At 36.0% G+C, this 144,179-nt stretch overlaps 1 protein-coding gene across 1 annotated transcript; it reads left to right on the top strand.

The window, feature by feature from the left end:
* The first annotated feature begins 86,288 nt into the window (after positions 1 to 86,288).
* Positions 86,289 to 129,567, top strand: LOC133525804 (B-cell lymphoma/leukemia 11A). The gene is made up of 5 exons (XM_061862192.1): positions 86,289 to 87,398; positions 111,647 to 111,820; positions 112,185 to 112,388; positions 112,572 to 112,757; positions 125,846 to 129,567. The coding sequence occupies exons 1-5, from the start codon at positions 87,362 to 87,364 to the stop codon at positions 127,840 to 127,842; spliced, it is 2,598 nt and encodes an 865-aa protein (XP_061718176.1). The 5' UTR covers positions 86,289 to 87,361; the 3' UTR covers positions 127,843 to 129,567.
* Positions 129,568 to 144,179: the final 14,612 nt, after the last annotated feature.

Raw genomic sequence — 144,179 nt, 5'->3', positions numbered from 1 at the left:
TCCAGTCTGGTTCAGCCAGTGTTCTGTGTGTAGTTTCCCTGTACGTGCCAGCAGCATTGAGCGTACCTTGCTAAATGGTATCGGAAGAATCGGTTCCGGACCAATCGCCCCCGCATTCGATCCTTGCCTGGCAAGCTCGTCCGCAGCATCGTTACCTCGGGATCCACTGTGTCCCTTGATCCATTGTAGGGTGATCTTGTTATTATGACATACCTCCATTAGTCGTTCGTGGCATTCGTGTATAAGTTTGGATGTAACTATATGGCTATTTAGAGCCATTAAGACTGCTCTACTGTCGGAGAGTATGCGGATGGAGGATCCTACTACCTTCCTTGCAGTGATGGCAGCCGCCGCGTTTATGATGCCCATGCACTCAGCTTGGAATACCGAGTTATGGGCTCCTAGCGGAGTGGTGATCGACATGTTCAGGTCTTCTGAGAAGGTTCCAGAGCCCGATCCGCTGTTTGTTTTGGACCCATCAGTGAAGATTCTCAGCTCCCGGGGATTGAGTCCTTCATGATTGTCGTCCTCATATAACTGTATTTACACAGGGTCTTCCGGGGCTGAAGAGGAACGTGCGTGTCTTGCCAAGGTGTGTGAGCCCCATCGCTGTATATGTGGAATGATGGTGGAAGCGAATGGACACCATGGCCTGAGCTGCTCCCGGTCTGCGGGGCGGTTCCCGAGACACCATGCGATCAATGATTTAATACGTCGTACCATGGTCTCGGCGAACGTGCCTTGCATTCTGGAGCCTCAAGGCTTAAGCCGTACAGACGGCAAGCGCCCCGATGGCCTAACGCTGGTTCCATGGGCCAAAGGCCGCTGCTTGCTGTGGGATGCAACTTGCGTGAGTACATTTGCGCCTACTCATCTTGCTCCCACTAGTAGGTTGGCAGGCGCAGCCGCGGAAAATGCCGCGAGGCTCAAGCGATTAAAATATGCCAACCTGGAACCAGCGTACGATTTTGTTCCGGTTGCGGTCGAAACGGCTGGGCCGTGGTGTTCGGAGGCGAAAAAATTGGTTAGAGATTTGGGGCGGCGTCTACGTGACAGAGGGTGCGATCCCCGTTCAGGCTCCTACTTAGTCCAACAAATATCGCTTGCCATCCAGCGCGGCAATTCCGCGAGCATTTTTGGTACTTTTGGACTGGGGAGTCGGAATGGGGTGGATATTTTAAGTAGGGCAGTATATTAATTAATTGTGTTTTTTTTTTGTTTTTTTTTTTTTTTTTTTAGTTTTAGTGTTTTTGTTTGCTTTTTTTTTGTCTTTTATGTACATGCGTTTGGTTTTAAGATTTTAAGTTTAGACATAGTGATTTTTGTGTATGTAATGTTATTTGTATTATCATTAGATTGTATATGGACTGTATTTTGTACCTTTTATCGAAGATAGCTTGTTTGTGAATCCGGTCCGTGCCTGACCTAAGCACTGGAAATTCGTCATACACCTTTTCCAGGCATTTTGTGTGAAGAGCTCCTGTGATGTTAGACCATATCTTGAGGGTTCGCAACCTTACCGCTGAGAGACTGGCCTCTTGCTGTATGTGTAGGTGCAGCGGTGGAAGGTTTAGCATGACCTCCATGGCTGCAGTCGGGGTAGACCTCGTGCAGCCAGTGGTGGCCGCGCATGCGAGCCTTTGAAGTCTTTGTAGTTTGTCTCGTACGTTGCCTAGGTTTGTTCTTGGCCACCAAACCAGAGCACCGTAACAGAGTAAGGGGCGGATTATCGTCTTATAGAGCCAGAGGGTAATTTTCGGGTTGAGTCCCCACCTCTTACCAATCATCCTTCTGCACTGCCAGAAGACAACTCCCGCCTTGTCTATCCGTTTGTTGATGTGGTTGTTCCAATTGAGTTTATTGTCGTGAGTTAGTCCTAAGTACTTAACTTCATCGGACAGCTGTAGCTCAGTTTGGAAAAGTGTTGGTCTGGTAAAGTTGGTCGCACCTTTATAGGTATGGGACAGTCAAAATTTTTTTCGCGATTTCGGAATTGGTCCCATAGTAAAAGTTGTTAAGTATGACCTATAAAGTCGCTGCGCAGAGTATGACTGGTGGTTAAAAGTTCACCCTGTATAAATTTTTTAAGTAAAAAGAAATATGTACCTACCTATGATTAAGACGAAAAAAGAGACTAAACGTCGAAGTAAGGTAACATTATTGTGTCTGGTTTTTATAATTTTCATTATAATTTCAGTAATTAAAACCGATACTCTATAAATTCCATTCAATACGTATCGTAACAGTCACCACAGTTTCGACCGGTAAAAGCCAGTTATCGTTACCCATGCGCAAATAAATGAGTGTAGCTTCATTGTTTATTACTCGATCTGTATGTTTTAAGGCTCATTATATTCCTTGATAATGAAGCAATATGTTTTATATTAAACAAAATTTGGGAAATGCTAATATTTACGGAGATTTTAACAAAATAAAAAATAATAATTTTATAAAAAAACTGTTTTTTGTGATTATTTTTTTTCCTATAGGTTTCACGTAAATGTTTGTAGAAAAGGAAATAATCTCCATAATATAAGCTATTATTTGACACCTCGATGATTAAAATCGGTTAAGTGGTTTTCGAGATACACCGCCAAAAAGAATAGGTCCGGCCGCCATCTTTGTGACGTCATTACTATCCCCTTCACCATTTTTCCGCTTTACTACCGCATGTACGGTGATCAGGAGAACTGTCCGAACACATTGATACCGGTTGTGGGTAAGGCCGAGCTGAGTCAATTAAATCTGGCCTCTGAGCGGCTTGGCGACCGTACTATAGTGTGACTACACATACATTTAATAAAAAATATTTGATTTGTTTCCTACCTAGTTGGATAAAAGCGACACATTTTAAAGAAACCTGATAAAGACAGATTCTGTGTCTTGAATAATGACCACGTGCCGAATACTGCAGGACGGGAGAGTCCAACAAGGTCACCTAAAAATCTGGTCAAAATGACAGGAACGTATTGGATACCTAAGAGCAACCCACGATCGATGGGTAAATCCTTACTAGAGACGTGTCCACGATTGGTGTTCCGGCAGGTATGACTGATGTATACCTACGTAATTAGGTGTGTATTTGCAAAAAAATCTTGAAGTAGGAACAATTTATTAATAACAAATATCCTGAAAAAGAGGAAGAATATTTTCCAAGCGACATCTTCAAGGTAGTCGACGATAACAGTAAGTATCAAACCGCATATAATGTCTTGAGACGCCACAAACAAATAATTTAATCTGATATAGCTCCAAGGTATTAAAGAAACGGTGACGCTTATCTTTGCGGTTGGACGTACAATTGTTAAGATACTGTTAGAAACGCCCTTAACATATAATAATCTACTTGAGTAAAGTGCTTAGATAATTAGTGAATACTAGCTTTTGCCTGTGACTTCGTTTGCGTGGAATGGTGATGATGATTGATAAAAACTATATTATACAATTATCCTTCCCCGAGCGTCAGACTAACTCAATGAAGTGCGGAGTCATCTAAATAAAAGCGGTTTATGTGTAACAGATAATTAATAAATAAAAAAGCCTCTTATTTCATGCAAGTAAGAAAAGTTACACAATATTAAAAGAAAATAAGAAAAAATAAAATTACTATTATATTATTAAGAGGAATTCCTAGTTGTGATTTTTCCATACAAACGCTCTCGACTGTTTCCTCCCTGGATTTTTAACCTAGAGCAATGATTTTTTCAAATAAGATCAATATCATCAATATCTGTGCCGCTATGTTTTGCTTTTTTGGATTATTTTATTTTGAAGAAAATTACAGCGCCTCGAAAATCGCAAAAACGGCTTAATTGAATTGGCTGTAAAAAAAGGCACAGTATACAAATATGACAACAAATATCCAAAAAATCAAAACATAGCGGCATAGATTATTTCTTCCTCTTGCAATTTCCAAAATTTCATAATGATTGGTTGTGATTTGGAGGAGGAAACAGTCGAGAGCGAAACCACGATTTTTGAGTTTTTTGCGTGTGAATTTCGGTCCGAGCTGCAGTTGTCCTCATCGCACGAATTGGAGGCGGAGACAGTTTCTAAATATACGTACACAGAAGGAATAGTGATGGGCATAACATCCTTATTAGGGATTGCAGAACCGGTACTGTTTTAAAGAACCGGGATTTCCCGGTACTTTCGGAGCTGGTCTAATTATTTCATTATTTTAAATAAAACGACAGCATTTTGCGATTTGACCACCTTTCGTATTATAATTTAATAATCACATTTTCTTTTACTACGTATAATCACAATAAACAAGTCAATTTTTTTTAGAAATATGGTATTTTACATTGCTCATACTTGTGCGTCACAAGTAAAAGATAACTACATTGATGTTTGCCACTAGATAGCAAATTCAATGAAATTACATTGACAAGGGGATTTATATACATATAAGTATCGCAGTCGTATTGTATAATCCGCCGTATTACATTACGGCTAGCCGATATCAAAATAAGGGCCATTTTGAAATGCGGCGGTTCAACGATTAAGGTATGTTGGGTAAATACCGGATGCGGGTGAAGAACGTAGGACATTCATTTCTCCCTAATTTGGCTTTATTTTTTAATATTGGCAACATTGTGTAAGACGCCATTTCATTGCGCCTCGACTGCCAGTGTTCCCGCGTCGCTCAGGGAGTCGGGCTTGTGCTATGCGCAATCACAGAGAGCAAGGTAAATTTCGCGAATTCTTTCTTCTATCCGATCTTCGACCTGTAATTTATTTTGCGTATTGTGATGAAACTGTGTTTGTTTTTGTAATTGTGTTAACAGACTTAGCACTGCTGTAGACCGCTATCTGATCTTGACCCTTCCAGGTAAAGATCGGAAAGAAACAATCCGATCTTTACCTATTTCAAAAACAGCAGTGATTGTCAAACTTTAAATTTTCTTCAATTTACCTACTGACCTACTTAATTATCACATTTATTGTTTTCTTGATCACACTTTCGTACCATTATTTTTATCCAGTACCACTACCAGCGCGACGGTAAATCAAAAGGAAGAGATTTTGGCAGTGTATTTTGTATGTTTGTATATTGTATGTGTATGTACACCTACGTACTGACAATGTAATTTTTTTAATTTCCGCAACCCAAAGGTTGCCTGGAAGAGATCGCTTTTTAGCGATAAGACCGCATGTTGTTTACCTGTGCTTATGTTTCTGTTTTCTTTTATTGAGGTGTGCAATAAAGAGTATTTATATTGTATAGGGAAGATGATACATGTTGAATTGTATAACAAAATCGAGTAAAATAGATAGCAAGTGAGCAATTTTTCGCAATAAAGTACCTACACATACGGATGCATATGTAGATGTGCACGCATACATACATAGCTAGTTTAGGATACAAAATAGAGATAGGGCTTCGAAATTAGTTTCCTTAAAATGCTTCAAGAGGGCTCTCTTTTCCTATATATTTACTTTACTCTTTACATACGATCCTTACATTTTATAAAAAAAATGATTGTATATCAACTATATATATATACATAATTGAAAAATTATACCAATAAAATCGCAATTTTAGTTATTTTCCATACTTCAAGATGGGCTCTCAGTGAGCTCAACGTGGGGTGGGAGGGCGTTAGGGTCGGGAACGCGCATGTAACTCCTCTGGAGTCGCAGGCGTACATAAGCTACGGATACTGCTTACCATCAGGCGGGCCGTATGCTTGTTTGCCACCGACGTAGTATAAAAAAAACCTTGACCTTTTTAAAGAACTACTTAGTCTTTTTGATTTCTAAGTTTGATTCTTATTTTTTTGGCGACCTTCATTAAAAATGAATGGGCACGATTATTTTTTATTTTGATTTTTGTCCCTCCTACTTAAGTACTTAATATCTTCCAGTACATTCCTTTCAATAAACAATACATTTACACTTTCACTAAACCTGTACAGTTCACGAGATCTTAAATTGTCAAAACTTCGAAACCTATCTATTATTTTAGTGGTTTTTCTTACTTTATTACTTCGGGTAAATCTTACAATAAGAGGTTTGTTAGCACATTGTTTACTTATCAAATTGCCTTATGACATAGGTATCAAAGTTTGAGAGCCACAATTTTACCAATTGTTGTATCAGGGTTAAGATCGGATACAATAATACGAAAAAAAAACTTTCGTTTTAAGTTTGTAATTACTGGTGGTGGGGTAGACACCGGACCTATTTCTTTGTGATACCTTATTCTCTTTCCATTAGATGCAACTTTTTTTCACCATCCGATGTTCTCCCTTGAAGGCAAAACACTCGTTACACTAAAAAAACGTATGTCTTATCTTTACACACTACACAGGTACAAAACTGAACACGTTCTATATTGAAGATGACCAAAATTCCGGCCGAATCTACGGTTATTCGCTCCGTACTTCAAGAATCTGTCACGTGCTGAGATCTCGAAAAAACATTTTCTCACGAGTTCTCTCAATTGGTCCCAAAATTGTCCGGCATTACCCCAACATACTTTATCCAGATTGTCATTGCGATACGTCATCAATAAGGTGGCCCAAGTTTAGCCCCATCGTACTACAAGTTAAATAGATTGTAGTTTAATCATATATTTATACCTACTTACAAAAACGGATAGGTACAGTCAAGTGTAAAAATATGGGTGTACACATCTTACTCAAAAATATGTCCCATAGCATCTTATTCCAGTGTAGTAAGAGCGTAGTACCATATTTATGAGACGATTCTTTCGATAGATATTTTTGCACTTGACTGTACGACGACGACCGAAGCAGGGACATCATTCTTTTTTGCAGTTTTTACCTATATGGTAATTAATAGATACAGTATAATATAAAAATGAAAAACAATATTATTTGATAACAACAAAAACAACTTGCATCGGGCAGCGCAGGATAAATTCCGTTCGGCTCGCGGGCGATGTCTACGGAACGGCGCGCAATGAGCGAGCGGTCGCGTCTCGCATCTGTGTGCGCGCACTCACACTTAGATAGCTCCCGCTCCCGCCCACCGCAGCGCGACAGAAACATAGCTTCAAAAATTCGAGATTTGAAAAGTTGCTCAGCTAGGAATTGCTCTTAATTATGCTGTGTGAATATTTTTGTATATCTTCATATTAACTTAAACAGAGTAAAATGTACAAACACAATACAAACTTAAACTAAATATCTATATGTAATATATAATATATCTTATGTTTTCTTAGTTTTATTCCTCCTCAGGTGAAGTAATATTTATAATATAAGTAGGGAAAATATAGTTAAACACACTCTAAGATAAATTTAACTGTCTAATTATGATTTAAATGACACGACATGACGAAAGGACGGACCGCCTAAGCTGGTATATACAGTATGTATGTATGTACAGTATGAGGTTCTTCAAAAAAGTAGTGTACAGATTTTTAAAGGGTCGGCAACGCGCATGTAACAACTGGGGAGTTGCAGGCGTCTATAGGCTACGGTGACTGCTTACCATCAGGCCGGCCGTATGCTTGTTTGCCACCGTCGTGGTATTAAAAAAAAAGTCCGATTATCATAAACCCTATAAAGCAAGTGCACTTCTATAGCAGCTCTCGGTAATTTATTAGCAGAACTACATACCTACTTAACATTCCATATCTTTAAGCGCTCTCGTATGCCGAGATCATAACGCGAGAGGTTAAACTGCCACCACCTATGAAATGATTTTGCCTATAAACCAGGTAAGCGTGTAAGCGTCAACTTTACTAAAAAAAATTAGTTCAGGCAAACCTGACCCACTTAGCTACTTCTGCAGCTGACTGTACCATAGAATCCGTTACTACAATAGTTTCCCCATTTACACGGACTTCATCACGGCCCACCACAACACTTGACATCAATTACAGAACCAAGGCATCGCTCTAAAACAAAACGACGTAAGTGTAACGTTTTTTATACACTGTTATAGCGTTTCGTTGTTAGAAGGCACACGAAGGTGTTCTCACGAAGGGAAACCGACCGCAGTATGCGAGTACGTTTCGTTTCAGATTTGGTATTGCACGTCTGGACATGATAGCTGATAGTTGACCGCAAGTCGCCACATAACAGCGAATGCTTTCAATTGTTTGGCTTTCGTTGCTTGGCAAAGTATTTCTCGGTTACCAAACGGGTATTATGTTGGATTATAAGAACAATTCTTCAAGTATTATTGACACTATCGTCAATAGGTCATCCACATCAATTAAGTTCTACCCAAAGTTCAGGAACATAAAGTATTTTTTTTTTACTTTTATCAACATTAAGAGTTCTCCCCTTTTCTATAATTAATGCTTCTATGTAGGTATACAAATAATTAACTCATTGTCCACAGGAGTGTCATTTTTTTGTTTAAAATCTATGAGCGCGTAATTTATAGAATGGGACAGTCAAGTAATAGATATTTACATTCAGGCAGTTTTCAATTTCTAAAGATTTTTAATTCATGAAATAGTTACTAATTCAAATAGGTATATTCATTACAAGACAACCCCAAAGAAAGAATTAATATTTCTACTACAGTCAGATAGTAGATCTGTCAATAAATCTAAAGATTAAAAAAATATAGGAATAATTAAAGGGATAATAAAAAATATATAACACTCTCAGATAGCTTTTTTTGCAGAGTCTGTTGAAAGATTATTATTTAGTTAGTTTTTGGTAATTAAATACTACACATGTATGTCTAAATACTTTAAATATACCAACACGGTGTAATCATGTAAAATTGTGTCGTAATGTTACTAGAATAAAACTCTTGCGTGTGGTCCAAAGGTGACGGCGTGAAACAATATTTGATCAGGTATTTGATGAGACTGGAAACTGCCAGTCGAAGGAAAGAGAGAGGAAAAGAAATAGCGATAAAGGAAAAGTGATACTATAATGAATACTAAGTGTGATGTTTTTATATTGAAGCCGGTTGTTAAGCACTGTGGTTCGATTCGTCACGTCATCTTTACATAGATCTTAAGTTTTTTTCCTTGCTAAAACAAATTATGTTGAGTTGAGGAAAATTTACACAATAGTTATTTCAGCTTCAGTGACTTTCTGGCTCGGAATCCCGCCAGTTCTGATAGAAGAGCTGAAGGTCAAAGACGAGTGTCAGTTTATTTTGCGCCAGACGCTCGAATAGTTTCTACTTGTGGATAAGTTTCAGACGGTATGAGGATGGGATGCTTCAACAAGCGACTGTATTAATTATTAAACTTCCGCCTTGCTTATTATGTCTATAGTTACATTGGTTAGCTTTACCTTGCAATAAGCTGGAAATCTGTGGTCGAGTTTGACCTAAATTATCCTGGATGCATAGATTATGGCATCACGTCTCCTGGTAGGTTTTCGGAAGAAGTATAGCACTTTGTCTTATATGGATTCCTCTATAGAGACAATGATCAAGACATAATACATACATAGTACAGAAAACGAGCCAGTGGAAATAAAGTTCGTAGGACTCAGACTGAGGAAGAGATGACGGGACGACTTGGATACGTTTCAGCGGGATTGGCGGGAACTTGCTCAGCACAGGGAGGATTCGAAAGCGAGAGGGGAGGCCTTTGCCCAGCAGTGGGACACACAAATAGGCTAATAAAAAAAGGGACTCTTCACCACAAACCACACCCGCTACCCGCTACCTCCTAAACCTCTGCCTAGCCAAGACGGAGATGTATTTACGAGCGGGCTTTCCAGTCGTCGCGGTCACCGAATCCTTAAGCAAATACTCACTGATAACACTCTGATTACAGAGTCCGATGATATCACGGCGGAGATTGTTTTCTCAGACTGTCATTTGTTTAACACGCGTCACTCTTGCGTCGTGTGAAATGACCGCTAATGGGGAAGGACAAATGTTGCACAGGTATATAGTTTGCAAAATAAATTCCTAAGGGTCACTTGCACCATCCAGGGTTAGCCACTAAGTTGGAGTTAACCGTTAACACAGGGATAAATTGAATTGGTAACTGCGGGTTTAACCGGTTAACCCTGACTTAGTGGCTAACCCTGAATAGCGCAAGTGGCCCTAAAGCGTTCACCTAATTTCAAAATCAAAAAGTGTACGAGCTGTAAATTTTCTAGAAAACATTATATGAAAACGTTGATCAGATCTATTTATCGTTAAATGCTGTTAATAAATTTATAATGTTTACAGATATAACCAATGGCCATTCCTTAACCTATGCAGACTTTACTTCGATTCGACACTTATATTATTGTAGTACAAATTAAATATTCAAAAAACTTCCACAAACCTCTCAGACAAACTGTCAAACATACTTTGTAACATCTACCCAACGTTACGAAGTCTCGCTCCAATGACCAGTCCGACAGAGTCATAAAACTGAATAACGCATGTGACAGAACGACCATTGTTCAATGAAAAATAGGTCAATTCTTCAAGATTATACCATTCAACTACTCACTGAGTACACACAAAAGCACCTAAAAGTGCAAAAATCCACGAACGCATCATTACATTCGCGTTAAATTTTGCAAAAAATTAAACGTTGGTGGTCTCGATTTTACGACGCGAAATAATGAAAGCACCTATGTGTTCTATTTTATTATAATAATAGAGTAGATTCTTATTTACAAGTTAAAACGGCTTATGTCCTGCGCACGTTTTAAGGCATTCTCATATAAACGCCTGATGCGTTGCTTGCTTTGAAGTAAAAGGGTCATATGTCCTGGGTTATTATTCCATCCAAGCGCATGATTTCCTCATCGGATCAATATAATGTGAGACATCGAAATGCTTTAAACCTGGGCCTTAGCATAGGTCACATTGAGGCTTTGCTCCAAAAACCCTTGCTCGAGGCATTTTTCATAGATTCGATTCAGGGTAGTTCGACGGCGGAGGCGAGTGTTCGTTAAGAGGAAATATTACTCGGTTTATGTCAATACAAGAACTTCGATCTTGAAACCGATTTGTTTTCTAAAACTGATCCTATCTATCACATTTTCATTTGTAAAATTATGACCAGTAGGTATTTCTATGTTAGTTTGTTAGGTTGAAACGCATACTTCTTCGTGATGGGAACAACACTACATCCAAGTAAGATGCATTTGAGTTGCGTCCTTTAGATCCGCACCAGGATAATAATGGTGGCCGCCTGTTCGCCGGTGGTCGGATTATGGAGCAAAGCCACGGATTAGACCACATCGACACGTGTTGCCTTTTGCTTTGGAGTGGCTTTAGGGCCTTTAGGCAGTTGTTTGCATCATTGTACTTGCGTAGATAACGCAATAGATTTTTTTACATGTTCAAAAAAATACCACGAATTTCTGTGGTAGCTTCAGTCACGTTTGAAAATATCGATACGAACAAAGTCCCAAAAATATGCATACACGACCTTATTGCCCATATATTAAAGTGTAGATATACATATTTTTGGCACTTTGTCGTCCGTATTTCGTTATAGGTACATACCTAATTTTCACACCTACATTTATTAGAGAAAATCTAATTTTTGTTTTACATGGTTTAGCTTTTAAAAGACGACGTGCTGTATACAATCTGTAACCACACATATTTGGGCCGTTGTTTTTGTTTAATGTCAGATTTCCTATTCTGTACAATATAAGCGCAATTTTACGTATTTCCTAAAAACCTTCCGCTGAGTTACGAAAATTTTCATAACTCAGCGAATACACACATTTTTTGCCATTTTTTTTACATATATTTTTCGGCCTCAAATTAGAATTTCGTGTTCTTTTCCCCCCAGAATAAGGAGCTTATCAAACTTATGAAATCTTATCAAAATCTGACGAAAAAAATTATGTACAACAAAACAATTTAACAAGTAGCGTAAAATAAAATTCCTACATCTACACTTGCCTAAAAAAGAGTGGGCCCATTTATATATGATTGATATGATCAAAAGTTTCGATTCCAAAAGACAACCACCCTAAGGTTCCGTAAGTACCTACTAACTTGTCTTAATTTGTTTCTACACTTAAATGCAGTCTACTTAAATAAATATTAAATAAGTTGACTTCTTATTAAACCTTTGGGAGGCAGGAGTTGAAATTGGTAGATATTTTTTTTAATTTTCTACCCTAAAGAACCTATTACTGTCGAAGGTATCTGGACATGTATAGAAAAAAAAAACAAATTTTGAAACAATAACAGATGTCTCAACTGAGAAGTTATCATGTGGTTCCAGATCGGGCACTTTTTGCGGTAAAGTTTTGAAGTAAGTAGCAATTAAAGACCCTGATAAAATAATTGCACGATTACTTTTGTGGAGTTCTTTTTAATGCTAAAAACTTAATCTTACTAACGGTTCAAGAATAAAATAAATAAAGACGTTAAATCGTCAAAATTCAAGACAGTCTTGTGACAAGAAAGTAGTTCTTGACTAAAGATCTATGTATACGAAACATTTTATTTCTTGGATGAAGACATTTTCCATTTTCCTTATATCGAATTTCGAAAAGTTTTGAAAACAAATAATATTCCTTGGTTCTTATCACTTACAAAGACACGACTAGCAGGTAATTCTTTATTAATTTGTCTAATCAGTAAAGTGCGCAATGACAGGGGGCGTGCCTTCGAGTGATATAGCCATACCTATCGAATGCAGTTAATAAGCAGTTAAATGTATTTGAGGCCTGTCACGAGCCGCTCGCCGTGTGCCAGATACATGCGTAATGCGCCGCTAATGTAGATCCTTGTGAAAACTGTACCTACTGAAAATACTTTAGTGATATCGCCTCACTTCCTATGGCATTTTTACATTAATTCACCGTCTAACATAGTTATTCAAATACGTACGTAATATAATAAAATAAAAAAAAAAACAAATTTACTTTCAGCCTTTAACACACCAATTTATGAGTACAGTCACGTATAAAATATCGATACGAACAATGTGCCAAAAATATGTATACACGACCTTATTGCCCATGTATAAAGCTAGGTAGTTTATTTAAGTATCTGTATTTAATTTTTAAATATGTCTCTGTCAAAAAAGTGCGATCAATGACAATGACTAGGCATAATTTCAAACCGTTATCTTTATTATAGTGACGTGTTTCATTTATTATGTTTCTTTTTTGACTTTAGATAGTAACTTGATGAACAATACTCGTAAATAGTGAATCCATTTGCTACTTTATGTTAATCCCAGTTTAATAAGTATTAAGTTAACTACTGTAATTTTATCTACCGATTTTCTATTGTTGAAACACGTACTTAATTTCGGAAGTGAAGTGTTCTCCCACGCTGAGCTTACTTTTAGGGTACTCTTGATCAGCTATTTTCAAGGCATAATTTAATAAGCAAATATTTCTAACAAAGTTATTATAAAGCAAAACATCGTCAACCATCCCTCTCTCTTGTGTTTCGGCATCCGTTGTGATGTTAATGCAAGTGTTGCACTCACCGCAGCCTAATTGCGTCCATCCTAACTGGCGACAGCATAAGGCAAGTTGCACAAATGACGATGTCTATAATTCTACCATTAGATGCAAGAAATATAAGTGTGAAGTGCGTTACCACATTCACCACTATTGGAAAGGGGTCATTGAAAGGGACCCTACGAAGCAGGAGGTCCCGGATTCAAATCCTGGTCATGGCATCTATTTGTATGGTCATCACAAATATTTGTTTCTGACTTATTGGTGTTTTGTATGTAGTAAGTGTTTATCTATATCTATCTATTTATTATATATATCATCATCTAGTACCCACAACACAAGCCTTACTGAGCTTACTATAGAGCGATTTAAAAAAAAGTGTAAGATTGTCACATAATATTTATTTATTTTGTAAATATATTGCAAATGTATATCTTCTTATGCAATTCTATGTCGTCATAATACCACAAATGTAACATAATATTTCAGTACCCATTCAACTGTGTAGATCCAACTTTAGCTGGTGTTCGTGCCTGGACACAGAAATGAAATTAAAACCTAAACTGCGGAGACAGGCGAGGCAATCTGCGGGAGATTGCGCTTGTGAAACTGCTTAATGACCCGGCTTCACAGATCACATGTCTAGATGGACCATATACCTAAGACTCCCGGTCACAACGCATTGGTGCTTCTAAACTGATGAAGTGATGAAGCATACTCACTATCATAGACACTTAGCGCAAGTCTTTTTAGCGGCGATCACGATTTATGACCTGTGAGAACTTAAATTATAATATCGACAGAAATGGACTATGCCAAATACAAGGTAAGATGGGAGGCCGAAGACAATATTGATGGATGGGATAGGTCTTGGACAAAGGACCTTATAAATAAAATAAAAATAAAATAGCCTTTATTTGCGACCCCTTTTTTCTGTGTTGCATGCTAAACACTTACAAGGAATTTTCAGTTATAAAAACAGTTAATAAAATATTATTGTGCATGAGATTTTTTTTTTTTATTTCGGGATCCCCCTGTGGGTATAGGCCTCCTCCAGTTTTTGCCATGCCTCTCGATCTTGGGCTAGATAATGCCACCCCATGCCGGCAGTTTTCTTTATATCATCAGCCCAACGCTTGAGTGGGCGTCCTGAATGTCTGTCACCACTCCCTGGTCCTCTCCATTCCGTCACTCTTTTCGCCCATCTTGAGCTATCGTAACGTGCAATATGTCCTGCCCATCTCCACTTCATTTTCTTGACATATTGTAATGCATCAATTACTTTGGTTGTTTCCCGAATGTCTTTGTTTCTAATCTTGTCTTTTATCTTGACATTGAGTAGGCTCCTCTCCATTGCTCTCTGACAAACCGAAATCTTTTGGGCATTTTTTTCTGTTAAGCTCCACGTCTGGCAGGCGTATGTCAGTGTTGGTAGGATGCAGGAGTCCATAAGTTTCTTTTTAAGTGGTACGGGCATTTTTGATTTAAACAAATGTTTAAGTGACCAGTAGCGTTTCCAGCTTGATGTTATGCGTCTCTCTATTTCTGCTGTGTCTGTATCTAAGAATGATATTAGTTTGCCTAAGTATATGTATTCATTTACATATTCAATGCTCCTTCCTTTTATTTCAATATTCTTTTTCTTGTAGTTAGTCATAAGCTTGGTTTTATCATAGTTAATTTCCAATCCCACTGATTTGCTATTCTGATTAAGGCACTGAAGCATGTTTGCAAGTTCCTCTGCATTATTGGAAAATAATACGATATCATCAGCGAATCTTAAGTGATTTAAATATTTAGACCCTATTCTAATGCCTTTATTTTTCCACCCAATGTTGTGTAGTATAAGTTCTAAAACTGCAATAAATATTTTTGGTGATAATGGATCTCCTTGGCGGACGCCTCTCCCTATTTGAAAGTATGGCCCTAATTTATCCAGCTTTACTCGGCTTTTACACTTTTTATATATATTAGTTACTAGTTTTATGTATTTTTCCTCTATATTATGATATTCTAAAGCCTTTCTAATTGAATCATGAGAGATAGAGTCAAATGCCTTCTGGTAGTCAACAAATGCCAGGTACAGCGGGGAGTTAAATTCTTTGTACTTCTCAATTAGCTGGCTCAGTACTTGTATGTGGTCCATTGTGGAGTAACCAGGTCTAAATCCTGCTTGCTCAACTGGTTGTTTTTTATCTATTTTTGGGCCTATTCTTGTCAGTAAGCATTGGGAAAACAGTTTGTACAGGCTTGACATGAGACTTATCGGTCTATAGTTAGATACGTCGCATGGATCTCCTTTCTTGTATAATAGAGTTATTTCTGACTCAATCCACTGTGAAGGCACGATCTCTTCTCTTAGTATGTCATTAAATAGTTGTGTTAGGTGCCTGATTAGTATGTCTTTGCCCACCTGTAAAGCTTCGTTTATGATGGAATCTGGTCCTGGGCTTTTGTTTTTACTGAGATTTTTTATTGCAGTGTCCACTTCTCTTGTTGTAAATAGCTCTGGAAAGTTCTCCGTCCTATCTATTATGTGCGGCTGTACGTGATGGCTTTCATTTGGCTCTCTTTTAGCATATAATTTTTTATAGAAGTCAGTAGCGACTAGAACCAGATCCTGCCTATTTTCAGTGACTCTTTGACTGGAGCTTATGAGTTTTGGTATCCACTTTTTGTTGTCTGACGGGACTCTTTTTATTCCTCCGGTTGCTTCAATGCAGTTTTCAAATTTTCTTAGCTTATAAGTTGTATATTCTTGTTTAATTTGTGTTTTGACTGTTTTGTATAGTAAATTTAAGTCCCTTTTTTCTTGGCTTGTTTTGTTTACTTTTACCTTGAGTATATGTCTTTTTGCTATTAAAGCCATGGTACTTGGAGATAGTATAAACTTTTCTTTTTTGTATAGTATTTTTGTTTCTATTAAACTCTCTGTGATGGCTTTCTCTAAGGCATTGTAAGCATACTGCGTTACCATGTTGTTCTTAGTGTATTTTTTTAATTTACTTTCCAATAATCTGCAGTATTCTGTTTGCTCTTTACCTGAAATTAAGTTTGATTTAGAGGCTGTATATTTTTTTCTACATTTTGGTTTTATTTTCATTTCTATTGTTCCACGTAGCAGCCTATGGTCTGAAGGAAAGTGTAGTTTATGAAGTATTTCAATGTTTGTAAAAAGATCCTTTTTTGTGGATAAGATGTAGTCTATCTCATTTCGAGTCTTTCCATCAGGTGCCACCCACGTCCATCTCTGGCTTACTTTCTTTTTGTAAAATGTATTCATGATAGAGATATCTTCCTCTAGTGCAAAAAGTTTTAAACGATCTCCGCGTTCATTGCAAACACCAGAGCCGTATGGGCCTAGAATCGAGCCAATTTTCTCAGTTATGCCAATCTTTGCATTGAAATCACCAATAATAATTAGGAAGTCTTTTGATTTTTCTTTTGCTTTATATATATCTGCGTAGAACCTTTCTAATTCCTCATTGGTTGCCTTTTCGGTTGGGGCATAAACTTGAATTATAGAGCATTCCTTTCCTTCAATATTAATATTTAAAAGTGCAACTCTATCCGAGATGCCCATAAATTGTATTATTTCTGATTTATGTTCTTTTTTTACTAAAAATCCAACGCCTCTTTGGCCTTTGGTTTGGCCATAGTAGTAATGGATGCACCAGTCTAGTTCTTCAATTTCATAACCCACTTTTTTTACTTCCGATAAACCAATGACATCCCATTTAACATTTTTTAGTGCGGTTTCTAGTTCTATCATGCGATGGTTATCTTTTAATGATCTTACATTATAGGTACACACATGGAATTTTCTAGTTGTTTTTGATTTGTACTGTTTGTCTTTGGTAACTTGGATATGTTGGATATGCTGTATTTTATTCACTGGAGGGTTTTGGTCGCAATCCCCACGATGACCAGTCGTCTTGGGGAGTAGAATATTTTCTGTTGTGGTGTATGTGTGTTGTTTATTTATTTGTGTTGGTTTCCGTTTCATTTTAGTTGTCAAGATAGGTGTTTTTTTCAGACATGGAGTATGCCCGCTCCCGCATAAGCTGGAATGCATCCACTTTTGGGATTTTTTTCGTGGAAGTACTTGGCTGGTCTCTCGGGCTTGGGGTTTCCGAGTTTCTTTTTCTTTTCTCATTTTCTCGAAAATTGTCAGCTTTTGCCTTACGTTTTTCCATTTCTTCCTTTGAGTAATCTTGCGTAATGTAGGTTTTTTCTTTCATTTTCTTTTTGTTTCTTAGTATTTGAACTTTCTTTTGCAAAGTTGTTGTTGACAGAAGAATGGGTCTTATTTTTTCGTTGTCAATCTTTTTGCCGATGCGTTGTACTTTATTTATATCACTGTTTTCTAGTTCCACATCCAATTCTTTAATAATTCTTATAGCCACGCTGTGCAGGTTGTCTATATTTTCATCCTCAGCTTCTGGGATTCCGTGCAAAACTAGGTTGTTTTTTCTGGCGTTCACTTCCAGGAATTGAATTTTCTTGTTTAAGGTTTCCACTTCCGACCTCAGCTTTTCATTTTCCGCTATTACTGGTTTTAACTTCTCGTCCACTGTATGCAGTATTGTAGCTGTAATAGATTCTGTTATTTCCGTAGTTTGTTTATGAAGTTCAACTTTCATATATTCCAGGAGCAATGACATCTCTTGTGACAGTTGAGTTACTGTTGCCATGTTTAATAATGAATGATTATTGCGGTGAACGAAACTTGAATTGGAACGCGCCTCGGGTAAACACGCAATGTACAGCGAAACTCAGCCCGCGATGTATTTCGAAGTTGGGTTGGCACTGTTGGCAGCTTTGTTTCTCTTCTTCACTTTTTGACACCCGATTATAACCTCTTAATTGAGTTGATGAATATTCAAGTTGATTTTTCACTTTCGGGAATAGTTTTTTCGGAGACACTGTTATTAATTGTTAACTACCGGCACTTCAACTTTACTGTTCACTGTATTTATCACTGATTCAATAGGTTTTTGCGCACAATAAGAATTAAAACGGTGGAACGACTAAAGAAACGTCCATATTTGTTAGCACCGGAAACGGACAAAGGACCTTAACAAAGCAAAATTATCACCCGGACCAACCCAGGACAGACGCATCTGTAAGCGCCGTATTTTGATAGCCTACTCCACGTAAATGGGACAACGATAAGAAGAAGGAGAGAAATCGACAGAAATAGAGTCAGGCTTGTTTTATAGTGTTACACATTATTTTGTAAGTAAGAGATTTCCTACTAATGATGCTCTTTGTAATTGGTTCATGATGCTAAGTCTGTGGGAGATAGTCTTTGGACCTTCTCATTTCGCGTTGGGTCACCAATGTGGTCAAACTTAGCTGATGATACTCTTTGCTGTATCATCGGGTAACTGATGATTGCGAAATAAATGTAAATTTGTAGCCCGATGTTCTCACCCATTTTTTTTAATAGCTGTATAAAAGTCTCGTAGGTGAACTTCAATGGAAGTAATAATTGAATTTATATTAGGTTTCTTTTATGAAAGTTTCCCTCGGTAAAATTATGTATAAATAAGTTACTCAATATTTTTTCTCAATTTATGTTTACCGTCCAATATAAATGTATTCATATTACTATTTAAATTATATTAACTGTAAACGAAGTGTTTAACTTAATAATTGAAGTAATAGTTAATAGTAAATTATTTACAAAATTTTGCACAAGGCATGTTTTCGGAGGGAATCATGTTCTGATACTTCTGTTTGTTCTCGGGGAAGCTTGTGCCATCCTAGACTGCATCGGCACTTACCATCAGATGAGATTGTGGTTAAATGCTTGCATTTTTTCATTAAAATATACTCTTACTAATTAAATAAAAATAAAAAAAACAAAAACATTTATTTTCAGGCAACTAAGGCCCATATATACAAAAACCTTACAAAATAACATACATATATACAATTATAAAAATCTAAAAATCTTTTTGACGACGCAGTTTTCGGTTGCGCTACCTGTTCCGGTCCAGGGTAATATTTTTTTAGCAGTACCCATAATGTTAATGAGCATGTTAGCCAGAAATCAATAAACATATCAAACTCATACGAAAATACAACTATGATTTCTATTAGGCATTTCCTCATTACAGCCGTGATACATGGCAGTGGGACAATGGCGCAGCGGCCCGTGAACCAACGCGTATTGATGATCGTCCGACGATTAGTTTCCATCTGTTGTCGTCCCTCAGGAAATTTAATCAAATCTGACTTTGCTAACTTAATATTTTGTGCCATTGGTTGGATATTTGATATAAGTTTCTTTATTTTGAATAGGACTAGGACCAAATGGCGGGAAAAGAAAGGCCTTTGCACAACAATAGTGGTGGCAGTAGCTCTGTAGGCTTCGCCTCAAATTGTTACTCACGCCACTCGCCTTTTTTGACCTCTCTTAAACAACGGTTGTATACAATACTATTTTCATACGTATCTAAAGATCATCACACTACAATTACCCTTATAAAACAGCCATGCAGCAATTATATATATACTACCTAGTTAAAGCTATAAATTGTTAAAGCCGGACGCAAGTAGACTGCAAAGTAAACAAACTGCAGAATTATCGTACTTTTTATTAATATTGGTTTTTATGTTTTTTGTCCAACCTCGCCCGCATCACATAGTTTCGGGTCAGAATCAAAAGAAAGGTAAACCGCCCACAAATAATTCGGCTACCGTACAGCGTTTAACGTGATTAATATTTTTTATCTACTTTAATTTATTATTCCTCTTATTCAAAATAACTTCCTAATCTTTAAGGATATGATAATAAAGTCGAAAATAGAACGACAGCGATTGTTTCATCCGCAAAGTAGAATTTGTTTAGATTTCAAAAGTCCTTTCAATGCGGTAAACGAACCGCGAAGAATTCCTAGTTCTTGTAGCAACAAAGTCGTATGTGCCGTTACTCTTAGAAACTACATGCGACTTTATACTCCTCAAATTCTAAAGGTCCAAAGCTAGCACCCGTGTTTGTCTAGCGGACACAGCCGCGAAATAAAATTCTTTAGCGAATCTCGGGCAAATAATGGCATTAAATTTTGGCTACCTCTGAATAACAGTGTTAAATTTCGTGCAACCATCTCGAAAATGATGGATCTGCTGGCGGTTTCTTTGTATTTTTTTTCGCTGTCAAAGAAATTATCCAGTAGCTCTTGTAATATTTGGTTATATCAAATTTATGCAAATATTTGTTATATTCAACTTCAAAAATTAAGCTAAGCATTGGTTCAAAGCACGTTTTTGGTGGTACACAAACGATACCGCACGCTGATGCGTGGCATGATTGCCACGAAAGATGTCCATAATGAATAATTATGGAAAAAAACTTTAATTTTTCGCGAATGCTTATTGTTATTTTAGTCTATTTTACTGTGCAGATGAGACGGTGTTTTAAGTTTTCTACCTGCTGGAAGTGTTACATTTTTCTGCTACCTATCACATTATAGAACCAGCCTAGTTTGCTATTCTTCAAAAACATCCGGTGTAGTTTTTATTAAAAGAGATTGAATCTTATTTTGAATAATTCATTTGCAAGCATTGTTATCACTTCATCAATTGGGTTTTCCTGTGACCGAATTTCCAACATTTGTGTAACGCTAAGATAATTATATACCATAACAATTAAAACCGTTCGACCCATTTGCTCGAAAAGCGACTGTTATTCAAAATAAAATCTTTTTATTCATATTTTAAACCCTTTAATACTCTCATCTCCTAGGTATATTGCTTTTTTAATTAACGTATTAATGAACAACTGTGGGATCATAACACCAGATTGTTGCTTAAATTATCTACGCCTTTGATTTTTCCGAGAATACTATGAAGTCCAATTTTAAATACTCGTAGCTTGTCACTGCCAAATTTTCAAGCCGTAACCATCAATTAATTGACTTCATAACATTTCAGAAAGTATTAAATATGTAGTGGCGCTCGTAATTGAAACTGTGGTGGAATGCTTTCGTAGGTAAGTACTTTAGCCTGTAATATCCAGCTCGCTACAGCTGTAAGCATTCGGCCCACTCCCCGCTAAAAAGCGACTGTTATTCAAATCGTCAGGGTCAGTGGGGTCCCGGGTAATGACGCTCGTGCACACGACGTTGGCCGTTCGATATATTATGACACATTAGCGGCCTGCGTTGTCAGCGCAATTTACAATTAGCCACGGGACCAGGTAGGGGTGGGAGTGTCGATACTTGTGAGTCGATCTAAATAGAACGATATAGTATTTTATATACAATCGTGATATAACAAAGAGCTTTTCAGTAAAGTACCGTGTGTAGGCAACGAAACTTGCTGAGTTGCCTAAGTAGGGTACGAGATTGAAAAGATTGATTATTATCACTATTATATACAATACTTTTTCTACGAATTATCTAATATATCTGTTTTTACTATAAAACGTAAATAATTAATGAGAATTGGTAAGTATCTCAGTAGACAAAAGACATAAACGCGCAAAGTCCTCCTCCCGGTCATCCCCCGTTTAGTTTTTTTTATGGAAGCGTGGCGGCACTACAGCGTATCGAAAAGAATATTATAGTTGAATTGGGAGCCGATACATGCAAAGTACGCAATCATAGTTTGGTAATACGAAATCTTAATACCATTGCAGTCGATGAGTAGAAAAATAAAACTGCGATGAAAACTGTAATTCAATTGAGCACAATAATGACAACATAGAACATGCTTAAAAATCAGGTAAACGAGAAAAACTTTGCACATTAAAACGAAGCAGAGTGGTCCCAACAATAGGACAAAATAGAACTAGTGGCTCTGTGAGCTGTGGACCTCGCGAGCATAGCTTAAAACAAAATAAATGTATGGCTCCGGCATTTAGAAACAATTCCAAAAATTTAATCGACAGAAAAAAAAATCAATCAACAACGAACCTACTCACAAAATTTCAAGAGAATCGGTTGAGAGGTTACGAGAGGAGAAACGTTTTTACCCAAGCTGAAAGGGAGTCCTTCGCTAACGCTCTGTACAATGAAACACAATACAATGAAAAAGTTGAGCATAATTCTTTCATCAAATGTTCAACCCATGGTGAAAAACCTTAGAAAGGTGAAAAATCAATATTGTAGGTAAGTGTTCGCACTGTTAGCAGTGGTTTTGATAATGCAGCTAATGGAAACTGTTAAAGCGGTGAGCAATAACTGAACACGTTGCAGCTGATTTCTGTGTCAGCCCTTATAATAAGTACATTCAAAACAGAGCTGTGATATCGATGGAACCTAAGCCATATTACTGACTAATTTTCATACATAGCCCCATAACACCGCGTCTCTATACTGCGTGTGGCATCCAAAGGGATCATTATGTAATCTCAAGTCTCAAGTCCGCGACCATTCTGGCCGTTCTGGGAACCGCTGTATAGCGCAGATCGTGGTCTTTTTACGGAATTAACTAGGTAAATGTAGGAAATCGATATGGGATCACCATAGGAAGGTGAGGTGTACGCAAGATGGGAACAGAAGGTGATAACATCGAAACACTAAAAATGTACTAGTATGTCCCTACACAATTATAAAAAAAATTTAGGTCTTTTTAATATAAACAAAAAAAGTTTGTTATTTTATTAGAATAAATATATTATAAATAAAATATATATGATTATTATTTTGCCCTAGACCGAGACTCAAAGCGTCGTCTTGCTTAATAAGCAACATTGTGCTTTATTAGAAGACCTTATCAGGTGAAGATTCCGATAGCCACTGCAGCTGCATTATTGCTGCTGTGGCGTTGACGCAGGCGCAGTCACTGTCAATCTTCGTGATAAAAAGATTGACGTTTGTGATTGCATTACTGCCGCAATTAAAACGTTCAATCTTAGTTGATCTAGTCACTAGCCGAGCTGTACGTTTGTTTGCCGCCATCGTGCAAATCCATATTTCGGTTGACTGAACTGTAGCAGGACCGGTATTTTTATCAGTAAATTAATTACCGGTCGCACATCGGTTACCGGTTGCGGTATCGTATCATTAGCTCACATTGGTGTCGCCTTTTCATTCCGCTGGCCTTTATCTTATCTAAAGAGGACGTGCGGGCGGTATATAGGGTGCTTTATTGTTAGCAACTGTGACAACAAAGCTTCAAGCTAATTTCAACATTATTGCAAGCTGTTAAAATTCATTTAGTTAAATTTGGAGCGATAACTTTTTCAACTGTTTTCTTTAGTTATGCGTTAGATTTTCAAACGTACAGAGAAGACATAAAGGTTGCTTTTAGGTTGTCAGCTGTAGGTTTTCCGGTAGTTTTTCTACGTGAACGGTGTTAAACGACAATGGGACACTTGTTCGTTGATAGGTATGTAAATAAGTAGATGGATGACTGGTCACCGAACATTTTGCTGCTAGTCAAAGATAACGACAATGTAGCGTTTTTAAACTTTTCGCCGCCATTTACTTGATATAAAGTCAGCACATTTCGTACCCCACACGCCACGACTTGATATGTTATACGGCGGGATGGGTTGTCTACGTGAAATTTTTGACACTTTATTACTTCATTGACGTCCTCAATACTTCTCAGACTTTCTTATTGCGTATTGTTTACAGTAGTAGACATTTTTTATTGCCTTTAACTTAATTGTACTCAATCTGAAAAGCCCTCTGGCGGGCGAACACTCCGATGCTCGCTGCTCACTTTGGCGGAGGTATATGTTTCGGAGTCGGAGCATTTACCATCCGACCACAAAGAACCATGGCCCATCTGGAAGGCGACGAACGGGCTCAGGTCTCAGGTTGGCCGTTGTAAACAGAGCATGGTCGAATGGGGACTGCTTCGTGGCCACTCTATCCAATATGCTTGCAACACAGCACCACAAACCATGGCGCACCTGCTGGATTGCCCCGCGTGCCCGCACTCGTGCTCTGAATCTGACCTGAGAGATGCCATGGGCCGGGCTGTCAGCACCGCTGCTTTCTGGGCATCCACTATTTACGGGAACCTCGACACGAGAGGAGAAGATTTTACTCAATTAGTGGTTACATTTTATTTTGTATCAGTGACTGAAGTTTAGCTTATGAAATGAAGTATCAAATTTTATTCTTATTAACAAAAACATCATTGGTCATATATTTTACCATTTGTACACAATATGTAAGTAGAACCGTTACGTTTGGCACAAATTATAATTATGATGATCAAAATTTCATCAAACTGAAAGCAGGCCAAGTAAATAAAATAATTTTGAAATTTCAGGTCAATCTGAAGTGTCAAAATGAATTGAGTGATTACATTAAGAGTTAACCAAATCCAAAATAAATTGATTCACGGCCGAAGTTAAAACTTGCGAAGTGTGATGGACAGTCCTTGTTTAACGCAGAAAATGTCGGTGTTTGGTGCCACTACGGCTTTATATTACAATTGTTCACATTTAGAATATGAATTTAAAATATATGAAAATAAAACACATTTTACTAATGGCTAATTGAACCATCCGACCTTTTACCACTGAACCGCAGAATTATGCGTATTCTGATTCAATTGAATAAGTTGGTGTATTTGTCGAAGAGAATCGACTTTCCGATATGTCGTAGGGATTTTGTCATTTTATAATATGTTATAGAAAAATCTCTAAACTCTAAATCGTCCAAAAACAATAATTTATAAATAGCTAATTATTCTGCAAATACAATTTTTTACATTTACCCAAAAATTAACAATGTATATTAATGAATGTACGTAAGTAATGTAGGTAGCTAGCCTATTTCAAGCTTAGATCAGTGTTCCTTAAATAACTGACATTTTGTATCATTATTTTACTTCGAACAAGCATCACTGCCAAAATAAAATGATGATCGAATAGCCGCTACGCGTTCGTCGCTAAGCGTTGTAGCCGATCACAAATAAACAGTCAGGGTGGATACCGTGGGTCCCGTCGGTACCATGCGCTGACCGTCGTGTGCCCTAGCGACCTTTCACCCTGTGGGGCCTAGGCTGCCGTGGAGTCGACTTGCTTCTGTTATACTGCTATTATTTCATGTATAATCGTATCACTTACTGTCAAAACAGCGGGGCGTCTAGACTACGAAGTATGTCTTATTTTACTCCTTTAACTTCTTTTGCTATGCCTAATTAAAGTCACATCAAGCTAAGTTGGCAACGATTTTGATACGAGTAGCTCAGCCTGTGCAAGTGTTACGTAATAGTCATAATTTCATAAAAATTTGACATTTAAAATAACACATGCACTGTCTAGGCTGTAAAAATCGCTACCATCTTGGTCTGGCTCTACTCACCCATCTGTGTACTTAACGACTAAAAAAAATATTGTACGACCATCATTTATGTATCAAAGATTAAGTATGAAGTAAAGAAAATAGATTGCATTTGTTCTAGCCTCCAGTTTTATTTTTGCATTTTGTATCCTTTAGTTAAACAATAAAAGTTCAAAATAGATCGTGGAACATGTACTAATGTTTGTAAATATATATTACCTGTTAGGGAAAATGATTACAGGATTGAAAATGTCAACAAAAACATATTTAAAAAATACAGTTTTAATTATATTGGCACCACAGTATACAAGGAAACAGATTTCTAACATCAAACAAACCTAAATTACGAATAAACAATAATAATCAAAAAGACAAAAAGATCCACTCCACAGCTTTTCCGACGACAATCGCCGTTCAATATGAACTGTCGCAGATTACCATTGATAGATGGTTCCAGAAGCAAAAAATCATGAATAATAATTACTCAGTTTTATGGCAAAATCACGGTTGACTGCTAATGGTCCACCTCTGCCTTCTTTATATAGAAGAGCGTATCTGCCTAGCCTCGCTTAGTAAAAAGGGGCCTTTTGTGCAATACGGGCGGTACTGACCGTGGGGGTTTTATTGCATTTTTTCGATAAACGATTAACGTTCTGGCCTACGATTTCCGACAGACAAAGAGACACATAAATTACGTTTGATAAATACAATTTTTCCGCTGCCCGTGCCGAATTAATGTTGATATTGTTTTTGGAATGTTTTTCTGTTGTACGAGTATGGCGCAATATCAAGCATAGCTAATCATTGAGCAGTGTGGTGATACTACAAGTATCGTGATAAAATTGATTTTTTTTTAATACTACGTCGGTGGCAAACAAGCATACGGCCCGCCTGATGATAAGCAGTCTCCGTAGCCTATGTACGCATGCAACTCCAGAGGAGTTACATGCACGTTGCCGACCCTAACACCCCCCCCCCCCCCCCCCCCCCCCTCATTGATCTCTCCATACAAATCTAGTGGCAGATAGCTAAAATATACATTTTGACCCTCAAATTATTTTTTATTCAGTATGTTAATGTATAGGTAAGAATGTTCTTATTTTAGCGCCGAATTACATCATAATTTAACCAGACTTCAGCAAACACGTTAAGATCATTTCAATGAGAAACGTTAAATCGTACACACATTGCGCAATCAAAGTTTATTACTACAAAAGACTTTGCAATCGCAACAATTCAATACAAAACAGTCGTAAGTACTTTTTTTATAATTATCATTTCTCAAATCTAAATAAGACTAAGTTTGTACATACGAGTATTAAAAAAAAAACTAACTTTGTTCCTTATGGTCGCTTAAGATGTTTTAGTTTCTAAATGTGGAAATAAACATAAAAGCAGTATAAATGCCGTGATATGGTGACAAACACGAGAATGGCTCAAGATAAATACGTTATCTGTGCTGTAATCAGAACGGACACAGGTCTTCGGGTTTATACTGTATTTGAATAAACATAATTAATGTTTCTCGACGAAATGGGGTAAGTCGGAATTTTGGATTTAAATGAAGATGGGGTTTATCATGTTTGCATAATCAATATCGTGATCACCAATATTATATGCTCCGGTTTCAAGAACAGTCCTTCTTAAGTGGTGATACAACAGATTTTCTTAAAATTTGTACGTGGGTATAAAGTAAATTTAGGTATACTTTGGGCGTTGAGTTTATCCACTAAATCCTCATATTAAAGGGTCGAAAGTGCGTAGTGGAGAGTCAAACAATCTAAGGCTTTACTTAAAGGACCAGCAATGCATAGGTATTTCCAGATGAGACGTTTGCTTGATTGTCACCTTCGAGGTATGTAAGTATATAAGGTGCTAACAAATTAGCTACCGATATTTATACAGCTGATAATACTCGGCTCCTAGAGTATATTTAAGTATGAAACATTATAGGTTTTAACATATTTTTTTAGAAAAAAATGGACAACAAATTTGGTACGTAAAAACATCCTGTTAATGAGATACTTAAATGAGACCTCATTGAACAGATTCGAAAACCACTTTTACCTAAAACTTAACTGGTCACTTCAAGTTGATAAATCAAATGACATGTTGAGAATAACTTTTAAGACAGACACGTGTGGCGTTTTCAACCAAACGGGTACTTATTGTCGATTGTCAATAAGACGCTATTTCCATTAAGCTTCAAAATTAAATCAACCTAATCGACAACCGACAATGTGGTACCTTTTAATTGAAAACGTCACAATTGTTGACATGACAGAAAGTGTTTTAACACCATGAGCATTTAACTGACAAGATGTTTACATCTTGTCAGTTAAATGCTCATGATGATTATTTTTTGATAGAATTATATTTTATTTATTTTGTTCGGTAAATGAAAACGAAAAATTATATCAAAAGTATCTTAATTTCTATTTAAAGTTAATTATTTTAGTGTAAAGTACCATCTATTTTCAATATCAGTAGCTAATTTGTAATCAGCAACTGCGTGCTATGATACAATATAGATATTTTCAAACCGAACTTCTCTCATCAGAACATTTAGAAAATCTCACAATTCATACTTACCACCTTTCCCCCTAAGTTTCTAATGCCCAAGCAAACTGTGGCGTTTACCTGCTTGATAACAGTGACAATCGTCGACTGTCTCATCTCGCGAGATAACGAATAAGGCTCCATTAACATGGTCAAAGGAAACGCCGGTGTTGACTCTTGTGTGTTTGATTTATCCCGTTTCCTGTGTTTTGTATTTAATTAATATGTTTTTGCATGTTTATTAGGGAGTTAGAAAAACCTAGCTAAGCCGTTATTATGAATGGATGAAAAATTTAATATTAATGAAATAACATCTTGTCAATTATTTTTAAAATGATGAGGGCGAGACTAAAGTGACATTTTAATTATTTGTTTTTCTTTTTAACAAATTTATGGCAATTAAAATAAGCGACAGTTGTCTGTTCGCATAATAGACTGACGACCCGGACCCGGATCCGAACCCGGATCCGGGTAATGGACCCGGGTACGTCCTAAAACTACGTCCACAAGAGAGGTATGGGCATTGTGTATGTCATCTCGCTTTGTGTAGTAGGGCACAGCACAGCGGATGTCATTCCAGATCTAGAGCAGAGCCCAACTGGGGAAGTACCTCCACCTTACAAAAAATCGCAGTCAAATAACACTAGACCCTACTCATAGTGTTGTGTTCCTGCCGTTGAGTAAGGTTGCCAGAGCTCAACAAGGGGTGGGAGGGGGTTAGGGTCGGCAACGCGCATGTAACTTCTCTGGAGTTGCAGGCGTACATAGGCTACGGATACTGCTTACCATCAGGCGGGCCGTATGCTTGTTTGCCACCGACGTAATACCAAAAAGTTGGCTTTGGATTCTCATGATTGAGATGAGTGCCATAATCGGGTAATTCTCAAATTATATGTCTGCGATCGGACTCAACTCCGTCAAACTTTTCATACATTTAGATAGTTTGACGGAGTTTAGACGCAGGCACAAATCTGAAGAATGACCCCATCAAAAAGTAGCCTTTGCTCAGCTGTAGGTGATTAAACTTAAAATGATGATGATAGCCACTGGGACCCAGTAGATAATGTGAATACAAACTCTTTTATGAAGGAGTCCAGCTCATCCTTCTCTTTCCAATCAGTCTGTGGTCATAATACCTTTTAAATAATAACAGGTCATCCATTAATTACGTCACATGAATTTTTAGGTTTTTTGACCCCTCCGAATTCGAATCGCTGATTTCGTTGAAAACGGTATCATTGGTATCATTATTTAAATAAATAAAAAAATCATGATTCTTGACCTAGTGGCTGAACCTAACATCATGGGAGAAAGTAAAGCCCACAGACTCCGATGGTTAGGCCACCTTGAGAGAATGGACGAAGATCGGAACTAGGGATTGCAATCCGGTCCGGCGGATCCGGTAATCCGGCCGGATCCGGCACTTTTCAGGCACTACCGGATCCGGTAAAAATCACCGGATCCGGACCGGATCCGGTATATTAAAAAAACGCCTAAGTACAGCACGCGCTGTGCGTTTCAGATGAGGAAAAGGCAACGGATACGAGGTATGAAGTTGAACAGAACAAAAAACGAATGAAAAGGTTTAAATTTAGTAAGATAAAAATATATTTATTATGACGATGACTGGGAACAGAAGAGGATTTCTTCTTCTTTCATGTTGGTGGCACGATATGACGATTACATAAATACTGTAATAGAAGGAAAAATGAAAGGATGGAGAAGCCATGGAAGGCATTTGTAATTTATGCTAAAGAGAAGGTTCATGTCGTGTCATGATGTTGTGATAGGAGATTAACCGACTACAGTTGGGCTCATCAATATGTGTGAATGAAGAATATATGATAATATTGATAATCTTTAGTTTTCTCCGATATATATGATAAAATATAGATTCTTTTCTATTCAAATTTAAGAGAGAATCTTGTGTCTTTACAATTTCATCCAATCTTATGCAATTTCCTTCATCTCCTGGTACATGCTACTCTACGAGTACGTCTAGGCAATTCTTTATTTGATCTATGCAACTTTCCTTTTCCGCGATGGTTTTCAATCCTACATTCTATTATTTTTCGCATGAGATCGTCGTGTCGTGTGTTGTTCCTTATAATTTGACCAATATACTTTTCCATAAATTAAAAAAAGTACAATTTTTTTAAGTCATACAGTCTACTACTTTTTCGGACAAATAAATTAGAGCAAGATAATACTAGGGCGCATTTAATATCATAATTGGTTAAAAGTAAAATATCTTCGTTAAAAGTAATAAATAATAGTAAGCGTAGGATTTGAAAATAGAGTTCCGGTTACTTTGGTTATAATATTAGCGGAAAATCGTTGAGCATTAGACTTTTTGTTTGCCGCGATATCTATTGTCGAGTAGCAGTACTGAGAGTTTCGCTACTCTATACCAGATGCCGACTACGAAAATAATAAGCGTTTTGGTACCAAAACTGATGTATGGAGTGAGCAATCTATGTACTTCTTATTTCTCTATGCTAGAATGGATGTCAACGTTAGAGTTTGCGAGGAAAGAGAAGAGTCGTGGAATGTATGGGGCCCAATACATTCCACGACTCTTCTCTTTCCGAACAGACTCTACAAAGAATTCAATCAAAGAACAGTTACGAAAACTTGTTATTTTAAGGAGCTCCAATTCCCACCCCACATCCCATCATCAGGCTTTGGAAATTAAGCAAATTTATAATTGTAAATGAAAATTTGAGCACTTTTGAATGGTTAAATATAATAAATTACCGATTTAAAATTTTTGTTTTTAAAGTGATATTGACATTGTGACACCTTTTACTACAAAGTTCTATTTTATTGTTAAGAAGTTATTTATTAACTTCAAATTATCGATTTAGGAATACGTATTACGCAAAAAACTAGAAAAATATGTCATTTAATTAACTTTTATATCCCTATACCAAACCGGATCCGGTCCGGCCGGATCCGGCCGGACTACGGCCAAAATCCGGCCGGATCCGGCCGGATTGAAAACCAATCCGGTTTGCAATCCCTAATCGGAACGTAAAAAGAGCGTACCTGGGTCGCCTAGCAGGAGGACGTCCTATCGGACGCCCTAGACATCGCTGGAGCGACATGGTGGAGGCGGATCTGCGCGAGCTTCGAGTCGACAATTGGCGAGAGGTCGCACAGGACCGAGAAAAGTGGCGCTGTCTTGTGTCGGCGGCCAAGTCTCATTTTGGGTCGCTGAGCCAACGGAGTAAGTAAGTAAGTAAGTATGATTCTTGAAATCGATCAAAAAAAAAACACGAATAACATAAAACACGGTTATCATTCAAACCACACGTTATTTAACTGTGTATAGCGAATGAAAAAAATATAAATCAATTTTTGGTTACTGATGAAGTAAAAGTGAAGGGAGAAGGGGGAGTCACAAAGTTTGTGACTCCTCCCTTCCCCATGTCACAACATGTCACATTTTCTTGACCCGCTTTCTTCCCCTTAAACTTGTGACGCAATTAATGGACAAAGCTCGGAAAAACGCCCGTCATTTTGAAAACATAACCATAATTTATGACCCATTTATGAGTCGAAAATGTTCGTTCACAGTCTACGGACGTCATAGGGGCATATTTAATCGTTGACATTGGCATAGGAAAGTCTCTGTTTTAAGGAACAGGGTTATAATTTCAAAAAAACGGTCATTTTTCCGAGCTTTGTTAATGGATGACCCCTAAATTGATTTTCCTTCCATAAGCCAGTTTGTTTGCAAAATGCCTTTTCTTTTCCATCACCCTATGCCATGAGCAAGCTCAACATTGAAATAAAACTGAGATCTTTAGCTATTAACTACCGTAACAATAAGAAAATTACGCGGAAGTGTTGGACATAGTGCACCGTAAGCCTGTCATGTGCCACGGAGCACCGGGGCATTGGTCTTGTAATTTGAGGGGCACCAAAGCGTTAAGATCATTACGCATGATGATTGTCATTTGGACGTGTGTCAACTTTATCGGTCATCTTGGGATAATGTTGCAGAACATGGTGTCGGTGATGTTGGGATTGTAAAACTTCATTTTCTTTATACCGGTTCAAATAACCGTTTAGTTTCTTATAAGTTAGGTAATAGTGATTATTTAACATTTTCACTCCGAGGTTAGGTACCAGATTTTGTTGTATTCGTGTACCTACCACTGGTGGTACGCCCGAGCTTGAATGTGTTTGAGATTGTTTTTTGTTTGAAGGTGGTTGGTTTCGGTGGAGATGACATGATTAGATGACTTCACATTCTTTGTATCTTAATTACCTAATTATATGATGTCAGTCTAAATAAGTATTCGTTTACCTACTAGGTTACCTTACAAGTAACCAGTTTGCCTACAAGTAACCCGTTTGTGTTCATGTAACCCTATCACGCCAAGGGTTGCTTATTTTGAATCTACTGATCTCAAACCGTGCGTGGCGCATCGTCATGAATCTTATCAGAATACACGAACCTTGATATTGAGTTGTAGTCGCTCGCTTCAGTTGACATCGTTGGTGGTCAAAGTGTTAAAATCGGATCACATTTCTGAATTGCATTGAATTAATTTGTTCTTCATTTTTACCAGTTTTTTTCATTAATTGAGCTTTCAGGTCTCCGTTGCAGCTTTGGCTAAAATCTTCGGATGTTATCCTCTGCAAGTCGCATTTTTCAACCGACTATCGTATTTTTTTGAGCAGATTCGGTAGTTAGATATAATTTTTCTGTCGTTTGGTTTTTTACAATATGTTCAATATGCTGGAAATTGGCATCAAGGACTTAAGTGCCAGTCTATGGCACTTATTACAATTATGAGTTAGCTGTGATAAAAGACTCAACAACGTAGGTTGTTTTTTAGGAAACATAATTTTGACATGATGCAAATTTATTATATAGTTTTCATCATGAAATTAAGAAATCTAAACCAAATCTAAATCTATTTCTAATATAGGTACATATGCCCACGAGAGAAGTAATCGCTTATTCACTATGATATAATTCTACGGCACTGCATAAATCAATGCAATGTATTGCAGTCACGACAGCCATTTGATGACGTCACATATGTGAGCAGACATGTGACGAACACTCGTGCTTATACAGTCACGTCTGAAAATATCGATACGGAAAAAAAATTATGTATACCCGACCTTATTGCCCATATATTAAGGTAGTCTAAAGAAAATTTTGACACTTTTTCCGTACCAATAATTTCAGACGTGATCGTACAAGGAGTAACTGAGCAGGCCCGCCGTGTATCTTTTATAATTATGTATTAGACCATGTTCGGACTAAAATATCCCACCCATAACATTTTCATGTAAAATGTTGCCAAGACGATTCCATATTATGGTTCGTACTGTCAAAAAGTTATCAGATCTCATGTAGAGCCAAGCTTCTAACTCTACACGTCCTAACTCTACAAGCCCTTACTTCACAAACTTTACACCTTAATCAAATGGGGTTTGACCGTTTCGTTACTACAAGAACTATAATTACTTATAACAGAAAAGTAATGAACAATGAATACATTTTTCACGTTACCCTTACCCTTACAAATGGTGCTACTTTCCCGCACGCGTGCGGGAATGAGCACTTTCCGTGCATATCTCGAAACTTTAAAGACCCATATGTACTGTAAAATATTGTACGATACACGTGCGAATAGGTAATTCGCAACTCGTGTAGATTTAAAACACTCCCTTCGGTCGTGTTTTAATTTATCAGCACTCGTTGCGAATTTCCTATTTTCTGCACTTGTATCGTAAATAACTATTTTATAACCTTTGTTAAACAAGGCCTTATATTCACTGATATGAGAAAAAATAATATCATCTGTTATTTCTAACGGTCAGATCACCATGCGCTATCCTACCACCGTACTCAGAGCACGGAACATAGACGTAACAAATTGGTCTTGAACATCACATGAACCGCGGTACGGTACCGCAGATTATGAGAGGAAGGTGCTTGCATGGCATTCAGCTGTCACCTCTGGCTCGTTTTCTTGTCAGTTTGAGGACCAAAAAGTTTAGTAGTGCGAAAACTGATAGGACAGACATGTATATACTAATAGGTATAATATACTACAGGTTATGAGACGGTAAGTATGTACTGTCGCGAAGCTTTTGTAGACTGCGTGTGTTTGTTTAAACTTCGATTTGTATATTATTAGGGTAAATATTAGGTATTACATACCTCTGGGTATTCGGAGCATGCTAATGTATCCATATCAGCTCAGATTGGAAAAGGAACCTAGACTATCCACCATCTGTCTTCAACGAGTACTTAGATACTTCGGTCACAAGGCTCGCAGAGACTCTGGCAACTTGGAGAGACTTATGGTGATGGGAAAGGAGGACCAAAGACCTAGATGACCAAGTCCAACAAGATGGTGTGACCAAATATGCGCCCAGATGGACATTACACTAAGTAACGCTTTCCATAAAGCAACCGACAGGGACAAGTGGAGAGCTGACATAAGGAAAATTAGCAAGCGGAGTCCGTCCGTCAGTGAGGGACGGACTTGGAAGAGAGGTACGAATGCATGTACCTGAGTAAATATATCACGTTAAATATGTCAACTAATCAAAGTTAAAGTATTGGAGGTAAAGATCAATAAAAAAATCTTGGAGCTACTATTGTATACTTGCATCAACACTTCAACTGGTACTAAAACATGTTTTATTTAGATATAAAATAGATAAAAATCTACATTAACATCACGCTTTCTCTTCCTTGTCAGGTGGGCTTAATCTTAACAAAAACAGCCTGAAAAACACTTCGTAGGCGGCACGTGGTTATTTTTTACTGTTTACGAAGTACAAGGGTTAATTTATAGACCGGAAGTACGGTTTACGAAAATCGGTCAATGAGTCAAAATAGGGTTAGAATCCATATATAATATGCTTTAGTTTAAAAAAACGAAGAAGTATTTTTTTGTGAGAATGTACAGTTGGTTACCATTAATCTTTAACCACTTAAAGGTTAGGTGTAGGAAGTGGTGAGCCATATTTTAAATGAACTACAATGTTCGCGCTTCTATCGTCCGCCATCGTTGTCACCATAGACGCTTGATACGATAGACGATAAAATATAAAGTGGTTACCACCAGTATCGTCGAATGCACTGACAGCGCGCCATTCGTAATCGTTTGCTAATGACTGACTGAATGCAACGAGAACATTCGTCAGATCTGAACGTACCTCTTCACCATATAAGAAGGTAGGTATACGTATTAAAACTATACATACTCATATAGCTACAGTAGTGGCGCTTATCATATTTACCTTCACCTCTGGGCGAAGGGCGGCCACGGGCCAAGCCGCGCCGTCTCCGCCCTGCGCGGACAGGGGGGGCGATGGGAAAAATGGAACTCAACCGCAAATGTAACACGGTAGGTATTGTTTTTAGGGTTCCATGGTGGGGTAGTTTTTGGTTGGTCAATTTTGGTGTTTAGCAACTAGCAGCATAAATAAGTATTTAAAAACTGTCGGTACAACATGCACTGTAATAATTATATTGCAACTTGTTTCTGAAAAACAGTAACATATTATACTGTTACGAAATTAGTGAAATATAAAAGAGTTTTAAGAAACAAGTGGAAAATAAATATTCAATAAAAATGTAAGTGTAGCTATAGGATATATATACTTATTACAGCTTAAAAATCGGCGAGCTGAATAAAATAAAATAACAAGCGAAATGCATAAGTGTTTTGGGAATTACCTGAAGGCCAATCAAGTATTTGTCACAAAACAACGGCTCTGCGTTAAGATTACTTGTAACGGCATATTTTGTGGTTCCAAAAATTCTACAGTATATATAGGTCTTCATCTGTAGTAGGTATAGTAGGTTATTGCGTGATCAATAAAGCAAGAATGACTCAGTACCTGCCCTCATTTACATCAAACGGTCTTCAAAAAACACAACAAAGAAGAAACTTAAAAGTCATAAGTCAGCATCGAACTGCGGTAGCCACCGGACCAGGGCGGGGCGGCGATGGCCGTACCATGACGCGTGGCCCGTGGTCCCCTGCCCACGGTAAAACTCATACCCGTGGAAAGAGTGCGACGAATGTTCCATCTGGTAGAACGTTTGTCAGTATAGGGCAGCATCGAATTGACTTAGGTACTTACATATCGTACCAGAGCGGGGCGGCAACGGCTGTACCAAAACTCGTAGCCTGTGGTCCCCTGTCCACGATAAAACTCATTTTAGTGGCAAGAGTGTGACTATGGCAGTCAGAACATCAGTCAGGATCGGGCTAAGTTGGTTGACGTTAAATCTCATTCCTGTACCCATAGTGGACTGTCTGTGATTTAAATAAAACTCCTATAATCCGACCATGTTGATTGGGTTATGATGCATGCATGGGTTATTGATTATTTAGTGAATAGCGCTCCTTTACTTAGCTGTCCTTACATAACATTCTCCTTGACATTGAAGTTGTAGAGGTATCCAACTTTTCAGGATCGGGAAGGAGTTTATCCATAGGTACCTACGTAAAACTAATTTCCAACCCTGAAATGTGACGAATAAATAATGTAACGAATGTTTTGTCCAAAATGGTTACGACAGTTGATCCCATCTTCGGCCAATAGAAAGCTAAATCAGCCAAGCCAGTCAGTGATCATAAAGAAAACAGGCTATATGCTGAAAGTGTTCCAGTTGCGTCGGTAAGTATTTAGCACCGCACAAAATCAGAACATACCGCGCGCTGGCTTTTAATGTTTCAGCGATTCGAACACATGCTCGAATAATAAAACTTGATCGCTCATATTTTTGCCGCACGTTGTTTAACGGCGATCGCAGCGTGTCGCACGGCACGTCCCGATAAATACAGCGGTGAAATGGCCCAGTCAGTCACGAAGGCCGGCCCGGCATGCAACCACACTCTAGCCTTTGCTACTTTTCCTTAGGCCTAGTTCAGCTGTGGGCAAAAGTTTGGTATGGGTAAATTGGCAATTGAAGTCTGATTGCGAAGCAATATCGACCGCAGTAGGTCTGTTTCGATTATGTTTAAATTTGAAGCCTCAAAAATTAAGGATGATGATTATCACAATATTTTTCATATACTTATGTTGTTTGTCATTATCACTAACAATTTATTTGTTAACCTGAGAAATTATCATTACTACCTACTACTCACTAAAAAGGATTATCATTACTACAATACTACAATTTGTTTACTTACGTCTTGTATTGTGGGCAAATGTTAATATTAAAAATACCTACTTTAACATATTTTTAAGTCCCAGAAAGCAAGCATCAGAATGCCTTAACAACATGAAAAAAACGCTACCCCAGTTTTTATTTGTAGTACCTACTTACATTTTAGTACAGTGCAATTTATCATGCGAAAAATAATATGTAAACGAAATTAGATCACATTTTTTATCCAAATCTCACATACTTTTGCAAAAACCCGTAATTTGACTCTGTGTCATTATAAAACTCAATATGCAACGCATAAAATTCCATTTTTAAATTTCATTGAACTGCATTCGTCTGCATTCCATTACACAACCCCCACACTGCATTCAACACCCATTGTGAATGCATTTAATAAAATAAACACAGAGATCCGCGTCGCGATAATTCATTCATTCATTCCGACATTCATTTTTTTAATTCACAAGGACTTCGATTGGCCCTACGTCGGCGTGCTTTTGAAAATCGAACGACAAATTCGACTAAACTTTAAAAATCTCTGATCTAAATTGATTGTTCTTTTGAAATGTCAGTCTTATTTCTTATACAAATAGGTCGTGTTTGCAATATTTTGATTTCGTAAGATATACGGGGTGGTAAACTGTGCAGCCAAAATTCCGTACTCGATGAGGACAGATTGCATACTCTTGAAAGAAGTATGATGCATTATAAACTAATCTTTTGATGAAAAAATGCGTAAGTTTATCAAAACGCAGGTGCATATAATTGCTTGACATAATCAAAAATTGTTGAAAAAAATCAATAATTGTCGAATTGCGGCAGACAAAAAAGCTTTGTATACAAAACCGTTAAGACGCAATCCGTTAGTCGGTTCAATCAAAAATTTCATCAGGCCTTTTGAGTCGACTAATACGCTAATTCGACATATTGTGGGGGTCTGCTTGGGGTTGAAAAAACCGGGGCCAGCACAAAGGCAAGAAAGGGTCAGGCGTCTGTGTTTTGTACAAAAAATCGTAACCAGATGGCCGTAGCGCTTAGAAAAAACGGGTGCGTGCCCAAGTTTTGTGCAAGTAGCGTTAGCAGGGTTAAATTGCGCAGTTAGGGCCATTACAAAACGAACGTAAAATTCATATACATTTATACCTTAATATCAGTAAATATTTTGACAACCGGTCTGGCCTAGTGGGTAGTGAGTGTAGTGACCCTGCCTATGAAGCTGATGGTCCCAGGTTTGAATCCCGGTACAGATATTTGTTCCCGAGTCATGGGTGTTCTCTATGTATATAAGTATGTATTTATCTATATATGTATGTATATATTCGCCTAGTACCCATCGAACAAGCTTTGTTTTGTTTGGGGCTAGGTCGATTTGTGTAAGAATATTTTTAATTTTTTTTTTATAATATTTATTTTTATTATAATTATTTATTTATTTTATATATTTTGATATATAACCTATTACAGTTTCTGGATACAAATGTCTTGAATTTAATTAGGTACCATTGAATTAACCGCATTTAATACAAAACCAGTCCAATAATATTACGAAGTAGGTACCTATTCGTTTTGTGTATACGTATATTTAGGTGTTAATATGGATAATCTTTATACTTGTAGTGTAGTACATTTTTTTTTCTATTATAGGACATTATTACACAAATTGACTAAGTCATTAAGGAAGTAAGCTCAATAAGGCTTGTGTTGAGGGTACTTAGGCAACGATATATATAATATATAAATATTTATAAATACTTAAATACATAGAAAACACCCATGACTCAGGAACAAATATCCATGCTCATCACACGAATAAATGCCCTTAAGGATTTGAACCCGGGACCATCGTCTTCATAGGCAGGGTCACTTCCCAGTAGGCCAGACCGGTCGTCAAAACATATGATTATTCTGAAACTAAAAATATATTTTCCCTTTTCTTATTATTTTTTTTCTTTTGTAATTTGTATTTTTCTGCCAACCCTCCTCGATCCACGACGATTTGTCCATACACGTCTATAAATTTATCTTTAATTAATGGCCCAAACGCGATATTCTGATATAACAGGATAAGCAACAGGTGGCCGTTTTGCCGCATCACGGTCGCTTATGGACACAATGTCCATCAAACATTTGGCATGTTTTGATACCAGATGAATCATTATACGCATTAAACCTCAAAATAGAGATTTATATATGAACATTGTCGTTGATTATTTTGATCTCCTATTTGTACGGGATAATTGTATTAAAATCTTCCTTTCTACTGCCCCGTTGTTAAACTTTGGATGTTTGTAATCGAATATTTTATCGCTGACTGTACTTTTCATTCAACCGGCAACTAATACTCGTACTCATCGAGACATAAACCTAATAAACCTAAACACAATTAGGTTGCGTTTTTATCATAGAGTTCATATGGCCACCTTTTGTGTCTATCATCAGATCAGCTCAATGGTACAATATTGCATTGTCATCCAACTTACATAAGTTTATATGTGAAGTTTCAGCTCAATCGAATAATGAGATACTTAAGTCTGATTTAGCCTGCAAGATTTTACTTAAACATACATATAGCAAGTTAAATAAAAGCTCGTAAAATAAAATAATTCTATACAACCATCGCACCAGACATTTTCCCCCAAACCTCAGAGACACTGATGCTTTCTACGCCACAACCCTGCGCTGGCGCACGCAATAAATACACCACACTTTACGAGCCGCCGGGACGTGCGCTACGTGATGCTGTACCAATGCAGTCTAGAGGACAGGCGGTTTGCTCTGTCTCTGTTTCTTCCTTGAGGCCAATTCAAACTTACATTGTAACAGCTAAATTGTGTAAGTCGCGCGTGAATTTTGCTCGTACATGTCTGTACATGTATTGTCGCGAGCGAGACATACGGGCGATTTATATCATTTAGATATCATTTTCATTTCACAATATAAGTTTAAATTGGCCTCTTTTAAATTTTTTGGTGTAAAGAAGTATGTCTCTCGATATCCAACGGATTGTATTTTTAAGATGATTTTGCACCATTATGATGCATACCACTGCAGTCAAGAGGAAAGGCCGTTACTGTGTTTAAACCTAGCCCTGTTTCTTCCTTGATTTATTTTGCGGTATGTCGATATAACTTTTTTATACTACGTCGGTGGCAAACAAACATACGGCCCGCTTGGCTCTCTTACCTCTCAATATAATTTGCATTTTTGAGATAATATATGTATAAAAAATAAAACAAGTAAAAATTAAGTAGAAATAAGTTTCGTAAAACCTATGTACGAAATACATAACATTTTGATAATCTCATCTCTAATCTCAATTTTAATGTATTATAATTGTGATTCTAATTTTATATTATTTTTATTTTTTTTGACCTATAAATTGGCTTTGTTTTTAATTTTACCTATTGATTATCCTGATACTAATTGATTTTAATTTTGATCTCATTGCATTGTTAATTTTATTTTTATATATATTTTGATACTGATTCTAATTTCTGATCTTAATTTTAAATGAAAATAGGCTTTGTTTTAATTTTTATTGTAATTTTAATCTAGTAGTAATTCTATTTTGACATGTAAATTGACTTTATGTCAGTGTATTTTATAGCATTGAACCCTAAAACTACAGATCCACTGATTGTCACGTAATCAGGTCCAGGCGGTTCCTGTCTTAAGGCGTGTTTGCAATGACGCGATCAATCTCCATCAGACGTTATCAGTCAGTATCCGCACGAGGAAGTTAGGTAGTGTCAGAGGTGGCTCGAAACAGTTTTTTTTTTTAAGTTATATACCTATAAGGTTTTTGACAATAATTTCATTGCGATACAAGTTTTAATCCAATAAACTAAATTTTCTTTTTTCGTTTGGCGAATGTCGATGTACTTACGATCATCATCTTAACAAGGCCCCTTGGTCCAGGACAGGATACCTATACATACAATGTTATGCAACCTGTATGTGTACGATACGTGAAGTGTAAGTGTTGCCACTTCTTGTCGCTCTCTCTTCAACCGTGAGAACGTCTGCCCAATCGTTTATCATGCGTTATCACGCTTATCTGACGAAAGCCGAGAATTATTGTTTTCGGTAGCGAGACGTGATGGAAATTATTGCACTTTACAATTTGAGAAAAAATGGAAAGCTGCACTTGCAAGTACCGTATGTGAAACGTGATGAGATTATTAAATATTGATGATATCAAATATAAAAAAGGTAAACGGTTAAACTCTTCTCCTTCTGCCTGGGCAGCTAGTGTTGTTCCGGCATATTGCATCGGCAAACTTAGGAAAGAATTGGCCCAAGCACTAGTTTTGCTGCCATCTGATTTTCAAACCCATTGGGGGCAAGCCACAACTAAAACATACGTAGTAATAGTAAATATAAATAACTGAATAAATTAATTCAGCATTTTTTTTTTTACTAAGCTTGTTGCGGAATTTATAAGTTGTTTTAGTGTTAAGGTACAATAAGTTTGTGACGATGCTTGTGCGGATTACATTTGTGTTTTGACGAAGCATGTGGCGGATTGTATAATGTTGATAACATGATAACTATATTTATAGTTTAGAATTGTTATGTGTAAGTTTGTTTTTTGTACCTCTTTTTATCTGTACATTTTTGCCACGAATAACTTATTATTTTTTTTATTCAGCAAATTTAATAGTTACTTGAACGACAATAAGTTTAATAACTTAAAAAGCATTTATAATACCCAAAACCTAAAGAAATGAAAGACATATCTAATCTAAGGAAAATTTGCAACAAACAACTTAATGTCAGTGAAATCGAATTAATCGAAAAGATAAGAAACAAGCTAACCTAACTAATCAAATTAAAAGAAAATCTAAAGTCATTTTGCAACAAACAAGCTAATGCTAGTGTAACTACTCGGTCGCGTCAAGGTTCTAAGAGAAAAGTTTTTGAAATATTTTAGTGTAATACGATGCATACTTATAAATAAGGTTATTAAAATTATTTCTATAATAATATCTAAGCATGAATGTATTGCAAAAAGTTGCTTTACTTTATTTCACTTCGACAATAATATTTTAACTGGTTGAAGTAAAACCTTTAAATATTAAGTCCAAGACTGATGTATCTAGTAGTAGAAAATGCATTGATAGTTACAGGATGTGTTCAAAAGGAATCTTAAGCGGTTTTAAGGCCAACTGGGTACATAAATATATTTTATTTGCTGCTTACATTATTTATCTACAGAGCATTGAGCTAGAGAAAGTTCAAATGGTTATGATTTGGTGTGTATACCACAACGTTGACCCATAATAATTTCGTGAACGTATGCTGCTAGATGTGACAAATGTAGTTTAGATAATTAAGGTATTCTTCCGTAAATTAGTTTTTGATAACGAATGATAAGATTCTAAAGTTAAATATGAACACAGGAACTAAGATCGTGCCATTCATGACGACGTGGGCTTTGACTTGTATTGTCATACTATTAAAGGTTAGATTTGACAAATCTGCGCGTCATCGTGGATGACACGAACTATATCTATAATCATATTTTAGTAGGTATCTAGTGTATTTGTTTTATCTTGGATGAGACCTAGATCAACAGAGAGGCTACCTACTGTACTGGCTGAGTATGAAGGCTAATTTCGAAGTCGACTTTTTTTGCTCTTACTTTATTCGAGTGACATGTCACAATAGCTACAAGGCGACGAGACTAAATTACACTTTTTGGCAGTTTGTGTATCGAAAGGAAAGGCTCATCGTTTCGTGCAGTTAAACAGTATCTACACAACGCATGCACCCCAATCGTTTACGCTCCGTAGCAAACGAAACGCAACTGTCACTGTCGCACTAATACGGAAGAGTGATAGAGAGACACAAAGCGTTTCCTTGTCGTAGCGTAAGCAATTGTCAACCTGGCTAGGTACCCTGAAAAGCCCCTTCAAAATATGTGTAAAAAATTCTTAATCCCTATGGCCACAAGTTCCGTTAAAATTTAATATTTTCTGTAAAACAAGTGGAAGTCCTTTTATAGTAAAATTATTATTAAAATCATAATAATTCAGCCTATATACGTCCCACTGCTGGGCACAGGCCTCCTTTCATGCGCGAGAGGGCTTGATGGGCTATAGTCCCCACACTGGCCCAATGCGGGTTGAGGACTTCACATACACCTTTGATGTATGCAGGTTTCCTCAAGATGTTTTCCTTCACCGAAAAGCTAGTGGTGAATATCCAATGATATTCCGTAAGTACATAAGAAAAACTCATTAATACGAGCCAGTATATTAATTTAACCCACGGCCTCCGGATTGAAAGTACACTAGCCAACACCGCTAATAAGATTTTTTATAATATTTTTATTAATCATATGTAATATCTAGTATAAATTTCATTTTGACACTTGGAGAGACTTTACAGCCCCAAATCCTTTTAGTATTTGTACCTTTTACATTCCTAGATTTAATGTATTTTTAACCATAGAGACTATATATACATATCTCTTGTATTGTAGTAATTCTTTTTTTTAAGATTATTATAATGTAATGTTTACCCAGGTATCGGCTGTTGTATTTATAAATGTTTTTATGTATTTTTCATGTCACAATATGATGTTACTATAAATGTTGTATTGAGTTGTAAAAGAGCCCTTGAGGCCTACTTCCAGAATATATTTTTGAATTTTTATACAGTTCTCATCCAGCACCAATATATCCTAGTATCTTAAAGCTCTCATATGAATCTCCGTATTTGCCATTCAACGCGCTGTCAACTATATATAGTAATAACTCTTTTTAATGCCCTATTTGATCGGCGACGTGTTCTCGACGCCTCACAAAAGGCTAACAGTACCACGAAGGCTATTCACAAGGCTATTTAGCTATGATTTATCCTTTGTTTAATTTAAATTTCGTGCTTAGAAGACTTGTCTTATGGTTCTGAGCGTTCTTGTTTATAATTGCGTAATTTTTTAATACAAATCTGTGAAAACGCTTAAGCGTATTTTTAATTTGAACGTGGTATAAACTTACCTAAAAGGTCTGAATTTAAATATGTACATCAGTCGTCTTTTTTAATGTTGAATATTTTACAAACTATCGATAGTCTCGATTTAATGCACTTATAATTTTAGTTTATTTATCTGTCAAGTCGAAAGAAGAATATTTAATAAATTTCTTCAAACAATGCTTAGGTAGGTACCTTGTTGTGAAAAATCTTGACATGTCTAAGAAAAAATATGCTTAGATTTAACATTTAGGCTCAATATTGACTTAATTTACGTCAAATTTATGACCGCAACCTTCACACAGGCCCGTAAACACGCAGCTTTCAAAAACAAAAGCTCCCTTTATCACCGATCCGTTATGTCAAATAACGTTCCGTTTATTTTGGCACCAAGTGTTCCGTTACTGTGCACCTTGCGTCAACTAACCTGCGACCTACTATCCGGGGATGAAAAAACCTAGTTTAAAAAACCACCTCATCTCTGCTGTTGGCAAATCAAATAACGATACAAATTTGAACTTTATGCGACAGGTATACAGGAGTTAAAGTTTTTGGTGGTAGGTAAATTTAGTGGTAACATAGTTTGCGGTGTAAACCATATGTGGGAAAGATTGTGGTGGCTTTTTGTGGCCGATTGGATCCTGAGGTTGCGGCGGATGTTTGAACGCTTTTTGCTATTAATTAAGATTATTTTTGTAATTCTCAAGTGGCTGACGAAGTTCTGAGTGAGAATATGGTGACTTTAAAAAAATTGCCAATATCCCAAGTTTTACTGTCAGGGGCACGGCAAAACTCGCATTGAGTGAGCTGGTTCCGAATGTATGAACTTTTTTTTACTGACAACGGCCTTCTAGCTCCTAGCCTCGTTGGTAGTGGCCCTGCCTACGAAGCAGGAGGTCCCGGGTTTGAATCCTGGTAGGGGCATTTATTTGTGTATTCATCACGAATATTTATTTGTTTCTAATTTATGGATGTTAGTACCTACCCATAGAACAAGCTTGCTTTGTTTAGTTTGTTTGGTTCGATATGTGTAAGATTGCTCCCAAATATTTTGTTTATTTCGCGTCAATTTACTTATTAGAGCCAGATTTAAAAAGTGTTATTGATCGCGTTTTAGAGAAATAGGTATTTTTTCGTCGTTTAGTATTACAAATGTACTAGCCTAATTTTAAGGCACACAATTTATTAACTGGTCTTATTTATTTATTATTAGAAGAATAATATTATCGAAGTAAAAAAACTAGCCTACGACCAAATATTATTTTACAAATAAATAACTATAATCTTTTATTAAAATCAGCCCCATATTTACGATTCTCACCAAAGCCCACTGGTGCGACAGCGTCTCCCAGTGGACAAAAAAAAATCCGTGGACCGCCCCAACGACAAAAGGCAGTAAAACTGTATGAGTATGGGTCGTAGATACTTCGTTCTTTCTAGCAGGGCAGAATACCGCTAGCCGCATCTGGTTGTCGTTGCGCTCTCACCGTTACCCGTGACCTGGCGCAAAAAAACCTACGCGTAGGCGTGCTCCAGCTTTGTGTCTTCAATTAATATGCGATACTAGCTATTACGATCGCGTGTGCAAATGCTACGATTGCGGTAAACTACGGAGAACGTGAGAATTGTATGTTTTTTTTGATGGAAAGATATGTGTCGGATAAGATCTCTTACTGTAGAAATATGTATCACGTACATATAAAAACAAGACATATAGAACTTTACGTAGGCACATAAATTCGCTTGTTCAAATTAAAACGTGTATTGTTTTCAAAAATATGTCCGCGGCCGATCCTATAATCAGACAGATTGTGAAATTCCTAGGCATATCGTGAATCGTAAAAATCATTGTCTCGTTCCCTGAGTCGACGGAGCACTGCTGTGCTTCTCCTATTCCTGGACAGTTTACCCTTCGGGTATCTGAAGCAACCTAACGAACCTATCCTACCTACCTATCTATTGGTTTAATGTGACTACCGTCAAAACATTAGATACCTACACAGGAATTTGACTTTGTACTAATGATGAGTGTTTTATTTCCTGTTTTGTTTTCATTTCTGTACAATAAAGAGTTTTACTACTACTACTACTACTACTACTTAAAGATTGGCCTGATTTTCGATCGGCTGCCGAAAAATATAATTTTTCGGAATAAACAAGTCTAAATTAATCGATTTTATAACCTTACATACGTCTATACATAATTGTAATTTTCATTGTATCTACTACTACTACTACAGGCCACCACTTTTTTTTAATTCAAATTAAAAATGTATAAATCTAAAAGAATATTGTTAAGTAGTATAAAATTCTACGCACAGTTATACTTTTAAACACATCCTGTAGAACGCACATTCGATAAAACAAATATCCGTTGGTTACAAGGGTCAAAACCCATATTGCGCAAAGTCGTCCATGTGAGCGTCACAAGCTATATTTTTTGTCCACCTTCGTAGTTATTTTTAACCACTGTTTGGTCTGCGCAGGATGGAGCGTCGCAGTAGGTCAAATGTTAGTAAACAGATTTCAACTGAAATATTTCTCATATTTATAATGTAAAAACAGGAATGTTTCCTTCAGGTTTCACTAATGCTTTGAAAAGAGATTCGGTATACAATTCAGTATAAATGGGATGTTTTTTTTTCTTCTTAGCCCTCCTCTTTGGAACTGCATTACTGCACAGGAGCATCTATCGATGCTATTAACAGTTTTACAATTACAAGTGTAATGTAACATTGTAAATTTTAATTCACGAAACGGAAACACGAACAGAAAAGTTTTAATTCACGAATGCCGCCGCTATACCTTCCAGAATGTAAAAAAAATACAGTACATATGGTGCTACTTTACCGCCCTAGTGCGGTAACTAGCACTATTACGTGCGTATGTTGAAAATGTAAAGGGCCATATGTACGGTAAAACGTTCTACATTCAACCTTGTACAAAAGATAGTTCGAATTTCCTACTTTTCGCACTTGTATCGTAAATGTACTTATATTATACATCTTTCGGATAGGTATTCTGCATATACGAGTATTACAACTTGGTGGATTCTGCGTCTAACTTATTCATTTAGTTTTAATTTCTCATGCTCTGAAAGTGGGTCGTTGTTGTTGTAAAAAGTGTGCAGAAAATGATACGTTTCTGCACTAGAGCATTTTACTATCCTAGTAGTTTTCTTCTTTTATATTACGAGAAGCAATTAAATTTGCCATTAAAAGTATTCGTTGTACAATTTCCATTCTAACTCCCCCTTCATCACGACATTTTTATCCAAAATATTTAATTGAAAATACCCTCAAGAAATACTTTAAAATTGTTAGTTTCCTCGTATTCGAAATGAAAAGTATAGTGTCTCACTGCTTTCGAGCGTCAAACTCCCTTGACAGAAATGAGTGCCTTTCATCCCTTGGTTAACAATCGACTATTGCAACTAAACTTGACAAAAGAAACATTCTTGCTTATGAAATTTCAAACTAGGTATTTTAAACAGTAAGTTTAATAATCAAGATATCGGGCCCCTAAACGTTGTACAAATACAAACCTACACGCAACATATGTAGATACAAGTGAAACATAAATAACTGAAGATGCCCATCGGACAGCGTTCTGGCGACCACGTGTGGTTCGTTGGTTAATTCTTATTCTTACTAATGAACCAAGAGACGCGTATATATTAATATTAAGATTTTAGTCATTAGTCATTACTGAATCATTAAGTCCCTATAATTTAAAAAAAAGTATGTGGAATTTTTATTTACCTTGGACATTTTTTTTCCTTATATTTGTATTGGTCCGTCGGGTATGATCTTAAGATTTATTTTTCTGTTACTATTTAACTTCATAAATTGTTGACTATAGCTGTTTTAATTTTTAGGTTGACGAATGACGATATATTAGTGAAAATATTTTATTTTACCCTTTTGTGTAAACTAATGTCTTTTTCTTAAGGAAATAAAATGAATCTATGTATCTGGGTTGGTTATACCAACCCATGTTGGCCATGTTTCTGATTATTTTTATAGTTAATGTTCTAGCACGTACCTATACGGTTCCTACCAAGTATTTCTCAAAATTATACTATAAAAAAATTGTCTTGTATGTACCACATCTGAATACCACTGCGATTATGAACGTGCGTTTTATAATGCAGTTTTTTCTCATCATCATCATCTCGATTAAAAACTCCTTTAATACAGGACTAAAAAAACGAATGCCTGTCCATTTGACTAAGGCGGGCGTGATGTCACGTCTCATACAAAACTCTCAGAACAAACAGGTTGCAACATAAATCTCCAATATTACACGTGAGAATGACATTTTTTGTCAAAAACTGACCTACGTTTGGGACAGTGGCAAAAACTAAAGACACGATAAGAATCTGTTTAGACCCTTGACGGTGCTCGAAAGATTTGTAAAATAACACAGACCTGTTGATTAGAACTCTTGAAACGTTTTGTATTTTTAAAGTCTACTTAATAAACATTTACCTATGTTGTTAGTTGAATAACGTTTTCCTGTTAGAATCGAAGTTCGTCAATTGCGGGCATTTTTATCTGTCACTCTGATTACGTCTCAGTGAGAGTAAAAGAGAAAGATCCCCGCAATTTGCAAATTTCGGGATTCGCGGTAGGCCCCCTGGTCATATTACGCTTTGATGGTTTGTTAGTGTAACCACTGTGCGGTGTGCACGTACTTTACTATACACTTTTTACTTTTCTGTAAAACTACATACCTATATATACTACGTATTTAAAGTGTCTTGGGGTAATTACAGCAATTGGAACTAATCCTATACTACCTTAAGCCGAAAGTGGAGGACCCGCGCGAAATCACCTTTTATACTATATATAATCTCATTTTCCTGTCTTTATTAACATTATTGAAAGTATTTTGACACAATTTGTTGTACATTAACCATAGCTATGTCCCTACGTTTGAATTTCGAATCGAATTTTTAATTATTATAGGAGTTAGACGCATTTAAAATTTTGTATGAAATCTGTTTTTCGCACCTAACTTTTATAATAATACAAAAATCGAAAAAACTCAAACGTAGGGTCATTGCTATGGTTAATATACAAAAAAATATGTAAAACTATTTTCCAATATGTCAATATCCAGAGAAAATGGAGACTTCGTTTGTATGGAGAATCGGCCGTCCTCTTTCCTCTTAAAGAAAAACATTCGGGTGTCGTTATTTTAGAGATAATAGATAAACACAATCATATTATAAGTTTTTTTTAATCCAGTGATATTTTAAAACATTATTTGCATGAAGTGTGGCCAATATAAGAACACACGCGGAAATACAGAAAAAAAAACATAACTTGTAACTTTCGAGTCAACTCACGAAAATTAATAAAATTAATATATCGCGTCCCGACATACTTCAACCCTCTCTTCTCCCGACGACTCTATTACTCGCCTATAAACCTTTGGGATTGTAATTAGCTCAATGCAGCTAACTACTTGGATTAAAGCTATACCAAAGTCCGATAGAAAAAGCAAATAATCTAAACAAATATGACAGCTTTTGTTGGCATTTGACATTTAACCAAAAAAAATTATGGATGTTCATTTTACTGAAATATAATTAAGAGGAAAGTGGACGGCCGTTTCTCCATGTAAACGTAGTCTCCATTTTCCTCCCTTAATATTAATATTCTTGGAAATATTTTAACACAATTTGTTGTATATCTACTACAGCTATGCCCTTGGTGATTTTGTGCATGACCTCCACTTTAGTCTTAAAATATATTATAACAAACAATTGATACGAATAAAATATTTAAGCATAAACATTGTTGATACGATCATGATTGTCGTCAAACAGTGCGTGATTACGAAGTACCTATCGAAGGTAAATTGGTTTGTTTACATTATTTGCTTTTTCTATTAGACTTCGGTTTACATTTCTAAATACTATAAGAGAATGAGTTCCTAAATATCACGTTTTACTGTTCATGCTTATAATTATAATTTAGATAACACTGTCGCAGCTAACTACCGTACATAATAAACAAATAAAAAAATAAACTATGATACAGCCGTTGCAGAATCAAAGCAGAAACCAATTTGTAATATTTCATACAAGAATCAAGATAACCGGAGACAAACACCAATTTACGGCGGTCAGCGTCACGGGGATTTTTTTGCGATGGTCTATAAACTTTGTTTTTAATATCGTATGCTCTATGGTCGATGGTATCGCGACACATGTTGGGCACACTAATGATTTTTAAGGTTTTGGAGTGACAAAAAGTTTCTGCTATTTGTCTTTGGTATATTTAGATGTGTTCTTGTATTTCGATAATAATCACACCAGTCAAAAGGTAATATAAAATTGCCTTAATTTGTATCTTATCTGATAATTTGGATTTGCATTGTCATTTCCACATTGCATCATAAGATTGCTAATTATTGTGATTAAGTAAATGTATTAATGATTACTCTCAAGGTTACATTATACTTGTTGAGATAAGTTAACAAACAATTCAGTTTTGCTTCTGACAAGGAAAGGTACCCAACTGTCCGGTTCCGATTTGATTTATATTTATATATGTTATAGAGTAGTCTAAAATAACAGACACGTATTTTTTTTTAGCTGCCCAAACTCAACCTATTGGGAGAAATTGTCCTCCAAAGTACTAAAAAATGACTAAATCTTCTAACTCCTATAGAAAGTGATGCTCAAGTAGGCTTGCCAGATGGTATCCAAAAGGAGGACATGTCCTCCTTTTTCATGTTTTGTCCTCCCGTCCTCCCACACCTACTGTAAGTCCTCCTTTTTGCAGCATGTCATTGAAAATGTTGTGTCATGCGGCTTGCATGCTGAAGCGTGGTCAAAAGTCAAACGAGCCGCTCGGGCAGTGGACAATCTACTTCAAAAGTGCCAAAAACATTGAATGTTTCTCAGAACTGCTCAAGATCTGCGAGTTTTATTTCTGTATAAGTGCACATAACGCAAACGTGGAAAGAGTTTTTTCACTGATTAATACTCAGTGGAGCAAAGAGAGAAACAGACTAAGTGTGCAGTCAGTTAAATCTGTAATTCTTACTCAATACAACTTCAAAAACATGACATGTGAAGATTTTCATAATTATTTGTTAAAAAACCAAGAACTTTAAAAATTGGCAGCTCAGCTAAATATAATTAAAATAAAGTAAAATAATACAAAAAAATCGTTTAATTGTGAAAGTCCTCCTTTTTTATAGAAAATCCTCCTTTTTAGACCCATCTGCCCTCCTTTATCAAATTATGATCTGGCAACCCTATGCTCAAGCAACTTGTTAGTTAATGGCTGGTTTGAGTATATGTTTGAAAGCAGCAAAAAATAATGAGCACGTGTTTTGTTATATCGGCTACAACTCATTTTTTCCTAAAAAATCGACATTCGAAGTTTTATAATATCTTATCACTAAAGTTACACATAAAGACGGGTGTTTTTTTAGGAAAACTTGAGTTTAAGCAGATATAACAAAACACGTGTACATTATTTTTTCCTGTTCTCAAACATATACTCAAACAAGCCATTAACTAGCAAGTTGCTTGAGCATCACTTTCTATAGGAGTTAGAAGATTTAGTAACTTTTTAGTACTTTGGAGGACAATTTCTCCCAATAGGTTGAGTTTGGGCAGCTAAAAAAAAATACGTGTCCGTTATTTTAGACTACTCTATAACATATATAAATATAAATCAAATCAGGAACCGGACAGTTGGGTACCTTTCCTTGTGAGATACGTCTGTGTCACACACACATACTCTATTACTTTTTATAGGACATTATTTCACAAATTGACTAAGTCCCACAGTAAGCTCAATAAGGCTTGTGTTGAGGATACTTAGACAACGATATATATAATATTTAAATATTTATAAATACTTAAATACATAGAAAACACCCATGACTCAGAAACAAATATCCATGCTTATCACACGAATAAATGCCCTTACCAGGATTTGAACCTGGGACCATCGGCTTCATAGGCAGGGTCGGGTAGTGACTAGGCCAGACCGGTCGTCGAAATTTTACTAGTTGGATTCTTCATAACGTGATGTTAGTTGTGTTGGTTCCACATAAACGGTAGCTATAAGAAATTTTATATAATCTAAAAAGGAAAAAAAAAAATTTCACCACTGCCTGGCTTAAAATTAACCACTTAAATACCTCCGTGATACAAAACTTTGTCTTAAAAAACCGTTTCCGAAAAGAGACCAATAAGTCAGAGCATGGAGATGATTTATGCAAAACGCGTTGGTGTCCTAACGGTAAAGGTTTTTTCTTAAAACTGTGGTTTTGTGACAAACTTAAGATATGTAATCGCATAAACCTGCAACGCAATACATCTCTATAGTCTTTAAGTGTGAGGGACGGTGTTTAAAACTGCATGTTTACATTGGTAGAAAGTTTTCAGTTTCGTATGCGTGACACTTATCGGGTCGTAAGGGTAGAGTTGTGTTGTTTTTTTGGATGCGATTCCGAAGAAATCGTTTTGCAGGTATCTCTAGTAAAATTTTGGTTGCAAGTTTTTTTAATGACAGAAATATTACAAGGTTTGACAGACATGCATATATCGTGAAAATAGTCTTTGTTTAGTATGACGAATCATTTCAGTTTGAATCATCTGTTATTTGACGACCGGTTTGGCCTAGTGGGTAGTGACCCTGCCTATGAAGCCGACGGTTCCGGGTTCGAATCCCGGTGATGATGGTGATGATGGGTGATGAACACAGATAATCGTTCCTAAGTCACGGGTGTTTTCTTTGCATATTAAGTATGTATTTATCTATATACGTATGTATATCGTAGTCCGCCCACCCCATAGTACATGCTTTGCTTAGTCTGGAACTAGGTCGATATGTTTAAGATTGTGCCCAAAGTATTTATTTATTCAGATATTTCATTTTTATCTTTCTAGTTTGTTGTTTATTTTGAATCAGTAATATTGATAAAACCTTGTTATTAACCCTTTAAGCGTTTTATATCATAAACACAAACATCACTCAAACGCCAAGCTTCCGGACGCAAGAGAGCTAATGTAAACCTTATTAAATTATTACTCGAAAGTGTGAAGGTTACTTTGACAGCGTCCGCCATGACACCTATAGTTGTCCTTGGCGCTGTGAGCACGACTAGTAACGACGCCTTTAGGTGTTCTTGACGTTCAAAACTTTAAAGATCTTGACAAAATCAAGACGTTGCTAAAATTGCGTAAAAGGTAACCATAAATTACCAATCGCATCCAAAATCCATCCATCAACTCTTTCCCAGTCTTAAATTTAATGTTCCTAACGTACCTCAAAAACTAGTGGACAATAGGGGTCCATCGAGCTAAGGAGGTCTATCAAAAGGAGATTAGATCGATAGAGGCCAACAATGCCGGAGGCGTAGGAATAGACCGTAAAAAAAACTCAAAGAAACATGAAACGTGGAATCATTCGCATCGTTTCCTTTGAGATCTTATAAAACCGTTTTTTCCTTGCAAAAAAGCATAAAAGGTGAAAAAAGTTTGGACAAAGGCCGCACAATGAGGTTTTTTAATGAGTTTTTATGGACGGACCTACACACATGGCCGCTACCTGTGCAATCCCGCGACTTGTGAGATTTAAACTCCATCAATTTTATATTTTCGTACGTCTACTTATTACAAAAACAAGGACAAACGAAAACACATACCTACTTACGTATAATCAGTTAGTTGAACTTACCCTGAAAGCAGGAAGTTTTATACTGGAGGTAAATTGTTTTGATTGGTAGATTTATGTATAACATAAACTGTATATTGACACTTCATACAAAAGCAAGTGCTGCCCTCTAAAGTTCACGTACGTTTTCTTGTGCATTGTAGATTCTGTCATTTTGTGTGCTACATTGGAAGCTCTAACTTGACATTTACACTTAGATTACTGTAAATAGACGTGGAAAAACGATTAGACATTTGATTTATGTAATACGAACGGAAAAAAATTCTAAACAAATCCTTAAAGAAAGTCAAAGAAGAAAGAAGAAAGGATAAGAGGAAAACGCAGTATCTATTAAATAGTATGGATTTTTTGTCGTCACGTCGTGGATTGTTGCCATCCATCACAGTAGTGTGGTGGCTTATAGCGGGGCGGGATGGCGATGGGATGGCCACAGTATCGATTTTTCGCCACCCATCGAAGGTAGCGGGCTAGCAATGGTGCGTACGCAACTACACGTGGCCCATTCCATAGTGCGTGCTCTCAATCATCGCATGGCCATCTCGCTGGTCCAGCACTGGGTCATCGTGTAGAGTGTAGAGGAACCATAACCATCGCATGGCCATCTCCCTGGTCCAGCGCTGGGCCATTATGTAGAGGAGCTATAAGATGTTTGACAGAAAGTTTGATACAAAGGTAGACCCAGTTAAAAAAGTGCAATTACATTCATATTGTGTTCATATAATTTTGCAGGGCGCTGTACCTAGTGCACTGATAAAATTGTAAATAACAATGAACCTAATAGGAAAGGCATGCCCCAATGGATAATCATGATCAGTAATTTTATTTTATTGAATTTTATTATATCCTTAGTATAATTGTACGACGTACTTATAACTTTAGTATAATTGTACGAAGAGATGAGTTTATTCAAAAAAGAAAAATAAAAATAAGAAAAATAAATATAAGTGAAAGGATGATCACGATCAGTGAATTTTTTTATTGAACTTTATTATGTCTAAATGACGGACTAAATGTTAAATGGCAATCTGTTCCAGTCAACCATAGAGCCCAACAAAACTACGTACAATGTACGAAGAGTTTAATCAAAAAAGAAAAAAAAAATAAGTGAAATGTGCAATACCTATTAACAGTACAGTGGAGAACGGCGCGCGACCGTTTCTAGTCCCCATTTTCCCCTTTGAATATTTACGTTATAGAAAATATTTTTAAACCATTTGATATTAACTACGGCTATGTCCCTTCGTGAAAAAATCAAACAAATTAATTATGAATTCAAGAAATTTAATATGTTATGTAGAGACCCTGGAGCAGCTGGTGGCAGCTGGAGAATCCGCAAAAACGCCGAACTCGAGCAGATAGGTAATTGTTGAACTAAACATCATTGGTGTCACAAAGGCGCAAAGACTTCGGAGCTCGGTCATCTGGAGCGAATGGTAGGCGATCGGGCGGTGAAAAGAGCGTTTGAGGGAAAATCGACAGTACGCCGCCCGAACGCTCGACCTTAGTATCGATGGGCGGGTGTAATGGACACGGATCTGCATGAGCTCCAGGTTGAAGACTGGCGAGAAATTACACAGGAACGGGGTCAGTGGCGAGCAGTCGTGTTGAAGGCTAAGACACACTTTAGTAGCGCCAGAGGAGTAAGTAAGTAAGAAGTCATGGTTAAAATATTTTCAAAATCCAAAGACGAAAATGAGAGGACCACGTTTGTATAGGCAAGCGGTCGTCCTCCGTATAAGTACAATACAGTATTTGAATAAGAAAAATAGAGACCTAATGCACGATCCTCATCTAGTAGGTAGGTACCATATCTTCATTGAAATCACAAATAACGCTCAAACTAAAATCCAAATAATACACAATGACCGTCTGCTCTCCGGATGTACAACAAAACTAAATCAAAATCAAATCTTGTCTATGACTTAAACATGAATAAGGTCCATGAATGACCCATTGAATATTTGGGGGCAGGGTGTGGCCGCAGAACTGTACAGTCATCAACGCTATGTTATGACATGTCCCTATTAGCATACTGGCCAGGACGGACCTTATGCTAATGCTTTCTGTATGCAACCTTTCACTGCATGTGTTTTGTTTTATAATGACGATGCGATTCGCGTTGTGATGATTGGGAAATTCGCGACGGGTTTTGGGGTTTGATTGAATTTAAGGTCGGATAAAGACCTATTCAGTAGATCTTGATATTTGATTGATCGTCAATAATTTGGTGTGCAAAGATACAATTATATTGTCAACAATAATAATCCAAAAACTATACAAATTATGAAAACTAAAAAAATACATGTTAATTTAAAAATCTAGTAGGTATCCCGTAATGATCGTCGTATTAACTAAGAACTGTAATAATAATAATTCAAAACAAATGTCAATTAAAAACAATTTTACATAAACTATAATGTCAAACAGTTACTAACATCAATTTTAATTCCATGTATTCGTCTACTGAATATACTTAATGGTTTTTTTAATAAACAGTTCCTCAATTGACGTTCAAATGTTTCGTTAGATATTTCAGTACCCCTAGTGTAAATTTGATCGACATCATAACGTGACGAACACGTTTGCGTTAAGTCTCATTTTGTATAGGATTATGAGTTTCCAAAACGTCCCGCTTGACGCGCTCTTTCTAAATCCAATACAAAATGAGGCTAAACGCAAACACGTACGTCACGTTTCGAAATCGAATTTATTTACACTAGGGGTACAGATCGGCGGGTAGTCGTTCGTAATAAGTTGGGCCTATCACTCGTTAATTCTTACATGAAACTGTCATGCGACGCGGTACTGTTCGCAGTCTTCCGGTCGATCAGTACCCCTAGTGTAAATATTTTCGACAGCGAAACGTGACGTACGCGTTTGCGTTAAGTGTCATTTTGTATGAGATTTTTGACTTTCCAAAACGTCCCGCTTGGCGCGCTGTTCAAAAACCCATACAAAATGAGACTTAACGCAAACGCGTACGTCACGTTTCGCTATCGACTAAAATTACACTAGGGGTACTGATTTGTTTGCCCATGACTTCGACACGTTTGAACATTGACAAGTTTTTTCTTATAGCGAATAAAGCGTCGTTATACTTAGGTACCATTCTTTTTTAAAGTACCTTACAATAGTACATAGGTTAAACTCCAGTCAATAAACGGATCATACGTTTTTTATTAATATAAGTATACCAAAAGCTTATAGACATAAATCATTTAAAATTTGTCTATAAGATAATAAGTAGTGTTTGTATAAATACCTAGTCTGATATGAAAGTAAGCATCGCAACCGGCTCGATGAAACAAACCTGCCCACTCACAAACGATAACGGGCAGTCGGGCACTGGTCAAGCGTAAGCGGGGAATAAAACAGCGATCGTCCGGTCTTACTTACTTACCTCCTCAGTATAAGAAAGCTTATAGCTTACTCATAGAATAACGGTTAACTGAAAAAACATGTTATGTACCTAAACATTAATAAAACGATTGCATTGAGTTGAAATGAATAATTTTACAGTACCTAGGTAATTTAATTTAACATTCATCAATAAGTAGAGATTAAGTAACCTCTGCAATCCGTGCATTGTCCTTAACCAATTTATTTTTGCGAGGTTCTAGTAGGCTTCTTTAGCTCAATTAGAGATTAAGATCCTAATATTTAAATGTATTATTTAACTACATATATGTAATGTTTACTAAAGCGGTTGGGAGATATGCCTAAATATAAAATGTTGTTATTATCATGTTTGATTGTTATAAATTGTCTTTATTTGTTTATTTTTACTTGTGTTGTGTATTTCTAAAATATAATTTTTTATATATTTATTGATATGGTTTTTTCATGTCCTGGCGTATGGCCTCCGCTGTGAGCCAGATGTGTTTGTAAATAAATAATAAATAAATTTAGTAGTTTTAACCTTCGAAGTTCTCTGCATTGTATTTTTCCGTCTCAATATCTACTATTTCACTTTAATAAGTAATAACTAAACTTTGGACCTTTGTTTTGATGTCATTTTTAACGCATTATGACTCATAATGCGTTAAAATTACATCAAATCAAATGTATTTTCGATCATTTAACTCATAATAATTGGCCTGTAATTGGCTATGTAATTCTATTGGAAGTTCTAGATATATATAGCGCTGTTGGTTTTCCATATACTAAAATAAAATAATAAATAAAAATAATTTATGAGTTAAATGATCGAAAATATATTTGATTGCATACGGTCTTCAGTTATAGCTATTTAAATAACATAACTGCATGGATTGTCCTATTGTACCTAAATATGGTTCCTGGAAAATTGCGACGGAACCCTAAAGCCTGTATGAATGGCGCGATAGGTGTGATCTGAGCGCGTGCGTGGGCCGGCCTGTCATCAGTGACCGCGCAGAGCTGCGCACTGACAGAGGCGGAGGTTAAATGTAGCCGTAAGGGTCACGAGTTAACTTCTGTGTTCAATAACAATTTGTTTATTGTTTAAGCTTTTTGACCTTATCTGATACTTTAACATTGTTTATATTTAAAGAAAAGACGTCTCGCATCCAACGGATTGTTATTTTATGTATCGTGTTTTTTTTTTGTTTTTTAATAGTCTGATACTAGTTGATATATCGCAACAATTCAAAATGCATTTAACAGATTCGAGTACTTACTCCGTGAACAAAGTTTTGTACGGAGCACTAAGAAAAATTAGATAGTACCTTTATCGGTAAACTTCCAAGATCCTATTACCAGCCGCAACATTGCATGACTACTCCATTCAAAATGTGTCCATCCAAATTTGCAGCTCGCTTGTACCTGTCGAATTGATCTCACTAGGTCAGATTTTCGGACTAATAAATCTCGTAATTTCTAAGTTTTATACTTTCAGATGAATTTATACAAATTTTATATTATTCGGAATTATGGAAATAATATGTTTTATTTTAAGGGTACATTTATTTATTTGGTTTAAGTGCCTTATGATACCGCAGTAGACTAAGTTCGGTTAACAGTAATTACGAAATAACTTGCATCATATTAGTTCTCAAATGCCGTGTCTGCGTCCTCTGTACACCCGGCCGTATTTGCATTGAATGGTCGCGAGTGGACAAGCGGCCCGCGGCCTGTCATTACCGGACGCACAATCTGTCGCCCCTCCCCCGACACAAATTATTGTGTTCCACGCGCCGTATGAATCTTGAACATGTTCGGTGATGCGTGAGTGTTGGCTTTTGTTTTTTACTCGATTCACTCGTAAATTGACAGTCGTAAGACAGTAAAGAGAGTACCATTTGAATGTATTATATTAGTAATTAGTACCTTGAATGTAATGTATGAAAACGTTTATTGCAGACAAGCAGTCCATATACACAACAAATTGCAAATAGAATTCAAAAATAAAAAAAAAATTAAAGAAAGTATAACAAAGTAAAATTAATATAAATAAAAAAGATTTAAAAAAAGGGTCCTTAATTGAAAAAAAAGAAATTGTGTCACGCACCGTACGAATCTTTAATATGTTCGGTAACGAGTAAGAGTGTTTGGCTTTTATGTTAAGTTTTAATTTGGCTATCAAACAGTCAAAACAAATTTGTAGAATTTTTTAGTGCCCCTCCCCCGACACAAATTATTATGTTCCACGCGGCGTATAAATGTTGAACATGTTTGGTGATGCACGAGTGTGTTGCTTTTGTTTTTTTGTCGGTATGATCGTAAATTGACATACGTAACCTGAGTACCTTTTGATTTGACACGTAACTTCAAATCCTCTTCTTATAGATAAAAATGATTGTGTCCGTGAATTTTTGACTTTTGGTTTTAGTCGGTTAGCTGGTAAGTCAATAAATTAGTAATCAAAAATGTTTACTATTTAATATTAATTTGTAATATTTGATGTCATTACCATTCATGTACAATGGTCGCCCCACCTTCGACATACATTATTACGTTCGACGCGCCATATGAATCTTAAACATGTTCAAGTGATGCATGAGCTTTTGTTTTTAGGTAAATTCACTTAACTGTTATGTTTGTAAATTGGGAATCGAGTATACAAAGAACAGTTTTTTTCCCTAATCTATATTTTTCCATTACTGTTACTATGACGACGTGTTTCCTTAAGGGGGACTTGCTATACCATTTGTGACACTAGATCTTAAATTCTTCTGACCCGATACAATTGACTGTTTTCTAATGCGCGTTACAAATCTTAAGCGGTATGTTAGGAACCTATACATATACCTATTAAATTTGGTGACTTTATTAGCCGGCACCTTTAGATGGGTCATCAAAAATTTTGACAGGATGTCGCTATAATACGCGCATAGCGTTCTTTCGCTCAAACATCGGAGCGACGTGCGAATCGGAACCAGTGTGCTAAGCGCCTTTGGGTTTGGGAAAAGCCTGCGTGTTTTCTGTGGACATTACAAAAGTTACCGATTTAGATACATTTTTCTAAGACTTTCATCACACAACTTATAAGTAGACGGTTTAAGAGGAAAGTGAACGGCCGATTCTCCTGACAAACGAAGTCCCAATTATCCTCTCTGGATATAGACATTTTGAAAAATATTTTTACATAATTTGATGTATATTAAGCATAGCTGTGCCCCTACGTTTGACTTTTTTAGATTTTTAATAATTAAAATTAGGAGCGAAAACAAATTTCATACAAAATGTTTAATGCTTCTAACTCCTATAATAATTCATAAAATCTAAAAAAATCTATAGCTGTGGGTGATATTACAACAAATTGGGTCAAAATATTTTCAATAATGTTAATATCCAGAGAGGAAAACGAGGACTAAGTTTGTATGAAAAGGCGATTTCGCGCCGATCCTCCACTTTCCTCTTAACATGCCTATAAAGGTACATAAAGGTAAATTAGGCTTTAAAGTCCGTTTATTTTATTATGTACACAGAAAAAGGTCTATAAACTTATTAACTTATACTTAACATAGGATAAAATAAATAAATTTTATGGGAAAATCTTACACAAATCGACCTAGCCCCTCAGTAAGCTCAATAAGGGTTGGTGTGTAGTGCAGAACACCATCAAAAGCGGGGACTTCTTCACAATACATCTCGAAAGTGCTATAATGTGATTGTCATATTTTATACAATAATACAAGACTTTATAGTATTACATACAATGAGAGCTGTATACAGTTAAGTTATCTTGCCCACTAATTATCCTGAAAGAACATTAATACGTACCAGATAACTTTATAAATGTACAAATTCAATTGAATGTCTCTATTTTGGTGTACAAAGGAAAGTGGTCACGATAAATTATTTCAACAGCATAATAAAAATCAATAATGACATGATTACGTGTGGTGGTTTGTATGTCAAACAATGCCGACCACTTTCGCGGTTCCACCAAATGTTGCCAGCTCTGAGGCTAAGCCCGGTGGAGAAGATTGCAGGTCTTCTTATGAACAGATGTTTTTCAATAAAATGTTGGTAACTGCGCACTGTAAACCTACTGTACTTAAAAGTTGTACTTGAGTTGATGTACAGAGAGTTGGAAAATTGCACGGACACATTATGAATAGAAATCTTTCATAAGTTTCCGTGCAATTTTGCAGCTAAAGCAATAGGTACATTATGCGATAAAGATTAAATACATCAATAAATAAAGAGTTACAAATATAAATTAATTGTATAAAAATAATAATTTGTTACTAATTAAATAAATAAAAAGCACAAATAAAAAAGAAAATTAAAAGACAGACAACACTGCTAATATTAATTAAACGTAAGATATTTCAGTACATGACACTGCATATGTACAATAGTAAAATCTTGTCATAATTTGATAAGTGACTTCATACCCACAATTTTTTTACTACTCCATAGAATTTCTCGTCTTATATGCAAATTATGGCTGTGTCGGACAAGTTTACGTTTCGTATTGTAGATACACAGTGATTACGTATGTTCTTGTATTGGCAGCCGGCCAACGTCTGCCAGCTTGTGTCTATACGCGGTTTTGGGGGCCTCTTTGTCTCGTCAAAGTGTCAAGTTGTGATATTGTAGTCACCATATGAGTACTTCACTTAAATTTACTAAATGGAGACGTTGTTGTAGTCACTTCCAAACTTAGTATTCTTACATATCGCCTAGGATACCAGTACTAGAAACAAACATGAAGCAGCAATGTTATAACTTCAAGAAGGTTTTATTCATAGCTGTGTCCAACAGCTACAAAATCTACTTTGGTTTTGTATTCTATCCCGGTTACATACATATCGAAAGGATGAGAATTTACGGCGACCCCGTATGTAGTTAAAAGAGATGTGGGACATTCAAATGCAGAAAAAAAAACCGTAACTATTTATAACTGAAAAAATGTGACTTAAAATGAAACTAAATACTTACCTCTGAGTATAGTAATAATATAATCGGGTACCGTCTAATTTAGAATATTATCGGTTAAAGAAAATACAATGTCCGGTTTTCTTTTCTCCAAAACTCGAATAAGTCATTATACATGACCACCAACGTCTTGGGGTTGGTTTGAGCTCCATCAGCCATATGTGACGACTCTGCCCTTCTATTCAAAATGACGTATGTGATTAACATTAGTTAGCTAGTAACGTCTTATTGACGTTTTAAGGGTAGCTTGCGCTTTGCGGTGACTCGTGCTCAAAACTGATGCTTAGAGGTAAAGGATTATGTTGTTTGTCTGAATGGGCACCAGTTGTTGGGCAAGCTGTGACGTTTGTTTTGACCAATTATTATTTACATGTTCTGAGAATTTCTTTTGTAGGTTTGTTTTGATGATTAAAGAGTTGCTTCTTTGTTAATGTGGTTTGTCGGACTTTTACAAATAGACGTGAAATACAAATAGCTATTAATAGTTAGCCTTTGGGCAATGTATGTTCCTGCCCGAAGGTCGTCAGACCAACTGGGCTTGGGATACTTCTATAACCAGTGTTTTAGTGGCCAACGACCAAGGCCGAAACGTCGCAAATTTATAATAAAATTCAAAATAATAATTATTTTCAAGCACGCGTATGTTTATGCATAAAAGAAGTAGATAGGTGCAGAGATACCATTAAATAAGTACAGAGGCGAACTCATATAGCCCTTTAAGGGATCCAGCTAACCTCTTCAAATGAAAAGTACCTAGATCTCTTCTAGGTCTTCAGTCACCAAATACAGGATATGATACTTTACTTTTCATGCATGTAAAATTTAAAAAATACTTCCCAAGTTAAAATAAAGCAACCTTATATTATAATTCATCAATTTCATCATTGCGTCATTGCTAAACGGCTCTAAATGCGCGTCATCAGAACAAAAAAGTGGCATAAATCATAGTTGTGTTCGACGCAGTTGTGAAACTGTATAATTGGTTTTGTCTATTTATAATGAGCGGTAAGTGAGCGTAATTAATGTGAGCCTATGATTTTGGTATGGGACAAGTTACAGTGGGTTGTATTTTTGTGAACCTATTATTCTACTCACATGGATGGTTTGAGTGAAATATAACTACCTTTTTTAAGTAATCAATGGTTTTTATGACCTTTAAAATCTGGATATAATATTAGAATATTATTTTATTAACGTAAGTATGAGTCGACAAAAAAGTGCGTAATTTACTGTCATTTCATTAATGTCTTTTTTTTTCTTCGTACAATGCTTCAATTTTAAAATTTTGCCATGTGATTTTCTTTTAGCTAATAATTATTTGCGTTGATTTAAGGATCAACTACTAATACAAACTCCACAAAACAATATATTTTAATAATAAGTACGTTTAATTTTTAGTTATACATAGTTAGTTAGTTTTAGTTATTTTTAGTTAGTTTATAGTTTTTATGGACTCGGGTATGTCCTTAAACTACGTCCACAAGAGAGGTATGGGCATTGTGAATGTCATCTCGCTCTGTGTGGTAGGGCACAGCACAGCAGATGTCATTCCAGATCTAGAGCAGAGCCCAACTGGGGAAGTACCTCCACCTTACAGAAAATCGCAGCCAAATAACACTAGACCTACTCATAGTGTTGTGTTCCTGCCGGTGAGTAAGGTTGCCAGAGCTCAACGAGGGTGGGAGGGGGTTAGGGTCGGCAACGCGCATGTAACTCCTCTGGAGTTGCAGGCGTACATAGGCTACGGATACTGCTTACCATCAGGCAGGCAGGCCGTATGCTTGTTTGCCACCGACGTAGTATAAAAAAAAATACATTAGGTATATTGTGTATTTGCAAACGAATGGATGAAATGAAGTAGAAATACATATTTCCATAAAAACTTAAACTGAATTGCGTATTAAAGTAAAATAAAATCATTTCAAATACATTAAAACAAAAACTAGCACAAAATGAACGTAGTCCTATTCATATAAATATGCATCAATCATTTTGCTAGCCTACTGTATGGTATACACTGTTCAGATGAAGAGAGATTACGCGTTGCTAAACGGACTGCCCACTGGTGGGCCTATTGTTGTCCAGCTACAGTCCATTCGAGAAACACGAAACAATAAGGTGTTTAAAAAACTTTTTTTTTTTAATGCTGCCTGTAATTAATTGTAGCTAGGAAAAAAAAACGATAAAATGTCTAATCTGAGTGAAAAGCAGTAAGTTTCGTATGTATTTTGACGTATTTAAAAATAACATGGGGGGACATTACAGCCGATAAAAGTCGTTGTGGAGATCTATAGTGGATGGATTTGTTCAGCAGTGGTCGTTATTAGGTTGAAAATACAAAGTAATTTGGATAAGAAAAAAATAGGTAATAGGTACACAGCACTATATGAATACATCACTTACTTTTGTTATTTCAAATACGTTTCAACGTGTTCATTCATAAACATGTTTTTTTCCCTGACTGTACCTACAATAATCCGTCGCCCACATTAAGCTCTTCGTGCGATATGCTTACATAATTCCCTACCCTGCTCTCGCAATCAAAACTAAACCTTAGTAGCTTGTGTTAAGATTTAAAGGGCATTCCTTAATAAAGTTGTAGACCGTTAAGAATTAAAACAAATGAATGAAAAGGTAGCAAGACGCAATAATCCATCAACAGTTTAGTAAAGATCTGACGAAAGTGTAGCTATTCAACAAAAATATGAATAATGTAAGTAAGTAGTTTCACTCTGCGATTTAATCTAATTAAAGTCTGTTAGAAACAATAAAAGTTGTAAAGAAACCGTACCAAGTTCCTACTTGCAAAATATGGATAATAGACAAAAACTTTTTATTTTATTCGTTGGTAATATGCGCGGGTAATATGCACTGATCTATGACGTTGGCCTTGACTGAACCAGCTTATTTAGTGCAATTACATGTCATTGATTCATAATACTACTTGACTGGCCAAATACAAATTCAATTAAAAGTAAAATCAATACCTATTTTGAATTTAGAATGTCCTTCAGCCCACATGGCGGCCCACGGCCATCACTTGCCATTCAAGTCGCGTGGCCGCTGGCTCACTTTTATTCCAAATTCGAATCTAACATTTAGTCTGACGTTCACAGATAGACCTAAGTAGTTACTTCCTAAACCTTGTTTTACTGAAATAGATGTCATATACATCACCAGAGATCAGAGGGGGTGAGCTGTTTTCAGTTTTTGCATAACATATGTCCATGTTACATTGTCATTTAATGGCAATTGCGCCATTTGTAATTAATAATTATAAACTAATAAAATTATTGTATTTCTGCTGCCTTCACGTCACGTCGCAATCAATAATGGGAATCAGACATACTGGACGATGAAATAAAGCAAGCTTCTAGCGATGCAATATTTCTCCGCAAACTAAAAGCTCTACTACTAGAAATGGCTTGCTATACCATTGACGAGTTTTTCGATGGCCACGGGTCATTGGCTCAATCGTGTACCTACTAAACTATATAGGAGTACTACTAAACTATATGTATTGTAATATTTTGTAATGCTATACGAGTCGAAAGTTTATTAATACATGAGTATAGTAAATAAATAATGTAATAGACTTCCAATGTAAAATATATCACAAGATAATTGTATATAAAATGACTTGTAAATGTAAATATTTACCAATAAATATCATATCATATCATATATCAAATCCTACGGAATGTGATTAATCTATTTTGCACAACTTTCTGCTTAAGTGAGAAAAAGTTTCATCTAGAATTAAAGCAAGCTTCCTTCTTAATATAATTATAATATAATATTGTAGCCAAAAACATACACAGATATATAGACAAATTAGATGCACAAATAAATATACATATTATACAAAAGCAAGCAGCCATCCATACAACTACTATTCTATCTAAAGTACTGGGAAACACCATATATATTGGGGAAGCCGATGCTCCTCTTCCCTGAGTGTCTCAGGGCGGGACATTGACTAGATACCGACTTTTAAAGTCGAGAAAAGACAACACTTTAATATAATATAATATAATATAATTATCTTTCTACATCCACTCATATCAGTGGATGTAGAAAGATCTTTTTCTATATACAAATAAAGCTCAAATAATACTCAAGACTTCCCTCGTACGGGCTTCCTAAGGGGTTGTGCACATGATTCGCTAGCTTCCTATCGGGGCGTAGCATTTCAGTCTTCACTGCTCGGACTATAAGCCCATAAACGCTGGCGTACCCCAATGATATGTTATTAACTAACAATATTCATTGCTCTGCAGATGACAGCACTGGCGATAGCTGCTACACAGGTCGTGTTGAATGTTAGTCATTGTGGTCAGCGAAAATGAGTGTGTACTTTCCCCTCTGTTTGCAAAATATGTGGTGAGACAATATTGATGTTTTGGCAAACGATCAAGTTTATTTAAACAAAATTTAGGACAAAACTTTCACTCTTCCTTTATTATTAAGGCCTTACCTACATTTAGTTAATTAGGATTAACTGATTCTACTTACGGTTAGAAGAATAAGATACAATTACGATAAGTTCTCATTTATTAGAATCGTTTGTATGTCGTATAAGTGATAGAAGCAGCTCGATTCGGGCAACCAGTATCACTTTGACGTTAGAAATATCGTAGATAGATCTTTATGGGGTCACAGCGGAATCGAAATAAACGTCAATATTAACATGTCGTTTAGTTATCGATTTTTAAAGATCTTTCCAGGATCTTAAACGTGTCTTAATCATTCGTCGAATCGGGCCGATAGATTATAGATTCGACGATGCATATCATGCATGCTTTGCAGGCTTTGATTCAGTTTGACCGAAATCGAAACTTTTAAAGGCGTATCAAAATCGTTGAATAAAATGTTAGTAAGTCTCTTTTTTGCGACTATGAACACGTATAATTCGTTTATTGTTTGCTAGATTTAACAGATCACAATCAGCTAACCACGAGACTCATTAAAATTCAGTTAGCGCTCTAGAAAACTAACTGGACGCCATCCGAAAGTACAAATTTTGCGTGACAGACATAATTTTTATGCCGAAACCTGCCGAAATCAAAACGAAAAATTTGGTCAGACTTATGTCTGTAGGAAAAGTCATGCCGCTAGGACGCATAGTCTCCTATAGTAGATATAACTAAGCGAAAACCCGAAAACTGAGACCTTCAAACAACCCCCCTCCCCCACGGCTGAAAAGCTACGGCGGTAACTTTTGATATGTTCACCTCCTAACTAGTCCAAACAAAGTTACGAAGTCAAAAATTATGAAATCCCTCTATACGTTTTCGTTGCTTGGCTTACTAACTTCCTCAACGTAGATACATACTTATTACGTGAGTTACATGTTTTTCGAGAATGGACTACTAGAGTCTGAGGCTTTTATGTCTCGTCGATGATGTGTTAAATATTCATTGCCTATATTATTTGAAATCCATGTTAGTCATTGTGCATAATTAGTATTAAAGTAGCCTTCATAAAACATACACGTGTAGACGAAAAGAAACTGTCTAGGCCAGTTTTTACGAGTTTATATAATTTCCAGAGGAGAAACTGTTCGCTAGAAAAACTTCGACATTTCGTCTCATTTTAATTCTGTTTTTTTTTGTAGCCATTCACACGCCAATTGTCCTCTTAGTAACTTAATATGGCGCAACGGACTTTTGTCAAAATATTTACTTAGCCGTCGATTTCGCACAAAAGACCTCTTAAGGGTAATAATGCTCGGCCCATTCTGCCGGAGGCATGGGATTGTGATTTTAATTTCCAGTGTTCTATTTGACAATACGTGTCATTCGAGCAACGGCTCTATCTCGAGATAGATCTTGAGATAACAAGATCGAATTGCGACAAATGCGACATTATTCCCAATCACTTCAGAATTCTGTTAACGTCGCATTTCACAGCTGTATAATAGTGTTAAGTGTAACTTCAATTTTAGAAATTGTAAAAGACAAACGTTTATATCTCAGTGCCCATTTGTTATGAGCGAAGCGTTCACACTGATATCTTCATAACACACAAGGGTCATACTGTATGCTTAACTCGTTCGCGTCTTTCCTATCGGATTTCTATTGAAATCGCAAAGTGAAATGAAAAAATTAAAAAATATTTTTAGTTTTTTTTTAAGTGTTGTTACAATATAGGTTCAGATATTCTTTTGTCACAAGCATTTTTGTTGCTTAAAAGAAGATCCCAACTTGTTGTAACAACACTTACAAAAACCAATAAATATTTTTAATTTTTTTTTAAACTTGTTAAGAGAATCAAAAGGTAATTTTTGAACTAGTAGAACAGTAGTGCACTGTCGTCAAAATGGCTTATTATTTTTTTAGCATATGGCCTTTGTTCTAGTTTTTGGTTTGCATTTTGTAAGAAAAAAAATGTTAGGTGACAAAACCCTACCTGGTTTTACCTAGTAGGGTCGATGAAGCCAGAAATATAGCTGGTTTAGTTCCTAATAACGCAATCGTATGTAATCATATCACACCTCAGAGTATATTCATATATCTATATCACCTACACAAAAGGGTAAATTTAACTATTTAGCAGTTTGAATCTAGACGAATGAGGCAAATAGTTACGTGCAAATTAAACAAAAACATAAGATTAACGAAACACTTAAGAAATATTTAATATGCGAACAGTTATAATTTATGTAAATGATGGTACTTTAAGTTCTTACTTGCTTACCTACTAGTATTAACACTAAACATGTTCTAAGCCATTGAAATATTGAAATTAGAAGCATAGGCCTCGTAAGGTGAAGAGAGATTGCGCATAGGTAAGACGTACGCCAAAGAAAAATAATGATTAATGTTATTGAATTTTATACTTTGACAGTATGCCAATTGTGCCTAGTTTAACTTGTCAGTTTGACAAGTGTAGATCTATATTCCATTTAGACATACATATGTATTAGCAACGTTTTTAAGTATTCATGACCCTACCCAAAGTCATAAGCCTACATAGAAGAGACATGTTATGTACTTATTGTATTTGTATGAGTAAAGACAAAATATCAAACAAACTAGTATTTATTGCATCGTTATGAGTTTATGAATTAATTTACAATTACATGAGAAAAAATATTTCTTACTAGGTACACGACACACAACTATTTTTTAATAATATCTACATAAAGATCAATAGACAAATCCTTGATTTTGACTGCAGCGAAAAATTTAATATTCAACATATTCTGTTTGAACAAGAATTAAATAATGTTCAGAATCCAAAGTTCAACCGCAGTCCACAATAAAGTGAAAAAAAACTTAAAACGTACATTTTCTAAGGATATTTCCATTGTTTAAACGAATGACGGCTACCAAGAGTGACAAAAACAGTGACCCCACTGTGCGGTGGACATGGAGATTTTTCTTGTCTTTTTGTATGTAAATTCAAGGCTGTTGTTTTGACCCTGGCCTCCACGTCATCGGGAATAATTAGGAGCGAACTTGACCAAGAGGCCAGAGGTCAGTGGGGTCAGAAATGATTGACAAACTAACGACGCTAACGATATTTTTTCTCAATACGTTGCTCTTTTTACCTGAATAGAGAAAAACCAAAAAGAACTGTTTTGATTTGAGAAACCTCCGGCGAAATCATTGCGCTGTAGGTAAGTAAGGTAGGTAGGTATTTTGGTAACATGATTCAAGTTTAAAATACTTAATTGGAAAGTGGTAAAATTGAACCCTATCACAATTTAAGGAGAATCGGCTTATGCGATCTTTAATTTATTTATTTGGAGTTAAGTGTTTATTCAACACGTGCTTAGCGTATCTAGGCCGAATAAGTTAAGCTGTTTTAGCCTAGCAAAGAAGCAAGCTCCGTTCATGGCCGTCGGCTAAGCTACCCCAAAATTAACGTGTCAGGTGTATGGCACGGCCAGACACCGCATATTGGTCGCAGTCGATTCGGTTTGTAAACAAATATGTTATTCAATGACGATCTTATATGAAACAATATCTATAATCTCCTAAATTATTGTTTAAATTAATATAATTTTGTCACATACGTCAACACACAGGTTTCTGTATTTTTCTTATGTACTTATTCAATATTAGGTTTAGTATAAGTTAGTATAATTAAGACAATGCACTTTTAAAAAAATGACGCCATTTTATCCGTATTTTAAACCTACCGAACCTACTTAAAACCTACCAAACTATACCTGCTGACCTGCACAGTAAAATCATAGTCTTACTTTTTGTTTCTTAGGGATGTCTTAGGGACATTTTTTAGGACTTATGTAAGAAATATTTGAGCAAGTTACTCTCCGAAAAACCGACAGTTTTCTGCATTGAATATAAATAAAAATAATAAAACAAACTAACTAGCTATCTAAAAGAAACCGCCAAAGCATAAAAAAACAAAAACACGCTAGCTTTGCCTAAATACCTGACCAAAGAGCCATTCTAATTTCAAAAAGCCCCAAATTCAAAAGGCTTGTGGAACACCTGAGTGACCCGGCATTGTCGGACGGGTCAATAGCTCGTGCCTGCCAGTACCACGCGTGTGGGGGCACGGCTGATTACCAGATTAGATTAAAAATAAACGGGACGTTTCGAAAAGATTGTGATGTGGGAATTTGCACGTGTTTCGGTAAACAGTGGCTATTAATTTTATGTTTTGGAGCTACCGAATTAAGCTTGGTTTATGTTTCATTATCTTATCATTGACGTATTAAATTAGACCTACGAGTGGTCGTCATTGTACCAGTACCTACATGTCATCTTCAGTCATCTTAGGTAAGCCATTATCAACAGAGATGACAGCAAGATGTCGTCTAGTGAGTATTAGCATGTCGAGCACTAAGTCGTTAAAATAAAATAAAATAAAATAAAATCTTTTAGATCTTGCATACATTTTACAAAAAGTACTAAAATTCACTATTATTTACTATTATTTACTCTATATATATATATATATGTATATGAATCTTTCTAAGTTGGTCGTTTAGCTTTGCATAATGATAGTCAAATTCAAAGAATATCATATATTTTTTTTAGATTTTTCATTCTGTTATTTTGGAAGTTACAGGGGGGGGGGGGGGACACATTTTTTCACTTTGGAAGTGTCTCTCGCGCAAAACATTCAGTTTAGAAAAAAATGATATTAGAAACTTCAATATCATTTTTAAAGACCTATCCATAGATGGGTGCGTCCTATAATATATACGCACTTTTGGAATAATTTCAGTTTACAAACGTTAAAAATGTATACTAATCTTATGTATAATAAAGTAAACGTATACTTTCAATTAGTATAACATAAAAATAATATAACATACGACATACATATGGCTGTTTGGTATAATATACATATAAGTTAAGCTCATTTCATATAACTGTCATAATATATACATATTAAAATATAAATATCATCTTATATAATTAAGTAGTAAAATTAGTAGGATGACCTAGAATTTCAAACCTCATAGAACACACTACTAGAAAAAAAACTGCTAAAAGTGGGTTAGGTTAGGTTAGAACTGTGACCCCCTAGATAAATAAATTGTTTCCAGAATAGGTAGCAGGTTAGGTTAGGTTAGGTTAGGTTAGTTTCAGATCTAAGTATGGGACCCCAAAATTTATTGTTTTTTTCTATTTTGGTGTAAAAATCTTAATGCGGTTCATAGAATACATCTGCTTACCAAGTTTGAACAATATAGCTCTTACAGTATCGGAAAAAAGTGGCTGTGACATAATAGGACAGACAGACGGACATGACGAATCTATAAGGGTTCCGTTTTTTGCCATTTGGCTACGGAACCCTAATAAAAAAAGTAAGATTTTTAGAAAAGAAAAAAAGCTTTTTCTTTGGGGCAGGTCGCCCAACCATGCATACAAAGACCAACAATTTTACGAGTCAGAATTTTTTCTTTGTCTACATTTTCGGAATATGCTTATAAACGGATCCCCCCTATTTTTGTTATACCTTTTATTTTCGACTAAAATATATTTGTATGGAAATATGTTTGTAGGATGACTGATTTAAGATCAGGGAAAATCGATAGTAATTTTCCAAACGTCACGCAAATAAGCTATAAAATACAAACACGCCTCAATTGAATGACTAATGGTAATGATGATTGGGAATGAATCTCCAGGAGATCTTTATTGTGTTTATCGTTGACATAATTTAGTGGCTATTTCGTCAAAAAATAAATGCAAAAACATTTTTAAGCAAATTGAAATCGGTGACCAGGAACGCATAAGTACTTTTATATTTTGTAAAGGGTAAGCGGAGATGTTATCTCAATTCGCATAATGTACCGGCACGCGCCAAACTTGGAAAAAATCGGACTCAGCCTCTTTGTCTAATTTTGCTTTTGTTCAAAAGTAGCCCTTGCTTAAATAAAAAAAAAGCAATGGTGCCCCACTTGGCAATAATTGAATTCTATTTAAATTTATCGAAGGGAAAACTGTAATTTCAGCTTACGTATTTTGTTATGTTTTATGAGCCTAGTATAGGTATACAAAAATGGTTTTTATAGGTATAAAAACCATTTTTTGTTGAAAAATTTTATGTTTTTGTAACTTCTTCCTGCAATCTCCAAATGTTAGGTTACGGTATGCCTACAATTAATCGTAAAAGTAGACAACTCAGTTTTGTCAAAAAAATTAAATGTTTTTCGTCACACAAACTCGTAAAGGCTCTCTTGATTGTTAAAAAACTGATGAGGAATTTGCATTTTATCCACGAGAGTTACAAAGTAATTTGATGCAAATTTTGAGGTATTTCCTTATATTGGCTGAAAGAATTGACTTTTGAACGATGATTTTAAACGATCAATTGTATTTAACAACGTTCATTTGGATTTATTTATTTATTTATTTATTTATTTATTTATTGTTCGGAGAACCAACAGCTATAAATTGTACAATAGTTATATATATAGATAACAAAGAGCCAATTATAGGTTCCCACCGGTAGCAACAGGTTAACAGATAATTGGTGGTTAGCACTAGATTTTCTAGATTTGATTTGATTTAATTTTGTTTGATGTTTCACGGTTAGTATTTTCGTCGCGTTGGTGTGTTGAAATTTTTTGTATTTCACTCGGTGGCAAAATTTGTTTCACCTTAAGAGGATATTGGAGCTGCCATTTAAATACTTTAGGTGAATATATCTGTCTTGCTAACGGATGCGGCTCCTAAAACTAGTGTGATAAGGACAACGCCGGGTTAGGCGAAAAATCTTGCGTAAAAATTTCAAACAACGATGATTCGTACTCGACTGTTTCCTCCTCCAAAGCCTAACCAAATATAACGAAATTTTTAAATTTAAATAGTAATGATATATTCTATGTCGGATTGTTTGGATTTTTAAGCTAATTGATGTCAGTTTTGAATACAAAGCTTCTCTTTGAGGCATAGTACTCGTAAATTAGGCCGTTTCCGCGAATATTTGAAGTTAGCGCCTCAAAAAGCAAAAATATCAAAAAAATAAAAAATAACAAAACAGTCCGACGCAGATACTAATTATAATCGGTGTTTAAAAAAAAAATTGCTCTACCTTCAAAAACCACGGCGGAAGCAGTCGAGTGAGTACGTTTGTATGGAGAAATAACCACTCCTGTTGCCTCTTTACCCTTGCAACGCTCAAGATTTCACTTTTCAAACCGCTCGATGCGCTCTTGATTCAATTTTAGATTCTTTTGCTAGCTCGGCTATCAATATAAGCACGAGTGGTTAAACAACAACGTTGCCCCTTGTAAAACAAATAACTATTATCACATTAATAAGATCGTAAAGGTCATAGTTTATTTTATTAATATCATCTACACCAGCTAAGTTACTTACCCCAAAAATACGTTCTACTGCTGGACACAAAAGCTACCTCTGATTTGTGTAACATTAACAAATGATCAGTCGTTATGTTTAGGTATTTCTTCTGGATCCTACTTTTTTATTGATTTTTATTCATCTCTGTAAAAATAAATATAATATAGATAGGTTCATTGATGGAAGGTGTGACTAATGTATCTTATTGAAGGGAAAGAAGTCAATTATTTCTAAATTTCTGCCATACAATGGACCATCATCCTTTTCTCTTGGATCTATCATAATATTTTGTTATTATAACCTTAAAACTTTCATAATCAGTAGAAGCTATGCGCGCAACACGGTATTGTTCATTATGCGTGTTGCGCTCATAACTCGCGCGTGCGCGGTAGTACACTGCACACAATGTTGATTGTGTAAAGCGCGCATAAATCTACGTGAAGCTAGTTAGCTTATGCCTACGGATTCGTTTGCAATTGCTAAAGTCCTAGAACTTAACAGTTGGTTGATATAAAGCTTCAAAGTTACAGATTAAAATTTTATTGCTCAGCTTAAGTAAAATGGAGTACATAATGTATATGTAAACTAATATAAACTAAATCAACATAAAGTATAGAACCAGCTCACAAAATTTCACGAGAATCGGTTCAGAAACCCCACCTGTACAGGAGAAAAGCCGGACAGCTATACGGAAGCATTTTTCCAGAAAACGGAGAAATTTCGCTGTTGTTAAAAATTACTATAGCTAGCATAAAATAAATAAATAATTATTGTACAAATTAAAACGCCCACCGTGTACGTAAAGACAGACCAGCGCGTAAAGTGTGCGCTCGTTAATTTATACAAGTGATCGGTGTGGCAATGATGAGTCAGCCTGGGAATATCGATCGCGTGGGCGCAGGATGCATTGCGCAGAGCTGCGCCCGAGTCTAACGCTGGGGCATACTAGGCCCTGGGCTATCGCGGAATCTGTTTTACGAAATTGTCTATACCCATTGTCTAACGCTTGATCGGAGTCGACGGACCACAGATGGAGATAAGAACTAAAAATAAAGGCAGAATAAGTATATAGTGTGTATTTTTGATATGAAGGCATATTCAAAGGGTATTCAAAGGGTTTTTTTTTTCTCTTTTAAAACCTACATCTAGTTTACATATTTGGTTATATCATAAATACGCGACGTAGAATTATAAAGTTTAGTAACTTTATAATTCTACGTCGCCAACCAAATCTGAAATCGTGAAAAAAAAATTACTCTCCCATAGAAAATGTCAAGGTCAGACAGCAAAAATGTATGAATGATGTTAGTCCCATAATAGAAGTTGCTCAGTATGACCTATATATTTACCCCATAAATGATTGCAGATGACTAAATAACACTCTGTATAAAATACCCAGCTCTTTTAGGCAATTTTTTTGGTATTCGTAGAACGATTTTTTTGTTATTGTTTTGTTTTCATGTATCAATAGGTGGTTACACCTTTCTTTGCGTTTTACTTTGCTTTAATACCTTTGATTTAACAAATACAAAAAAAATACATCTACTTAGTAACCCTCCAGGTGCGTCCTTATCTTTACTCATGTGCAAATAAATAATTGACTACAAAATGCAGTTAAATGTTAGCTTCAAGATTGTGTGGTGATTGATCTATCACATTCTATTTAACACAATATAATGCCACTGTCTTGAATATTTATGTAAATTATGCAGCAAAGTTCAGAACTACCTAGTTTTGACTAATTTAGGGCCTGGTATGTTGGTGTTTGGAAGTATCGAAAGCAATATGTTTAGTATCTGATGGGAAAGTGTTTGTTCATCATATTTACATGTTATTAGTAATTACACACTTATTGTGAGTTTCTTTTGTCAAAAGTTAGTAAATGATTATAAGATAATGTTTTCTAATATTATGGTTCTAAGTATACCCAAGAACGGACCAAGTTATTAACGACTCACGCTAGAACGGTCCGGGTCCGTGCCGAGGCGTTCAACACTTCGTTTTTTATGACGGAATATTCGGGAGCACGTGATGCTTTCACATCATGTTCCTCGTGTTATCCATTTTTCCACGGCTCATGGGAGCATGGGGTCCGCTTGGCAACTAATCCTTAGAATTGGCGTAGGCACTAGTTTTTAGGAAAGCGACTGCCATTTGACCTTCCAACCCAGAGGGTAAACTAGGCCTTATTGGGATTAGTCTGGTTTCCTCACGATGTTTTCCTTCACCGAAAAGCGACTGGTAAATATCAGATGATATTTAAAAGAAGAAGAAGATATTTATTTCAATAATTTGGCATTACAAGAGCAGCAGTACATTGATCCCCACACTAGGCTCAGCCTGTCACGTGGGAATCTCAGAGAAGTATCGAAATTTCGTACATAAGTTCCGAAAACTCATTGGTACGAGCCGGGGTTTGAATTGAACCTGCGACCTCCGGATTGCAAGTCGCAAGCTCTTGCCGCTCGGCAACCAGCGCTTTTTATTGATGTACACGCGCACGACATTATCCGTCATAGGGACATAGGGCTCGCAGAAGAATCTTCCATTTGTCGCGATCTTGAGCGGCTACTTCCAGTTCTTTCGAGCCGAGTCCAGCTGAGCCAGCCTCCTTCTCAACTGATCGCCTCCATGTGGTACAAGGCAGTGCGATTACCGATGTGTTACCGACGACCTGTCTGGCCTAGTGGGTAGTGACCCTGCCTATAAAGCTACAACCAACTAGTATAATATTCTCATTCACAAACAAAGAATGACTCACGCTAAACCGGGCCGGGGCCGGGCTGGACCTTTCGGCGCTTCGTTTTCTATAGAAAGGACCACGTGATCACCGATCAGCCGGTATAGAAAATGTCGTGTTCGACCTCTCACTTAGTTATTTTCTAATCTTGCCATATCAAAGTCGCCTATGCTTATATCCTAGTACCTAAATTAGGTCCTGAGTCATAATGCAGCGTCGCCATGTTTGTCCTTAATTATTAGGCAGTTGCAGAAGTTAATGTTTCTCGGATTTATCTACACGTTGGCGGACGCTAAATATCGGGCTTCCTACCGAGGATTGCTGTTTCTATCATGAAATGTCGTAAATGTGTTGTAGCTTCTTTATACTTAAGGCCTTTTGCATTGAGACATTTAGGTAAACACTCATGAAACGTCGTATTTGAATAGGCTGTTGAATCCTTCTGGCGCTCTTTTTGACTAAGGTTTGAGGGATAATAAAGTTTTTACGTGCGTAGTTTTATCACTCAGGTTTTAAATCGTTTTAAAATGGAACTTGTTATGTGATAATTTAAGTCTGAATAATAATTGTAGTTTCTTGTGACAAGAAGTTAGCGTACAACAAAGTTATAAATAAATAAATAAATATTATAGGACATTATAACACAAATTGGCTAAACCCACAGTAAGCTCAATAAGGCTTGTGTTGAGGGTAGGTACTTAGACAACGATATATATAATATATAAATATTTACAAATACTTAAATACATATAAAACACCTATGACTCAGGAACAAATATCCATGCTCATCACACAAATAATTAAATGCCCACCAGGGTTTGAACACGGGACCATCGGCTTCATAGGCATGGTTACTACCCACTAGGCCAGACCGGTCGTCGGTCGGAAGTTGAAATAAGTCACAATAAAAAGCAATACCATAAAAATTAGTTCAATTAACACTTTAAAAATATTCAGTTATTTGCTCCAGAATTTGTTACAAAATTCGTTTTTTGTTTCTTTTTAGGGTTCCGTACCCAAAGAGTCAAACGGGACCCCATTACTGAGACTTCGCTGTCCGTCCGTCCGTCTGTCACCAGGCTGTATCTCATAAATCGTGATAGACAGTTGAAATTTTATATTTCTGTTGCCGCTATAACAATAAATACTAAAAACAGAATAAAATAAATATTTAAGGGGGGCTCCCATTCAACAAACATAATTTTTTGCCGTTTTTATAAATAATGGTACGGAACCCTTCGTGCGCGAGTCCGACTCGCACTTGCCCGGTTTTTTAATTATTTATATATTGTGGCATGTGGATATATATTATGCTGATTTTAAGTGTCTAATTTCATCATTGCCACTATCGTGTTGTAATACTGAGGGTATGATATAAATTTTCAAAAACCTAGTGGAAAGCAAAGGATAGAACGATAGAACAAAAGGATAGGATAATAAATATCCGTATACATAGTTGTAGTGTAGTTTATCCCTTGCTCTGTCGTTGCATGAAATAAGGATAACAAATATACATGGTAACCAACTCGCTTCTAATCTGTCTATTACACTGTATAGGTACCTAATTGACGATTAACAATTGAGCTTTGACTTTACATTAGAGCAGTCATTTGTAAACCGATACGCTGTAGTATCGAAGGAGCGTGTATTTCAAATTGTCTGATGGGCTGATCATGTAGACGGGAAATGGAATGTTGTTTAAAAAAATCATTTAGTTAAGTCAGTAAGTGACAATTAATAATTCATTCTTATGAGTATGATTCCGCGAACTAATCACGTTGTAGAGACTAACTGTTGTAGGTGAAGTGCCACGTAACAATTATGCTTTAAGTCTGTCTTATAAAAAAGTCAAAGTTTTTATTTACTTATATCATATATAAGTTCAAACCTATATTTATAAGTTCAAACCTGCGGCCGCAAAGGTAATTTTTATTTTAAGGGTATATGTCTATTCGTATTAGGCTTCACTCCATCACCACAATCTTTTTATTTCACAGAATAAGTAACTTCCTTCATTTATAAATTGAAAACCCTACTCTATTTTTAATACCACGGTGGCAAACAAGCATGCGGCCCGCTTGATGGTAAGAAGTCACCGTAGTCCATGAACGCCTGCAACTCCAGAGATGTTACAGGTGCATTGCCGCCCCTTTAAAGACCTGTACGCTCCTTTTTGAAGAACTCCATACTGTAGACCCTCGGGAAATCCTCGGCAGGGAGCTCATTCTACAAGAAATTCCTCTTAAGCCGCACAGTGCTTCACCATTTAGGCTCTAGATTATGTGAATGAACACCCTACCGACGGCGAGCGGTGCGGTGATAGAAAGTGGCCGTTGGCATCATTATGTCAAACAATTCTTTAGAACACAGCCCATTGTAAGTACAAGCGTCAGAACACGCACAAGCAGCTAAAGTCTCTCCTTAGACTTAAAAGTTCAATGCTGCTTGTGAGTTTGGGATCGTCGGCGATTCGTACGGCGCGCCTTTGGGCTGAGTCGAAGGGCCCAAGCTAGCATCGAGGTGCTCCTGTCCAAAGGTGACAGCAGTACTCCTTGTGGGATCTGACTTGCGATTTATATATTTAATAGCAGTCAGTCTACTCTACTGCTACTTTTAAATGTAGACATTTATTTAAAAAGAACTGATATTTACTGGAAATTAATTTAATTTCTTTGCTCTTATGACCTACCTATATCGTAGAATTTCCTATAGTGCTCTTTAAATAGCTTCGGCATGTACTAAGCTTATGAAAATATTAATAAGTTTATTTATTCATTAGGAAATAGAAAAATCCTACATTTGAATATTATTTTCACAACCAAAACCAAAGAAGTAGTCTTAAAAATACTCGACAACATAATATGTAACTGTAGACTATGTTGACATTGTGAAAGCATATTTCAGTGTTACACACGTGTGCACGAAACGCCCTTGAACGGAGTCTTAGGTAAGCGAGTAAGTGTTGATTTATTTTTGGACGAGGGGAAAGGGTGTCCATGGCAATTAAACATATAATTTATGGCCGAAGATCGGCTGAAATAACTGTGGAGATGTATTTTTTCTGCGGGTGTAATATTCTATGTTGTCCTGCTTGTTTTCAAGATGGTGTGAGAAAATGAGTTGAATTATGTACTTATATTGAAATTGTTTTTCTGCCGAGTAAGGCACTGGGGGCATTTATTTTAAAAAACTGTGACGAATTTTGAAATCCCGTTTCATTTTGTTTCATAGTTAGGTAATATGACTGTAAAAGTATATAATATCATCTTTATATTTATTTATATACTTGTGTAGGTATATATATGTATAATACTACGTTAATTTGTTTTTGTTACTTCATATGGACTGGTAGCCTAGCAGTGCGAATTTCGATAGGTCGAGGGTTAAAACCCCGGTTCGTACCAGCGAGTTTTTCATAACTTATGTATGATATATCGTTTGATATTTACCAGCCGCTTTTAAGGCCTAGTTTCCCCTTGGAAGGTCAATCAATCAAATAATTTATTTGGCAGAATACAGTTTTTTATTCGTTGGTAATACAGTTTCTTGTTAACCGTGTATTCGGCCCACATGTTACTTACTGAGCTCAACGAGCTATTGACAATCGACTAGAGCTCAAAAATGACCCCACGGGAACTGTGCCGCGATCACCTCAACTGCACAGCATGCACTGAAAAAAAAAAAAGATCTATCGAGCACACATTAATAGTACATACATACATATACGAGGGGAGTAAGTGAAAGCTTGGATACGAGGGTGATTATTCCCGACAGCCGCAGGCTGGAGGGAATTAAAGACCGGAGTTTGCAATATTCTTACCCCCGGAGTTACACACAATGTTTTTCATCACACTTTCGAAGAAAAAACTAAATTTTAAACGAAATAATTCATAATACGGTGACATATCAAACATTCGTCCGCCATTTTGTAATTTCTTGATAGGTTAGCACAGACCTATTCGGCATTCAGCCACGATTAATAATTATGTAAAAATATTTTAAACGGCTGTTAAATCAATCGAATTATTTAATTTTAAACATAAACAAAAATATTAAATTATAAACGTCAGTATTTTAAAAGTAAAACTCATTTATGTTACTTGTTTTGTATGAAAAAGTGACATAATAAAAAATAAAAAAAAGCTTTTATTTCACAATCCATAACTCCCGGGGGAACAAAATAGGCCTTTGTCCTTTAGTACACCTGCATGAAATAAGAACTTTTTCGAGCAAGTGTGATGAAAAGTAATTTTCTTAAGATGTTTTATACAATATCAATAAATGTTTGCAAAACAGTAAAATACAAAACAGTAACGTTAACTGTTTGAGTATTTTTAAGTATTGAAAAAATAATAAAAATAAACGAATATTCACTACATTTTAGCTACTCAAAACAGTACTACTCGGAACAGTAATATTTACCGTTTTGTTCGATAGGCTCATATGGAACTGTTTGAAGCATTAAACGTTAACGTTAATGCATTGTTTTAAATGTTTTTTTTTCTGTGTGTTGACAACATCAAATATTGTAATGCCGCACAAGAAGTTTGATATGTAAAAATAAATATTACAGGGAAATTCTTACACAAATTGGGTAAGTCCCACGGTAAGCTCAAAAAGCGGCCAAGTGCGAGTCGGACTCGCGCATGAAGGGTTCCGTACCATTTAAGACGTATTAAAAAAAAAATCTACTTGCTAGATCTTGTTCAACATTTTACCACTTTGGACACACATTTTACCACTTTGGGACTGTCTCTCGCGCAAACTATTCAGTTTAGAAAAAAATGATGCTAGAAACCTAAATATCATTTTTGAAGACCTATCCATAGATACCCCACACGTATGGGTTTGATGAAAAAATGTTTTTTTTAATTTATTGACGTATTAAAAAAAAACTATTCACTAGATCTCGTTCAAACCAATTTTCGGTGGAAGTTTGCATGGTAATGTATATCATATATTTTTTTTAGATTTTTCATTCTGTTATTTTAGAAGTTACAGGGGGGGGGACACACATTTTTTCACTTTGGAAGTGTCTCTCGCGCAAACTATTCAGTTTAGAAAAAAATGATATTAGAAACCTCAATATCATTTTTAAAGACCTATCCATAGATACCCCACACGTATGAGTTTGATGAAAAAATTTTTTTTTTTTAATTTTTATGACGTATTAAAAAAAAACTACTTACTAGATCTCGTTCGAACCAATTTTCGGTGGAAGTTTGCATGGCAATGTATATCATATATTTTTTTTAGATTTTTCATTCTGTTATTTTAGAAGTTACAGGGGGGGGGGACACACATTTTTTCACTTTGGAAGTGTCTCTCGCGCAAACTATTCAGTTTAGAAAAAAATGATATTAGAAACCTAAATATCATTTTTGAAGACCTATCCATAGATACCCCACACGTATGGGTTTGATGAAAAAAATTTTTTTTTTTAATTTTTATGACGTATTAAAAAAAAACTACTTACTAGATCTCGTTCGAACCAATTTTCGGTGGAAGTTTGCATGGCAATGTATATCATATATTTTTTTTAGATTTTTCATTCTGTTATTTTAGAAGTTACGGGGGGGGGGGGGACACACTTTTTACCACTTTGGAAGTGTCTCTCGCGCAAACTTTTCAGTTTAGAAAAAAATGATATTAGAAACCTCAATATCATTTTTAAAGACCTATCCATAGATACCCCACACGTATGAGTTTGATGAAAAAAGATTTTTTGAGTTTCAGTTCTAAGTATGGGGAACCCCCAAAATTTATTGTTTTTTTTCTATTTTTGTGTGAACATCATAATGCGGTTCATAGAATACATCTACTTACCAAGTTTGAACAGTATAGCTTTTATAGTTTCGGAAAAAAGTGGCTGTGACAGAATCGGACAGACAGACGGACATGACGAATCTATAAGGGTTCCGTTTTTTGCCATTTGGCTACGGAACCCTAAAAAGGGTGTGGGTACTCAGAAAACGATATATAATATAAAAATACTTAAATACATAGAAAACATCCATGAATCTACTGGTATTCGAACCCACGACCATCGGCTTCATAGGCAGGATCACTACTCACTGGGCCAGACCAGTCGTAGAATATATATAACATTTTATTTTAGTCCATCAATTTTTTTATTAGCGAGAATTTGTGTATTGGATAATATTTAAAGTTTCAGACCGGATTTATTTATAGAATTTCAGTGATATGTGTCAGTTAACCCATTCAGCGCTAATCACGACACGTTGTCGTTTTGCCTCTACGCAGCATTTCCTCTACATACCGGGAAACCTATGTTATCGGCTACGACCGTAGTTCAGCATTGAACGTGATGTGTCTGTCATATTTCATATGCACCATTTATCGAAGCACACACCAACAGCTTCGTCTATGTATAAATGTATAAGTATATCTAGTATATCTATGTATGGATCGCTTTTTAGCTATAAGACCGCCTCTTGTTTACCTCTGCTTAATGTGCTGTATTATTTGTATTGTATTGTATGTGTATTTCGTAGCTGATTGTGCTCTACTTCCCCTACATTTGGCTGAATTGTTTCGTTTCAACAGGCGCTTGTTTAAAGTACTTTCAGAAAAATATCCCCGAGTAGACAAAGTTGAAACAACATCTCAACAAACATCATGTCGACACATTGAAAATGTCGCGCGAACAAAAAACTCTGTGAATGCGTTTTCGAATCCGATACTTTCATGGCTATAGCGTTACAAGTCTCAAATTAAGCAATCCGCGTATCCTGTCACACACATGTCATGAGAGGAAGATAAAAAATATGAAACGTGCAATTACGCAACTACCGGTTGACAGAAAAAGTAATGTTGCTCAGTTGCAAGCATGATAAAAAATATACATATATGAACTTAGACCAAACTTCATTCCGCTTACGTTAATAGGTGTAAGTAAAACTAGAACCTAAAGTAAAATATTAAAATGAAGAGGTAGGCAATAGTACATTACGATACAAGTGCGAAAAATAGGAAATCCGAAACGAGTGGCGATAAATTAAAACACGACCGAAGGGAGTGTTTTAAATCGACACGAGTTGCGAATCGTACAACGTTTTACAGTACATATGGCCCTTTAAATGTTCGACATAGTAACGTAATATGCTAATTTTCGCACTCGTGCGGTAAAGTAGTACCAATAGAATAGAATAGAATAGAAAGTTCTTTATTATTTATCATTTTTGTTACATAGAAATATGTCCGCAAAAAGGCGGTGTGTCCTTAATGTAATATGTCTTTTAAGATCTATACATTTAGTTTATGTCGTGTAGCCAATTTATGGCTCACAGGCAAGTGTTATAACCTACGTTAGTAATGTTATTACAATTTATTTGTTTGTTTCATTATTTGTTATTCGAATTTTTATTTTAAAACATGTTCCCTTGAGGGTAGACTCCTTTTACTCACGTATTATTTCTTTCTTTTTTGCTAACAATCTATTTCGCCGATTCTGTTGCTGTATATCATTGGGTTGTATTGACCGTACTTAACATATAGTGGACCAGGGTTCTCTAGTCCTGGGATGCACAAGTTATTAAGTTTGTCTAGCATGTCTCGGTGTAAGTCATGAAGTCTTAGATGCCATGGATCTTCATCCAGTAAGTCCCATAACATTTATGTTGGTATTGAACGAGGAAAACCTCCCGCAGACTAGCCATGCGGTATATATGTAACGTAATAGTACATTACGATACAAGTGCGAAAAATAGTAAATTACCTATTCGCACATGTATCGTACAGCGTTTTACAGTACATATGGTCCTTTAAATTATCGACACAGTAACGTAATATGCTAATTTTCGCACTAGTGCAGTAAAGTAACCATATGTACTGTAAATGTCATTTCCACCATCGGCGACACCTCATATCCACTTGAGCTACAAAATATACTGATAAAATCTTAGTGTGTTTAGTGTATCTCACATACCTACATACATATATGCATATATACAGACACTCTAAAGATACCTATTTATTGTTATTCCTACATCATTACTTTGATTTTAAAAAACTGTACCTATTTTTAAATTGAATAAAAAACAAATAAGTCGGTGTGTTGGACAACCCACACTAAATCAGAGACTTACATAAATTAATTCTCTCATAAATCGTAACATAAACTTAGGCAGTTGAAATAGATAACGAATCAACACAGAATATTTTTTTAACGATAAAAAAAAACCTTCTCTTTACACTTTGATCCGAACCTCTACAAAGGTTCATATCAGAGCGAAACGCGACATAGTTTTCCATGCGCCCCCTATCGGCGAGTAGCGGCACCGGACACACATGCGTGCTACACATCACCATCCCTTTCACCACCCCCTCGCAACCCTACTCCCGACCGAGATAGACATACATCGGTCATTATGTCCCACGCTTTTCACTTCGGAAAACGGACCAGCCTATTTGTCTCTATCTTTTCCTAATGCATGTGAAGATTAGAAAGGAATGGGGATATTTTCAAGGTTGCATCACAAACTGGACATTGGATGACCACGGGCTTTCAGCCTATCATAGCGTGTTTGGTCAAGCGACGGTGAAATTCAAAGGATTCATATAAAACATGTATACGTTCGTATCCAAACAATGTAGCTAAAAAGGTATCAAGCTTCCATTTGTATTTTCCATAATTTAAATAACATCTTTTCGTATCACTCAAACAATTGACAAAATTTTCGTCAATCAATCAAAATTGCTAAAACAATTCACAAATTTAAAAATCGAACGTAAAGTTCCCAGAGTTCGTTCAGAAACAATTATGAAAAAGTTCTTTTTCGCCGGCGTTCTCGCGGCAGTTAAGTCGCGACTGACACTCATAAAACTTATTAAAGTCAAGGACCGACCGAGATAAGTTCCTCGTGGCGTCTTAAGTAAAATAACGTCGGGAAAAATCGTCGTGCTCTAAAACTTGGTGGAGTGAGAGTGAAAAATGTAGTGGGGCAGCGTAGGTTCGTGCGTGTTTGAGAGGTGAATTATTTAGTACAAGTTATCGACTACATTTTTAACCCTTTAACATTTCAGACTCATTACTACCCTACTTATTCTAGCCTATATTTTTCAGTGTACATTTATTTCACTACTTAGTCTAGTCGAAGTAATATTTTTACACGCAATTCATGCGACGTCTACAGACACGTGTTGCTACGAGCGTAGCATTCGTAGCGCTACGGGGAGCGATTTGACTCGTAATAAAATAGCATTGTTAAATTTTTGTTTCCATCGAGTTCGATACATTTTAGGGTAAATGGTACGAAAGTATGCCAATTTATAAACCTTCGGATTTTTTGTATTTAATACAAGCATAGGAGAAAGGATACAGTCTAATAAATCAATTATTAACACTTTTTTTAATATTTAAGTGGAAACCGACCGCACCTCATAGGTCCGTTCAATTAAAAATTCCATCTCCTAATCGAGTCATGAAATATGCAAGCAAATATTATCCCTTTTCTTTTGTACGCGTTGCATCTTCGCCCCACCCGCGCACGCACACCAACGCACGGCACTTATGATCGATGGCCGTCTCTGTCGCGCGCGGGCGTACGGGCGCGCGGGAGGGACGCTCGGTCTCGCTCGTTCAGCCGAGGCGGCTGCGACCGCGAGTAACCCCTGGCTATCCGTACGGACTCGCACGCGCCCTCGTCGGCCGGCCGAGAGAGATGGCGCGAGTCGTGGACATGCGGAGGCCGCGGAGCCCTCGCGCGAAGGGACACAGGACAGACGCTCTCGGACATCGGGCGAGAGCGGGCGGCCGGCCGCGCACCTGCTACACCGCTCCGCACACGCGGTACTCGAGCGCGACGACTATATCGTAAACTGAAAATACAACTCCTATTATTACGTTTTACTCTCTTATCGTTGATTTTAATCTTCTTTAATAAATAGTATTAATCCGTCTCATTTGAACATTTTAGTGAACTTTCCAAAAGACAGTGTAAATAAATATTTTCGAACTGAAAAGTGAAAAAGTTTTATCATGCTATAAAATCTGAAGTGTGACCAACAGCCACGTTCGCCAAATAACGAAATCGCCACTAGGTGTGGATTGATTAGATTACACTGAGACGTTCATTCAAGTGTTGATAAGAACGTATGACCAAATTTTGGCGAATAAATATCCGAAGAGCCAACCGGTGGACAGCAACATGAAAAGAAAAAAGTAAGCAAGTTGATAAGCGCAAAATAATTTGCTAAACATGAAAAAGTTACGAAGATGACTAGAAATTTTACGCAAGTTTTCTGCCGTCGGACTTTCGACTATCCTCGACCCCGTTATCAAAAACTTTTTAAAACACCGAACGATAAGCCGTCGGGGCTGTGAATGTGAAGTGCCGAACTGTCGCCAGATACCGAAGATATTTAGATAAAATTCTTGTTGATAAAGAAGTTGTTGAAGATCTAAAAATAGGTGACCAAATCAAGATGAGAATCAAGATGCCAGCTGTACGCATCGCGCAAGGTAAGTCACAAAACAATTCACAAAGATAAAGTGAATCAATAAATACTATAATCAATTATAATCATTGATCATCTATATTTTACAAACTGCTGGCCAGAAATTAATGTAAAATAATAAGCAAAAAAACTACAAAACCCGATTTAAATTTGGCATACAAATTTTTGCTGTGAGATTTCTATTAAATCTCTAATAAGACAATCACCGTCAAAGGCACAAAATTTAGCGAAACGCCGCACACAGCCGACACAAACACTGTGCCTCGGAGACTCTATTCAGCGCAACGAGCTACTTAATACCCGGGCCCCGTGTCAATATTGACGCAAGACGATTGTGGTCATCGTTGTCCGAGCTGAAAGGGCTTTCATCAGCTGACTGGCTCGCTGTAAGAGATAAGGGTGCGCGGTCAAACATGTGTGGAAAGTTTGCGGCAACTTTTTTGATGGAAATTGTGAGATTGTTACAGCTAAAAATAAATACGAAATTATATGGGAAAATACTTGTTCAAATTTAAAAGGTAAAGACAGATTTTTTTTTACATAATGCGAAAATAAGGTACAATTAACAAAGATAATAAAATTGCTAAATTTAGCTAGGTGTACTAAGTACCCATTCAAAACAAAGGCCCGGTGATAAAAAGTAGGTTGTATTTAAAATTTGATCTAAAGACCTACGTAGTCATAAATTTAAGTGACGAGATATTTTGAGAAATAATAAGAAAAAAGAAACAATATTTGATGCACTTTAACTAAATGTTTTGAAAAAATAAAAAAACATTGACTAAATAAAAAAATACATGTCAACGATTAGGTTATTCAACGAGAGAGAACTAAATAAAATAAAAAATGATGAATGCTGATTCGAAAAATTCAAGAAACTAAAAAAAAAATATAGTAAATTAACAATCCAAAACATTGACCACTGCAAACACTAGAAACTGTTTTACTTCGTTAACTTGTATTTACCATTGTCGCGCGTTCCCACTGGGACTGGCCAACAGTTATATATTTTAATTGCACATTGTTGCACTGGAGGTTTCTCATGCTTTACTTTAGCTTAAATTAAACGGACGATACATCTACGTTCTCTGGCGGAAATTGTAACTGTCTTGTTTGTTTGTAGTGCAACCTGTGTTTAAGCTACTTTTTGTTATTGTTGGTTTGATGCTGAATGGGTATTAATTTGTGACATGAGAAAAGAAAGTATGCTATATCGAATTGATAAAGGCAGCAAAATTTTATCTGTAATGTGTACCTACACCTAAAAATGTAAAAATCTTGATTTGTGGATATCCAAAATGTATTATTATGGGATTAAAAAAATAATGCCCTAAGCGAATTTAGTGATAGATTAAGCTTTGATCAACTAAATGAACGGCGAGTGATTCAGTAATATTTGTCTATCAAATATCCTATTCACTCAATGACGTTCTATATCAGTAAACCAGGAATATATTCTATAATTAGCAAATGACTTAAACAAATAATAAATAAAGTGCAAAAATAATTTTGCATCACAACCAGCAATTAATCCAGAAGGTTAACGTCATAAAATTAAATATTCCATGATTTCTGCGTGCAATACTCATTGAGAGCGGAGCGGTGTGCACGCGCACGGCATCTCAAAGCTGTTATCGCACACATGGGCAATTAGTCCAAGTTGACCGGAGGCGACGGACCACTCTCATTGGTCGCTGCCACCATGACGTCACCGACATCTGCGGCCGTCGCGCCCGATTGGTCGACACGCGTCATTTCGTCGATGACACGTTTGTTCTTATTTTGAACGTAAGAACTTCGAGGTACTCAGTTTTTGCCGTTCCCAACAATGGAATCTCGAACCCCATTCGTATACTTGAACCAACCTTTTGTGTAGATATACATAGCTATAACTCACAAAAACGTTGTAATTGCAGGGTAGATTTTTTTAAATCGAAGGATACAGTATCATTAACTCTAATTAGAAATGTTGCACTAAATGACACCGTGTCATGGGGCATTAAAAATTTAAACGATCCAGGGACAGGTTTTAACGTACTAATCCCAATTACGCTTGAGGGTAGGTAGAGACCGAAACTTTTCGGCTTTTTAAAACCCTCCTCAAAAGTGTGAATTCAGGAATCGTGAAATCACTTTATCAGGTACAGGCTAGACGGGAGACACCGCGGTAACTTTTCAACAAACTTTTAAAAATCAAAGTTAACTTTTGAACGGCGAGCGCGACCCGGATAAATAAAATATTAAACGTGGGTACAACCTTTTTGCAAAAGGCCTTTGTCGCTAATTGATGTGGTTTTTTGTTTGGATATCTGGCTTTTAATTGGTATCGTTTGTTACATGCTGTGACCGTATTCTCCACATCTGTTTTGAAACAGATTTTTTTTAAGTCAATGTTTTTTTGTTACATTATTCATTCCGCCTAAACGTAGTCAAAAAGTACTATGAATTCATCAACACAAGCTCTAATATCTTTGATTGTAAAACTATACCCAACATTTTTTTCTTCATAGAGAAATACCTCTTTAAAACAACTAAATATATTACGGTTGTATTTTGATTCGATGCCATTGGATCCGGTACAAAATTGAATGAATGCTACATAAAAGAGCCGCACGTCAATTTAAACATTGCTTATATCTTGTCCATTCCCGCTTGGCGATTCAATATGTCTTCATTAAGGATATCGCAGAATCGCATTACAACCGGATTTATCGATCACGATGCCATGTTACTTATAGCTCTATCACTGACCTTACCGTAATTATAGTAATTATGATAATAATTACATTGAATACTGGAAAAACATTTGTATTAACAATTGAAATTGCATGTGTAAGCGAAAGAAAATCAATAAGCTGAGGTCGATGGAAAATTCTTTTTGTGTTTGTTAATTAAGACAGAGAGCAATTAAAATATACAAATATAAATATACTTTTAATCGACAACTAAAACAGTATCTTACAAAATATTTAGTTACGTCCAGAAAAAAAACGTCCGTTAATTACGTGAGGAGATTTTGAGGATTTTTGACTCCCCCTGGTGAATGTCGTGAGATTTGTCTCGACTCCCTCCTTCCCCACTAATCTCACGTGAGATCTTTCAAATTTTGTATTTTGACTCAACATGTTTGAGTATAAAATGAATTTGATTTATTAAACAAAACACAATTTGCGTTGTGATTTTTATTGAGAGTAGTAAATAGTATTTGAAATCATTTACATATTTTAGTCTTATAGAAACATATTTTACTTTAAATTAAGAGGAAAGGGGACGACCACTTCTCCATATAAACGTTAGTTCCCATTTTCTTCTCTGGAAAAATTATGGAAAATATTTTTACATAATTTGATGTACAAGTGTACTAACCATATCTATGCCCCTACGTATGACTTTTTTCTATATTATGATAACTTATTGTAAAAATGAGGAGCGAAAAACAGTTTACATACAAAGTTTTAAATTCTCCTACTCCTAACTCATATTATAATTAAACATTCGAAAAAAATTAAACGTAGGAGCATAGCTGTGGTTTAATATAAGTACACCAAATTGTGCCAAAATATTTTCAATGATGTTAATATCCAGATAAGAAAATCAGGACTACGTTTGTATCAAAAGGCGATTTCGCACGGGTTCTTTACTTTCGTCTTAATCTAAGTCTCACAAATTTTTACACAATTTTTGCCCGAAAAAAATACGTGTTATTTGCCCCCCTCCCCACCGCCCTGAAGTCCTCACGTTATTCATGGACGCCACCAAACGGCCTTTTTTGTTACGGTGTAATTAGGTACCTATATTGTTTAATGTCCAGAAACCGCACATTCTAAAATACAGCGAATAAACTATTTAAAAAGTTGCTGAAACTCCGAATCAACTATTATAAATTGCATGTAGATAGTTATGCAGCTACATACGCAATCGTGGGAAAGAATCAAGAGTCCCATCTCTTACAAATGCAAGTCGAAGAAGAGCACCAATAAATTGAATTCGTCAAGAGAACATATAAATTTAGCAATCGACATCTTTACATTAGAGCGGAACAGGGACAGGAGAAAGGAGACAACCCGGGAACTGGCAGTTGATATTTAAATTATGGGAATCAAGTTAATTTTCGAATTTAGAATAATGATTCCGCGGACGGCGGCCACCCGTTTTGAATTTCGATCGAAGTGGACCGGCTGCGTTTTTTTTTAATGTCCGTAGCGATCGGCATTTTGCATTTGTGATTCTTAAGATAAAGACGTATGGATTTACATATGTTATGTCAATGGAGGCCCTGGCAACATTTAAATTGGATTTATTAGTCCGGTCCTATTAAGCAGTACAAAACGACGTTGGGGGCATTATTAAAAAGATATAGTATTTCGATCGATCGACATTTATATCATTCATCACATGATATAAATTAAATCGGATGACCAAAATGCTTACGTTATACGTTTGAGATTAACAAGCAAACCATTGACAGAGAAAAGGATTACCCCTGTTAACAATACAAATCGTGTTGCAAACAATAAAAACAGTAGCTAAACATCTTTGTGAACGGTTTAGACTTAATCTTGGGATGTAGATGGAACGGGCGATAATACACCTTCAGTAACTTATCGCCTACAAGAAATCGGCGCTCATTGTGACCACTTTTTTTGTTAACCTTATTCGAAGTATTGATTTTGATCATTAAATTAGGAAGTATAAACTGATTTGTTTCGATAAATAAATATAAACCTTTCCTGGCTTTATTTGAAACAAGTATAATGTTATATATATATATATATATATATATATATAGTCAAAAGCATTCCATATAAATCTTATAATCATGCTTAAATTCTAAAAGACTCATTTAACAAATTATCGTAATGCGTTGCTTTAAGAGAAGCCATTGTATTTTCATCCCGGGGCAAATCTTTGACCAATGTCCGCCCATTAGGCTCAATTAAGGGGCCTACGAAAATAAATACTCGGCCAAAATACAATGGGATAAAAAATGTTCATAACAAGAATTAATTTATTGTTAGTCCGCGATCAATAGCCGGGAGTGGGTGGACAGTCTCTCAAGTCCATCTTTGTCAGGCTCTAATACCAATTTGTTATTGTCGGCCTTTCAATGTTAGAGCCGATTTAAAGTTTGGTAGGTGTTATTAGGTTGAGACGTGTCGACAGATTGAAGGTGTCAGCTTTTAGAACACTGCCTTGCAACATACTTGAAAGGCTGATAAATAAAAAGGTCATACGATACGATGCTTATAGTTAGGCTTTTAGAAAAAAGTCAGTGGACACATTTTAAAACCCATCAAATAGCCAAAGAAAGGATGTAAAGATTTATCAAAATCATACATGTTGACAAAGGCCCAACCCCGACTCGGATAGAGGCACCTGAAGCTCCAATATTTTCCCATGGTCAAACTGCTATAAACACCTCGACAAAAAATACACAGTGGTCCTTTGACAAACAATTGGTCAAAAGATTTTTTTTGGGCAAAACAGGCTCACACACCCACATACTGCCCGATAACGTTTCTACAATGCCGAATGGGGTTGGTTTCCGAAGCATAGGCAAAATAACTATTGTGTGTCATTATGCGTTCCTTTCATCAATTTTACTAGAAAAGGGTTTACAAGTGTCACTTTCTATATTTTTTTTGCTATTGTGTTTTAATCGACGGCTGCTGTATTGAACGGTTCAGGTTTATTCAGTTCGTTGATTGTGATCGTTACTGATTCAAATCTGTACTGTATCTATATCGATAAAAATATGGATTAAGTAAATTTAATATTTTGTAGTCTTATCTTAAGCTAAGGTGTATTAACATCTACTAGTTTATATTTATAGGTATTTTTTAAATTATGTAAATCTCCGTAACATGCTCACATAACTTTTACTTTGTAATCACTAATTTCTTTCTGATTCCACGATTTTATCCAAGTATTATTCAACGAAATCAGATTTTTTTCTTTATTCTACCTGATCTTTACATCGCCCGTGATCTTCGGATTCCTGACCCTTGTCCAAAGCCTTTTGATACCACGTCGGATCGTGTTCTGTGCGATATTCACCACACGTCACGGACGTATTTAATAGAGCACGCTATTGAATTACATCCATTTTCGATTCGCAAAAGGATGTTTTTTCAGTTTGCGCGCGTAAACAAACGAGCGCTAACCATTTTTTGTCCTCTGCCGCATTCCTTTGGAGTTTACTAAGTTTATTATGTAAAAGTTCTTAATATTACTAGAGTTCATAAAAATATCATTAAAAAAATGTTAAAGCACATTATCAATATACAGTGTGTCCCTAACCATTGGACAAAGCCGAAATGTACATATGCATCAGGGTATTTAGAACCAGTGTACAAAGTATCATAACAACCGGTGTAGCGGTTTCGAAGAAATTAACAAATTACCATTTTTTACTTTGGAGCAGCCCGTAGGTATGTGTTAGTAGCTCCTAAAGTAATATCCTCAAAGAATAGTATGGAACCTTCTTCGACCTTTTTGATTATCTTTATTTATTTATGACACTAATAAGCTTCTGACTTTTGAAAAATGTCATCATTATCAAATATTTCGAACAAATTGTCAAAAACACTGCCAAAGATTAACACAGTGTGTTTGTTTTTGTTGTCGATTATTGCAAATAAGTTTTGTTCGAACAAAATAATTTTTATCTTTTGTTCTAATTAAAAAAATATTAACGTCAGAGCATTTCTGAGAAGTAACACTACGTGGGATTTCAGGGTTTGTCCAATGGCTAAGGTCACCCTGTATGTGTTGAATTACAAACTAACATGAAACCGCCACCAATTAAGTTTAGACAAATAGATCAAAATGATAGCACCATAAAGCAATTAAATTCACATCATTCATTGAAATATCAACTCGCTAAAACATTAATCGTATTTAGTCAAAGCATAGGGCAAAGTATTATAAATCTAACAACCGCCCACGACACCAGAACAATACCAACACACGAAACAACACAACATAAATCATAAGCGAACATCGACTATCGTCTTTCACTGGGCCCTGTGTTGATGATTTTTAACACCCACTTTATCTTAAACGGAACAATAACTTGTGATAATGTGATAGAATTGAATCTAGAAGGCGTGATGAAGGATATATTACCATTGTTTCATAAATCAGATCTCCATTTTTGGAGCCTAAGTATCACTGAAGTAATTGCTAAAATAATTGAAGAAAGGAAGGTAGACGCTACAATCTCTTCGTCGTATCGTCGTAGATATACTCAATATATTAGTGATATAGTGATATATAGTAACAATTTTGATTTGTAAGGTGACGTGTCATTTCTGACAGCAAGCAGTAATTGCAATTTCAGTTGAATATTGAACCATAGTAACAAGGTACACAGTTCTATTTAAAGTATACATCAGTACCCCTACCCCCCGTACCAATGACTTTTTCAGAACGTATGTACAAAATATCATTTTAGCAGTCGCTTTTTCGTGAAGAAAAACATCACGGGGAAACCGGACTAATCCCAATAAGGCTTAGTTTACCCTCTGGGTTGAAAGGTCAGATGGCAGTCGCTTTCGTAAAAATTAGTGCCTACGCCAATTTTTGGGATTAGTTGCCGAGTGGGCCCCAGGTTCCAATGAGCTGTGGCAAATTGCCGGAACAACGCGAGGAAGATGATGAGAAGGTTTACAAGACATACAAACACAAACGAACTCAATGTAAAGACTCCAAAAGTTCAATTCAAAGTACACTACACCAATAATCGCGAACAGTCACTCGGTCCAAAGGATATAGAATCCCAATCGTAGGTGTTGCATTTCCGACTACACCGTACGCTAGTCGCAACATTGTAGAAGCGGTCGTCTACTTTCCTCTTAGAGTTAAGATTAAGAGGATAGTGGACGACTCTTTCGCCATACAAATATTATACAGACCTTATTTTTCAGAAAATAGTTTTACACGATTTGCTTTAGTTAATTTATACATTGCTATGCTCCTTCGTTGGATTTAACTTCAATTTAAAAGTAGTGGTATAAAAAATAAGATCTTTAAAAAAAAGTTTTTTTTTTACAATTTAATCATTAAAAACAGAACAAAAAAAAAAACAAACAAAAGGGCATCGGTTGTATAGCTGGGTAATGTACCTCAAATTGTGTAAAAATATTTTCCATTATGTTAATATCTAAAGAGGAAATAAGGACTACTTTTTTAGGTAAAAAGAAGCAGTTGACGGATTTCCTCTTAACATATGCATAGGATAGTTAAAGGGTCAGAGTTGTAGGTGATTATAACATTATTTGAAGTCATTTGGGTTTTGGGTTAAGTAGGATTCTGGGTAGTGAACAATTTGCAATATTTTTGATGCACTGAAGTAATGTTGAACTGAGTGACAATGCTTCGTCGCTTAGGAATATATAAGGATAAGAACGTAATAGTATTGCATTTGCGACTACAATGTATGTTAGTTGCAATATTGAATGAGTAGCATAGGTTAGTTAGAGGGTCGTAGTCACAGTTGGAGGTGACACTAACATTCTTTGAAGTTTGGGGGAATTAAGGATTCACTCTAAGAGAGATGTTGATATTGTTGAACGTGTTCAGTTTCAAATACTTATGTTCTTTTATTTGAACATCTGTGTTTAAAATGGGTGAAGGGTAGGTGTGCCCTTTAAATGGGTTAATTAGCAATAACCTACGGTAAAAATCACCCAGAATCTATGCTCCATCACACGCTCACGCCCCAGCGGCATACGGTCGTAACTGCATTTGTATGCTGGGAGCTTTCCCATACCGGGCACTCGTGACCGCTCGCCTTGTTACCGATGACCTGCGCCGAGATTATGCACTTACATCCGTCTGTGCGATGACTGTTTAATTGAGGCCATGTGAGTACGAAACAAAGGTTTCGCGCGTTTATGGCGAGTGGAGATTAACTTTCTTGCTTTATGACCGGTTTAGTAAAAATGGCGTAAAGATATGAAAAGTTATGGAGAGTAGGCATTATTTACTTTGCGAAGATACTATTAGCTATATATGTACATAAATGAGTGTGGAAATAAGAATCATTGTGTTTAGGATTGCCGTGATGTCTAGAAGTTAAATTCAGAAATATTAGATAGTACAAGCTTAACTTACATACAACTACTACAAGGTAAACTTACTTACTTTATACATACCATTACGCATTATCTTCCAATCAATCTCTGGTCAAAAAGATTTAAAATTATTATTGGTGCGATTCAGAATCGCACTGTAAAAAATATTTTTTGGGCACAATATTTATATTTTGGGTTTCTTTTTCACACTTAAGTACAGGTCATTGGGCAGGCATTTATATTGTGGATGTGACCGCTCATTGTTTCCGATGACCTGAGATTTTGCACTTACATCTTCGTGCACGGTGTCCGTTTAATTGAGGTCACACTGAAACAAAGCTTTCGCGCCTTTATGACCCATAACTTTCTTGAATTCTTATGGTTTATGAGTTTAAAGAAAAAAGTTATAAACAATAAAAAATACCTTATAACGTACTTAAACAAATATTATATTGAAGTACCTAAATGTGTTTAAAAAATACAAGGTAAACTGTAAGATAAAACAGTTTAAACAGTTATAAATTTGTAAAAACACTAAAATCAAAAGTTACTCACTCAACTTATTTCGAGTTCAAATATTAGTAGAAGTACCTATTTTTCCTTTATTCATTTTAATGTACCTATTACTACTTTGCTCTAGCATCTTACAATCCGAGAACTAATTGTCATGAAGCTACAAATAACAGAGTAGGCAACTCAAGCGTTAAACATCTTAAGGATAAAGAAAAATAATATAATTTCTGCTACTAAATATCTACCTTCTATTTTACGAGTCTAGTTATGTACTACAATAACCAACGAAATCAATAAAAAAAAATAAAAAAAGCCTTTTATTTACAATTAATAATCACTTAACTAGTGTATTAAGTAATAGCGAATTAAACAATCAAAATAAATAAATAAAATTTATTAATAACCGATGTTTCAAAGCGTCCACCAACATAAGATCCCTTTTATATCAATGATATCGACTTCCTTGTAAATCAATTTGACACTATGATTATACTACTGTGTCCTTAAAGCAAATAATGTCACAATCTGATTTAGGATTTTTTTTTATGTGTAATTCCTATATTTACTGAAAAGCGTAAACTATAATTAAAAATCTTAAATGGCAGGCGGGCAGTTCCTATATCGATAAACTCAATTATTGATACTTTTCTCATATACCTACTAGTTATCCCTCCAAACATACCATTTGTAAAAATATAATTGTATTAAAAGTATAAACATGAAACAATGTAAAACTAAATTCCCATTTTCTTTATTTTAAACAGATTTTTGAAACTTTTCTCATAATTTCTAACCTAACATTCATATAAAATAAATAATATGCTTTGTGTAAACTTTAGACTTCGACTCGGAAATAAAACTTGTAAAAAATATACACTTACAAACAAAGCCCGGGACAATCACTTGTATAGGATAGGAGAGAAGCATCGATAATTGATTTGATCGATATAGGAACTCCCTGTCTGCCATTAAATTTTGCCCTCAATATTCCTGTTTGGACATATCTCTTTAACTTACGAATACGAGAGTAGTATTCTAAAGATTAGCACGCAGGCGTGTCATTCCTATCTCTCACCTAGCGTGCTAGTTCGTCACATGGGTAAACTAGTGTAAAGTGCTCTCCACGTACGCACGTTTCTTATGGATCTCAAGATCAAGTTATACTGGAGACCGTGATAGCTCGGTTCTATGCTCTCATGTAACTAAATCAGCGCGGGCGGCGATAAATTTGACGCGATGCGCGATCGCCTGATAACCGCCGACTGACCCGCCATTGTTTGTTGGGAACGGATTGAAACTTTGAATTAAATGGAAGCATTTTTAAATGCGGTATCCGCTGGGGTCATTGTTGTTCCCGGGGTGTTAACAGAAGCTTTTTTTTTACAAAAATGTCCTAATTAATTAAGGCATTGGTAATATTTTCAAAAATGTTCATAATTAGAATCACTGACACATTATAATAATATAACTTTGAATATGAATTAGTAATTTATTTTATTACACAATAATTATAGTTCTACACTAAACGATGTTTTCTTCAAGAGGAATATCAAATTGAACCTTTTTTGTACATTGTAATCTACGGTATAGGTTAATGACAATATAATTTTTTTTAGAGCTCCGTACAAAACTGTTTGCGGAGCACTTATGAGGTCACTTCGGTCTTGCAAATCGGTTATTTAAGTTCAAATCAGACAAGATGTATAACTTCGTAACATTTGCGTTACATTGCCTTCTCCATCTATTCCTAACTCCGTGATGCGAACTGCGAGGCATTAAGCGACTTAATTCACGCCACGGTAATTGGTTTCATCAACGTACCTCACCCATACCGACCAGCTCCACTTGATCCCTCCCTAACCGTCAACATTAGCTTATATCGACCGCGTTTAGTTTATATCGATACATTTAGGGGCCTCCTTATGCTGGACTGAAAGATTAATCGAGATGTAGGAAATGATCGATGAGAACGATGCAACCTCAAGTTTTTATGGGTGCATATAAAATCTGCGGACACGGAAGGCTTTTTTGAAAAAGATTGTATGGATGGGGAATAGCAGTTTCTGTTAATTAAGCATTAGTTTATAAACTACTACAGCCGCATAAAACGACAATTAGTAATTTAGGTGTCTATTATTTATGAATACTGTTTTTACAAAGTACTTTGGAATCAATGTTAGTGTGTTTATTATGTGCAATCAAAAAAATATAGATAACTTATGAAAACTAAAATTCTTAGTATTTGTAAACCACGTCTATTTGTCTAACATGACATGTCAAAAAATGCAGATGTCAAATACCACCGCAATGTCAGCAAACGTCCCACGCTGTCTTGCGAAGATACCGCAACCCTTTTAGAATCCTACACAATACCAACAAAAGATTCCTTGACCAGAATCAGAGCATTTGGGAAAGTTTTTTTTTGCAAACATGGTAAATTGATTCCACGGTCCTTCCGCTTTAAATGCGTGAGATGGGAAACCATTAGAACAAGTCTCTCGGAGATAAATTAATTAAAGCTAATTAAATTAATTTTGCTTTTTATTATTTTCGTTATTTGATTTCGTTAATTTTGGAGAAAATGGGAACTTGAATCATTCAACAACAAAATCATAATTATTAATATTTTAATGATGGTAAGCTATTATCATATACACTAACAATTTAAATATATTAAGCCGTCTCAATATCAATAATAAAGAATGTCATTGATGATATTGTTGAACCATAATCAAGTACAAAATAAGCACTACTTTTTCGAAATTAACTTTTGAAAAACGCATTATTTACAAAAACCGCAGCATTCCATTTCGAATTCTATAACAATTATACAGAATACAAAATGGCAGTAGTTTCTTTTGGAACTTGATTCTCTTCGATATGCAAGTTGTTTCACACAAGAGAAACCGCGACTGGACCGACTCCCGCGCATCACGCGTCGCATTGTCCGGCGTAATTGCCGGGTCGGAAGCCACCTGTTCCGTTTTCACACGGTGCAGGTAGCCCAATCTGACCGGCCGAATAGCGGGACGAGTGGCAAAAACTTTGTTCTACCCTCAAGTCTGTCAATTTTTTTTTAAGACTTGCCGGATAGGATAGTCGAATTTCTTAGTCGTTTCTTTTTTTTAATCAAAGTTGTTTAAATGTTACCAACCAATTTTTTTTTACCAACCAAGTTTAGTAGTATTTGACGCTATTTTTTTTATAAAAAGTTTTATAAGCGAAATGCCATAGAATTTCATAATAACCTCTCAAACTGACCTGCCAAATATGCATATCGAAATGCAATATTTAGATGGAATTTCATAAATATTATCCTATGTTAACTTTGGTAGTAGTTGTCACAAAAGTGAGAGTTATCAAATGCCTTGTATATGCCGTTATAAACCAAGAAGTTAAACCTAACTAAAGCTAAGCTTTGAAAAATAATTAAGTTATACAAGTAAAAATGAAAATGCATTGAAGCATCAACATTGTGGCGAACGTTTATTGACCTTTTGTGGTCAAATAAATACATTTAAATGTGCTGTACAAGCTTACGCGTTAGCCCCAAAAATCACAAGCGTTTTCTCATTTCCTGCTAAATACCACACGCAATTTGTCCCAACCGTCCGTAGGAAAATCTAATTATATTGTTTATCGCATCCCCCATTATTTGCGTCAGTATACCAGATGTACACTGGATGTCAATCTTCCATGTTTGTTTACCTAGAAACAGCAAACACTGTAGGGTCACTCATTTTGCTCGCCAATATGATTGTCGTAATTTCATTACCGAAGAGTTTCATAACTTTCGGAGCCGATTTCGTAACTTTGTTTCCAGTTTTCAAAAAAGTCTTTTGTTCAGTCATAAACAGAAGTATTTGGCTTTAGGATTTGAAAGGTTGATTCGCACTTATTAGCTCAATTGTGTCGTTACATTTATTATGTTTTTGTTTCATGATGATAATTGTACGGATTCGTATTAACCGCAATTTTCTACTTGATGTCACTTTTTTTTTGTTACTGTTGCACAAGTTTTATGTCACATCGAAAGGAATTTGTGATGATTTGATCTGAAGTTTTTATATTTAATCATAAACCCGAATTTGCGAAATTACATCGCATTATGGATGTCCTGGCTAAGCTATTTGATCACAAAAACCACGTCAAACCAATAATTCATGCTAAATATAACGCGGCACAATTATAAGTCATCCATCCATTCAGATCTGTGCAAAATCATATTCATCCGCTAATGCTATTTCGTAGTGACATGCACTTTTTGCCATTCAAATGGAGGGACAGTTGTGTTTTTCTATATAGAACTTTCGCGGGTCCCCTATACCATAGGCACTGGAGACTATTACGCATATTTTTGCTCACACATTATTAGGGGTGCCGTGTGTGAAAAAATGTACTATTATAAATAAAAGGAGCCCAACAAAGGGATGGGAGTGTGATCGGGGTCACTAGGAAACGGCGGTTTTGATACGGGATTTTTTTACCTGGGACTCTGGGGGTTCTTTTTTCATTGAAATTTCGGGACTCAAAGTTTATCGAGGTAGCCAGTCAGTCTGTGTTCATCTGCGAAGATGATCACATGCTTTATGACTTCAAGGAGTCTACCCACAGTGCCCAGTGGTCGTTCGGACTTGCGAATTCTTGAGTTTAGTTTTAAGTTTACTTTATTAGTATTCTAGTAGGATAAGGAACTTACAACCTAGCTCTCGTTAAGTTATAGTGGTAATATTGTGGATATTTATGAAGAATGGATCTTTCAACGAGGAGTAAGTCAAGATTTTTCGACTCTGGAATCGACTTAAGGCGAAAAGGTAATTTAGTGGGTTTCAAAATCAGTTCAGTTCAAACTTATTCTAAATGATGACTGCTGCTTATTTTGGACTGATTTTTGAATCTCACTTACTTTTAATTTTGAATATTATCGTATAATGCTAAAGTATCGAAGTTAATAGAGACGGGGGTGAGTCGCAATAAACGAGGCAATAACCAATGCTGGAGACAAATTGGAAAATAATAAGGCAGTGAAAATGATATCTACCCCCGAAATATATCTCTGTACGAATCTAAAGAAATCGGATGCTATTCACATTAACATATAAATAGCAACGTAAGTGGACGTTATATTATATTTATATGTATTCTTAGAGATCGGTCCGAACCACAAATTAAGTTCATTTATTTACTTCGTCGAGATTGGATATTTTATGAGTTGTATCGGTTTGCCATAAACGTTATACCTACTCTTTCCGTGCCGACAGTCATAAATGAACCTTTGCTTAAGGCAATGGGCATGCATAGAAAGTCATACGATTCGTATGCCAAGAAACCTCGCCACTATATCAAGGCACTGTACAAATACAAATGCAGATAAAATTGCGTGCAAACTCTGCAGTGACCACAAATTTCTTGCCACGGAGGCTGTTTGTCAAAATAATGACCGCGAACTAATAGGAAAGGCCAGACTAGAAACGCATACTGGATAATAAATTCAAAATACTCTCGAGTCAATATAGCGGTATACGAATCCAAACTGTAAACTCGTGAATTAGAGTTGTATTTCCAATGGAATATGGTAGTTAAATAAGAGCTTTTGAAAGAAATATAAGACATCCTATTTTATTTCCGCAATGCTCCGTTTTCGTTTCGTGAATTATTGTGCTTGTGTTTTTAATATTCGTTCAAGTTTACTAAATCTTACAATATTCATGTACATGTTGGTTTTAGTCATAGTACATAAAACTTGAAAAATCTTATAAGATTTTTGTTAAAAAACCCAGAACAGTAAAATAAGTAGGTAACTGATAAAGAAGTCTAACAAAAAGAAAATACGATATACATTTTCGTATTTCGTATTTTTTAACTGTTCTTTTGATTAAAAATTGCTCTATCCTAAAAAAATAAAATCTAAGACTGCAGTAAAGGGTAGTTATACTGGCAGGCCTCCATGCCGGACGCGGTGCCTCTTTTATTACTCCGGAAAAGTGCCGATATTTCGCGCGAACCGTACCATGTACGGTTACGCGAAAGTTTTTAAAATGGTAAAGGAGATTTGTAGTATAAATTATACGGACACAGGAAATAGCCTCATAGTATTTGTGATTGTAACAGTTTCCTTTAAAAAATCAATAATAAATGTTTCTATGTAGGGTCTAAATATTTTCACTAAAATAGAATTAGGTAAGTTCCGATAAAGTGTTTATTATTATTTACAGGTATTTACCTTCGACAAAATTATCAATTAATTAATAATATTTTCTCGATTTTAACAATAAATATAACCTAAAAGTCAACCCGCAATCGAATCTAAAAAGTATAAATAAATATTAATAATACGGTAAGCTCGATAAGGCTTGTGTTAAGGGTACTTAGACAACGATATACATAATATATAAATATTTATAAATACATATATACATAAAAAACAGTCATGACTCAAAAACAAATATCCATGCTCATCACACGAATAAATGCTCTTACCAGGATTTGAACCCGGGACCATCGACTTCGTAGGCAGGGTAACTACCCACTAGGCCAGACCGGTCGTCAAAGTATTACAATCCAAGTCTCGCAACTCATTGTTCTACTGGCAATAAGTTTAAAGTAAAATCACCAGTCGGATTATTCATTAAGTACCGTCTTATACATCAGTCTACACAACTGTCCTTAATTGTTACATAATATACGAGAATAATCTACCTAATAAAATTATTAGTTAACTAATTAGTACTAACTGCCTCATTTTTTAATAAAAATAATGTCTTGACAATCATACTTATTTACTCGAACATCAGATTAAAAACTCAACTACGAAGTACCAATACTACCAATGTAGTTGAATCTATTTTTCCCACAAAACAAAAAAAAAAACAGAACATGCACATACATAGGTATCGTATACATACACAGTCGTAATACGTGTCTGGCAATAATTACTATCGGGCAGTTAAGGACAGAGGCGGAATTAAGATTTTTGCCGTAAATGCCCGGGAACTGCTGGATTAGGGGTTAAGTGTCCGCTTTAACGGTATTGCGCTAGGGAGGGGCGAAATGTCGATGAGCTTTAGAAGGATTTTATCACGGCGATCTTAGTGCACTTACATTTAAATGTCCCAGGTTATCCTACTCTGGACTTTGATTACGTAGTATTTAAAATGTACATACAGTCTTAAAAACTTAATGAAGTAGGTAACTGCTAGTACTTATGATTTATTGGAATATTTGACATATTTATAGTTTATTTAGAACAGTTAAGTCATCACAATTACCTACAAAACTTAATTTAAGATATAGATTATAGACAATAATACATCTTGAGATGGCCATCATCAAGACATCATATATTCCTTCATTTATGTAGTAGATACAATTATCAAGAGCTCTATCTCATATACTCGTATGAGTACCAACTCTTATACTTTCTATCGATAATTCGTTAAATTACCTGTTTCTCCTCACTAGTACGCCTCGTGGAGCTCAAGACAGTCCGGTGTGGCGTTTTTATTGACACTTGTACGGTGACAAATATCTCCAGAAAGAATACTCTCGCACAAGGGTTGCTATTTATAAGCACATTTGGTGGCTGCTTGCTTTCGACTTGTAGATTTTACGACCACTTGTTTAGGGCTTCATTTGCTAAAATGATTAAGACCTTAATTTCTTAGCTGGATTTTGGGTTGTAAGAATACAGTAGAACTACAATATAGTAGGTTTTTGGACCCGGGTGTGTCCTTAAACTACGTCAAAAAGAGAGGTATGGGCACTGTCATGTGAACGTCATCTCGCTTTGTGTGGTAGTACACAGCACAGCAGATATCATTTCAGTTCTGGAGCAGAGCCCAACTGGGGAAGTACCTCCACCTTACACCTTACTTATAGTTCTGTGTTCCTGTGAGTAAGGTTGCCAGAGCTTACGAGGGTGCAGAGTGTTAGGGTCGATAACACGCATGTAACTTCTCTGGAGTTGCATGCGTACGTAGGCTACGGAGACTGTTTACCATCAGGCGTATGTTTTTTTGCCACCGACGTAGTAAAAAATAAAAACAAATTCTAATAGAAACAAGTTACATTAAAAAAAATATTCATTCTTATGGTTTTGAATAACCAATATTACATTTTTGAAATATGATATGTCTCATGTTATGTTATTTCGAGACAATGTCGAAATAAGCTAATTATCAAGGGAATAGTTTCTCCATAAAACCGGACACCGTCCAAAATTAATAAATTTTCATCAAATTTTCACTTGACGTTTTTCTATTAAGCCACCCCCCGCCGCATCACGTTACACGCTTAAAACGAAAAAACCGTGAAAAAAAATTGAAATCATTCTAACGAAGGACAATACACTGGAGGGCCCTGTTTTCCTTCAGTTATCTGGAACATTCGAGCCGATATTAGATATCGGTAACAGGATTACTGACCCGGCCTAATGTAATCAGTGGCCGCTGTTTTTTCGTGTTTCCCGCAGGAGCTTGACAACCTCTGCGGTATGTAGGTATTACGAATTTACGTGCTATGTAATATATAGGTTGGCTAAGTAAAGCTGCCAGGGAAATTCATTCATTCTTATGGTTTTCATGTACTATTTAACATAAACATTTAGTGGTGTTTCAGCATTCGAAATACTTAAGATGTAGATCTAATTTAATGTGTTTTTCCAAAAATATTGCAAGAACATAGTATGGGAAAATTATCATTATGGAAAAACTAAAAAAAACACTAAATGCATTTAGTGGTTTGGCTGACTGAGAATGAAGTTTCACTTACATTTTTCTGTATACTATCTGCATAATATCATCCCAATAAAATACAGTATGAACAAAAACTTTGGCGTTTTAACATTAATTAGCTCATTAGGTACTCCTAACGACGAGAAATTACCCTGTCAAAGGGCAAATTTAATAAGTTAAACACCTTGAAACAATTTGGCATCTGGCAGTGATCTCCTTTGCTCTCTGGGGTAAAAAATATGGATATAATCAACCGTTTTTGTCTCTTCGCATTACGTCGAGTAATTTGATTAGCCACGGTGGGCGAGAATCGGCCCCTTAAGTAATCCCATTTTATTTATAGGCATACTTTGTTTAGTGGTATATTAGATGTGATCTTGGTATGTTATGTCAATGGAAATATCGCAGTCAGTTAATGATTTTTTGGTTTAGTGTTTTACAATAATTCTGTTTATAGGTACCTACACGTTTTTAGTTAAGTCTGTTAAAATTGGGTGAAACACCTTTTTCTTGTTACTCGTTACGGTAACGATCGCCTGAATCTCTCTCTCCTTAAATCTTGATTTTATGGTATTTTAATTAACCAAACATGCATTTTTGTAGTAATTATATGCCTTTTCCACAATGGGTTATACGAAGCATGGTAATACAATGTGATTTAAGATTTCTTCTCACAAACTGTGCCACTACATAGTTTATTCACCCAATTCATAATTTAAATAATTAATCATTGCCTCATGAATTTATTAAGAATCAGACACGGGCATATTATAGTTTTTTTTTTTAATAAAAATTCTAACAATGAAAAGTGCTAGTAACGCCTGGGCTAGATTTCAGCAAGGCTTTCTTCACTGAAGAGTTTCTTTAAGTTAATGCTGAATAATTAAATTACTTTTGTCTCCATGATACCGTAGAAGGCCATTACGTAAGTTAGAAAAGCTTAGACAATGTTTTAACATAAATGAAACAATTCTAAAAACAAAAGCTGAATTGCGTAAGAAATATGGCTTCCCATAGCCAATCAAAGGTGCACACTTTAGCCTGTACTTGAGCCAAATCTTAATACGGACCCTCTATATACTTGGCATATAACCGTTTATTAGCTAAGTAATTATAAAAAGCAAAGGGTAGAAAGTGGCCATATTGAGTCGGGTGACGTCATTAGTTGGTGTTGACGTAGCCCGCCTCCTATGAATGGCCAAGTGGAGGCCTATATGGGCGTGGTATGCTGGCTATTTACGGTTCCAGACTGGAAAAAAAAAATGTTAAAAGTATATGGATTCGCATCTGGGACATTGGTGCCCGCTTTATTTAGACCTTTTATTGAAATAGTGTTTTTTACGAGTGAATCGCCCGTATACCAGCAATTAAATACGCATATCATCAATTTAAAATGTTTTTGATTGAATTTTAAAATGTTCTTACGACCAATTGTAAAAAATTACCACTGTGCACTCTTACAGACTTTTTAACGGAAATAAACCTATCAGACAAACTGAAATTTATCAAGATATTTAGACCAATTCTATTAAAACCCTGCTTATTAAAGCGCACTACCGACAGTCTTTGTTCTTGTCCATTTCCGACCTCAGGCCAACTCAAGCACTGAATAAAGTCGTCAAAGACGCCGAAACCGCCATTCAAGATGCACAAAAGACAAAACGTAAACAGAACGAAGGACTTCGGAGTCACACGATGTCTGACTGCGGAATTTTAATAATAATATAGTTAGAATTATCAGATATAATTGGAGTACAACATACAAAAAGAGGAACAGAATCAAGAACATTGAATAAACCAATTCAAGTATGAATTGAAATAAGCAAATGAATAGAAAACAATCTTTACTCAACCTCTTATCTATATATTAGATACGTATATCAGATACGAGTTTGAGTAAGTATAGCGACGATATTATAAATCGTGGGCTAAAGTCGGTAACCTCGTAACTCCATTACTGTACAGGACATTAGGGATTTGCTACTTTGATGAATAATACCTAAAGTTGCAAACCTCGTGACTACTCTGGAGTGACGAGGTTTGCGACTTTAGCCGACGAAATGTAAATTATCGTTCTTGATAAAAACAAAATCAGTATAAAGACTTGCTTAGTAATGATTATTTTCGAAAGTAATTTCGCTCCAGTTTCAATTGCTGCTACATATATAATTATTACAAATTTCACTATTATTATCAAAAATCAACCCACAATCGGAATACAACACAATACACCCCCGCAACATTTGATAGCTATTCTTATTATTTTTATTCGACCTATTGTGGCTCAAGCTCCATGCACAATAGACTATCCCTTGCCAATTAATATTGGACACGGTGGTCACCAAAATGTCAGAGTTGGATGCATTTTTTGTTAGACATATTATGGATAGAACGGCTATCAATCATTTAACATAATAGAAATTATAGATTCCAAAGTTTCATCTATGACGCAAAAGGCAGTCAAAAGATATTCCAAAATAACTGACGAATTTTAGATAAATTTTCTAAAAGATGCTTACAAAACAAATTGTAACACGTACAATTCCAACAAGCAAATTAACACGGGAGTACGAATCGCAGCGCGTCGGGACAAAACTTAATTAATTATTAATGCGACGTCCAAGTCGAAAGTTAGTTTTAACACACAAGTTACTCGACGGTGACCTTTTCTGTAGCGAAAAAACAAAACTCAGATAAAACTGGCGTGTTACGCCGTGTGTGGTAACGAGCTAATTTAAACTTTTCGGTCTCCAGCCCTTTTGGAGGGTGGCTCTCCCTATACCGTCACCTGAGGCGTTAGACTATCCTTGCGGCTAGACAGCGCCTTTCAATAAACCAGAGCTACACAATATCCAATACAAACTTACAAGTACCTACATTCAATTACAACTGTAGTCCTTTGTTATAAAATACTAACAAACGGTACGCTAACATAATGCGAAAAGTTTCCACTTAAATGTATTGTCATAAAAGGTTATATAGACTATTTATTGGGTACACAAAGTAGTCGTAAAGTGTAACTACCCGCCCACACAATTAAAGCTTAAAGCATTTAACACCCTCATTTCAATAGTTTCGATAAATCACCGGTCGGAAATGTGGAGTTAGTTCGGGTGTAAAGTTTTGTCCAGGGCGCATGTGTTTGACCACTGTCCAGTCGCGTGCGGTGGGTGTGGCTTGGGTGCCCAGTGGGCATTCGATCACAGATTTACGTGAACCAACGTAAACGGTTTGATAGGTAATGTCGTAGATATTGGATTCATATTGAGTCGATACTAGGTGTCGATACTTGTATGTTATGGGATTTTAGTAGGGCGAACCAAATATTTTAATAATATTTGAGGACTACTAAATTAACAAAAATGAGGTAAATACTTATTTATACGGTTTTATATGTTCATATCGGTTTAATTAATGCCATTTTTTGTCATGAAATATAGATTTACTTCCTGTTCTCAATTAAATCTAAAACGAAGCGTGTCTATATGTAAATAAATCCAAAAGGTAGATTAAAAAACAAAACCCATTTGCCACGAGCCATACCATTGAGCAAACGTGAAAAAAATCCCATTAATAATGACACATTTACATAATAAACCCCCTGTACAAACCCAGGTACAACGGTAAACAAAACAGTCAAATCACGTTTTTTCCCTATATTAATTTAGTACTCAGGTTTCACCCCTGTACATTAAGGAACGGCCTACATTTCTTTTATGGCGAAGGAAATAATAATAAGGGAATGTTATAGACGGTACTTGTATGAAATTAGCCAAAGAGCGCCTTTGATACGAACAACACGGACCAATCGTGTGTGAAACACCTTTGTAATTGTAAAACTCCTGTGCAATAACATCAGACATGTACATATTTTTGTGGTATTGTTTGGCTATTTTGTGGTTATATAGGAACACATTAATTATTTCTTATGTAACTCTCAGTTAATTACGCTATAAATATACGAAAAATCTTATTTGGTAACTTATATCTACATATTATTTCATTTGAAATACATAATGCTTTAAGTGTTGCCTCATAACGAAACTTGTAGGTTATTTTTTTTTCATTTTGCCCCTTGTGCAGATTAGTTACCAAAATAACCTGTTTTTTGATATACATTCCCCTACTTAGGTACCCAATTTATTAACATAAAAGACATCAAGTTGACCCCGTTGAGCAACATCTTATTAAAAATTCAAAAGACGTGAAAGCGATTGATACAAAAGAGCCAAAATACCCTTCCGTGACCGCAAGCCACTGTCATTATCCTTTGCTCAGAGATAAGTGGTCAAACCACCTGACACCTTAAAGAAACACCGTGACTTACAACTCATAATTAAATGTAATTTCACACTCAAAGGGATGAATGTTTCATTGTCCATATGTCGCAGACCACTTTTTTGTGTTCTGTTCTGACGATATGTTCCTTGGACCGCAATGTGTAAACAATACTGGCAATTACGCAATTGACTCTGCGTTATATTTATATGTATATTTAGGTTATTATTTTGATATTTTTGACCAAACAAAAAAGCATTTTTTTTAAATATACCAAAGTGCAGTAGAAACACTGAAATGAAATCACAAATACTACTTAATCTCATAATTATGTTTAACAAAAATGATCGAAATTGAAATTTCGTAAGGTAAGTGAGGCATATAAAGCCCACCTTAATTTAAAATGAAATACCTTTAAAAAATAATCAGGATATAATGTAAAACTCACTGAGTATAAGGTTTCTCGTTTGTTTAAATTTCTTCACATACCAAAATAGTTGTAAAATAAATTACGACACTCTTGAAAAATACAAGTTTTATAAAAGTACTATTTTGGACCTTATTGAATATTAGCAAGGTATTAAGGCCCGCAAAAAAATTACGTTTTGACAGTAATAACAGGTTTTTATTGATTTTCATTTGGCCGAAATCGGTCAGGAGTCATCATTATCATCACTATCCTAAAGATAAAAGAAATATGGCCCGATTCGAAGACTAAAATACGATAACGATAAGTTCTCATTTAGATATCGTTTATATGTCGTATAATTGACAGAAGCAGCTCGATTCGGGCAACCAATCTCACTGACGCTAGAAATATCGTAGATAGATCTTATTGGGATCACAGTGGAATGTAAATAAACGTCAATTATGACATGTCATTTAGGTATCGATCTTTTAGAAATCTTTCCAAGATCTTAAACGTGTCTTAATCATTCTTCGAATAGGGCCGTCAGTCTATTTTACTTTAAAATAGTAAGCTAAAATTGCCCTTGCACTTCGCTTGGCTCATCTTGGAGATACTAGTACAACTGCTATTTTTGAACGCTGGGCCTTGTTACCCGCCGGGTCTTATATGCCTCACCTACCTTATTCTTAAAGAACAATATTTTGTTTTAAGCATGTTATTAGTTGAAATATGGGCTTACTAGCAATTTTACAAGGGTAGATGATGTTATTATGGTGTAATTCAAGCAACTGTTTAAATATTGGACCAGTGAGTAATGATCGGACCATGTACACAGTGACACGATGGCATTGGCCAATTCAGAATAATTTGAAAATATTTTACATAAACACTGTTTCATCTTTGGAAAAAATAAGTAAGAATCCGTTCAATCACAAGTCAATAATTAAATTTAAGTATCTCTTGTACCAAATACCTAAGTTAGATTGCCATATAGTGTAGCTATTTATACGTATTGTAAAAATGCAATCATACGGTTCTTTTTATATATATTTTCTTCGTATACCTAGATATAGGGTATAATGTAAATACATTTTCGATTCATTGCCTCCTTTCAAGCTGTGTCTACATGGTAATGCCTAACTTAGATATTTGACGCCGGAGGTCGCTTTATTAATAACGACTGTCAGTAACATTGATAAAGATATCGTCTATGTTTTTTTTTTTAATTTTGCTTTTCTTTCAGCGGATGCGGACAGCGCGGCCGAAGGCGGCGGCTCGCCGACGCCGGGCATGTCCGACACGCTGACCTGCGGCGCGTGTCGGCGCGCCTTCGCGCTCGCCGACATCGTGCGGTTCATCCAGCACAAGATCTCGTCGTGCGACAAGGATCTCACGTCCTACCACTGTTACAGTGCGGGTCAGTTTACTTTGTCACACTGTAGTTGCAGTGATATTGATGACGTTGCATTTGCCATAACCTTTCTTATGCGCTGATTCTGTAGCCATAAAAATACATATTGAACGCACATCACGACGCTAAAATCAATCCCTAAAAAGGTATATACGTAAAAAATATACTACTCTAATTGTGACTTCTAGTGTGTACTAATTACACCGTAGTTATTAATTTTAAAGCAGTTTGTATTTACAGCTCATCAGTGAAATTAATTAACCTGAAACATTTGACAATATTATCTGATGATGTATCCTTAGACTTCGGTTGTGGGGTTATGGTAGAGCGTTATGTCAATTCCTTTCTTAAATATCTGTCTTCATCGTAGGTCCTAACTCTGACCCTGAAGACGGGTCCCGACCCGGTCAGGTGTCAAGCGCGAACGCGAGCGGACGGCGGCCATCGCTGCTAACAGCGCGAAGACCGCCCAGCAGCAGAGTCCATACACCACCGATGGCTAGCCCTTCCATCGCTCCTCCTGATCTTATTGAAGATGGAGGTGCTTCTAGCACGCCAAAGCGGTTATTAGATGGTAAGTCGTCTCCAAATCTCTAAGATCGGCGGAAGCCTCTTAGGGGCTCTCAAAAAATATACCTCCTTGATTCCAAATTCTATTGGTAAACCTCAATCACTATCCCATATGGACTTGTTTTTGAACATGTTATTTTGTATGCACTATCACTTTAATAAACATAAACAAAATTGTTACCAACAGAAGCTGACGCTGGAGTATCAACACCAAAGCGGAGGGCATCAACATCACCAATGCCATCAAGTTCCCCTGATGAAGACATTAAACCTAAGATCAAACAAGAGCATATGGACACTTCAGCCTCGCCAGATGATCAAAAGAAATCTAGGACTGAAGTAGCTGACGCTGAATCTAATACCATGCACAGTGGTAAGTACAAATAATGTTATTATCCTTGTAAGTATATTATAAGTTTTGGTGTTGAAGGCCTTTCTCTAGGCGTTTGTTCTTAAAAATCAAGGATACCTGCACAACAATATTACTGTGTGACATTTAGCAAATAATTGTTCTTTCTTTTAAAGTTATTCGATTTCTTTGTTCCCAATCTTTTCTCCTGATTCTTTCATTTCAAATAATACCCTATACGGAGATGACGCATATCTTCTAGCCAAATATATCTCCAAATAGACACGTGCGACTGACAAATTCCCTATTATTTAGAAACTTCACGTCATCGCCGTTTGGTCATGTTTAGTTTATAAATGATTTTGACGGTTTGTGTCAAAGGATTCGGCCGCTGAAGACAATTTTATCGTGTCTTTTGTCGTCTGCGAGATGTTGCACAATAACAATGTTAGTCCGTGGAATGCTGATGTCATCGTCTGTCCATATATTTCCGTCTGTAGGATATCTCGTCACTTTAGCTGCTCATTGATGCAAAGGGTGCTTTCATTTTGACCGAACGTGTACCTGAATTTATTTTTTCATACTAATAATACATGGTAACATAAATAGCAAATGCAAAAAAAAAAACGATTTTATATAATTTTGTCAAATAGTCATGTCAGAAAAAACATAATTATATTAATAACATAAAAACAACATGGCATTTTGGCTCTGGTAAACCTTCTTCTAACCAAGTTTTAAGCGAAAACGCAACTGGTTTAAAATATTTACTATTATATTTAAAACTTCTCTAAAAAATCAACCATCCTTTAAGCCATGGTTAATAGAAATAAACGTCTAAAATCACGAACATCTGTATAAGCGAGCAATCTTGCGGGGGTGGTTCGGAAAATAATCTAAAAGCCGAGCGTAACCCTTTGTGGGAGCAGATGTGCCGTCATTTGACACTTTTGTATTAAACCGTTGCACAACAAAAGCTTTCTTAAACCCGAATTTGTGCAACGTACAACATTCTCTACCCGCATTACCTCGCTTTGTAGATTTAGAAGTTTGGCGCTAACTGAAACCAGACAATTCTCATTTTGAGACCAGCAAAGGTTATTATGAAAAAGTTATTAAAATTCCGTCATAAAAACTCGGGCAAAATAGTGCTGCAACGTAATACGATTGCGCTATCATCGAAATGTCAATTGCAGGTTTGACTCGACACCAGTTGTTTCGGCTTATTGCGTTTATCCTAAACCTTAATATAACCCCTTCGAGTGAGCTGTCACACCAACCGTGCTCAATAAAGCATGAGGGCTCCGTTATAATAAAATATCACATTAAATTGATAACCAGAAACAAAAGACTTCAATCCATAAATCTACAGAACATTAAAACCGCATTCAAATGGATCCGTATTGTCAAAACAAGGACATAATTCTAATGGTGACAGTAAGTCGTGACCTCGTGCCAACTTAAAAAAGTGAATATAAATTTAATTGTATTATATTGTACATATTAATTAACCCCATCGCTGTATGAACAGATAAAGGAAAGGTTTCGGAAGAAAAAAATATTTGCATGAGCACACGATTGACGTGCGTTCATTGTTATCTTGCGCCTTTTGTGATGACCCTTATGTTAACCATGACGACGAGCTGAATACTCAAAACCAGTTCTGGCATTTTAAACTCTTATTGTAATTTGTTTAGAGTTTAATATCGATTGACAACAAGATGGCCTTAATGACATTTCATAAACAGTCGACTGATATTATAATTGTCAAAGATGCTACTGAGGTCTATTGTTAGGCGGCCTTTTATAATTTTTTCAAAGATAAAAAAATGTTTGGCGTGTTCCTGACACGCGGTACATGCTCATGTGCTGCCGTGACCTATGGAACTTCTTTGAGCGTGACACAATGGTCGGGGATATTTTTAGTTTTTGTACAGACGGGAAGGTGGCTAAGTGGCGGGTTTAAAATAAGTGGGTTTTAATTTTAGATGTGACGTCGCCATGTAAAGGTGAGGGGAAGATTGTCTCGTGCCTATCGCATGTCCTTTGAATAAATTCCTAGTTAAATTTAGAACAAACCGATATTCGATTTCGTGTCAATGAATATTTCTTTAAGAATTTAATGTATAAAGATTTCCATATTTAACAAAGTGTACGACATATGGATACTGTGTCCACAAGGTCTGCCACAGTCATTACCATCACAAAACCGAGAACCGATGGCCGTCACTTATTTGTATCAAAACAAATATTGCCTCAAGTGTACGGCGGGTCCAGTATTTGGTATCCTTTGTTTGGCTTACAAATTAATGAAGGATTGTCGGGCTGTATAGGTGTTTCGTATTCAAATTACTTATTTCGTCGATTCAATTGGGTGAAGGGATAAAATTGTTAGTCCAATGTCATGTTTTTACGCATTGGTTTTGTTTTTTCCAAGTAGTTGCATGTCGAGTCCATCGCCTGCGGGGTCAGTCGTATTGCAGTGCAATGACAATTATGCGGTCTGGACAGTTGTAGCCGCGTCGGTTCCGCGGCGCCCCTGCCGCGGATGAAATTATCCTTTTAAACGTGAGCGTGCACGCTCTACCGCATCGCAATGCTCGATCCGATATGACTTAACAATGATACGCTTTTTACTTCTCCACTCATGCAAAATAAACGTCGTCGTCCCAAACCCGCGGGTTAAAAGTTTGACCAATTATCTACGCATTCATAGATTCTGATAATTTCTTCCGACAAGCGATCGCCCCCGTAAATGATTCCTCGATTACGTCCCGTTCAAGATATTTCCATATCAAGACATGTTTTCTTAAGGGTCGGCCACAAAAGGGCCATCTTTGCGCCCAATCTTTAATCCTATCTTGGGACTCGGGACCTTTGCGGGTGAATTTAAATTTCTTTAGAAATATCGTCCTTATTATGTACGTGCGGGCTCCATTCCTCGTGGCGTTCGTGGGCGAGATAACGTAAGTTAAGTCCGAGAGGAGATTGTTGTGAAAAAACTACCGCTAACTTTGGCGAGATCCGATCTATGGACCAGAGTACATTGAAATTTGATCTTTAAGATCTGCAACTCTAAACGTCATTTGGCCTGAGATGGTTCGGATTAGTATAGCCTTATTTTGTATATGAGGTGATAAGTCTTTATGAGGGGTCAACCTTTTCTATAGTGGAGCTCACCCTTTTAGTGAAAAGAGTCCGTTGATAGCTGATTTAGGAATGGCGATAATGCATTCAGTGTGTGTAAATATATCATAGATTTTCTGTGATAGATTGCCCCGGGTACGCAACGGGTAGAGATGGGCTATCTATATTTTCTGACAAGCTTTTCATAGAATAGTATGGCTTAATTTATCTGCGGTCCCCTAGGTCAGGAATCTAAAGGATTGTTGTGTCGGTTGCATTGGACGGGTCGCGGCGAATAGCTCCCATGGTTGCTTTGTGTACTGCAGTGACCGGTGGGGAATTTGTTAATTAAAAGTGAATTTGATTGGCAAAGCGATTGATGTTTTTTAACTTATAGATAGATAGATTTGTTGTACATTTCAAGGGGTATTTTTTTACCGTATTACAATGTTTGTTAGGGTCTAAGGAAAACATGTCGGTACGTAGCTGTTTTATTACCAAATCGTAGGATTCAGCTACATGTGGTAGTCACATTTACTATGTAAATGGCGCTTCCACTGCAAATTGAAGATTAATATTTCCTACAAAGTACCGATATCAAATCTTCTCCACGTACTCTTCTCTTCTCAAAATCAATTTTACAACGTCCACTTATCCCCCGATTTTATTGTTTCCCTCGCATTTTTTGTAATATGTGGTAATGGGTGTGTCACACGTGTGGCGTTATTACGAGTTTAAAATAGCCGCCACATGTGTTAAGTTAGGGCCAATTTTGGGCGATAACGTTTTGTACTATGATGTCTACAGGATCAATGAGTTTTCTAAATTTAAGCTAGTTCACAAATTTTGGAAAATACGTTTCATGATTTGAAAATAAGTATGTTTACGATAATATCTTAAGAATTTCATCTACCTTTAGTTCAAAAATATATAATTTTATGTTTATCTAACGTACATACCTACAGCAAACAAAAACATAAAAGGCGACACATCTAAACATATATGCACCACCAATGGTTTTTTTTTTATTTGCCGTCTAGAGGTCAGTTTGACAACTGACACCTGACATATTGTTTTCAAATCTTACGTTTTCTCATGTTCAAAGTCACATTCAGTGTCATTGTCTATGTAGGCAGATATTTGATTGCCTTTAACGCGGGAAAGTAAGTTATTAAAAAAGATGGCGCCGCCCGCTTCGCCCATTTTGCCTTGATTTCTGTAAACTATCACATTTCACAAATTGTACGCACCCTCCACGATTGGTTACGCCTGTGTGCCGAGCCGTGATATTGGTGTCAGTTTTAATAATTTTCCCCAACATTTTGTCTTGGTTTAAATTATAATAGCGTAAAGGAAGACTACAGGAGCTACTCGTAGATATAAATGCAAGCATTATTTGTATTTTTGTTTTCAGTAGAGAACAATTTTTTTAAGTCCCTAACATAATTCTAAGAACAATTTATAAGAATACAGACTTTTTAACAATATTTTTGTGCGTCTTCATTTTCGAAGGTTTCACAAGTTTATCTGGTAGCGTTGTATATGTCGGCGGCTGATCATAAAATCAGGCAGATCATGAAATTACTAGGCATATCGTGAATTATGAAAATTATCATCTCGCTCCCTGAGTCAATGGAGCCCCGCGTAGCGGTGCTTCTACATCTAGGAAGTTTGCCCTTCGGACATCTGAAGCAATCTGACGAACCTATTTTACCTATCTATTGGTTTAATGTGACTATACCGTCAAAACATCACACAGGAACATTACGATCAGCCTGATTTTACGACCGGTCGCGGTAGAATAATATAATCACATATATCAATGTCATGTAGGTATTTAAACGAACATATAGATAATCAATTTGACTCTTGTTTCTTCACCAACACTTTTTGTACACTCTGAAAACAACTGAACCATGTTTTCAAAGTCTAGGGGTCACTTTTTGTACCCACATTACAAAACACTTGTATTCATATACCTACTGACGACGGTCAAATCAGTCATTCCTCGTAAATTCAATTACAGTTGCGTACTTACGACCCAGACGCTTGTTAAATATTGGCGAGTTTTATGAGTCAGTAAAATAAGTTATATGTTATCCTATTATGTACGAAATACGTTTGCTGAGATAATTGATGTAAATATTTTTTATATGTTACGGAAAAGCTGGGAAACAGATTTAGATACTAACTTGACGAACAATTTTTTTTATAATCTGGATTAGCATAAGGGTACTCGTACTTCAATTACGGTAATCATCACGTCGAAAGGGGGTTAAGCATTAGTAATACCAACTAAGAGAGAGAGTATCAGACAGTTACCAGCGTAAGATACTGATGTGCCAACTGACATTTTCCAAACTTACAAAATATCCTATATAAAAAGTTATAAAATTCTTACTTCTATTATATTACTAAAATAATGATTGAAAGAAGGCTAACAAAGAGAGTGTATTAGGGAGAAGTAGAAGAGGGAGCTGGGAGGAGTAGACCTCGGCGGACCTCCTTAGATCAAATCGGGGAAATCCTGAAGCTTAGGCCAGGTCAACAGCCCTAACCTGCGAGCGTGTATGGTATGAGGTTGAAGAAAGTTTTGAAAGTGAAGGAAGCGAAAGAGGTATGCCAGGAACGTAGCAAGTGGAAATTTGTCGTCTCTGCCTATCCCTCCGGGAAATAGGCGTGATTTTTAATGCATGTATTATATTAAAATTAAATAAAAATCTTTTTTCCAATGCCATTCGATAACCTTTCCAATATTTTGTAAAGTGTCCACATTTCTACGTAAAAGCCACACGGAAGAAGTCACGTAAGGAGTGTAGTGCTCAAATAAATGCTAATTTCTGGCAATTGTCCTCTAAAAACAAAACAAAGAATCTCTCAAAGAGAGTCACTGTTATTTGATTTGTCTTTATGAAGACTGACTGACAATAGAATCTACATAAAACGATTTTACTCAACTTTCATTCTTAATATAAAAACACAATATAAATTAAAACTAAAATATTACTAAATTAAATCTAAAATAAAACTAAAATAAATCTAAAAATGGCCCCTGCGGCATAGTACCGAAGACGCTGGCAGCATTTCCTCGCTGGATCGTTAGACTGATGCGTTGAGCGAGGAAGCTGCCAGCTCTTTGATCTCCTGTGGCGTCTCTGAGTCTCTTAGACAGATCTTTGAAGAGACTCAGAGCGCCAGGGCCCCACGGACCAAGGACAATATTTTAACCTTTCCATTGATGCACGTGGTTACATCATACAAACATGTATTTTTTGGCTATTTAATATGACAAGAAGTTGTAGGTATTGTATTTATTTCTATAACTTTTAAAACATATACGTACATCTCTTTTAACTGTGTAGTGCTGAAGTGTGTGATATGTTAATATGTACTCATTTTGTTTGAAATTTTAATATTTTTCAGAAATGTTAATAGAAGATATGCTAGCAAGAGCAATTTGGAACCATTTTTCATTAATGAAAATATATTTTTTTACTTTAACAAAACTACCGTAGATAAGTACAACCTATTGGGTACATACAAAACTAAAACAAAAATTAAGCACAAGCTTCGATTTCACAAGGCAATCGCTGATTACAGCATTGTAAGGCTGAAGGCAGTGGGGGTGAAATTTTTAAACACCACCCGTCTGGACCCCCTACCCCCTAGGGGGGTCCACCGTATCCTCTATTTTGCTCCGTGGACAGTAGGTTTTATAGACGCGGTCTAGGTAGAGTAGGTATAGATTCGGGTGTATAACTTGAGAGACGCTCAGTTGCGAATTACGCTTGTGTGTAATAATCACAACACCAATACTTATGCACTGTACTTAAACAGTACAGTGCATATTCTTAGTGCATTTTATATAATGAACTATTTTTGTCTCAAATTGTTCAGTTGTGGACCGAGATTGCAATTGATTTAAATCGGCTTTTAGGCCGTGTAAAAAAAAAGTTATAGTAAATAATATTTTAGTTCATTTAACGTGTTCTAGTTTAGTAAGTTACGATACAAATGCGAAAGGCTTACCTATTCCCATATGTATCGACAGCGTTTTACAGTACATGTGGACCTTATATAATTTTCGACATAGTTACGTAATGTACCCTGCCTACGAAGCTGATGGTCCCGGGTTCAAATCCTGGTAAGGGCATTTATTCGTGTGATGAGCATGGATATTTGTTCCTGAGTCATGGGTGTTTTCTATGTATTTAAGTATTTATAAATATTTATATATTATATATATCGTTGTCTAAGTACCCGCAACACAAGCCTTATTGAGCTTACTGTGGGACTTAGTCAATTTGTGTAATAATGTCGTATAATATTTATTTATTTATTTATTTAATGTGCTGATAATCGCACTAGTGCGGTAAAGTAGCAACATATGTACACAAATAAAATAATGATTTAATTCAGTACTTACTTGATTACTTAGCGCTATGTTGTAAAAGTATTGCAAATTTTAAGCTAGTTTAAAATACGTTGCGGACTTAATTCCTTACTGTATTCTGTACTAGAATGCAACCATTGATGAATATAAGTCGTAGTTAACGCTAAACGGGTAAATAAAGTTTTAAAACGAAGGTTAAAACAATTTCCCAGTGCCACGTCTTCAACAGTTTCAGTTTAGAATGTGTGTTTGAAAATTTGAAAAGTCGAGCCTAAAACGCTGTACCGGAGAACTACCCTCGGCCGGAAGCCGGCGCGCAGCATCCGGCGCCGCCGACAGTTGTTCGCACCCCAGGCCTTCCATTCCCTTTAATTACGGGAACGAGGAGATTCGAGCTGTCAAGCCAACTATTGTAACGTGAACTCTGTACCCGTAACAACCGTGTAACATCACAGATTGCATTTATAATGGATCGCCTAAACGATCAACTCGGCATGCGATTGTAGTAACATCCCCAGCGCCTTGCGCGGACACCGCGAGGAACTACAAACTACTAAACTCTTAAGATAGTGATGTGCAAGCTACTATGTCACTTTGAATTGAGTTTTGTTCGGAAAATCGTAGTAATTTGCGAATATATAATACAAAAGACTAACTTTTTTTCTATATTCATTGATAAGAATTCAAATTTATTAGGTAACTATTTTAAACCAGACGTATACTCTATAAAAACGCTTTACGGCTCAGTCCAATCCGTAGGAAAAATGACTGAATGAATTTTTATTTTTTTGAATTATTTTAATCATAGTCATAGACGTCATAGTCATTTATTTAAAATAGTTTAAATATTATATACACGTCAAGTCATTTTGGCATTATTAGGTAACAATTTCAGTCATGATAACAATTTAAAAGAGGAACAACCAATCGCGCAGCATTAAAACCGCAAATTCACATTTCGTATCTTTCGAAATAAGAACGCGACCATCGACTTGTTATGCGGCGGATGTCCGTCGCGCCGCTGCGCTGAATGACCGTCCCCCTCCACCCACCCGGTTATAACCCGAATGGTGCAAATTGTGACCCATAACAGTTGCTGGCTGGTTGGGAAAATTTGAATTTTGAATTTCGAATGTCGTATATACTTTGTTAGAACTTCGATTTACATTATGAATATGATATGTTTAGTTTTATTATTTTGGATGTACATTGACTAAAACTATAATAATTTTAAAATTTACGTCATGAATCATGCTAGATAGCAGAGATAGTTATAAAATGAAGTAGTTAGTTCTCACCAGAACAATTCATAAGTACTGCATAAAAAGCCGAGGTTTTTAAGAAATATTAACACATTCAACGCTGAGCTACGGTCGTAGCGCTACGTCGTAGTCGATAACATGGATTTCCCGGTGTTTAGCAGAAATGCTTCATAGAGGCAAAACGATAACATGTTGTGATTAGAGCTGAATGGTAATTCGTAACTTTGGAAGTACTCTCCAATTTTTTTAAAATGGTGGTAAATATTTCAAACTTACTGTTGGAGCAGTTAGTAAGCCTAAATATTTTACTCCTGATTCAGATATACACATACAAAGTAGCCTATGATAAGGAATGGAATCTGATAAAGAATTACATCAGTCCATGACTTGCGAATATCTGTCACAGATTAATAATCCTGATAGGTACATATATGTATACCTAAATACCAAACCGCTTTAAAACTTAATCAGTAAAATCTATTCACATTCAACCTAAATTAAATAATATGACAGCTAATGCCCGTGATTGACCACCCACACTAGTCCATAATAATATCAAGATTCAATCGTATCAATTATCTATACCTATCACTATTAAATCGTCTTATACAGGCCGTGCTCAATATTTACTCGTAGATATTGTGATATATTTTCTACATTTTTTTAATGTACCGTAATATGTAACAAATAAATAATCATCACAATATTTCTATAAATTCTTCATAAATATATAGGATATTCTTCTTCTTTAAATAGTGACTTATTTAAAATTAATGGTGATTTCGCCAATATCAAAAGTGTGTTCATACGACGACAACATGACGTTATCCGGCAATTACTTTGCGTAAAATTATAAATGAACTTTACAAATAACCGCGATGGATTGCTGGGTGTTAAGTAAAGGATGGTTAACGCTTTTAGAGACTAATTCTTCATTAGTGGCACACTTCCACGTTAGTTTACTGCATAATAAACAAAAAAAATATTCTCGAGAAGATTTCGGCATTTTGAAGTTCAACCGGAAATCATTTTGACACCTGTTCGTGTCATCCACGATGACGCGCAGTTTTGTCAAATCTAACCTTTAATAAGATGACAATATGAGTTAAGCATGTGTCGTCGTGAATGACACGATCCATGATAGGTAAACTTTAGTCTAATTAAGTAGTCGATATATGTCAAATCGCGTGGACGACTAACTAGTTCATAAGGAATTATGAATGCTAAGTTGTTAAAATATACGATAATACGCAAAAATCCTTTTCAAATCATAAACAAATTACAAGCCAACTATAAAAACTAAAACGTCCTGTAAAAGTACGGTCAGGCGAAAAGATCTTATCAAACAATCGATTTAAATTACGACTCGGGCTGTAATCGGTGTAATCCGGCATCGATCGCTGTAAGCCGGGACCGCTACTAAGTTCGTTGTTGACCGTACTTACGACACACGCCTAAAGTGACAAGTACTGGTAGAAGACGCATATTAGTATTTAATAATAAAAATCTGAAATGTATTTTGTTCACTTACGGCCCGATTCGAACTATAAGATACGTCAAACATTACGTTTCTTCAAACAAAAACGTCACTTTTGACACTGACATATCCGACCTATATCGCATCTAGTCCTAATATTTGACGTATCTTAAAGCTCGAATCGGATCGTTATTTTTATTACGAGTAATATGTCTTAAACATACAGTGTTACCCCCTTAATCATAAACGTTTACTAAAGTTGACAAGCCGCTAATAATCATTTGTCCCTTTCCGACGGTATGATGGAAAGGGACAAACGATTATTAGCGGCTTGTCAACTTTTAGTAGACGTTTATGAATAAGAGGGGTTAATAAATATAATATTCTTATATACTTACATAAAAATAAAGCTTCAGAAATCCTTTTTTGCTAACGCACAAGATAAATAGCACAGTTAATAACTCCTTCATATTTTAAACAAAGTTTTTAGAATATGTAGTGTATTTGATACATAGGATAAACAATGACTGTGCTGTGTTGTAAAACTAAACAAACTGAGGTATGCTAACCCTGTAGATAAAAAAAAAATTGATTTAAACATTATTCAAAAGAAAAATGCAATCGAATTGACGGGAAATGAAAAGTCGCGGAAATGAGAATTTATTCTGCTTTTTCTGCAGTCGCTACCTTGATGACCAGACACAATGAACAATGCTATTAAAGGTCATAATATTTATGAGTTGTGTTTCTATGAACGGTAAAATTTTAATAAATACCTTCTTATAGATTTTTCTACGTGTATTTTCTCGCACTTGAAATATACCACATATTTCATTGTTACAAATATTAATAAATAGTGTAAATGGTGACAATATATATTAATACCAACAACTACCGATACATAGCGATGATCACTTTTTTCATCCGGGTTAAAAAATATTATTAAAAAATGAAGAAATGTCATGTTATATTTGGCATGAAGGCTGCCTTAAACACAATATTTTTCTCAAGCGCTCTAAAGCGAAACAAACTTAACAAATTTATACATAACGCTTTTACCAAAAATAAATTCGAAGCATTCATTCAATGGTACAAGAAAATCTGGCCGGCACCAATTTGACCGTTACAATTCAATAAGCATCTTAACAGTCCGATGTTATCGCCGCGCCCACTAGTGCTGTTATCGATGAGAACTGGCACATCGATACAAAATTACGAATTTTATAAGTTACCACGCATTAGTCATCTAAAAGGGTTCTTTGATAAAGATTTTTTTAAGATAGTAAGTTTGTTTTAGCCCATTGTCCCTACTATTACACTATAAAATAAGTACAAGTACCTGACTTGTATATATGCATGTGTATTTAAGTATTATATTTCGCAAAAAATCTTTGCCGTAAAAATGAACAAACTGGAAGTCGGATTGTATAAAAACTTTGTCATTGGATTATATTTATTTCTAAAATCGCATTCTTGAAAGTAAAAACTTGTATAATATGTAGAATATAACGGAATATGTATATGTAATAGAATAGACAATATGTACGAGTGGAATATAGGTAAATTCTAACGCATAGTCCCTATGACTCAGTTTTACATCAACAGAAGTGTGTAGTTATTTTGCAAAGAAGCGAAATTTTCATTTTCGTTTAGGTAGTTGAACTTGGGGTAGGTATTGGTAAATCCATATAATGAAAACAAAAACAATACATATTTACCTAACAACTTATCATTAAATACGCATTACCTTTATTTGGTTACTTATTACTCATTTTCATCTAAACTGTGGTTAGATCGCTTTTAAAACTTGTACCTTATAAAACCTAATTTCAACTACCTTAGAAAACGTCGTTATAAAATAGGTTACATTTCGTCCCAACACTAGTTGTGAACGTTATTGTCTCCACAATAAAATGTGGCCCGCGCTCACAATGAGCAATCAAATTACTGTCAAAACTCCGCCTTGCACGGCCGGTGCTTGACCAAGCGTCCACTGCGTAATTTTTGAGCTTGAACATTAGGAACAATACATTATTTTTTACTTTTGTTTTGACTACTCGATACCAGCAGAATGAAATTAATCACTCATATCATTTGTTTTAATCCGTAACTCCATACATTAATCATAAGTGATATATTAAATGTCTAATAGTCTTACTTGTTGCGAATCATAAGATTTTTATTATCTGTAGGTGTTAGTTGTCTTTTGTTTTACTCAGAATATAATCCTAAGCAAACATACAAACTGTTAACAGATAACCTACAAGTAAAGACTAGTAGGAAGTGATACACAGTAATCGATCTTTTTAGTCTTATTCTATAAGTTCTAAGTACCTGATATAGACATGTGATTGATGATTTGACTACTTTCTTATGTTTCCCTCGTTTACCTACATAAACTAAATAAAATAAAAGTAGTAAGTTTTCTCTTAAACTTATCACGGGTTATCCAAACCAAAGACTGCATAAGTCACAATCTCTAGACACATATGAAATATGAAAATTAAACACTTAGGCGTTTTATTTTTCTCATCCGGGATAATGTTACATAGATTTCAATATCAACACTGGGCCGGTACGTGATCCCCGCCCCGTATATTTCATAAGATTTTAGAGGTGCATGAATCTTGCGGGACACGGAGGAGCGATCATTCACGGCCGCCGACGTACCCGGCCCTCGGACCTTCTGATTAGCATGCGCGCCACGCACACTCCCTAGGCCCAACACTACGATATGTGAGAGCTATTACTAGACACTTTGCCCGTGTTAATATTGCTGTAAATCTTCTATTGGTAACCTTTCCCTTAAGAGATTAGTTTTCACATTTTTGAAGTTTGTTTTCTTTGCCCACAGAGCCAAGCAACTACGTGTGCTCCACTTGCAAGGCGCGCGTGCATTCGGCGTGGAGGCTGCTGCAGCACGTGCAGCATGTCCATGGAGTCAAGATATACGTGGATAGTGCTCCACAGCAACAGCTTAATAAGCAGAACCATTCCTCGTCGAGCACGTCTTCTTCAAGCTCAGGGTGCTCATCAACTGGCGCGCCGCTCCCGCCACCGTCGCTTCGCCACCACCCGTTACTACCTCCTCCGGATATGCATTCGCCTTTCGGAGTCGGTGGTCTCTTAAGAATGCCACTCCCAGGAAGCTTACCACCGCTGGCTCATCCCTCAGTTCCTCCTGCGCCACTTTTCGCGCGACCAAACCATCATGACCATAGGTTTAGGATGGAGCAACTAGTATCAGAGCAATTTCGCCACCATGGGATAAATTTGGCTGCAGCCGCGGCAGCAGTAGCAGCCAACTCCCTCCCACCTCACCAACCGTTCCCGTCACCGGCAGACCGGCCACCCGTCATACCGACGTCGGTCTCCTCTCGGGACAGAGTACCTCCAGTATCACAACCACTATCACTTGAACCCCAGCTGGATTTTTACTCGCAGCGCTTGCGGCAACTGGCCGGTACGACCAGTCCAGGGGCGGCCACAGGCAATTCGAGCTCTCCTAGCCCCAGGAAGCATTCGCCGCCGTTCGCTTCCCCGTCGCCCTCCCGAGTCGGCCAGACTCCACCGGTGGGCGCCGGACCCGGGACGGTGGACGCGCCCCGCGACGCTTCGAGGCCCCATAGCTCGACGTCACCGGAGCGCCGCGCGGAACTGCCGATCGCGGACGCGCCTCCAGATCGCCCGTCTTCGACTCCGCCTGCAAAACGCAATAATGACGAGGCTGTACATTCCTGTGAGTTCTGCGGAAAGAAGTTCCGCTTCGAAAACAATTTAATGGTGCATCGCCGCACACATACCGGCGAAAAACCATACAAATGCAGTGAATGCGACGAAGCGTTTGAGAAAGTTTCCAAATTAAAAAGGCACATGAAAGTGCATAGGGGTACTGATGCCAATACGGAAGATGGAGAGTCCGGTGGTGACACCGGTGAGGATGACTCAGATGAAGATCTCGAAGACGAGGAGTTAGATGGTGAGGAAGAAGAGGAGAATGAGGATGGCGAGGACGTTGAGGAAGCTGAGGACTTAACTGTATCAAATAGCAGTGCTCCTTCCGCACCACCCCGAAAACAATCTCTTCCTCTACCCGCTCATCCCCCTTCCGCATCCGTTGTTGGTGAACTAATGGATAAATTCGGTTTATCAAACATTGCTCAATACAGTGAAGCTTTCAAACAGGCATTACAGGAATCGGGAAACTCGCTTAAATGGCAACTGGCAAAAGACCGTGACAATAACAATGGTCCTTCCAGCGATAAGCCAAACGGCATGCCTCCCACTGCTGCGTTACGGCTAAAAGAAGAATTCGCAAAGATGCCGCCACAACCACACCCTTTGTTTAATCCTTTTGAAAATCCCTTCGAAGCTTCCAAGCGGATGAAGTTAGATATGGACAGAGGTGAAGGTTGGTGGCTGCCAACGTTACACGCGCAACGACCACCTGAAAATATTTTTGATGGCCTCAAAAACACTAGTAACGGTCTCTTACAAAACCCTCTCTTGAAGTCAAAAGACGGACGTCGAAATGACACTTGCGAATACTGTGGGAAGGTATTTAAGAATTGCTCAAATCTCACAGTCCACAGGCGATCTCATACCGGCGAAAAGCCCTACAAGTGTGAATTATGTTCATATGCGTGCGCTCAGAGTTCCAAGTTGACCAGGCACATGAAGACGCATGGTCGTTTGGGAAAGGACGTGTACCGCTGCCGGTTTTGTGAGATGCCCTTCTCAGTGCCGTCAACACTCGAGAAGCACATGCGTAAGTGCGTCGTGAATCAAAGTAACGGTGCACCGTTAGCATTGTCCGACGACTCGAACGCGTGTCGAGAAGAGGCCTCGTGACTCTACCCGTGGGGCGGTCTCCGCCTACCGCCGCCTGCGCCACCCAGCCAGATCTTTTAGGCCTAAAATCGTTGCGTTTCTTACCGCTTGAATCACACTAACGTTCTAGTCTTAAGAATTGAATTGGTTGGCGAATGATTGCAATATTAGCCCGAGAGCTTCCGCACCGAAGGGCATTAATTTTATTTATATCTTAAGTGACATATCGGATAGGCCTGAGCTGAACCAGTGTTGAGCAGTTCCCGTTGCATTGTTGATGTTAGTTTGCGAATTATGTTTTTATTTTGAGGCTGTACTGTTCATTTTCAATGATCTTTAAATGTTACATTCGATTGATCTTTGTTTGACATGTTTTAATTTATAGAAAATGTGGAAACCAATGCCAAAGTTAAGCTATGTTGATTTAATGTATGGTTTAGTTGTAAGCTGTATAGTGTCAATTATGAATAGATTTTTCCAGTATTTTCTTAGGATCTTCATAGTTCGGTGTAGCATGTACGTGTTTGGCAGTAAGTTGTTTGGTATTTTTCGGGTTTACTGTACAATAATAAGCAAATGTTTCCTATCTTAGTTAAGACCTTGTAAATATTAGATTTAAGTATGATATGTAAATCGAGTACCTATTGATGTTCATATTTATAGAAGACAAGATGTTTCGGAAATTATAGAAAATAAATAAACGAAATTTGGAAAATACGGTGAGTTTCCTGTAATCGATATTTTAAGTATTGTAGAAAGCAAAATTGGAATCGATTTTAAGTGTACGTGTTATAGTAACTGCGTATTTCTAAATTTAATTAGTGTTTAAATTAATCAAAATGAATCTATGGGAGAAGCATTAGACCTTAGTTTCATGTTCGAGTCGTGCCGACGAGAGCTACTTTCTTTGTTAAGACTGAAAAAATAATTCCAGTTTTGTTTTTAAAGACGATTTCGTGATTTATGGAACCTTTCACTCGTACCTAAATTAGTCCAAGTGTGAAATCTTTCAGTATACGTACTTAATGTAAATTATGATAGAATTTATATTAGATAAATATGTAAGGAAATTATAGAAGAGTTTTGTCTCCAGTCGTGATGTCTAAGGTATTCAAATTGCTTAAGGCCTCTTCAGTCCACTTGGTTTGATGTTTTTTATCTTATTTGTTAAGATTAATTCGAAGGAAACCTTGTCTGGACAGGTCTTAGGCAAGCAATTCCGTTTTCTCTTAAATTCAGTCAAATTGTCATTTCTATCACTTAGATACCCTGTTAGAATAACTCTTCGCATTTCCTGATGTTAATCTTCATAAAAAATATTTTATTAAGTCAGTCAATAAAGCTTTTATGTAGCGAAATCATTATGTTTTCAAATAAAGCTTTATTTACTGATTATAATTATGTCATACACTGCTTGCTCAATATTTTACTTATCACATAGGTATTTGGAGCGTCTATTGTTTCGTTATTTGAAACCGTCAAGTTTTCAATACATACCAGTTAAAACCCGGAAAAATTGACGGTTTTAAAAAAAATACAATTCAAAATCGATTGGATGTTTGCATAATGTAATAAATACCACTGTATTGAATTTCCTTGATATGAATGACATACGGAGACAAAATAGTAAAACAAAAAACACTAAGACAAATTTTATTGTGTAACGACGTGAAATATGAACTGTTTTTATTATATTTCATTTTTATTATTTTTATTTCAATAAATATCCACGATTTGTTAATCAAATTCTATGTTTCCATTTAACCCCTCTATGACGCCTCAGAATGATTATTTCTCAGAACCGAGATCTATCCAATCACGTTTTGTTTCTTTTCAAATAAGTACTTAGGCAATGATCTCTCAAAGACTTTCTACTATATCGGTACTTTATAGTTTAAAAGTGTTTTTTATTATATCAGGTTCGAATCCTGGTAAGGACATTTATTTGTCTGTTTATCACGAAAATTTGTTCCTGAGTTACGAATGCTATGTATGTATCTAAGTATCTACTTATAAAAGTATATATTACTCATACATGTAATTATCATCGCCTATTACCCATAGTACAAGCTTTGCTTAGTTTGGAGCTAGGTCACCTGTCAAACTCGAAAGTTGTCACTCAAACGCCACGATACCGAAATGTTAAAACTGAAATTGAACTTCATGCATATGAACGTAACGTCTATGTTGATCTGTGGTCCGTGACGGATTAATCCGTCGTTGGCGTTGGACCTGCGGTTCGGATATATACGTCGTTAGCGTCGAAAAGGTTATATTACAGAACATATTAGTGCGAGAAGTAGCATATTATGTTACTGTGTCGAACATTTAAAGGGCCATATGTACTGTAAAACGTTGTACGATACATGTGCGAATAGGTAATTCGCAACTCGTGTCGATTTAAAACACTCCCTTCGGTCGTGTTTTAATTTATCGCCACTCGTTTCGAATTTCCTATTTTTCTCACTTGTATCGTAATGTACTATTTTACAACACGAGTACCTAAAGGCCAGAAAGTAGAACTTTTCAAAACACTGCGTAAAAGTAAAATATATCCTTTAAAAATCATAAAACATTTGTAGAATAAACATACCTACATGTATGAACAGATTTTCACTTCGATAAAAAAAGCTGTCACTGTTGTTCTAAAAGCATAGCGTAGGTATCTAAGCTAAGCCGCAAGGCATGCGATACGATTTTCAAGCCTAGATTATCGAAAGGCGACGATATTATACGAAGATAGGCGGCGATGTATATTTTTTGATTGCTGTTAGGGTTAAAATATGTAATATATTTAAATTAGAGCATATTCCTGGCGGTCGATCTGGCTTTGGTATACTCAGAAGGCCGGTAATGATGCAGTATTATTATGATATCGAGTTGATTCTGATGATGGATATCGAAGGTACAGAAGGGGAAGCTACAGAAGGGGCACTATAGGACCTAGGTGATAAAACAAAGGAAAGTCAGAACAAGTCTACTAAATATCGTCTTAACGCAATTTAAAATATATAGTGTGTAAATTCAATACGGGCAAAACTTAAAACGGTGGTTAGCATAGAACCTAAGAAGTATACTGAGACTATTGCTCAAAAATAGTATAAAAATACTATCCATACAAAATAATTCAGCCAATGTAAATCAAAACACAAGTTACGAGATAAAAGCTTTTTATAGTAAATGTCAACGCTTGTTGGCAGTTACAATAAAAAGCTCGTATCTCGTTATGTCTTGCAATGTTTGCAATACATTGCTGCTCGGTAAATGTTCAAATAGTAATTACTATTTAAAAAAAAACTTGAATGAAGAAGTTTGATTACGCAGTAAATTCTATGTCTGGTTTGATTTATTGCTTACTCTATAGTCGTAGCTATAAATTCAGTTACAAACGCATTAAATTATTATCCATAGTGTTTATGGTCTATGAATTAAGTGAAAAAAAATAGGTAAGTTTTTTAATCCCTACTAATATTTTAAATGTGAAAGTAACTTTGTATGTTTGTCTGTCAGTCTTTACCTCTTCTTACAAAAACAACTGAATTTAGATGAAATTTGTTATGGGCATAGTTTGAGGACCAAGGAAGGATATAGGATAGTTTTAATCCATCATCATCATCATTCCACGGAGAAGAAGTCGCGGGAAGAAGCTAGTATGAAATGGCCGCTTCCATACAAACGTAATCCCCATTTTCCTCTCTGGATATTGACATTATGGAAAATATTTTTACATAATTAAATGTATATTATTTGACGACCGGTTTGGCCTAGTGGATAGTGACCCTGCCTACGAAGCTGATGGACCCGGGTTCAAATCCTGGTAAGGGCATTTATTCGTGTGATGAGCACGGATATTTGTTCCTGAGTCATGGGTGTTTTCTATGTATTTAAGTATTTATAAATATTTATATATTATATATATCGTTGTCTAAGTACCCTCAACACAAGCCTTATTGAGCTTACTGTGGGACTCAGTCAATTTGTGTAATAATGTCCTATAATATAATATAATAATATAAAAATATATTAAAAATAGCTATGCCCCTACATTTGACTATATTAGATTTTTTGATTATTGTAAAAATTTGGTGCGTCAAACAAATTTTATACAAACTTTTAAATGCTCCTAAATCTTATATTAATTAAAAATTCGAATAAAATCAAACGTAGGGGCATAGCTGTGGTAGATGCAACACATCATGTCAAATTTCCAATAATGTTAATATTCAGTCCAGAGAGGAAAATGAGGACTACCTTTGTATGAAAAGGTGATTTTGCACTTTCGTCTTAATGTACCATTTATTCATTCCTACTTAACTATCATTAGACATCGGCAGAAGTAGTCAAAGTGCAGCAAGACCATCATGATCATCACGTGTAAGTATTATGTTTTTGTGGGTAAGTTCCTACTCATAAAAATGTCACAAAACCTCATTTTTGAGAAAAAATTGTTTATTTTTCGTGAAAGCCACAGAGCAGAGTGGAATATGGTTCAAAAAATCTAGGTTCGTGTTTTCAGAAATAAAAATAGTTAATAGTTCGTATCATCCACGTTGACGTGCAAATTTGTCAAATCTAACCTTTATTAACATGATATTACGACTCAAGGCACGCGTCTTCGTGAATGACACGATCTATATCATCATCATACCGGTGCGTGTGGAGAAACCGTATGCTTGTTCAAATTAAAGAAATGCACAGGTAGAGTGAAGCGATGGTGGCCTAGCGTGCGACTTGCAATCTGGAGGTCGCGGGTTCAAACCCCGGCTCGTACCAATGAGTTTATAGGAACTTATGTACGAAATATCATTTGATATTTACCAGTCGCTTTTCGTTGCAGGAATACATCGTGAGGAAACCGGACTAACCCCAATAAAGCCTAGTTTACCCTCTGGGTCAGATGGCAGTAGCTGTAGTAAAAACTAGTGTCTACGCCAAATCTTGGGATTAGTTGTCAAGCGGACCCCAGGCTCCCATGACCCGTGGCAAAATCCCGGACAACGCGAGGAGGAAGAAGAAGAAAAAGAAGAAGGTGGAGCTAAGCTAATACCATAGAAGTTCTATTTTGCTAATCGATGGTAGATTTGAAAATCAAATTAAAAATAAGCAGTGCAATGCTGTTATATCACTAATTAAATAAAGGACTTAGGGCTTATTTTTATAATATATAGGGTGATTCCTGAAACGTGAGCAGGACCAACCATACACACTCGACAAATGCTAATGGCTCGTTCTCCAACGTATTTAAGTGATTAACTTTTTATTGACTAAAAGTGAATGCTATAGCATTAGAGGTTCTATTTTTCAAATCGCTGGTACATTCGAAAATCAAATTAAAAATGTGCAGTGCAGTGCTGTCATATCACTAATTAAAAGACTTTGGATTTGGATTATTTTTATAATATATAGAGTGATACATGAGATGTGAGCAAGACCAACCCTATACGCATTCGGTAAATGTCAAGGGCTCGTTTTCCAACGTATTTAAGTGATATACCTAACTACTCTTTTTCCGTTTTTTTAATTGTTTTTATTGATTTGACAAATGTTTAATACTCTACAATCATCGTCACCTTACAATACCTAATTAATAAAGTAGAAACCTAAAGAGGTTTAAAGAACCGTGGCAGCACTTTGATTATGAAAACAGTAAACTGTTACACTTGAGTGAGAAACGAGTTTTCGCGTGGATAAAGTAATGAGTATCGATATTTGACAGAAGTATTCCAATTGTAGGGTAGCTATCCATATCGTCAATAATTTAAAACTTTTTTTTTTCAACACAAAAAATAATAATGCGTAGGGTTGACTGCCCACGTCTTCTGAATCAACCTGTATTAAGAATCAGATTTTCCGAGATTAGGTCCTACCTCTTCAGGTAGGTGCATGCACCTATGATTTAGTGAGGCTACCAGTGGTTTTAAAATTTGGACCACAGAAGGTACCTAGTAATAAGAAACCCCCGGAAGCTTGCAATTGTAAAATAAACAAAAAATAATCAAATGCGTCAACACGGACAAACAGACGGACGGACATGACGAAACTATAAGGGTTCCGTTTTTACCATTTGTGCTATGGAACCCTAAAAAACTAAAGGTTGTTATTAATACAATCAAGTTAAACGCTTTCGCGAAATGGGACCTAGCTTTTCAGTTTGCATACAACTGTTGGACAGGGCCGGCAACGTGCACCCTTAAAGTTGGAGGCATCCATTGGCTACGGTGACCGCTTACCATCGGTAAGGCCGTTTTTTGATTCCACAAAAAATACAATGTAGGAAATCAAGGAGGGCTAATTCATAGTTACATTGTGATATCAACATGACAGGTAGGTACATATCTACAATCGGCCCGGAGTCTCGCTCGCGCCATAACATATGTTACATGAAGTAAGCGAAATGCACGCCCGAGTGGCATCATTTAGATATAATTTTGATATCTAATGGCCCGATTCGAAGAATCATTAAGACACGTTTAAGATCTTGGAAATGTCGAAATTTACGTTTATTTCGATTCCGCTGTGATCCCAATAAGATCTATTTAAGTACGATATTTCTAACGTCAAAGTGAAATTGGTTGCCCGAATCGAGCTGCTTCTGTCAATTATACGACATACAAACGATATCTGTACCCATAGTGTAAATTTTATCGACATCATAACGTGACGAACGCGTTTGCGTTAAGTCTCATTTTGTATAGGATTTTGAGTTTCCAAAACGTCCCGCTTGGCGCGCTCTTTCTAAATCCAATACAAAATGAGACTAAACGCAAACGCGTACGTCATGTTTCAAAATCGAATTTATTTACACTAGGGGTACTGAATGAGAACTTATCTAAACCAGAACTAAACGTTATCGTATTGCGTTCTTCGATACGCAAATGTTAATTTGAATTGGCCTCACGAGTATGTGTAGCAGTGCCACAACTTACAGGTATGTGTACCAGTAGGTACATCAAAATCAGTAGATTAGGATCAATCTTTCAATAATGTTATAAAACAACAAATTGTCGGAAAATTTATTCAAGTCATGTTGAATAATGTAAAAATACTCGTATGTGTTTATTAACTAATATCTGTGAGACCGAGCTTTGGTCGAAAAACATATAAAAAGAGACAAGATCTAGTTTGATGAATTTTTCGCATCCGAAAACCCCGATGTAACAAATTTCATCGAAATTGTTAGAGCCGTTTCCGAGATCCCCGAAATATAAATGATGCGGGCGAATATTTAAACGATGGTTAGCATAGGACCTAAGAAATCTATTAACCATACAAAATTATTCAGTGTTGTAAATGTTAATTTTTTTTAATTAATGATTACATGGATAAAACTAAATATGGTTTATTTTATCGCCCGTATTGGATTTACACACACTGTATATACAAGAATTGCTTGTTTTTATACAAGTATAAGATAATTTTTAAAAGGGGAACTATTACTCTTATTGGTATAAATCATAAATAAAACTACTTAAATACACATTCAACACTTTTGAATACAATCGATTGAATATTTTAATCGTTTTGCAATAAACTACCAAAACAACAGTCCAACTTGCCTTCCAAAATAACATGAATAGTTTAGTCTCATTCAGCAATTTCACAAGTCTAAGATATTCAACTTGGGGCTACTAGCGCCATCTACCGTCGAGTAGCGGAAGCGAACGGAGGGTTGAAACTTGTTGAAAAAGTTTTTGCGCGTGGTCCAAAGGAAAAAGCGACTTACTTAAAATAATATAATAATATATTTATATATAATTTATTTATTTATGTGGTAAATGTAGTTTATAACGGTTGCAATTTTTTAAATTCATTTATTAAACTTTTCTTCTTCGCACTAATTGTATGCTTGACTAACATTACCTACTAATAGAGAATACCATTTGACATTAAGTCCGCCATTTGCTAATCGTTGTATATATTTTGTAGATTAAAGTTTAAATGAATAAAACTTTTTAAAACTAAAAGTTTTAATTCTTATTAATTTATTGTTGTGTTAAATTATTGTTGTAAATATTTTAATTCAAAGTACTGGGATTTTACTTGCATATAAAACATGATTGTTTAAATACTTATTCATGTTCTAAAGTATTGTAGATCTATATTTATGGGCATGCATATTTATTGGTAAAATTAACAATATACATTAAGTATTTAGTATGTTACATAATAATTGTTACTTGTGCTTTAATTTATTCCCCTTTTCCTTCGTCCAATTAAAAATAAACAGAAAACTACACTGTTTTTGAAATTATAAAAAATGAATTGTATACTTTAAACTTCGAATTTTCCTAGGTCGATAGTTTAAGTGGTACACATCTTCAAATCCTGATTTGTTTTATTAGAATTAAGTCTTATAAGATTTTAAAGGTTTAAACTGAAGTCTAAAAAGCACATCGATTGGTAACCAATTAGTTCTATTAGATTCCACTAGATGGCGCGGTTAATATATTGTCTATTGCATACTAGATGTCGCTAGTAAGAAAGTTGAAATTAGTCTCAGAAAACAAGATTGCAATAAAACAGCAAATAAGCACACTCCCATGGCAACTGAAAAAAAAGTTCTTTATCTGCTTTTTTAGCAATACCAAAAGGGTATGAATATGATTTTAGCAATAAAATTGGTTGTTATAACCTATTATGTTAAATGAGTGTATTGTAAGTTGTAACACCTCCGGAGTTGCTGGTGTCCATAGGCTACGGTGACCGCTTACCATCAGGCGAGCTGTATGCTTGTACCAACGTGGTATGAAAAATAACTATAGGTATGTGTTGCCCCTTATTTTATTCGTTTTTACGGCTCGAGTGACTGGCGACATTTTAAGCCGACTTTCTAATTGGCGTGGTGCTTATTCTAATTTGGTCACAAAGCTATTGTCCCAGCTGGAGTTACCACGGAACACAGGACATAACAGGCAGGGGGCGCCACTGTCATATACATAGCCAATAAACGAATATAAATACTCTTTATTTTACACCTCAATACCGAAAACAACATAATGAAATTAAGAGCCCATCAACGTGCTCACTAGCGCCACTGGAAAATAATTGTGATTGTTTAAATTTAACGACAGATATTTAAAAAAAGGGGGTCGCTATGTACTGTATTTTGTATTTATGTACCTTTTCAATACGTCAAACTAGTTTCTATGTTGCTGGATTAATCGATCTATGAACTCAAAACAAAAACGGCCGTTTTAACTTTGGACGCCTAGATTGACGAATCCAGCAGAACTATTATGATGTATTTAAAAGGTACTTAAATACAAAATACAGTACGTAGCGGCTCTCTTTTTTAAATGTCTATCATTAAATTTACCTAAATAATAACAATTCTTTAGCAGTGGCGCTAGTGAGCACGTTGATGGGTTCTTGTTGGTCTTATCGCTAAAAAGTGGCTTCTACCAGACATGCTTTGCGTAGCGGAAAATGATATAGTATATTCTTGAAATTTTTTTTAAATAGGCATTATACGTCATATAGAAAAACAGTTTCTATTTATTATTGATACGAATTTTATTCAAAACTTACAACTAGTTTGAAGTTTTCCCCGCCAATCCCCATGGACTGGGATGTTATTACGCTCCACATTCACCTCAGTGGGCCAATTTTTGAATTTAGAGCGATCGTTTTCGTACGGCTTCTTTCAATATCTCCACTACTAGGCATTTAAATTCTACCAACAGAATTGAAAACGAGTGGTCAATACCACTAGATTCCCAATATCTATTGCTCGTATTTCAAAATTATCAATTCATCGTTTTCCACAGATTTTCGAGTGACGAAATCGAGCGCTCAAAATTCGAAAATCGGCCCTCTGACTAGCCAGCATACGAGTACGAGCGATCTCCGATCATCCATAATTAAAAGAGTAGATTCTGCCCGCGACATTGCCTGGAACGAGGGATGAAAATTCCAGAAAAAAATTATAGTTTTTTCGGGAACTTTACAAAATTTCCGTTTTTTTCCAGTTCTATCCAGGAAAAATAAATACTTCACGCACAATGCCACCGATGAGTGATGACAGTGTCAAAGTAACGGCAATGCCTGAAAGTAACATTTTAGACGTGCAACCTTTACCTACCCTGTTTAAATTCCTAATTAAATATATTGAAAAATACTGAAGTTAAAAACAACTTGTTTCCTTCCGGCTTTATTAGTTTTTTCGGAAGTATTGTAACTAATATTTGCATTGTTTTTTCGAAAGAAACTTGATAAATACGACGAGTTTTAAATTATTCCCATTTTATTCTGTGTGTGTGTGTGTGTGTGTATGTGTGTGTGTGTGTGTGTGTGTTTGTGTTTGTGTGTGTGTCTGTGTGTCTGTGTGTGTGGTGTGTGTGTCTCTCTCTCTCTCTCTCTGTGTGTGTGTGTCTCTCTCTCTCTCTCTTTCTGTGTGTGTGTGTGTGTTGTAAATAACTATTATTTACGACTAACTTGGATCATTTTGTGTTACTTAGTGACAGTTCATATCTTAAGGCTTAATTTTTATTGCGATACTCTATCTATCTACCAAATTTTATCCAAATCTGACGAAAACAATCGACAACAAATGCCAATCGGCCCGTGGTATTTAATTTTATTGAAAACAATCAATCAAACAAATTGGTTTGTTTGTTTAAATCAGCAAATAGGCCCCAGGGGTACTTTTACACGTCAAATTTTTACAAGCAAAAAAAAAGTACAATTACAAACCTACCTTTGACCTTAACTTGGATAAATAGATGCTCCTATTAATATAAGAGCATATAATTACGTTTCCATTAAGTGATATCCTACATGTCTTGTTGCGTTTTGCTAAACACGTTCACGATTTTTAGATTTATCACCACCATTATTTTAATATTTAATATAATTTATGTTGTGAATGTTACTTATTTCTTTTCCAACTTGTTTGCTATAATAATGATGTGTTACACTTCGTGCTGCGTTTGATCATGGCCCCGACGGAAGACTAGCCCAGCCAGGCTAGCACCATGCTGAGTCGGGACCATTTCGTGGCTTGTACGTTAATACGTAGGTACTTACCTAAAGATAAAGATGATTCCATTGTCAAAAACTGTGTACTATGTACATGTCATTTATATACAATATAGGTATGTGTCAACAGTTTGCCCATTTTAAGCGTACAATAGTAAGTTGAGTTTAAATTTAACAGAAAGAATTTGTAACTATAACAATACTAAAGGGATAAGTCTTGTAGCATTTAGTACCCCTAGCGTAACGTGACGTACATGTCTCGTGCGTTAAATCTCATTTTGTATGGGATTTTGAGTTTCCAAAACGTTCCGCTTGGCGCACTGTTTCTAAATCCTATACTAAATTTCATTCATTCATTCAAAAAAAAAAGTAGTATTAAAAAAAAAGAGACTAAACGCAAACGCGTATGTCACGTTACGAAATCGAATAAATTTACACTAACATAAATACCATGTTTGCAGTTTTATGTTACGTGTTGTTTTCTTCTTTTATTTTGCCACAAATAAACACTCCCTATTCTCTATTCTATTCTCTAATTCTGTAGAGAAATAAGAAAAGTAAATCTATATTTTATAACCAGTGAAACATATTAACATTATAAGAATTTTTGTTTTGATGTACTAATCTTTTATTTTATTGAATTAAGGATTAACAAACATATACGACAAGTTTACCCGTGGCAAAATGTCAATGAAATGGTTTGAAACTGAATATGAATAAGTATTGATTGTAAATCATAATTTACATGATAGCTTTTTAACTTAGGTGCCTACCTTTTATTTGCTGCCGCTCGGAGATCTTTAAATTACAACATATAATTTAAAACCTACAAGTTTAAGTATGTGATATGTTAGTGTGTGAGGAACGCGCTACTTAACACGACAGATAACAATACATTTCCTAACATCAAAGTAAACATAATCTCATTATAAACACCCCGTCACCCTTTGACTCGATAAAAATCCAACAAGAATATTAACCCCTCAAAAGCCCGAGGGAAATTCCAGTTGGACATAAACACCCAATCGTCCGATAAGATCCGATAACCCCGTGTGCGAGTGACCAATGGGCATTGGGCATTGGACAGTGAGAGCCACGCCCCGCTGGACAACGGGCAGTGGGGCCATTAGGGGTTGAATTAGTTTTTAATATTTGAAGTGTATCAGTGAAAGTTCTATTGATTTTTGGTGTTTGTTCAGATAGTTTTTTTTTTATCGATAGGTAAGAGTAAGCTGTTTCGGCATCAAATGGTGTTTAATAAAACAACATTAAAGGTGTGTTTATTAATTTATTACATTTCAAATACAACATAGAAATTAAAAAATATAATAATTTATAAGTTATATTAACATTTTATAATAATACATGTTTTCGCGTTATCTTTATGAGACGTATATATATTTAGAAAAGAGTTTTCAATATTATATTATAATATGTATTATGTAACTGTAATATTATCTTGATAAACTTGCGATACAGAAACATTTATTCAAGAATACATCTAGATTGATACCCTACATTTTAACAACTATATCGTTTTTATGTTAACAAAATTATTCTAAAAATTGCTTCAATAACTTAGCAAAATTATTGTTATTATATTACATTTAAATCTATTGCATCGGTGCATTATAATCATTTTTGACCATCTGCTATTTTAACAATGCAGCTTTTGCGAATGGTTTTTGCAACATTACAAGGGTTGTTACTAAAAAACCTGTTTTATATTTGCATTCATAACTTTTACATAGGCACCGGTTTTCAAATAAATACAAGTATTTAAATATAATAGATTTGTACTGACTCTTTTTTACTTCACCAACTGAACAAACATTTTCTGTAGGTATTTATACAAACCTAATCGGTTATTTTTGAATGCTTATATTGAATAAAAAGTACGGACTGTACATATACTAGGTAAGCATAGTTATTAAATTTTTCCGTTATCATTTAAACAAATACGTTTTAAATAAGGAAACAAGTATATTACCTAATTGACATAAAGCTAACTTTCGCTTAACTTTTTGCTATCAATATATACGAAAGTATGCACTGAATATGAGGTAATTAGTTACCTACTTAATTCAAACAACGTAAAGTATCAAATACAAAAAAGAACACTAATTTAACCGTAAGTTTTAATTTAAGGAATAATAGTAATAGTTATGCATTTTCCTAACAAATCAGTAACCCTACTTACAAAATACTTAACATTTATGACACATCATTCCAAACAAATAACTTATCGACACATCAACACTAACCATAAAAATAACACGAGACACATGTTTCACAAATACAGTATTATTATGAGAAAATAGCGTTTTAGGGCACGCGTTTACAGAAAACGGGAATGGGTCGCTGGGGTCAGCAGGGGCGCAAAGAAAGGGTTGAGCCCCAACTGGCCATGTGGCAGCGGCAGCGCGTGGGTTGAGCGGGTATCTACTTTGGTACTTATTTAATAATGTTGCTTTATTGTAGAATCGCAGTATAGGTAGGTATTGGTGAGAGTGGTGCATTACGCTGCATATACATTCCTAATGCACCTTTAATCATTTTTCATATTGTAGTTAGTTATTTAAGTTATTTTCCTTTTTTCCTCTCTGTAATATTGTTTTTTAACAGTTATTGAGATGACAAATTAAATATTTTGTTAACCCTCTTATAAATAAGCTTTTTTTGCTCGAAATAAATAATAAATCCTATAAAAATGTATACAATGTTTACTTTCAAATTGGTTAGAGCGAAGAAGTAACAATGATCGGAAGCCCTTATTTTGTCGTCTTGCATTCGTTGAGTTACAGTTCACACTGACCTGAAATCAATATCACTGTTTTGAAACTTGTCTGCATTTACTTACCTGAACCCCTACCTGTAAATTTATTCGATAGCGTGTTAAGTCTCATTTTGTATGGGATTTATAAACAGCGCGCCAAGCGGGACGTTTGAGAAACTCAAAATCCCATACAAAATGAGACTTAAAGCAGAAGCGTACGTCACGTCTCGCCCTCGAGAGTAGGGTTTAGACTAGGGTTACTGGTACGTACTAGGGTCAAACAGTATTTGAGCTGAGTCTGAGCGTTAGTTCAGACATTCGCTCCACGCCGCAGTAATTGCCGGTGCAAATGAGACGCGTCACGCAGCCACCGCGCCTGGACCGCCGCACCTTACACTGGAAAGCGTCCTTTACGTTGCAATTTGCAACGTGGGTACACCGTCGGCCTATCTGTCAGTTACGATCGCAAATCTATCGCATAGTGTTGAAGAAAATTGCTATTAAAGTTAAAATCTCTTTCACTGGAAAAGTAATTAGCCGAACTTCTTATATAACTGAAATTAAATATGTAATAAAGACCAACATCTTACACTCAATTTTGTTGTTACAAGCCAACCTGTTGTGTTGGCCGGTGTAACACATAGTTCGTAAGTCCCAATTTATTTGCAAGTAGTAACAAAATATATTGTTATTTCTTTCGCTGTGAAATTGACTATTAACGTCCAAGCGGGAAAAATCGTCATGTCAGGAAAAGGATTATGTCAGCGATTGCCGATAATTATTATTATAGGAAAGTGACCATGTGTCGGTAACCTAACTTGACCGATGTTTTTCTAGCTTAAGACATCTAACACAAACTGTTTTTTTTTTTAAATTAAGGCACATAAATAGAAACATTGTATAGGCCGACGGGAATTAAATGTGACGTTCGGATGTCAACTCCAGCTGCATTATTACTGTAGTAACGTCATAATCGCGGCGGCAGAGGTCACTCATTTTTCAAGTAAATTGCAACAACGACGCCGCATCAGCACCTAATGCAGCTGCAGGCTGCAGTTGAAATCCGAATGTCACCTTTACGGTTGCTTTTGTTGCAGAAACGAGCTGCCTTTTAATCTTTAGTATAGATGGAAGAAACCATTAAGTACAAACTATAAATTAAAACAGCCACATTCCATACATATAAAATTACGCTATTAAGTAGATAACCTAACCCAGCTCATTCTTAATGATAATGAGTAGGTATCCTTTCCACGTCAACTGTGCGCCGCACTTTACAACAAAATGTCTCCCTTTCACCTTCTGCTTTCGCTTGGGTAATCTTATTTCCGCGCTATTCAAAGAATCATCATCTCATTAGCCATAGATCCAAGGTCCAAACTCCTGAGGCAGATTTGGGGACTTAAAATGTATTACCTTTTATTGTGATCCTCAACACGGATTAAGAGAGAGCGCGGTTTTGAATTTTGATTCGGATTGTAGCATTGATCTTGACCAGTTGACAATGAGCTCTCACGTCTTATTGGTCACCTTGTTTCTAGTATGTTTGTCAAAGTTTTAGCGGGAATAGAGAGGTCAAATTACGCAGGTTTATTTGTAACTATGCGCACCTATCTTGCCTATTGCTTTGATTACATTCTACAGAATGGTTTTTAATGAAGATTTTGAATGTTTGAGGCGTGGTTAAGAACACTTTGGAGCCTTTGTGGTGAATCTCTTGAATAACATTGAGTCCAGTTTTGCAAAGCACTTTAGTAATTAGGTTTCTGTTTATTATCTAAATATACGAACTGTATTGTCAAATTTTTTCAGGTTATTTGCGCATTCGTAAACTTCATTATAAATTAGTACAAGCTACTAAAAGTGACACTGATAAGAACTGGCCGCGTAGCCAACGTTACAATCGTTCACGATCCGTAGCGTATCGTAGCTATCTCTCTCTATCACTCTTCCATATTAGTGCGACTGTGACAGTTCAGTTTCGTTCGCCACGGAGCGTGAACGATATGCACGTTGGCTATTACTATTACGCGGCCTGATATGAAGGTGCAAAAAGACGTTCCTTACCTCTTTGACCATTTTTTTTACTGTGACAAGATTCGATATTGACGGTCACTATACCTACTGTAAAATCTGACATATAGGTACAAATTACGCTAATGCGTATGTACTTAGTGAACAGTGACGCACAAAAAACCCGAATGAAATAATTTACTACTTTACATCAGCATACAGTTAATCTTAACTTTCTAAACCGCTGCCTTCGGTCCTACACATTAGTATTTCATCTACCCATACAAAGGTAGACACCCCCAGGGTAAATAACAAAGAAATATATAGCACAAAAGGTTCCGGGAGGGAATGTGGACAATTTTACACGAGTATTTAGAACCCCACTGTCCAACGGTCTCGGAAAATTGCTGAGTTAGAGCTGCCCTTATTTTATCGATGGATTTCCTTTGTGTTTAGTTTTTATTTAAACTTGCATATTTTTTGTAGCTAAATTCAGTTAGGTGTAAATGTGTATACCTGGGTTTGCGTTTTTTACTTTACCTTTTATTGCTTTAAAAATTCTTTACGTCGAAGGAAGCTTACAAATATCTTT

This window comes from Cydia pomonella, chromosome 15 (genome assembly GCF_033807575.1).
Source record: "Cydia pomonella isolate Wapato2018A chromosome 15, ilCydPomo1, whole genome shotgun sequence".
NCBI classification, from domain to species: Eukaryota; Metazoa; Arthropoda; class Insecta; order Lepidoptera; family Tortricidae; genus Cydia; species Cydia pomonella.
Note: the sequence above shows the minus strand (reverse complement) of the source record. Positions and strands in the feature narration are given on the sequence as shown.

Excerpts from the sequence above, each read along its gene's own strand:
- LOC133525804 (XM_061862192.1), top strand. The coding sequence starts at position 87,362 with ATGAGAATCAAGATGCCAGCTGTACGCATCGCGCAAG. Across the intron at positions 112,389-112,571 it reads GCCAAAGCGGTTATTAGATG|AAGCTGACGCTGGAGTATCA; the intron begins GTAAGTCGTCTC and ends TGTTACCAACAG. Across the intron at positions 112,758-125,845 it reads ATCTAATACCATGCACAGTG|AGCCAAGCAACTACGTGTGC; the intron begins GTAAGTACAAAT and ends CTTTGCCCACAG.